The sequence below is a fragment of the Rhinolophus sinicus genome, chromosome 1 (genome assembly GCF_057876585.1).
Source record: "Rhinolophus sinicus isolate RSI-liver-muscle chromosome 1, RSI-T2T, whole genome shotgun sequence".
NCBI classification, from domain to species: Eukaryota; Metazoa; Chordata; class Mammalia; order Chiroptera; family Rhinolophidae; genus Rhinolophus; species Rhinolophus sinicus.
The window spans coordinates 90,757,933-90,862,136 of NC_142501.1; the positions used below are offsets into that span (position 1 = coordinate 90,757,933).

General features: G+C 37.4%; 1 protein-coding gene and 2 pseudogenes across 1 annotated transcript; 2 read left to right on the forward strand and 1 right to left on the reverse strand.

Moving 5' to 3' along the window:
• Nucleotides 1-29,454: 29,454 nt before the first annotated feature.
• On the reverse strand, nucleotides 29,455-101,542 carry KDM5A (lysine demethylase 5A). The gene is made up of 28 exons (XM_019711317.3): nucleotides 100,924-101,542; nucleotides 98,335-98,412; nucleotides 96,245-96,367; nucleotides 86,821-86,991; nucleotides 84,743-84,877; nucleotides 79,691-79,796; nucleotides 78,324-78,415; nucleotides 77,570-77,728; nucleotides 76,318-76,437; nucleotides 75,508-75,666; nucleotides 69,316-69,497; nucleotides 68,014-68,176; nucleotides 66,330-66,449; nucleotides 63,372-63,566; nucleotides 62,375-62,556; nucleotides 61,892-62,016; nucleotides 61,251-61,401; nucleotides 59,824-59,938; nucleotides 57,681-58,036; nucleotides 53,619-53,757; nucleotides 50,697-50,876; nucleotides 49,683-49,844; nucleotides 47,672-48,223; nucleotides 47,157-47,300; nucleotides 42,088-42,247; nucleotides 39,036-39,256; nucleotides 36,400-36,810; nucleotides 29,455-29,720 (listed from the first exon to the last, which is right to left on the reverse strand). Exons 1-28 carry the CDS (start codon nucleotides 101,086-101,088, stop codon nucleotides 29,514-29,516), a joined length of 5,073 nt encoding a protein of 1,690 aa, XP_019566876.1. The 5' UTR covers nucleotides 101,089-101,542; the 3' UTR covers nucleotides 29,455-29,513.
• LOC109434414 (leucine zipper transcription factor-like protein 1) lies at nucleotides 40,305-41,504 on the forward strand (annotated as a pseudogene).
• Nucleotides 92,779-93,323, forward strand: LOC109434415 (large ribosomal subunit protein uL24 pseudogene; annotated as a pseudogene).
• Nucleotides 101,543-104,204: the final 2,662 nt, after the last annotated feature.

Below are 104,204 nucleotides of genomic sequence, written 5' to 3' on the forward strand. Positions count from 1 at the left end.
GATAATTTATTAACCTCAAGGCGTGTTCTCATATCTTTGTCCTGGAGTGAAGGAGACATTCCAGAACCTGGAGTTTCAGGATATGGCTGCCTTTTGTTTATTCCACCAGGGACCTCCCTGTTTACCTAACAGCATGCTAACTAACCTGTCTCAAAAACATTGCAAAAATTCATCGAATTGTGTGTCAAAATCGTCAGCTGACTGAGAAGCATAGCAGACCAAGTAAATATCAATAGAGAAAAGTTAGGAAAATCTTAACTGAAAATCTTGGCATGACAAAGGTATGTGCAAAAATGGTCCCGAAGGAGCTCCCTAATGACCAAAAGCAAAGGACAGTAGAAGTTTGCCAAGACCTTTTGGAGAGGAAGACAACGTATTAGGCCATTTTATCACTGGTGATGAAACATAGGTGTACCAATATGACCCTGAAACAAAGCATCAAAATGCACAATGGAAGTCAGCCAATTCTCCATGACCAAAAAATTCCATCAGTTCAAATCAAGAGTCAAAATGATGTTGCGTACCTTTTTTTATATCAGAGAGATTATTCATTATGAATTTGCACCAACTGGACAGTTAGCCAAGTTTACTATTTGGAAGTGCTGAAAAGGCTGCATGAAAAAGTTATATGAAAACAACCTAAACTTTTCACCAACAATTCATGGCTCTTGCATCACGACAATGCACCAGCTCACATGGCACTCTTTGTGAGAGAGTTTTTAGCCAGTAAACAAATAACTGTATTGGAACACCCTCCCTACTCACCTGATCTGACCCCCAATGACTTCTTTCTTTACCCAAACATAAAGGAAATATTGAAAAGAAGACATTTTGATGACATTCAGGACACCAAGGGTAATATGACGACAGCTCTGATAGCCATTCCAGAAAAAGAGTTCCAAAATTGCTTTGAAGGGTGGACTAGGCACTGGAATTAGTGCATAGCTTCCCAAGGGGAGGACTTCGAAGGTGACCATAGTGATATTCAGCAATGAGGTGTGTAGCACTTTTTCTAGGATGAGTTTGCAAACTTAATTGTCAGACCTCGTATTATATTAGTTTCAAGTATATATCATAGTTATTCAACAGCACTCACCTAGCACTATACAGAGTTATTATCACATTATTTATTATATTGCCTATAGATGTAAAAGAGGCCACAGGTTAAACCTGACAAGCTCAGGAGACTGAAAATAACCACATAGGATGGTGTGAATATAAAAATTCCTAACTAAGATGGGCCATGGAGGGAAGTCACATCTTTAGCCTGTAACTTCCTTGACAAAGGTCAATCTCTACCTTAAGTGAGCCTGTCTACTGTCTTTTTGCATCTAGGGTAACATGTCCTTGGAATGTCAGTAGTCCCTTCCCTCTTCCCCCACCAGAGCAGGAAACTATAGAATCCCTCATTATTATTTTTGTCCTGATTACAATCCCTATGTGCTATAAAAAGTAAACTGCTAACTATCCTGCATCCACCTATGTAAAATAAGTACCTGTCTCTCCATTTTACTTTTATCCAATTCCAGAGATTTCCCTGCTTTGCTTTCTCCCACCTCCTTAATCTATCTACCAACAATGGATTTCATGTAACCCTCCGCCTTTGATTTACATATGAAATAAACTGCAAACTGACATTTTGCAGAGCATTTTCTCAATCCATTGAGATTTTGCTTCCGGGCAATTCAGTTTGCCTCAAATAAACTCTTATCAGCTTTCTCTTAGGCTGGATGTCTTTTTGTCAACATTCCTATGCTAAAGAAGTGATCACCATGATAAGTCCAGCAACCATCTGACACTGTATCATGCTATCACAATATTATAGCTCTTTCCCCCCTTTTTAAATTTTTCAATTAGAGTTGACATTAAATATTATTTTGTATTAATTTCAGGTGTACAGCATAGTGGTTAGACATTTATATAATTTACATAGTGATCACCCTGACTAGAACCCATAACTATGTATATAGTAACTATACATAGTTATTACCATATTATTGATTATATTTCTTATGCTGTAACTTACATCCTCGTGACTATTTTGTAACTACCAATTTGTACTTCTTAATCTGTTCCCCTTTTTACCCACCCTCCCACCTGGCAACCATCAAAATGTTCTCTGTTTCTATGAGTTTGTTTCTGTTTCATTTGTTTATTTTGTTCTTTAGATTCCACTTATAAGTGAAATCATACGACATTTGTCTTTCACTGTCTGACTTATAACACTCAGCACAGTACCCTTTAGGTTCATCCATGTTGTCGTGGGTGGCAAGATTTCCTTCTTTTTTTACAGTTGAGTAATAATCCACTGTATATATGTACCACCTCTTCTTTAACCATTCATCCATTCAGGGACACCCACGTTGCTCTTGGCTTATGTAAGAAATGCTGCAATGATCATATGGATGAGCATGTCCTCTCGAAGTAGCATTTTGGGTTTGTTCAGATAAATACCCAGAAGTGGGATTACTAGGTCCTTCTTTGTCTCTTGTTACAGTCTTTGTTTAAAGTCTGTTTTGTCTAATATAAATATTACTACTCCAGCTTTTTGTTTGTTTCTTTGTTTGTTTCCATTTTCATGCAATATCTTTTTCCATCCCTTTACTTTCAGTCTGTGTGTGTCTTTTGATCTGAAGTGCATCTGTTGTAGGCAGCATATGTAAGGGTCTTGTTTTCTTATCCATTCAGCTCCCCTATATTTTAATTGGAGCATTAACCCATTTCTATTGAAAGTAATTGTTGATAGGTATGTATTTATTGTCAATCTATTATTCATATTTTTTACTTTTTTTTTTTCATCTTAAAGAAATCCCTCTAAAATTCCTGCTAATACTGGTTTGGTGGTGATGAACACCTTTAGCTTTTTCTTATCTGGGAAGCTCTTTATCTGTCCTTTGATTCTAAATGATAGCTTTGCTGGATGGAGTAATCTTAGTTGTAGGTCCCTGCTTTTCATCACTTTGAGTATTTCCTGACAATCCCTTCTGACCTGCAAAGTTTCTGTTGAGAAATCAGCTGACAGTCTTATGGGGACTACCTTGTAGGTAAGTAACTGTTTTTCTCTTATTGCCTTTAAGATTCTCTCTTTGTCTTTAAACTCAGCTGTTTTAATTATGATGTGTCTTGCTATGGGCCTCTTTGGGTTCATCTTGTTTGGGATTCTCTGCACTTCCTGGGCTTGTATATCTATTAACATTGCCAGGTTAGGGAAGTTCTCTGTCATTATTTCTTCAAATAGGTTTCCAGTTCATTGCGCTCTCTCTTCTCCTTCTGTACTCCTATAATGTGAATATTGGTATGCTTGGTGTTGTCCCAGAGGCCCCTTAAATGCTCCTCAATTTTTTGGATTCTTTTTTCTTTTTGCTATTCTGATTGGGTGTTTTCTGCTACCTTATCTTCTACATCACTGGTTTGATCTTCTGCTTCATCTAGTCTGTTGATTCCCTGTAATATAGTCTTCATTTCCATTATTGTATTCTTTATTTCTGACTGGTTCTTTTTTGTGTTTTGTCCATTTTTGTTTTCTATCTCTTTGTTGAAATTCTCCCTGAGATCATTGAGCATCCTTATAACCAGTGTTTGGAACTCTGCATCTGGTAGGCTGCTTATCTCCGTTTTATTTAATTCTTTTTCTGGAGTTTTGTTCTGTTCTTTTATTTGGGAAATGTTTGTCTCCCCATTTTGCTGCCTCTCTGGTTTGTTTTTATGTATTACTTAAGGCTGCTATGTCTTCTGGTCTTAGTAGAGTGGCCTTATGTAGTAGGTGTGCTGTGGGGTTCAGTGGCTCAGTCTTCCTGGTCATCTGAGCCACGCACTCCAGATGTGTCCTTTGTGTGGGTTGTGTGTGCCCTCCTCTTGTAGATGAGCCTTGGTTGATAATTGCACATCAATGGGAGGGAATGACCCTCAGTCTCATTGGTTGTGAGGACTGGCCTTGACTACAGTGGAAGGGTTGCTGTGCAGGGGCTGATGCTACAGAGCAGGATCTGCCTCAGCAGCACTCTGGTGCCTGCCCAATCCGTCCCTTGGGTGTGTTGTACTTGGAGACCGCTAGGTGATGCTCCAGCTCATTTTGAAGCTGGCCACTGGGAGCACCAGCCCCAGGATGCCCCACCCAGCGCTACCCAGTAGGAGCCACAAAGAAATGTGCAGATGGCTGCTGCCTGAGCCGAGCTTCGTAGTGCCTTAAGAGGCCAAGCTATGAGCCAAGGTTGGCTGCCACTAGTGCTGAGCTTAGGGCTGCTCAGCAAGAGGTACAGGACATGCTTAAGTCAGATGCTGCTTTTCTAGGTTCCACGAACCTTTGAGAGACCAGAGGAAAATATACAGCAAACAGGTGGTTTGCACGAAAAAGCTACTGAAAGCACACCCAACTTTTGGGTGTGCCCTAAAGTTGGACGGGGCCAGGTCTCAAATCACCAGGGTGTGGCAAATGAAAGACAGAGACTCAGATAGGGCAGCTGCCTGTGTCCTGTGTCCACACACTGGGAGGCGGGAGGGCTCAATAAAAAACAATGGCCTCTGCCAGTTCCTCTGTCCAGGAGAAAGCTGCCCTTCCAGCCCCCATCTCAAGCAAGACGACTCAGTTGTCCCTGCCAACTTTCCAGCTTCTGCCCCAGCACTGGAGCTCAGAGTAAGTCCTTGCAGGGTCCCTTTAAGAGAAGTGGCTGGGACTACAAGCACCCTCCATCTCACTCAGTCACAATCTCCACTGGTTTTCATAACCAGAAATTATGGGAACTTCTTTCCTCCACACTGGGCTAGGGTGGGGCTGGGACCTCTTGCTCCTCTAGGGCATGGGGGGACCTCCACAGCTGAGATATTCCTCCCAATTTGTAATGATTTCACACAGGTGTGGGACGAGCCTCTAGTGGGAAATTTTCTCCCTGATATAAAAAAAACAAATTCAAAATGTAGCATGGTTGGCTGGTCAGGCAAACTGCTAAGTCTGACAATGGAGGATGCCATGCAATTCTTTGAGAATAGTTTATAGGAAAGCAGAATAAAAACAGAATTAGGGTCAGCCCGGTGGCTCAGGTGGTTGGAGCTCTGTGCTCCTAACTCTGAAGGCTGCCAGTTCGATTCCCACATGGGCCAGTGGGCTCTCAACCACAAGGTTGCCAGTTCGATTCCTCAAGTCCCGCAAGGGATGATGGGCAGTGCCCCCTGCAACTAGCAACGGCAACGGCAACTGGACCTGAAGGTGAGCTGCGCCCTCCACAAGTAAGACTGAAAGGACAACTTGAAGCTGAACAGCACCCTCCACAACTAAGATTGAAAGGACAACAACTTGACTTGGAAAAAAATCCTGGATGTACACAATAAAGTCCTGTTTCCCTTCCCCAATAAAATCTTTAAAAAAAAAAAAAGGGGGGGGGGTGAGTTTAAAAAAAAAAGGAATTAAAGGCAACAATTCTTGCTCTGCAACTTGAATCTTTAGAGAAGCAAAATTATGACTGAGAATAAATCAAGGCCCACTCAGCTCTTGCTATTTGTCTTGAGACAATTGCAGATATTGCAAGAAACCAGGACATTGGAAGAGAAATTGTCCTGAATTTAAGAAGGAAAGTTTGAAAAGCAACTCCCCTATGTCCCAGCACCCTCAGAAGTTTCATTGCTCTCCTTCTGAGAGGCAATTTCCCCCCAAATGAGGTGGTCAGCCAATCCTCAGTCATACCCCAGAGCCTACCATGAAGCTTAAAGTAGAGGATGGAGAACTGAATGTCTTAATTGACACTGGTGCTGTCGCGGGAGGCTCATGGTGAAGTCCAAGACGACACAACCCAGAGCTGCAGTGACAGGGTTCTTGTCTCTGGCAAGAGTGAGACAGATGCAGGAATGTGAAAGTGATTTATTGAAAATGAAAGTACGTACATGCTTGAGAGGAAAGTGCAGGCAAACTCAGAGAAGAATCTCTCCAGGAAGTCCTGACCATGGGTATTTATACCTCCGGGAGGCAGGTTTTGGTAGCACCCCATTGTAGTAATCACAATGCAAATGAGATTACAATTAGCTAATGGTCAGGTTCAAGTATAGGGACCACCCTAGCTGGAAGAAACTGGTTCTTGTTTTTCTTCAGCAGCATCAGGTACTGGGTACAGTCACTTGTTGCTTGTGTAACCAGTGAGGCACCTCCCGTACCCAGGAGGGTGTTGTCAATTTCCTAGGCTACATGTCCTGCCTCAGTGAGGCTTTCTCTACTAGTCTTACTTGTCACCTCTGATTCTATTGAAGCTGTTGGAATCTCTGGACAACCTATTTCATTGCCTATATCTCAGCCCACCCGAATATCCTTAGGCCCTCTTAACACCCATTGTGCCTTTCTAGTTTCAAACTGCTCACCAGAAAATCTTCTTAGCAGAGATTTGTTATATAAATTTAATACCACTACAAAATGTAATGAAAAGGGCATTTTTATTTCCTTGCCCTAAAATTAGCCTTGTCCACACCCTGGACTCTTGGCTTACCTAATTTTGACAAACCCTTTCATTTATACTGCCAAGAAAATAATGGGATTGCTGCAGGCATTCTAGGACAATCTTTTGCCTCTCTGCTCCCTCCTATAGCATATTTCTCATGCCAATTAGGCCCTGTGGCATCAGGCATGCCCCCATGCTTACAGGCAGTGGCTACAGCTGCCACCTTGATTGACAAAGCCAATACTCTAATGTTAGGCTCCCCCATTCACCTTTATGTTCCCCATGCTATGTCTGCTATTTTACAAGTTCATAGGGCACAGCACCTCTCCACACAGCAGCAGACCACCTATGAACAGGCTCTTATAACTAATCTTTCCATCACCTTACATCGTTGTAACACTTTGAATCCCGTTACTTTACCTCCCCTTCCCAGTGATGGAGAGCCCCACTCTACCCCACCTGTTTGCCTCACAGCTATAGATAGAAATGGTCTCAAAGCCACAAGAGGATCTCTCAGACATCCCTTTAGACAACCCAGGCTTACTTTTATTTTGTGATGGCTCCTGTAAACAAAATCTCCGGGGAAACACAGTAACTGGCTATGCCGTAGTTTCCCCACAGGAAACACCTGAGGCATATTCTTTGCCCATTGTAAAATCAGCCCAAGCCGCTGAACTCACAGCTCTTATGAGAGCTTGCACATTGGCTGAAGGAAAAGACATGCCTTTGGAGTCTGTCACACTGTTGGCACAATTTGGAAATCCCGTGGATTCTTAACTTCTGCGGGTACTCCTATGGTAATGGGCATATAATTGCTACTTCCTGTAGCTCCTTTTCTTTTAACTTTTTGGCTTGCTTGTACTTATGTCCCATCAAGTGGGATAATTAAAGACAGTTGCTTTTGTTCTGGCATGCACAACATTTGTGACCAAATTATTTCCTGGTGCACTACTTGTAAATCCCACCGAATTCCTGGGAGAAATCAATGTACCCAAGGAAGTCCTCCGAGACCTACACTGCCCCTTTGTGGCGCTCCAAATGGATGTTACAGACTTTAGGCTATTCTCACTGTTTGTTGATTGTCTGCATGTAACGGGTAGACCTAATGCTATCCAACTAGACGTGCTGATGTCTACACTACAGTGGTAAAGAAATTAATAACTGAGTTTATTCCTCAGTTTGGTATTCCTTTATGATTTGAATCAGACCAAGGAATTCATTTTACAGCAGAGGTAAACCACTTGTGTGCAAAAATCTCTGGGGTACTCATTAAAATTTCATATCCCATACCATCCTCAAACAGCAGGGCAAGTGGAACGTATAAATCTAGATATAACAAGGACTTTAGGAAAAATCGATCAAGAAACTGGGCCTAAATGGCTGGAAGCTTTGTCCTTGGCCCTTATAAAGATTCGAGTACTCCAAATAAGAGACATGGATTATCCCCTTTTGAAATAGTCTTTGGACACCCGGTACCTACTGGCATCTCTAAACCTCCCACTTGTGGATTAAGTGGACATATGGGACCTTAAGTGAACAGTTTGGTACTATGACTAGCTATACACGTGAACTAACTAGTATACTTGAAGTGTATCATCAACAGGTAAAAGAGGCATGGTCCCCACCAACTGACAAGCCTTGCTATCCCTTTCGACCAGGAGACCGGGTGTACATCAAGGTCTTCAAAAGAAAATAAGCACTGTCACCTCAGTGGGAAGGCCCTGATGAAATACTGCTGATCACATACACTGCCACCAAAATAAAAGTCCTCCTGGATCTGTTCAAGCCACGCTGTCACTCTCAACTGGGAGGCAGTCCCAACAGGTGACATTAAACAGGATTTCCAGGGCAAGGATTCGCAGGCCCCAGAAGCCGATGGCACCACAAAGCAGACAGCTTTTGCCAAGATCTCAAATTAAGAAACTGCTTCCACTTATCTTCAATCCCTATTGACACCCCCCCTTATGTATACGCACTAAAAAACCCAAACACCTTTTATTAATAATTTTCTATATTTATTAATCAGAAAGCTGACTGCAGAGTACCTGTCTCTATCAACTCTATTTCCTCACTCTCTAAAACTTCCACTATGGGCTCCTTTGTCCATAGAATTGTGCCATACAAACATGCCAATCAAGAAGTTGTAGAAAATCTGCTTGTGTATCATAACTCTTAAGTTCTTTTCAGCATCAAGCACCTTATTCCCAAGCTTTGGAGAATATGCATTGGAAAAGGAAATCATAAACATTTCCGTGATCATGGACCAAGAGTTTAATACCACCATGCAAACTTTCAAAATATTCCAGTTAGAAGTTGACAGCTTAGCCTCTGTGGTTCTCCAAAATAGATGCACTTTGGACACACTGACAGCTCAACAAGAAGGAGCTTGTGTGATCACTGGTGAAAATGCTGCTTCTATGTAAACCAGACAGGACAAGTAGTATCTAACTAAAATTTGTTAAGAGCCAGGATTAATATCTTCCATCAGATAAATGAAGCAAAGACATTTTACTGGACTGACATATTGCCAAGCTTGGGGAACTGGTTTGATGGGGTGTGCAGAAGCATGCTTTGCTTTGTTCTTTTCTGTTTAGTCATTCTCATTCTAACCTATGTTCTTTCCTCCCTTTGCGGGTCCCTTACCACTCACTTACTAACACATTCTCTCTCTCTCTACAGCAACCAGCTCAGCTTTTTTTTTTTTTTTTACTTTAACTTTATTTAATTTTATTTATTTATTTTTTATTTTATTAGTTTCAGGTGCACAAGACAAAGCAAAACTTAGACGTTTATCATTTATATCCCTCACACTGTGTGAATCCCCCTCCACCTATCCACTATCCCTCTGACCTCGCACAGAGCCAATACATTTCCACTGTCTCTATTCCTAATGCTGTACTCCGCTTCCTGTAACAATATACATACAAATATATAAATATACATACATATATATTTATATAAAATTATAGTTGTCATTCAGTATTGTTCAGCTTCAGGTGTACTGTGCAGAGATCAGGCATCTACATCATCCCTGAGGTGGTCTCCCAAATGGGACACATGTCCATCGGATACCCTACAACATCTTTACATTATTGATTACATTCCCCAAATTAATTTTCAAAACCCCGTGGTCATCTTGTGGTTACCGACTATTTTCTAAATCTCACCTTCCCCTTATCCCCACCCCCCCGCCCCTCTAGCAACCCTCAGTTTTTCCTCTGTGTCTCCAAAACTGCTTCTGATTAGTTCATTCACTTATTCTTTTCTTTAGATTCCGCATATAAGTGAGATCATATGGTATTTGTCTTTCTCTGTCTGACTTATTTCACTTAACATAATGTTCTCTAGGTCCATCCATGTTGTTGCAAATGGTAAGATTTCTTTCTTCTTTATGGCTGTGTAATACTCCATTGTATAAATGTACCACAGTTTCTTAATCCAGTCATCTACCGATGGGCATTTCGGTTGTTTCCATGTCTTGGCTATTGCGTATAGTGCTGCAATAAACATAGGAGTGCATAAAGATTTTTGAATTGGAGTTTTGGATTTCTCCGGATAGATACCTAGGAGTGGGATTGCTGGATCATATGGTAGTTCCATTTTCAGATTTTTGAGATACCTTCATACTGTTTTCCATAGTGGCTGCACCAATCTGCATTCCCACCAACAGTGCACAAGCGTTCCCTTTTCTCCACATCCGTGCCAGCACTTGTTGTTTGTTGATTTATTGATGATAGCCATCTTGATTGGGGTGAGGTGGTATCTCATTGTGGTTTTTATTTGCATTTCTCTGATGGTTAGTGAGGTTGAGCATTTCTTCATATGTCTGTTTGCCATCTGTATGTCCTTTTTAGAAAAATGTCTCTTCATGTCCTCTGCCCATTTTTTAATTGGGTTGTTTGTTTTTTCGGAGTTGAGTGAGTTTTTTATAAATTTGTGATATTAACCCCTTATCAGATATATCATTGGCAAATATCTTTTCCCATTCAGTAGGATCCCTTTTTGTTTTATTGATGATTTCCTTTGCTGTGAAAAAGCTTTTTAGTTTGATGTAATCCCACATGTTTATTTTTTCTCTTACTTCCCTGGTGCGAGGGGATATATCAGTAAAAATCTTACTCCGGGTAATGTCTGTGAAGTTTCTTCCTATATTATCTTCTAGGAATTTTATAGTTTCAGATCTTACATTTAAGTCTTTAAGCCATTTTGAATTTATTTTTGTATGTGGTGTAAGGAGGTGATCCAGCTTCATCTTTTTGCATGTGTCTGTCCAGGTTTCCCAGCACCATTTATTGAATAGACTGTCTTTACCCCACCGTACATTCTTGCTTCCATTGTCATAGATTAAATGGCCATATAGGCATGGATTTATTTCTGGACTCTCTATTCTGTTCCATTGATCTATGGATCTGTTTTTATGCCAGTACCATGCTGCTTTGATTACTGTAGACTTGTAGTATAATTTGATGTCAGGTATTGTTATACCTCCCACTTTGTTCTTATTTCTCAAGATTGCTGAGGCTATCCAGGGTCTTTTATGGTCCCATATAAATTTTAGGATTATATGTTCTATTTCTGTGAAAAATGTTGTTGGTAGTTTGATAGGAATTGCGTTGAATATGTATATTGCCTTAGGCAGTATGGACATTTTAACTATATTAATTCTTCCTATCCATGAACATGGTATGTGTTTCCATCTATTTATATCTTCTTTCATTTCTTTCTTTGGCGTCTTATAATTTTCTGAGTACAGATCTTTTACTTCTTTGGTTAAATTTATTCCCAGGTATTTTATAGTCTTTATAGCAATTGTAAATGGGATTGCTTTTTTAATTTCTCCTTCTGATATTTTATCATTGGTATATACAAATACAACTGATTTCTGAATATTAATTTTGTATCCTGCTACTTTACTAAATTCATCTATCAGCTCTAATAGTTTCTTGGTGGAGTCTTTAGGGTTCTCTAAATATAGTATCATATCATCTGCATATAATGACAGTTTTACTTCCTCCTTACCGATTTGGATGCCTTTTATTTCTTTTTCTTGTCTGATTGCTGTGGCTAGAACTTCCAGCACTATGTTGAATAGAAGTGGAGAAAGTGGGCAACCTTGCCTTGTTCCTGATCTTAAGGGGAATGGTTTTAACTTTTCCCCATTGAGTATGATGTTAGCTGTGGGTTTATCATATATGGCCTTTATTATGTCGAGATATGATCCCTCTACTCCCACTTTCTTAAGGGTTTTTATCATGAATGTCTGCTGGATTTTATCAAATGCTTTTTCGGCGTCTATTGATATGATCATGTGATTTTTATTTTTCATTTTGTTCATGTGTATCACATTAATTGATTTGTGGATGTTGAACCACCCTTGCATACCAGGGATGAATCCCACTTGATCATGGTGTATGATCTTTTTAATGTATTGTTGAATTCTGTTCGCTAATATTTTGTTGAGGATTTTTGCATCTATGTTCATTAGCGATATCGGCCTGTAGTTTTCTTTTTTTGTGGTGTCTTTGTCTGATTTTGGGATCAGGGTGATAGTGGCTTCATAAAAAGTGTTTGGGAGTCGTCCCTTCCTCTGGATTTTTTGGAAGAGTTTGAGGAGAATAGGTGATAATTCTTTTTTGAACATTTTGTAAAATTCACGTGTAAAGCCATCTAGTCCAGGGCTTTTGTTTTTTGGGAGATTGTTGATTACTGATTCAATTTCCTTGGTGGTAATCAGTCTATTCAGGTTTTCAGTTTCTTCTTGAGTTAGCCTTGGAAGGTTGTACGCCTCTAGAAAATTGTCCATTTCTTCCAGGTTGTCAAATTTGTTGGCATAGAGTTGTTCATAGTAATTTCTTAAAATTTTTTGTATTTCTGCGGTGTCTGTTGTCACTTCTCTTTCATTACTGATTTTATTAATTTGGGTCCTCTCTCTCTTTTTTTTAATGAGTCTGGCTAAAGGTTTGTCAATTTTGTTTATCTTCTCTAAGAACCAACTCTTGGATTCATTGATCTTTTGTATTGTTTTTCTGGTTTCTATTTCATTTATTTCCGCTCTGATCTTTATTATCTCCTTCCTTGTACTCCCTTTGGGCTTATTTTGTTGTTCTTTTTCCAGATCCCTTAAGTGTGAAGATAAACTGTTGATTAGTGATGTTTCTTGTTTCTTTAGGTAGGCCCAGCTCAGCTTTTAATATGTGAAACTTCCAGAGAAATTTCAGAGGAGGGAACTGTGGGGGTTCAGAATGAACCACCCCAAGATGTGCCTCAGTGGTATGCAGATTACTTTGAGTTAAAGTCAATTTTAGCTTCAGGCTCCAGAGAAATTTCTGTGCTCTCCCCCAAATACCTAGAAGAATTTGAATTAAAGGTCTTGCCCATAAGAGATAATTTCTTTGACTACCGAGTTTTCCTGAAAATAAGACCTAGCTGGACAATCAGCTCTAATGCATCTTTTGGAGCAAACATTAATAAAAGACCCGGTCTTATATTATATTACATTATATAAGACCCAGTCTTATATAGTAAAATATATAGTAAAATAAGACCGGGTCTTATATTAATGTTTGGTCCAATCAGCTCTAATGCATCTTTTGGAGCAAACATTAATAAAAGACCCGGTCTTATATTATATTACATTATATAAGACCCAGTCTTATATAGTAAAATATATAGTAAAATAAGACCGGGTCTTATATTAATGTTTGGTCCAAAAGATTCATTAGAGCTGAGTGTCCAGCTAGGTCTTATTTTGGGGGAAACATGATACCTATAGGGCAGGGCAAACTTCCATTTACTAAACATCCGCTCTTCTTATCATCATGCAATGACCTTTGAAGCCCCCAAGGTGCATTACCTCATCCTAGCTCACAATTTCTTATCTATCTCAACCCCCCTTTTTACCTCTGATCCTCTCATATATGTGGGATTTGTGTGTGCACAATATTAAATTTGATTTTCTCTTGTCAGTCTGCCTCCTGTTGATTTGATTATCCATCCATGCAAAAAGAACCAGAGGAGAGAAAGGGGACTTCCCACTTCTCCACAGTGACCTAAAAAGAGTGCTTATTGATCACTTGGAAAAGAATGGCTTGAAAAAGAGACTCCGAGTGTCTTATCCCTCAATTTCTGGTAGGTATCAGTAGTCCCTCATAACAGAATTTTTCATATTTCATTCCAGCTTCTAGAACAAACATTTGTTCTAGAACAATTTCTGTTCTTTAGATTAAAACAAAATTTCTCTCTTTCCTCCCTTCTCTGCCAACCAGAGAGGGTGCAGATAAAACTTGGGAAAACCACAGCTTAGCTGAGAAATACCTTGGGAACTGGGAATTTCATGTGAACTCAACACAACACCTCTTTCTCACTCTGCCTGTCCACTCATCTCCCATAGACTCAATACCTCCCCACAACTGCAGCCATCTCAAAAACAGAAAAATCGTTTCTTGGTAAACAAATATTTATCGTGCAATAGTAGCTTAATTAGTAATATTTGAAAAAACAAGATGGAACTAGGCTATTTATACATAATATTTCCCAGACATATTTTTCAGGCAAGCATTAGCCATCTTATAGGAATAGTTTAGGTACTACTCTACTGGCAGCAGAAGCATGGAAAAGTTTACATTAGGGTGCCTGGAAATCTTAGGGCTATGTAATTCTAAGACATGATTTAGGATGGAAATTATAGATATACATACAGACATAGATATAGGTATAAATATATATCCAAAAAATGTATACACATTTTTTAAAAACTTTTACCTATTTTAAGTGTGTTTTTCCAGGACCCACCAGCTCCAAGTCAAGTAACTGTTTCAATCTAGTTGTGGATGGCACAGCTCACGGTGGCCCATGTGAAGATCAAATTGGCAACCTTGTTAAGAGCACCACGCTCTAACCAACTGAGCCAACCAGCCACGCCCATATACACATTTTAAGAAAGGAAAAAACTGTACTAAAATTGTAATACTCAATATATACTGATAACAAAAGATGACTACAAGTCATGTATATACATTGCTTTGGCACCTCCGGTATATATATCTCCACAGAACCTAGAGAAATAGAATAATAAGACTACCAAGAAAAGAACTGCAAGGGTGTCCAGATGGCTCAGTTGGTTAGAGCATGAGTACTGAACAACAGGGTTGCTGGTTTGATTCCCACATGGGCTAGGGAGCTGCGCCCTTCACAACTAGATTGAAGACAACAGATGCCGCTGAGCTGCTGGCGGGGTGGCCGGATGGCTCAGTTGGTTAGAGTGCGAGCTCTTAACAGCAAGGTTGCTGGTTCGATTCCTGCATGGGATGGTGGGCTGTATCTCCTGCTACTAAAGATTGAAAACAGCAACTGGACTTGGAGCTGAGCTGCGCCTTCCACAACTAGACTGAAGGACAACTACTTGGAGTTGATGGGTCCTAGAGAAATACACTGTCCCCTAAATATCCGCCCCCTCCAAAAAAAGAACTGCAAATAAACAAAGCCACCACTGACTCATGCCCTTGCTGAGTTGCAAACAAATTAAGTGCATATATAGGAATTGCCTATCAGTAGCAGAGATGACAATCTTATTACCTTAGAAAGGAATTATTAGTAGTTTACAAACTTGGGATGAGATTCTTTAAAACTCTGAATTCTGCTTCTGGTTTCTTCTCTTGCCTCCTATCCTTTCTTACGACATATAAAGAAATCAATTTACTAAACTCCCAACTTACATTCCTAGAAACAAAACAGAAACTTTAAGGATGCATGGGAAAGATGTGAGTAATTTCAAAGATGAAAGAATCCTCACATTTCCCTATCTGTGAATGGAAAATACAGCAATTTTTGCTGACAGCCTTTAAAAGCATGAGGCCACAGAAGGAAAAATATATACATGAAGAGGAAATAAATTTGCCAAGACTCTTAACTATGCATACTGTGAAACTTAAGAATTAAAAAATTCAAGATCTGATTCCTTCATCCAGATTGTAGTTTAAAGATTAAAAGAATGCTTTGCATAGACATTAAAAAGGATATGAACAATTTGGAGTGTGTTTGGAAGACTACCAGTAGAGTCCAGGAACTCAGAACACATAGAAATAGACTTGATGAGATTTGGAGGTCTCTATTTCTTTAAGAAGCAGAATATTTGTTCCATTGAACATAGAAAGGGATTGGCCAAAGGGCAGTTATAATTACCCCAAATTGCTGCAGTCTGATGGAAGTTTAGCCCAAGTGAAGAAAGTTACTGCTTTTCTTCTCATGAACATTAGGAAAACAAAGCCATTACACTTTTGTTTTTCAAACTAACTTGAATAGGAAAGTATGGATAGAGTGAATGCTGTTAAACCTAAGGAATTAGTTTCTTTCTCAAGGATTAGCTAAGGATTAGCTTCTTTCTCAAGCACTTTAGTTTGAATCTGATACAGCGTATTACACTGACTGAGGGTAGAAGACAGACTCTAAGGTAGCCCCCTATGACCCCTGCCTATTTGTAGTCACATCCTCTGTGACCTCCTCCTTTTGAGTGTGATCAGGACTTGTGATTTACTTCCCACCAATAGAATATGGCAAAGGTGAAGGATGTATTCAATTATACACATATGTATGTAATTACGACATATAAGATTGTGACATCTGTCTCTCCATTGCTGACTTTGAGGAAACAAGTGGCCATGTTGGGAAATTGCATGAAGCAAGGGACTGAGGATGGCCTCCGGCTGGCAGGCAACAAAAAATAGAGGTCCTCAGTATGATGACCCACATGGAACTAAATGCTACAACAAACACGTGAGCTTGAAAGGCAAGTTTCAAATGAAATAGAAACCTCAAACATCACCTTGATTACAGCCTTGTGAGAGACCCTGAAGCAGAGGACCCAGCAAAGTTATGCCCTGATTCTTGACCCGCAGAAATTGTGAGGTAATAAATGTGTGTTGTTTTAAGCTGCTAAATTTTTGGTATTGTTGTTATACAGCAAAAGATAACTAACGCAGTGAGTATACTGGATGTATATACATATGTAAAGTTGTGTTTGCATATTAAAGGTTTTGGAATGACTATATTTATACATGTATAGAAATGCAAGGCAGATGCTCAAATACTTAGAAGAGTGAAAGAGTATGCTGTAAAAAATTTAGGAAATGTAGTCAAGAGAGGAATCATCTAAAGAAACTTGGCATTCCCAAACCAATCAATTCAAGATGGAAAACAGAATTAGTATCAATAAAACTATAAAAATATTAAGCAAAATCATGGAGCTATTTTTATTATCTTGTAGAGGAGAAGGTCCTTCCAAGCATGTCAGGAAAACTAGGAATTATAAATTAAAGAGGTTAAGCTTATAGCATAATATTTAATAACCTCTATAAAGAAAAAAATATAAATAAAGGTAAAAGACTAACAAAGTGGTCCAAAATTTACAACACAAGACAAAGAAACAATGTCCTCAATATACATAGCTCTTAAATATCATTAAAATTCCATTTAATGCAAAAGTAGATAGCCACTAAAAAATAAAACAAATCTATATCTATTGTCTTACACAAAATGTTCTCATTATTAAGTAAAAGAAGCAAGATAGAAAGCAGTACATAGTGTGACTTCATTTATATAAAGGTATATATATTTGTATATATGCATACATAAATATATAGATAGCTGTCTGAAAGTAAATTTGGTTAAATCTTAACAGTGGTCATATTTTGTAGAGGATGATTTTTCATTTATTTCTTTTTAGTATTTTTTAAAACAAATGTGCATGTACTATGTTCTTAAAAAACAAGAAATATTTTCCCAAAAGGTTTGGGAAATATTAGTGTATTTATAAAGCAAAATCTACATTTGGCAGAGAAGTTAATCAGACAGCAAAACATCTAGTGAAGAAACCAACAATGTGAAAGACTTTAAAAAATGACTTTACAGATGCGGTCAACAACAATATGTTGCAATCATTTCTGGAGACTACATTATCTCAGGAAGATAACTTCCATTGCTGATAATTTACGAGCCAAACTAGAGAAGTAAACTAGAGAAGAAAAAGCAAACTAGAGAAGTTTTACAATACCTTGGGGACAGAAATAAATACTAAAAGGTATAAAGGGAAAATAATAGAATGGTCTATTAAATTCCATTATCAAATTAATAATCTTGTCATATTAGTGATGGTGGCACATGGTGGCATAGACGAGAGGCACAAATTTTGAAAATATGTGAAATACCCTTATTATACACAATGCTTAAAAATAATTAAGATTCCTTATAATGCATTTAGAACTGTGGTTCTCAAACCTGGCTCTTGATTATAATCACCTGGAAACTATTTTAAAAATCCTAATACTTGGGAGTTCCTTGGGTCAAGATGCTAAATGCTGTGCTCTCCTCCCCCCATGACCACACCCATAGTACAATTAACTTATAGAACAATCAGCCAGGAGAACCATCTGAAGACTACCTGGACAGAAGTCCTATAACTAAGGATATACAGAAGAAGCCACATTGAGACTGGTAGGAGGGGTGAAGACAAAAAAAAATGGGCTGGTCCCATACACCTATGTGGTGATTGAGAATTGGGACGGCTATCTGAGCTGCAGAGGTCCCCTCAGAGGAGGGGTCCCAGCCCCACACTGGGCTCCCCCGTCTGGAACACCAGTGCCAGGAAGAGGAGCTCCCACAACATCTGGCTGTGAAAATCAGCAGGGATTCCATCCCTCTGTGTCAGAAGGAAGACTGCTAGAAACCCAGGTATCCTCTTAAAGGGCCTGCACACAAACTCACTCACAGGGCTTCTCCCCCATGGGGTGCAGCCTAGGGATAGTGGCTCAGAGGGCGCCAGAGACATACAGGGAAAAACTAAGTGGTGTGGCTTCAGAGAGAGGGCAGGAGGGAAAAACGCCATTGTCCCTGTGTTGAACCCTGCTCCCACACACCCTGCAAGTGAGCATGAAATCTGAATCTGCATTAACCTGCTAACTACTACTCTTACCACCCTGATGACTCTCTGAGACTCAACCCCACCCACCTCACACACCACCAGAAGCTCACTCAGCAGCAGGCAGCTGGCCTCAGCCAGTGAACTGCCAGAGGCTCTTTCAGAAGTGTCCACTTTGGCCCATGCTACAGTCTTTCTTTAAAATTCTCAAAGATTCTCAGGCCCCAGGCAAGCATCAGCTTGCCTTGGTATGCCCGGTGCCTCTGTTGAGTGGCCCCAGGTTCAGCACTGGCACCAAATCTGAATCTGCATAAACCTGGTGAACACCATTTGTCCCACCCTGGTGACTCCCTAAGAACCTGCCTCATGCTACTCGTGTACTGCTAAAGGCTCTTTTAGCAGCTGTGCCTTATGGTCACCCAGAGGGCAGTGGCTGGCCTTGGTGTGCCCTGTGCCTTTTGCTGAACTGCCCAAGATTGGTATTGGTGGCAGCTGGCCTTGGTTCACAGAGTGGCCTCTCCCATGTACCTCTAGGTCCAGCACATACAGCTACCAGCTGTGGATTGCTCTGTAGCTCCTACTAGGCCAGGAGACCAACACAGGTAGCAGCTGACTTTATCTTGTACTGGAGCCCATCCTATGAGGCCCTAGAACAAACACACCTGGTGGTCAGCTTCAGACCACAACAGAGTACCACCTGATTAGTTCCACAGGGGGCACACCCAAAGGGTGGTCTTGGTAGGCACAATAGCCCCACTGGGGTGAATTGCACTCTGTGGGGGGCAGCTGCTGCACAACAGAATGTATGCAGTGGTCGTAGCCAATCTTCACAGCCAGTCAGTCTGAGGGTCAACCCCATGCACTGATGTGCCAACAGCAATCAAGTCTCAACTACAACAGAAAAGCACACACAACCCACATAAGGGACACTCCTGGATCACTAGTGCAGGTGATTAGGGAGACTGCAGCACTGGGCCTCACAGGGCATCTACTGTGTTTCCTTGAAAACAAGACCTAGCTAGACAATCAGCTCTAATGCATCTTTTGGAGCAAAAATTGATATAAGACTCCATCTTATTTTACTATAAGACTGGGTACAATATAATATAATAACGGGTCTTATATTAATTTTTGCTCCAAAAGACGCAGGCAGAGCTGATTGTCCGGCTAGGTCTTATTTTCAGGGAAACACACTACTACATAAGGCCAACCTGCCAAGAATGGGAAATGTAGCAGATCTACCCAATACATAGAAACAAACACTACGAAAGAGCCAAAATGAGAAACAAAGAAACATGTCCCAAATGAAATAACAGGAGAAAACTCCAGAAAAAATAACTAAATGAAATGGAGGCAAGCAATCTACTAGATACAGAGTTCTAAATATTGGTTATAAGGATGCTCAATTAACTTAGGGGAAGAATAGAACTCAGTGAAAACTTCAATAAAGAAATGTAGTAAGTGTAAAAAAGGACACAGAAATCATAAAAAAGAATCAGTCAGAAAAAAAGAATACAAAAACTGAAATGAAGAATACACTACAAGGAATCAACAGCATATCAGATAAAGCAAAGGATCAAATCAGTGATTTGGAAGACAAAATAGCAGAAAACACCCAACTGGCAAACAAAAAGAAAATTTTTTTAAAAAATGAGGACAGTTTAAGAGACCTCTGGGACAACATCAAACATAACAACATTCACATCATAGGGGTACCAGAAGGAGAGGAGAGGAAGCAAGGGATTGAGAACCTATTTGAAGAAATAATGAGTAAAAACTTCCCTAACCCGGTGAAGGAAATAGACATATAAGCCCAGAATGTACAGAGTCCCAAACAAGATGAGCCCAAACAGGCCTACACCAAGACACATCATAATTAAAACACCAAAGGTTAAAGACAGAGAGAATCTTAAAAGCAGCAAGAGAAAGGCAGTTAGTTACCTACAAGAGAGCTCCCATAAGACTGTCAGTTGATTTCTCAACAGAAACTTTGCAGGCCAGAAGGGATTGGCAAGAAATATTTAAATTGATGAAAAGTGAGGACCTATAACCAACACTACCTTACCCAGCAAGGCTGTCATTTAAAATTGAAGGACATAAAGAGCTTCCCAGACAAGAATAAGGTAAAGGAGTTCATCACCACCAAACCAATATTATAAGAAATGTTAAAGGGACTTCTTTAGGAAGGGGGAAAGAACCCATAAAAATGAATAATAAAATGGCAATAACTATGTACCTACCAATAATCACTTTAAATGTACATGGATAAAATGCTTCAATCAAAAGACACAGGGAAGCTCTCCCAGCATACACACCCAGGGGCAGATTCCATGGGAAAATGTAATGAACAGATTGGCTCTTTAGATGGTTCATTCTGATAGTAATTTAGAAGAAAACCAAAAATGGGCCAGACTAAAGACTAGTACAGAAACCCAGGTAAAATATGAGGACTTAAACTAATACATCACAATGGGAACAAAGGAGATGGAGATAAAAGAGAGATGAAGCTAAAAGATTTTTGTGACCATCTAATAAAGGGGAAGTGAGCAATCAGAAAGTATATAGGATAGTTCACAGAATTTTGGCTTGGGCAACTAGCTATTCTTTTGAATAGGGAATGAAGACAGAGAAACTAGTTTGGGGTGGGAAGGAGGTACATGTGGTCTTTCACACAATGAGTTTGGAGGGATTGAAACAAATACAAGTGGAAATGTTTATCAGACAGCTGATTAAAGAGCAAAGAAAGAAAGCATGGGCAGGTGACATTGATTTCGGAAATGCCTGAAAAGTGGCAACTGGAAGTGGACTAGGGCATCCAAGGAGAATATAAAGGAGCCTCTAATGGCATCATTGTAAGGGGGTAAACAGAAAAGGAGACTGACTGAAGAGCAGCTAGAGAAAGTTAAAATTATTAAAAAGTAGTGGCCAAGAAGCCAATGGAGAAGTTTTTAAAAGGGAGAAGACAGTAGTGTCAAATGCTGAAGAGAGGCCAAGTAAGAACTGAAGTGCTCCCTGGAGTTAGCAGTATGTGGTTAAATTTCAGTAAGAGGAATTTCAGTGGAGTGTTGAGGGTAGAATCAAAATTACAATTATTGAGGAGTGATTTGAGAGAGAACAAATCGGGCTTGGCTACCAAGGAAATTAGAAAAAGATCAGCAGAGGGAACACAGGTTGAAGGGAGAATATTAGTACAGGAGACTCTAGAATGTTTATATGCTAAATGAGGAAGTGAGGAGACATTGAAGGTAAAGGAGAGGGGCTGACTGATGGAACAAAGTCTCTAAGGAGTTGGGATGGAATTCATTGACTTGTTTGTCCCTTCATAGTGTTGGCCAGAGGACAGACACCTCTTCTGAGATGAGATGCTGATGGTATAGGTGACAAGGAAAGCTTGGAGCTTTTCTGTCAGCTTCAGTTTCTCTGTTAGGATGGTAGGCCTCTGCTGAGGGAAGAGGTAGTAGGATGGGGATTTGACAAGAGATGAAAGTCTGAAACAGCCTTATGAATGGAAGAAGTTATTGGACCACTGGGGCTGCTAAACTGCTTTGACAGCCTAACATGAGTCAATTTGTTGTGCTACCAATCAATGGTGTGAACTCAGTAGTATTCAGCAGCCCATGAGAACAAAGGCAGGTAGCGATAATGATCCACGGACAGCTTCTGCAGGGCCAGAGTGAAGGGGAAACAGGTCACAAGTGGGTAATAGGCCATGAAATCTATGCCAAATGGAAGAGGGAATGAAGCCAGAGGGAAGAAAAAAGTGATTAAGGAACTCGGGGTTTCCTGGGGTCAGAGTAAATACAGTGAAGAGATCAAAGGACAACACATTAAAAACCAGAGCAGTATGAATAGGATCTTAGAATTTTAACATTTCAGAAAAAAGTTTTGACAGAGTCCAAAGTATGGCCTTGGAACTGGTTTGCTGACTGGTGTGAAAATGATTGTTGAAGGTGGAGGTTCAGAAACTATAAGGTCACCCATGATCAATGATATGGCCCAGAATGCTAGAAGGCCTGGGGTACAGGTGCCCAAGAACCACCAAAGGCCTCAATGAATAGAAGAGTAACCAGAGGTGACAATGATGAGGATAGATGGTACAGTTGAATAGCACAGGCCTCAAAAGTATGGCAATGGGGCGGCTGGTTTGCTCAGTGGTTAGAGCACAGTGCTCATAACACCAAGGTTGCCAGTTCGAGTCCCACATGGGCCAGTGAGCTGCGCCCTCCACTAGATTGAAAAATGACGTGACTTTGAGCTGAGCTGCGCCTCCCACAGCTAGATTGAAAACAACTTGACATAGAGCTTGTGTGTCCTGGAAAAACAGTTTCCCAATGTCCCCCAATTTAAAAAAAATCATTAAAAAAAAAAAAGTATGGCAATGGATCAGGAATATAGGGGTAACAAGCCCCTATAACCCACCCGTTCATTTTGTAATAGTGAGAAAATGGGCACCCTCCACTTGAAATAATCCTAAATGTGGCTGAGAGCCAGATTCCAGTTAATGAAAAAGCAGGGATGTTTATTTATTAAGAAAATAGGGATGTGAGGGCCTTTATAATGCAAAGTGGCAGGAAGGGAAGGGCAGCAGTGGGACCGTGAATTGAGGATAGCAGGTAACAGTATTGGAATATGAGGAAAGAGGACTGATGATTGGACAGGTTTCTATTTTAGATAGGCTTCTATTTTAGATGGCAGCAATGAATTACAGGGATAAGAAGCAAAGTGAATTAAACCATCCTCAATGTTCCAACTAGAACTCTGGAGTGATGTTTCTATGACAAAATAAACAAGCACTGGGCATTGCCCATGACTAGATGTGTTTGAATTATTGTTCTGGTTCCAAAAGGAGTGTTAGTGGTAATCTGTTTGGGGTCTTAATGAAGCTTAGCCCAATAGGATGACAGGGTTACAGGACGCTGATGGCAGGACTAAAGCTATCACTTGTCCAGGTGGCCCAATAGTTTCAGCAGTGCAGTCTCATAAGGAGAGGGAAGGGGCCTGGGCTTGGAGAAAGAAAAAGCTTACAAAGGCCAGGTCAGTTCGGGAGGAGGGAGGGGCACAGTGAGGTCTGTCAAAATGTGCCTGATACTCTCACCTTACCTCCGGACTTTGGCACTAAGAGAATGGCAAGATGCGGGTCTTGGGGCATACGAAGTACATTCAAGGCCATGATGAACTGCAAACTTCAGGCCCAAGTGAAGGTAGGGCTGTGGGTAAGCTCTAATATGGATGTTAATGACCAATACTTAAATTTTCTAAAAACAGACTATATATTCAATATAGGCTGTATGTTCCCTCCTCAGGAGTACTGAATAGATTTTTCCATCATTAAATAGAGGATTTGAAATACATATCCAAAATCTCTCCATATCTTACTTTTAAATTCTGTACAAGTTTTAGTAAGAAACATCCTTAAAAATCATGTTTTACCCTCTGTGTAATTTATATCTTTGTATCCATATGAATTAACCCATAGATAGGGAACTGAGACTCAAAAAAAGATAAGTAGCTAACACAAGATCATACTTACAACTAAAACCCAGACTTGATTCCTAAATCCGGTGTTCTTTACCTTTTGTAATCGTACAGTCCTCATCTGGGCTTTTGAAGTTTTGGGTTTTTTTACATTACAGAATATTCTCACTTCATCCCTATGTCCCTGGCAACTCACCAGGATTCCTTAATACAAGCTGCACCAGCCAGAACCACCAAGCTGTTCTTAAAGCTTCTTGTGGTGCCTTTTTCTCCATTGCCAAGATATATAACCTAGCACCAAAGACAAGGTTAGAGAAAATCCTTGCCTAGTCATTTCATGGAACTTTACTATATAAAAATATTGAATTCTAAAATCAGTTTATTCCATATATTAACTATTCTTTGTAATTTTCTCTAAATGTATCACGTGACTTCCCAATTAATGGTAGGCTTTCCATGAAGAGATTCTGGATCTTCAATTTTTTATCAACTTCAGTGCCGAGGTCCCAAGAAATACTTGATCTAAACTGGGAAGATCCCACACAAATTTTAAAAAGAACGTATCACCTTATGAAGTTTCAGTTGTCTTTGTTGGCAAGAAAATTCCTTTCCAAATTTGAGAACCAGATTTTTCCACCTTCCCACCAGTTCTCCTCCCCAACACTTCATGTTGGAGGCAAGCAAACCTTAACATTTTCAGCAATGGCTGCATGGCCTTGTAACCTTGGCAATGAGAAAAAAGTGCTACTTCGCTGAAGTTAAGTTGCAGTTTGAACTAGTTTTAAGCATTAAGCCAAAGGAAAGTACAGTTGACCCTTGAACGTAGGGGTTAGGGGCACCAACCTCCCGCAGTTGAAAAATCCACATACATCTTTTGGTGTCCCCCCCAAACGTAACTATTAATAGCCTATTGCTGACTGGAAGCCTTACTGATAACATATATAGTTGATTAACACATTATGTATGTTACATGTATTTTATACTGTATTCTTACAATAAAGCTAGAGATGTTAAGAAAATTTATGGAAAATACATTTACAGTACTTACTGAAAAAAATGTGTGTAAGTGGACCCAGGCCGTTCAAACCCGTGTTGTTCAAGAGTCAACTGTATTTCTTCATGTTCCTATTACTGGTTGGCTGCAAAGAAATAAATTGCTCAAGAATCAAAGGTGGGGAAATGTCTGTGGGTCATCACTAGATTCTTGCTTAGAGGTGAAATGTTCAGAAATCACTTCTTCGACCGACTTCACTTTCTGAAAACACTATTTCCAGCAATGTCTTAGGCTAATCACAGTACTGATCAAATCATTTGAGACCAGTTCTTTACTTTATAGACAGCAAATGAAATACCGTGTTTCCCTGAAAATAAGACCTAACCAGAAAATAAGCCCCAGCATAATTTTTCAGGATGGCATTCCCTGAACATAAACCCTAATGCATCTTTTGGAGCAAACATAAGACCCAGCCTTATTTTCAGGAAAACACGGTACTAGAAACTGCTTTAGCACAGGTCAAAAGTGGCTCTCATATAATCGCTACTTTTTCTCAGGATCATTAGTATTCATCATCAAAATTTATCTTTACTTGGTTACCATTTAGAGTTGCCACCAATGTAAATGACGAAGGAGGGGGTAACCTGAGCACACACACAAATGTTTTTTATTTTTAGATGTAATGCAAATAACCATATCTAATATTCTTTCAGAAAACAAAGAAAATTGCAAAACATGCTCAAAAAACAAGAAATCAGGTTATACTTTTCATAAGGCACCACCAAAAAACCCTGGTAAATTAGAATCCATATTATATTTAAGTGTCTCACTGACAAATAAATATGTAAGGGAATAATCAATAGAGGGTCTTGAGGTTTACAAGACATTCCTGTTTAGACATCTTGGAATATTTCAAAAGAAACAGGCAGAATACATCTTTAAAAACTCATCTTAACCTTTCCAGTCCGTACACATCATTTGTTGCATAGTGGTGACTAGATATGATCCAAGGCGAAGAAGGCTGCAATTCCAAAGTATATTGACATCTATTCTTTCCTTCTTATGCTATCCGAAGAAATAATGATATGCTTCAATTCAAAGAAAGGGTAGGGGGGACACTAAATCAATTGCCTGCTTTTAAAAATTTATACTTAAGGACCTACTGCAAAGGCAACTTTCTACATACCTGTTCATATATAAATTTTTATTGAACCTGGTTATATGTAGGGCTTTGATAGCCTAATTTTTCCACAATTTACAATGTTCAAATTCCACTTCAAATTGTCACTTTCTTTAAAAGGTGGATAATCCCACTTTAAAAGAAGGTCTTGAATTTCTCCTTTTATCTTAAGTTCTGGCTGATGTTCACACAAATTACTATAGAATTAAAATACTGACAAGCAGTGAGTTTGTTTTATCTGTGCTGAATCACACCCAGAATCTAAAAATTAAGAAAAACAAGTAATTTCTTGGACATTTGCTAAAGGGAAAACAAAAAACAAACCAGAGAACAGATGTGAAGCACAGGCAATACTGTTCTAATCTTACAAGTCTGTTAGCCTTTGCTAGGGTTTTGATTATTAAAGTACATGGTATGCAATCACAGATTTAATGTTTGCCTTTTCAATTATTCAAAGTATGATATACAGTAATTTATAATTTTACTGAGACACAAATTTGAATCAGTAGTGCAAAGCTGGTTTGTAGCAAGCTGAGTATCTACATCTCAACACAACTGTTGCAGTAATTATCAGAAAGGGAAATAAACACCTGTGAGAGGAAACTAGTCCCTCCCCCAACAAGAAAGCTACGAACTACCAATGCTTTAGTTGTATTTGTAAACTTGGGTCTGCATAGTTCCAATGACCTACACTTTGAAACTACCAAAGACCTACCATTTTTAAGTTGTAAACAGTAATTTCCTCTAACTGAAACCAATGTTTTATATTCGAGTATCAGCATTCTTTAAATAGATGAATCTCAGTTCAATTCCAAAATTGTAGATTTGTACACATTAATTTTTCTTCTCTCTCTCTCTCTCTTAAACTAATTTCTCTCACCTGTTCTTCTCGACCTTGGTCTAAATCTATGGTCAAGAGTCATACCAAATCCTCTTAAGACTTTTAAATAAATACAGAAAATCCAACATTATCAATTAAATGATATATATGTTTCAAAATGTCAGAAGAAAAACAGGAAGCTATTATTCATGGTTGGAAACTGCCCTGCCTTTTTCTCTCAGGTCTCTCTAGAAGGCAAATACCTTATTAAGAACATAAAGTATTCCCTAAACAGCCACCTATATTCATCTACCATACTCCAGGAAGCAAAGCACCTTAGCCAGCTTTCTCAGCTTCCTCATGCCCCTCCACTGATGATGGAGTAGTTAATGGGTGACTAGGAAGGAAAAATAGAATTTTTTTATGTATTCCACACAGCCATCACTTAAAACTGCGTTCAATTTTTAACCCACAAGTATTGGAAGATTTTTACAAAGACCAAAAGGCAAAAAATATTGTGCTTTCTTCTATAACATCAACCAAATGAAATTCTTAACTAAGTAATATCTTTATATAGCTTGGCAAAATGGAAACTTATGAAATTGGTTATCTTGCAATATCCACTGAAATCTTAAATCCCACACACTTGACATGAGAGTCTCAAGACACCTGCAGAGCAATGCTTGTGAACCTCTTAACAGGTCAAAACACTCAAAATGTTATACACGATTAAGGAAAGAGTGGCTAAAAAAATAGGTTGTATGAACGACAGCGAAAGCATTTACACAACTGGACTTTATAGAAGAGCTTTTTTTCTTTTCAGTAAGATGCCTTTTGAGTTAAATCTCGTACCCACTGAAACTGTAACTGGACAGTACATTTCACTTCTAGTTACTAGAAGACATTTCTTTAAAACAAATTGGGGCAAAATGGGAAGGGGAGACAATAAGCTATTCTTTAGGCCCACCACGCTTGCCCCCCTTTTAAAAGTAAAACTGATGAATTTAAGTCAAACCACAGATTTTTAAACCAAATTAAAGGGACACAGGATAGTGAAGACAAAACACTAGTTTTAGCTTGTTTGGTTTTTTTTCTTAAAAAAAAAATTTTAGTCCCCTTCTCACCCTTCTAATAAGAGTTTCCACACAGGTTACCTAACACCTTAGCAAGAACAGATAACACAACAGGAGGGAGGAAACACAGCACCATAGTTTCAAACATTCACATTCACATACAAACACAAAATAAAATAGCTGTCACAGATATAGTAAGACCAAGTTTCCCAAGAGAGAGGGACAAGTCCCAACACACAAAGGAAATATAATTATTTATTTGAACAAAAACAATATGGAAGATCTGGTCAGGCTAGGATGGAGAAGGAAGTGCTAACTCCTTGTACTACAAGGAAGGAATGGGATTTCTTTATTGAAAAGCAAACAAAGAGTAAGCAAGCCCCCAAATGGATTTTTGATACTGAAACTCTGTCATATGCTGCTGGTAACAGTAAATATATATATTTATATATTGATATATGTATATTAAAAAAGGAAAAATAATCTATTTATAGAATAGTCAGTAGTCAGAGACATTTAGAAAAAAGTAAAAACAAGTCCTTTTTTTTTAAAAAAAATGGATTTACTAAAACAACTTCATCACCCCAAGGTCCTCCAGCCCGACATCCTCTGATGAAGCCATGGTGTTACTCAGCAGCATCTGCTGTGGCCACAATCAGGAATGAATCGCCTGGTGGGCACAGTAGACATGGCGTCAGGGCTGCAAGGCAAAAGCTGTTATGTGCTGGTCTTGCTCACGGCCATGCCTGAAGCCTGGTGGTATCTGGTATTGGGGAATGCAAGGCTCCCCAAAAAGCATGCATCACTGTGGCTCAGTAAAACATTGGCTTGTCTTCTTCTTTTCTGCCGAAGCCTGGATCCGTGTACCTGCTCTTCTCTAAAATGTAGACCCAAGACAGCAAGACTTCTCTAAGCCAAAAAGGGCTCCTTGCCTAGAAATAATACAAGCTCCTCTTCCCAGAATCCAATCTGGTCAGATTTCTGAACTAGATGCCATCCTCCTCCTTAGGAAGATATGGTGACCTGCCTCTCATTTGGGGTTTTCTTCTTGGTACAAACAAGCACAAGTAGCTGAGATATACGGACTGTGCTACAATCTCAAGACATCTAACAGGAGTTAACTTCAGCCCTGTTCCTCTCCTAGTTGTATCTGCAGGGCATTAAATGCCAGGTAACAGTGGGAAAAACGTGGAACTCTGACTCCTCTGCAACTATCCTAACTAAGGAGATACAATAACCAGCACCACCAGATGCTGCTACCCCAGGCTGTAAACCTCTAACTGCTAGCAACTGGCCCTAAGCCACACCCCACACGCCCTGCGGCACACCAATGGATTTAATGCCAGCCGGCCACCCTGGAGCTCAATCAAATGTCTGGCCTTAATTTAACAAACCATACTCAGAGGAGACACGAACTGAAATACTGGCTGCTGTACCAAAGAAGACACCCTCTGCACAGATGTGCTGATACAGAACGTAGATCACACAATCCATGCAGAGGAAGTCAGCTAAGAAGACTTGCTCTGAAGGCCATTCGTCTTTGGAAGCAACACTGTGAGTGGATCTAAACCACCTGACTTGATGCCTAAGGTCTCTCAATGTGGTCCATTTTCCCCATGTCCCAAACTAACCCAGCATTTGCTAACTGGTTTCCTTAAGGTCCTCCATTGGTAGTTTGTAGCTCATTATGAAGGAGGGAGCTGGTGCTTGACCTGGGCTATCTGGCCCCTGCTTCTTTGCACAGTTTATACAGATGTAATCTTCATTTTCCGCCATTTCTGGAGATACACCCACACAGACTTGATGAAACCACTCATCACAGCCACCATCACATTGTACCCAGTCTACCTGCAGAAGACAAGATTGGGAAATGGTTAAATTACATAATCACTGAGCCTAAAATAAAAGCAAACCAAAAAGCTTTCTTGGCTTAAATGATAGCAAATAATCAGGATGTCCAGAGATAGACAATGACTTCTTATGGGGTTCTTTTTTAAAGAAAGAAGCTAGGAAGTGAATACCCCAAAAGTGTATTTTTACCAGAATGTGTCCACTAAATGAGGCCTCGTAGGTACTGCATTACCTCATAATACCTGGGGCTCCTTGTGAGGCAGAAACATGTTTGAGAAAAACTTGACAAAAAAGGAACTTCTAATAGAGCAGCCAAGTAGTTTTAGCTAATATTAACAATTTCTAGGCTCTAAGACAATGCAATTATCAATCAAGAAAGGCAGAGTACAACAATGTGAAGGCAATCCTGTGTATTAGCTTTATTTCAAAGAGATAAGCCAAAGTACTAAGAGCATTAAATACCTTTTTAGAAAAGCAGTCACATAGGCCACTTTTAAAACTACTATTTTTTATTCTTCTCTTCTTCCGTTACAAATACAACTCCCTATAAAAAGTTAGCAAATATCAGAGGTCAAATCTTACAAATTAACCAATTAAAACAGTCAAAAGACACAGGTCAATAGATCACTCTGGGGTTTAAAATTAAAGTGTGGATAACTGATAGGTCAGTGGCAGATGCCAGGTGAACTTTGACCCCTCAGAGAATACTATGATTACAGGAGGCTAGAAAGGGACTGTCATCTGATGACTTTAAGCCTTGGGCCTAGAATTAAAAATAAGGTAATTTCTGGCTTGTATATTTGGAAGGTGACTGTGGTAGTTTTTAAAGCTGATGTCATGGCAGATGAGAACCTTTAAAATTAAAAGAGCTACTCTTCTCTCCCCAGTACAAAAGCTGATCATTTCACTGGCAATGTAGGAAGCCGCTTAAAACAATGAGCATTGCCAGATATCAAAGTAAGCAGTATGAAGGGATCAAGTAAGTACCCCAGCACAGCTTATGAAAAAAAAAACAGAGGAAGGAGGTTTTAGCTAGGTAAATGAGTTCAGGGAAAATGAGTTTTCAAAATTAGTTTCCATGTACTATAAAAACTTGTCAAAACTATGACAGTCATGTTAGTAGTTTTAGGGTTATTATAAAGGGTGGGAGAAATCATTTGTCAAAATAAGCTTTCTGCTTTTACTGTTCCTATTCTCGAGTTCTACAGTTTAAGAAACTATATTGTGTAGTATAAAGATGATTGAATTCAGTCAGAAGTTCTGAGTTCCAATGTGTATAATTTATGGCAAGTCATTTAATCTCATTAAGGCTCAATTTCCTTATCTGTAAAGTGGCGATAACATCTTGTTGACAGAATTATTTAGGAGACCAAATGAAATAACGTACGGCAAAACACCTAGTTACTGCCTGGGATAGTGGAGGCACTTTTTAATATCAGTTTCCGGGCTCTACTCATTATCCTACTTTACACAAAACATTTTACACCTTGAAATAACTGCTGAAAGTGTAGCTGAAACCCATCCCAAACCTACAGATTCAGAATATCTTGGGGGTACAAACCAGAAGCCTACATTTTTACAGCCCCCATGTAATTCTTATATATTCTAAATTATTTTAATAATTTCTTATACATTGTAAATTTGATCATCACTGACACTGTGATATTGCTCTCTGTAAATTCAGCGCAACGTAATTCTTTCTTAAAACACAATGGTTTTTTTCTGTAATTGTGTAAATGTTTAGCTTCTGAAATCTGTAGTAAAGAAAATAACTGATCAAAATGGATAGAAAAGGGAGATGACTTCTGTGCAACAAAATAAAGGTACTGCAAGCAGGTAAAGATTTACAGTGCTAATCTGACAACAGGTAAACTCAGGATAAGTGTTTTGGCTATTTGGAGCCAGTGAAGGGAACTGGAAAGATAAACTGTTTCTTTGGGCCACCCAGATTTGAGATACTATCCTGTTTGTGATGCCACCCCTGAATGAAGATAACTCTACTCCTACCTCCAATCCTCTTAATCCAGTCCAGTCCCCAGTCTTGATAATCCATAGAGTAAGAAAGTTACTAATTTACCAGTATCTTCTGCCAAGAAAAGTGGTCTCATGTCTTTTAAAACCTAATTCTGCACTATACTCACTGACTCCGTTTCTAAAAACTAAATCTATCACTCTCAAATAAGGAAGACAACATTTTCCCTTTTTTGATTTTGGCTAGAGGTCCATTCCTAGGCCTAGTTCTCCCACAATTCCAAAAAGCATATAACTTCTTGAGATATTCACTGGTACACAGATTCTCTCCCAGGCTATAGGTTAGATAACAATTTACGCTGATAATCTAGCAGGGATAAAACAGTCCTTTTCTTACTGATATCTTTTTATCATGTTCATCTACTAACAGTCAAATTCCAGTTGTTTGAAAAGATCCACAGGATCACAGAGCAAACTAAAGTTTGAAATATCAACTGAATCCACAGAAAATTTTGACACACAGGCAACAGACTGTAGTAGTCCAAAAATTCAAGGACACAGAATTTGGCTAACTGCATATTAAGTTCTAATAATAATTTCCCCTTTCACTATTTCTGGGAGATGTACTTATCAAATCACAAAAATAATTATTTAAAAACTTTATAGGTATGAGCTGTTCAAATATCAACTGATTAGAGATTTAACATTATAGTACAAATAGGTTACTGGGCTTGGATTTGAATGTTTAAAAGAGAAATATAGTAAACAGAGGAAATCATGTAAGTTTGACATTTCAGGTTTTACTGTATGGTTTCAAAATTTCACTTAAGAAAAATATTTGGCATATTTTGTTCATTCCTTAGAGCATATTATTGCACTATGAAAAAAGAAAGCCTGGTGATTTATTGATATTCTTAGCTTAGTTACCCAATTGAGCTTTCGTTATTTTGCCATTCAATCTTTTTTGTACCAAGGTTCCTTGCAAAAGTCAGGTTTGAAAAATTAAAACAATCTGCTTAATGAAATACAACATAACGTATGTTCAGAATCCTTGTATTTCTTGGTGATCTCAGCATTAGGTAACTAACCTCCCAGTCTGCCCAAGACTAATGGGCAAAAAGCTTTTAAAATCAGAGTGACTAACAAATAGTAAACGGGAGAAATACAAGTTTATCAACTTAATCTCTCTTTATTTACCATGTCAAACTTCTTATGGAAGTAGTAAGGGGTAAGGGAAAGGCCCACAGGAAGAGGATATAAAAGGTAAAGGGAAAAAAGTCTATTTTAATAAATAAGATGATTAAATGTTTATTCTAATAAACAAAAACAAGTTACTTAAATACTAGCTTGAAAGAACATGTGCCTTCGCCACCCCCAGGGCTCCTCTTCAGCCTCTCCCAGTCCACAGTGAAAAACTGGGGCGGGTTGGAGGAACAACTGTTCATACTAGCGTCCTTTTCACCCACCCCTAGGGATCCCCCCCACGCCTCCCACCTTTGATTAGAATATGTACTGTGAAGAGTGGGAGTGGGCGAGGGGGCTTAGCCAGTGCTAACCCTGACTTCCAGCACGGCCCTAGCCCTCCACTCTGAGCTGGAAGGGGTCTGTCTCTGCCAAGGGGAGAGGATTAGCAGCACCCCCAACACCCTCCCCCTGACCAGACCAGCTACAGGAGTGGGGCAGAGCTGGGAAGATCCACCCCAACCTGTGCCTGGCCTACCCAGGGGGACCCCAACATCCCAGCCACCCCCATCATGGTGCTACAGGCCCTGCCCTGAGGCCCACACACCCCTCCCCAGGAAGCCCTATATCAATAAAGTTCTGTCTCATGTAGAAAAAAAAATACGCTTCTTCAAGTTAACTTGTTTTACTCTTAGTACCTGTAAGACTGAATGAAAGGGGCAGAGTTTAGACAGAAAAAGATTCTGAACCTTAAAACTAATTTTTTAAAAATAATTTTTCATTATTATTTTAAAAATTAATTTCACCTTGGAGTTAATCTGACAATGATGCGGAGAGATATTTTTAAAAAACCTTTTACATTATTCTGATATATTTTTCTTTTGTCTTTCTAAGACATCTTGAAATTAAGGCTAGGTAACATTTATCTAGCCTTATTAATCTAGGTAACATTTAATCCTTCAAAGTTTTCTCAATCTGCATTTTGGGGAAAAAGTTAATAGTAATTATTGGTTAGAAAAATGGAAAATGTCCATTTACCTAAATATGAACTAACCCTAGAAATTATTTTATTTTTTTGCTGTGTATTTTAAAGAACACAGACTTCCCTAAAAATTATTCTTTTCTTGTCATCATTATGTTCGAAAGATGTGTGCCATGCATTAATTTGGTTTTCTTAGAGAAACACTGTACTTCAAATTGAGAAAGTTGTAAAATTCTCTACAAAGTTTTTAAAGAAGTACACCTAGATCGAATATATGGTGATGGAAGGAGAACTGACTCTGGGTGATGAACACACAATGGGATTTATAGATGACGTAATACAGAATTGTACACCTGAAATCTATGTAATTTTACTAACAATTGTCACCCCAATAAATTTAATAAAATAAAATTTAAAAAAAAAAAGAAGTACACCTTTTATGTAGTAAAACTGGTGTCAGGAACACTCAAGAGAACGACAAAAATTGTAAAACAGTAGTGATGAACAAAATGCTTAAAATCTAAAATAATTTGTTTAAAATTAAACACATTATAGAAATACAACATTTACTAATGGCAGGTTAAAGCATACACTGCTAACCTTTATGTGTGTCTTAACAGTTTAAAATAGATATTTTTTCTGAATATTCAGTTAAATGTCCTTTTGCTCCATTAAAATGAGATAACTTTCTAGAGTTTCAAAAAAAAATCTATAATGTTAGGAGCAAATATCAGAGCTCATTTAAAAATAATGATCACATCTTAGCATTTACATTGCATTTTCGGTTAACAAGTGCTTTCATGTAGATTATTTCACTCATTCGCATAACCCCAAGAGTAAGCAAGGCATGGGTTAATTTAACAACTTTACAGCAGATGAGAAAAAAACTCCCTGTAGTGTTTATATACTACCTGAAGATAATAATAGGGATAATAGATGAACTAAGCTATATTTAAAATTCTGAGCAGAGAGGGAAGAGATTAAGTGAAAAGGAGAAAAAACAGAAAGTAAAAGGCTCATGATGGTTATAAACACTCTAAGAAAGATAATAATAAAGCTTGAAAAAGATACGTATTTTGCTGACAGTACTGAAACTACCATAAAATTAATTAAAGGAGAACGAAAAGAGAGAAGGTGTTGCTAACACTTTGGTACCCAAAAAGAAACAGTTAACCTTTCATCATTTCAAGTTTAAAATAAAAGATAAAAATAGTACACACATATATAATGTATCTACCAAAATGTTTTAATGTTTATAATATGTAAAAATGCTTACGAAATTGATAAAGATACAAAATAGACAGTATGACATGATATAAAATAAACTTATAGAAACTATATAGAAAAAGGATTGGAAGGAGACACAAAAATATTTGTAGTTAGTGTAAGGTCAGACTATGGAATATATATTTTGCTACATATTTATTTTCCAAAAATGAGTGGAAAATCTTTAATATGTATATGGAAAATGTCATGAAGCTTTGGAATGTGTTTTTTACTTCCATCTCAGTTACTGGTAGGGTGCGGAATTAATGGAGAGAACCTGTTCTGCGAGCCAGGTAACCAAGCTTCTACTTTTGGTTTTGCCACTAATTAGCTCTGTGACTTTGGTCATATCATTTATCTTCACAGAGTCCTGGTTTCATTGTTTGTAAAATGAAGAGCCCTGGACAATGGGACCTTTTCAAGCTCTAACAAGTGTTTGACTGAGGAGGGAAGTGAGGGAATAATAATGCAGTTATATTTATTTTGTTCATATGTTCAAATTGAAGAGCTATTAAAACTCTAAATATCAAGTGGTATAATAAGCATAATAACATTAAAACTATGAATTTACAAGTAATCTTGATGGGAACTATAATAGATGCCTCCAGTCATGTAATGAACTGGGATTTTTCATCAAGGCCATCCATCTTTCTCAGAACGTTTATGTTACCTAAAGAACGGCCATTACACATAATAACAATACTTAAAATTTAGGGCTAGAAAATTTAAAGTAACACCTTGTTTATTATTTTTTATAAGGGCATCTGAAAAAATCATATTCCACTTAGGAGAGTGCAGAGGACTGAGTGTGGATAAGACACAGACCGAAAGGGAAGATTTAACCCCTTAGTTTTAGGTTGTTAGACCAAATCTTAATGCTATTTGCCAGAGGTCTTAGAATACTGGCGCAGGATTTTTTCAGGCCACTGTGGCTAACTGACAAGGTACTTAGTTCCCCAAGTCACCCTACAAGGAAGGCACAAGACCATTTTGAAACTTGTTATGCCAACTGGTTATGAAATGCATTGCTGCCCCCCCGTTACCACAGCTTCTCTCTGCTCTTGTCTCATTATGTTCACTAAGTATGTGATTTTTTAAAAACAATATTTCTTCTACTAAGCAGCCTCATAATTCAAAACAGTTTATAGAAACTGTAGAAAACATACTATGTTGGAACCCCAAACCCTGGCATCAAAAACAGACTATCATTTATCAAACATCTCCACAAGCTGCCTCTTGCCGGCTCACATTTGACTGTACCTAGTGATAACTCACCTTGTCTTTGCAGGGCCGTTGGCAGTTCTGTGCTGCACACACAGCATTCTCATCATCAGATTCCTCTGCTCCTGACCAGTCATACTTGGAGGGGATGTCCAGCACTTTTTTCTCTCTCTTCTTCTCAGTATCCTCTTTGACAAGTTCAACTCTGGCTGCAGCAGCCTTTTCCTTCTTTTTCTTTCTCTCTTCTTCTTTTGCTAGTTTCTTGGCCAGTTTGTTCAGCTCCTTTGATTTTTCCACACCTAATTTTAATTTCTTCTTTTTAGGTTTATCCATTTTCTTTAACTCCTTGGACTTCTGTTTTCCTTCTCCAAAAAGCTGTTCTACTTTTTCTAGCTTCCGTTTCCGTTTCTTCTCTGAAGAATCCTTGCCTTTTATTTTTAATGGTTTCTCTTCCATGCTATCATCCTTTAAAAATACAGAATTAGAAACAATTTTAAAGCAACACATTTAAAAAGTTTTATTCTCTTACACGAGGTATCTTGAATAGTCAAATACATAGACACAGAGTATAACAGAGGTTAGTGGGGACTGCAGAGAGGAGGAAATGGGATTTATTGTTCAATGGGTACAGAGTTTCTATTTGGGATGTTTAAAAACCTGTGGAAATAGACAGTGGTAATCATTGCATAACATTGTGAATGTAATTAACACAAGTGAACTAAAAGGGTTAAAATGGTAAATTTTGTGTTGTGTACCCTATATCACAATAAATATTCTAAAGATATTTAAAAGACATTTTAAGAAGGCAAATATAATATTCGATGAAGATAACTCAACAGTAGATCATAAGGGCAAGCCCTAAATAAAATGTCTCACTTATTTTTAGCTTGCTAGAGGCAAAAGGGGGCAAAAAAAGTTCACTGTTAGCATATATTAATAGTCTGTAGTACCTCTGTTTAATAGAGATGGAAATGTACACAGAAAGCTAAATGTACTAAATGTATGCTAAATTATGTAATAATTTTTTTGGTCTTCATCTACCACTACTAAAGTATTTTATTAACTCAGTAAATTCTTGGAGGTTAAGAAATTATTTAAGGGGGCGGCCGGTCAGCTCAGTTGGTTAGAGCACAAGGTTGCCAGTTCGATCCCCACATGGGCCACTGTGAGCTGTGCCCTCGACAACTAGATTGAAACAACTACTTGACCTGGAGCTGACGGGTCCTGGAAAAACACACTTAAATAAATTTAAAAAGTTAAAAAAAAAAATGTTGTCAGATGCAATTTGCTAATATCTTAAAAAAGAAAATTAAAAAAAAATGTTATTTAAAATGTTACCAAAACATGTAAGATGGTATCCATGACCTCATTATAGAGGGATGTAGTGACTTTGACAAGGGCTAGAAAATTGTTGATGCAACAAAGCAAAAAAATTTATTATTTTTATTTTCAACTTTCTAATATTATTGCTATTATGTGCCAATGTAATAAACATTAAAAATTTTAATAGTTAAAGTATGTCTGGTAACAGAAACAAGTGGGAGGCAGAAAAAAGAAATACCGAAAAACATAAGCTTGATAATTACTTAGAAAACAACACTTGAGAATTCATTTTTCCACAGGTTTGCGACGGGAAAATCTTTGACAGGAACCTAAGAATCTGCAGAATCCAAAAAAACACTGCCTTATAGATGTCTATCACATCTTGAACAAGATATTTAACTTCTCAATACTTTGTGTTTCCTTATATGTAAAATAAAGAGGATCAGATGAGATAATGAATGTGAAAAAATGCTCTGCCGAAAGGAAAACTCGATTTATTTTAGGCTACCTTCAATCTGACTTCCAAATCAAAAGCCATATGCTAAGTATACCTATACCGTGTTTCCCCGAAAATAAGACCTAGCCGGCCAATCAGCTCAAATGCGTCTTTTGGAGCAAACTGTTTGCTCCAAAAGACGCATTTGAGCTGATTGGCCGGCTAGGTCTTATTTTTGGGGAAAAATAGTATCAAATGATGGTGAACATTTTATCATTCCATTACATGGAAACAAGTAAAGAATAATGAAATGAATAATGGGGAATTAAATTCCAGAGTTGATTAGAATCCAGGTCTTTTTGTTTTTACTAGATGAGTGACCTTAGGCAAGTTTCCACTTCTCTGTTCTTTAATTTCTTCATATGCAGAAGGGCTAAATGCTTGCCTTGTCTATCCTTTCTGTTCTCCTCTTCAGGACTATAGTGGAGATCAAATGAGATAATGGATATAAAAACACTGTATAAATTATAAACTGTTATGCAAGTGTAATATACGTATGTGGACTCTACCTCTCCACTTCTATTTAACTATTTCCTTGGCAAGCTTCCTTTTTTGACCACTGTATTGTCTCTTGCCTAACGTTTGGGCCTTTCAATAGAGAGAGGTGTTCTAAACAACTGGTTTAGAACAACCAGTGGTTTTCAGTACTCCCCTTTCTTTTTAACAGAAATGACCTCCCGCCCCCAACCCCAATTAAATACCACACGAAAGACAAAGTAGAACTACTTTGACTTAATGGGAAGGAAAGTAGGATAGCCAGAATACTACCCATTCAGCCATCCCCCTTTGCCAGCATTTGTGGTACCTCCAAGGAACTTGGGCATTCTAAACAGTTTTACAACCACTGTTTAAGCGCGCTTTAAATCTGTACCTCCATGATATGCAGAAATCTGTCTTCAGAGGGTGGGTGTGTGGCCTGCAAAATCCGCCATATGTGTTGAGTCTCATCCAGAGATACTTCTAGGAGATCTCCAACCATCATAAGTTCTTCCAGCTGGGCTTTAGCCCCAGGTGACAACTCCAACACGGGAGGTTCCAAACTTCGGGGCACCAAAGGGCTCTTCCGAGGTTGTTTCCTCGGGGTGCTAGAACCTTTCAAAACAAAACAAACACAAAAAATGAAAACTGTGGGGGGAAAAATGCAATGTTTTCAAAGAAAAAATTTAGGGGAATGGTTCCTTCTCCCCCAATACTTACTCAGATGTATCTGGATTCATTGCATCAGTATGAAAGTGAAAATGAAATTAGAAACAAAGACAGAACAGAAAGATCTAGAATTCTAATGCCCACTCTAAAAAATTGGTTTAGAGTAAAAAAACTGGTTTCTTATTGATCCTTGATCCTTTATACTGTGACGGAAGGGGAATAAGAAACAATTTCTTAACCCATGCTCTCTCTCTCCTTTTTAGAGGATGTCAAAAGGTTAAGCATATAGCTACCCTAGATAAATAAACGGTTTTTTCCCTAATAAACAGACAATTGTTTTGAACAAGGCGGGTTTGAACTGCACAGGTCCATTTATACGTGGATTTAAAAAAAAACACAACGCATTTAAATGGACCAACACAGTTATCCACGTATAAGTGGAAGTGGACCTGTGCAGTTCAAACCCACCTTGCTCAAGGGTCAACTGTATTTTTAATCCAAAATTGGGAATCTGTGTATGCAGAGCCAATTTACGTTATATAGGAATCAACTGTGGTGACCCGGTTCCCCTAAGCCCCTCGTTCTTCGATGGTTAATTGTAATATGCTGTCCCATAAAATTCTAAATTTTACTGTGAAGAGATAAACACCCACCATTTTTCAGAGGTGTCACCTAAAACTGTGACTTAGTTTCACTGGGGGGAAAAAAAGTGAACACAACACAGAAATTATCTATCAAGGAAAGGAAGAACTTTCTAACAATTAAAGCTTTCCAAAATCAGAATGAATATTCTTAGAAAGCAGCAAGTTCCTCAACAACTGGTAATGAACAGATAGAGGCTAAATGACTACTACTCGGGATTTTATACAAGTGAGAGATGAGCCCAACCTCTCTCCTCATCCTCTGTGGTCCAACCACCCTCTGTGATTGCAGATTCAGCGAGGCTTCGCCTGGCCGCTCCTGCTCCTTGAGGCTGTGACTCCCACCCGCTGCAATGGCAGAGTTGGGCCTAAATGAGCACCATCAAAAGGAAGTTATTAATTTTATACATTTCGCTCATTCAAAAAGAGGCCTGAAACTCAAAACCGTGTATTCCTGCTTCCAAGACCTCAAGGAGAGCAGGCTGGTGGAGGAGACTTTCACTAGATACAATCCCCAAATTCCTGAGCAGTTTACAGGCTCCACAGTGCGGTGGAGTCTGAGCTCATCAGCACGGCCTATTCCCAAGGTGCTACTTCTGCACAGCTTTTCTCACAAGCTGAGAAGTGGTATCTCAAGCCACAGATACCTCTGCACTTGAAAACAGAATTATTAGAACAAGTTGCAGAATTTACATCTTCAAATAAAAAGCCCATCATAGACATCATAAAGCTGAAAAACAAGGACATTTTAAGACTTTAAGAAGGAGAAACTGAAGTCAAGCCTGAAAACCACTGAAATACAGGCTACAAATGCACTGGATGAGGAGTCAAAATGAGAAAGAGCACTGCAAGATTTACATCTTGATCAAGGAAATCAAAAGGATTTTTTGCCACTTTCAAGAGTGAGTTTCAACGGCTTGAACCGGAGTTGGGGGGAAGAGGCAAAAGAAAGAGGGGGAAATATATTCAAAATAAATAAATAAATAAAAGGTATTTTTTTTTAAAGTGAGTTTCAGAAGACACTTAATGACAAGACAGAAAAAAACCGGAAGTCCCTGGAGGAGAGTTTAGCGACAACGAAGCACGACCTACTCAGGGCTCAGGAGCAGCTGAGCATGGCTGAAAAGGAATTAGATAAGAAATTCCAAGAAAAAACAGCTTAACAAAATATGAAAGAGATTTATTATTATTGTTATTATTATTGGGGAATATTGGGGAACAGTGTGTTTTTCCAGGATGTCGAATCGTTTTGTTTTGTTTTCCAATCTAGTTGTGGGAGGCACCAAGGTTCAAGTCCCACATGGGCCAGTGAGCTGCGCCCCCCATCACAACTAGATTGAGAACGACGACGAAAGACATTTTTACCAAGAAAATGACCAAATCAAAGACCTGAGGAAAAGACTGGCAAAATACAAACCGAAAGATTAAAAACCAAAGAAGATTTAATCCGGAAGCTGCCACAGAATGAAAGTACAAGCTGTTCCTCACGCCAGGCGTATATTTGGAAGCAGCTTGTTATATTCCCTCTTTAATTTTATAATATTTAGACAGGGCTTCTAATATTTAGAACTAGAGTTCCTATTTTCAGCTGCCTAACTGAGGAGGGAGAAATCCTACTGGTTCTGATCAGTCACCCCAAACCCCTCTGCTGAGTGCTCCGGAGTCTCAGTTCAGGTGCACTGAGAATTCTTTATAGTAAAGAAGAGATTTTTAGAGTGGGAAGAAGAGGCTTATCTTTTTGTAGTAATATAAAGAGTACACCTTTCTAATAAATGTTAAAGCTAGCAATATCTATACTTATGCATTTCCCAGGGTAAACATATAGTTATTAAAGATAGTTATAAATAAACCTTATTTTATAAAATGAAAACAAAAAAAGAGATGAGACTAGATGGCCTCTAAAGTTCTCCTAATTAAGATTCAATAATTTCATGTAAGTTTTCAGGTTATCACCTAATGACAGAAAATACAAATAGCGACTAGCTTTTCCTAACCAAAATTGCATTTTCAGGTTCTAGCAGCATTTCATGGCAAACATTTGTATTTAAGAGAGATTAATAGTCTTGGTTAACCACAACGTTTTTTTTCTCATTGGTTTCAGCCTTATCTTCTCCACTCTGTTTTAAAGGGTAATACCTTGAGAACAAGTCTTAGAAGCAGAAGAATAAGCATGTTCTGCACAGAATGAAGGCGCTGTCCACATGTGTGTGACCACCTCCTCAGACTTAATGGGAATTTCTTCATCACAAAAAAGATTGGGTTCCAGACTACTGGAGGACTTCACACTAGCTGTGTCCTGAAGAAGAAACAAAGAGGGGTATCCAGAATTAGAACCACTTATCCTATGACAAGGATTTAAATACAAATACAGGCTTTCAGGTTAAAACTTCTAATATTACACTGAAAAATATGACTTTAAAAATTAAAGTCATGTTAATATTAAATAAGACAGAAAATGTCCAGTAGGGAAAAGAATAGTAATGACCAGTTTCATGCCAAAAGGGAAAAAGCTCAAAAATAATCCACAGAGATAATACAGCTACAAAATTACTATTAAGTAATTTGCCTTCTATAGTCTACAACTCATAGAAACTCCTATACCCACAATTTAAGAACTCTGACCCTTTGAAAAAAATAAAATGGACTTAGGAGGAAAAGATAGGTTTAGATGTAATATCTTAAGGACACAAATCATTTAATCCTCTCTAAAGGTTTTCAAACCTGGAAACTTACCAATTGCTCTTACTTAAGACAGTAAAGAGCCTGACTGACCATATTCAAATTATACAATTCTGACAGCTCTGATTAGGTCTCCGATGATTCTCTGCTGTGTTAGCCTCCATAAACTCACGTCAGAGCTTTAATGATCAGAGTGCAATTAGAAAGACAGAAATCACATGTATTTCAACAAGGAATATGTAAAAAAAATAAACTGGTTAAATGTATATTAAAGGCTTGAAAAGGCAAAAGAAAAACACTGAGGTAAGACCAAGATAATTATAAGAAAAGAGTTGTCATCCCAAGGGCTTGAGGTAACAAAGGGAAGTGGGGTTATTTGAACCTAAAAACTCAGAGGAGGAGCACTGGAGAGTTGGGATCCAGATCTGTGAGGAGGAAGCACGGCCAGGTAGTTCTGCTGTCTCTAATGGAACATGATGTGGTTGGTTTGGGGCTGGCGGATGTGTGTGGAAAAGGCAACAACTAGAAATTGGAAACAGTTGCCACTGCCAGGATTAAAAAAACACCAAAAAAACATGCAGTTCAGATGATGGCAGGAATGGAGAATAAAATGGGAAAGATCAAGTCCCTTCTCACTATTCAGACCGTTAATTTTCTCTAATGTTCTCGATTGGCAGAAGGGAGGCAGCAGGCAAAGGACAAATGTGTAGAGGTTGGCACAGCACAGCCTGTGGATCAAACCCAGCTGGCAGCCTGTTTTTTGTATGGAATGTGAGTTAAGAATAATTTTTACGCTTTTAAAGAACTGTTAAAGAAAAAATATGCGAGAGACCTTAAAATATTTACTATACATTATTACATAGACTATTATATATTAACATACATTATTATGTAGGTAGTAACATAATAATGTATATTAATATATATTATTTTACAGAAAAAGTTTACCAACCCTGGAGTAGAGTCCCAGTACCAGCAACACAAAGCAGATTATAAAAGAATGGGTTAGAAGAGAGAAAACAGGTTAATGACTACATAATACCTGATTTTGTAGGATGTGTAAAAGGACTATCCTTATCATGAGACTACCCTTAATTAAACAGGATATTTAAAGGGTTTTATAAGAAGATTCTGGAAGACAACGCCTCTGACTGAAAATTTAGGAATAGCAGTTCAAAAGTCTTCTTCCCTAGTCAAAATTTAAGTCCTAAAAAGCACCAGATGGGAGTACTGTAGTACTACTGTACCTTCCTATTTTAGTTCCCAGATGCTTCTTCTTAGTGACTGGAACTGTCTTTTATGACCTTGACTCTACTCACTTCATTGTAATTCATACAGGGAACTTTCTGTTAAGCTTTCAAAATGGAAAGGACAGTGATGAGAAAATAATGATGTAAAGTAATGACAGGTAAAAAGAAATTTTAAAAAAGATTACTTCCCCAAGGTGAAGCATGAAATGTGAAGAGGTAAGTTAAAGATGCATTGTTAGCCCTAGATCAACCACTGAAAAAAATAAGAGGTATAATAAAAAGCCAACAAAAAAATTAAATGGAACATTTTTTAGAATTTCAATTAACCCAAAAAAAGGGAGGAAAAGAGAAACAGAGAAACAAAAAACCAAAGAACTTAATGAAAAATAAATAGCAAGATGGTCGACTTAAAACCAGCCATGTCAACAATTACATTAAATGTAAATGGACTAAATACCCCGTTAAAAAGATAGAGATTGTAGTATTAAAAAAAAACAAGACTCGAACTATTTTATACATACATATGCAGAATACAGACAATAAAGGACCCTACTAATATGTGCTGTCTATAAGAAACACACTTTAAATATACAGACACAGATAGGTTAGAAGTAAAAGACAGATAAACAGGAAGCTTAAACAAATCACTTTCCCAAGGCGGAAAATTACAGCTCAGGCCCACTTGAACTGTAATTTTGCAAATATGCAAGAATGGTAGAATAGCCTCTCAGGGAGAAATGTGTTTTATATATACCGTGTTTCCCCCCAAAATAAGACCTAGATGGACAATCAGCTCTACTGCATCTTTTGGAGCAAAAATTAATATACAATTAATTTATATAAATTAATTATATAACTATATATAATTATAAAATTTATATAAGACCTGGTCTTATTTTACTATAAGACCAGGTCTTATTTAATTTTTGCTCCAAAAGATGCATGAGAGCTGATTGGCTAGGTCTTATTTTCGGGGAAACATGGTGGATCCGTCACTCCATCTTACCTGGTATTAGGTCAGACTAAAGTCTAAAACAAAATCTACTCTATTTCCACTAAAGATCAAGTCATGCAAGTATTAACAAGGGTGGAGAAGAAAAAAAACATAAATGAATTTAAGTGCTTAACTTGCCTTTCTCTAAAATAAGCAATTACTGAAATACAAAAGAAAAAAAACTTCCTGTGAGATTATAGCTACTCCTTTCTGACGGGTAATTATGCATATATAAGCATTTGCAAAGTATAAACAAACTATAATACACAGGAACAGTTTCAGTAAGTCAACAATATGCCTTAAAAGAAAATAATATGAATATTTGAAAGGTTATCCCAGACACAATCACAAAAGATCTGTGACAGACTGCTCCATTAATAAATATTTTCCTAAGTAATGATTTTCTCAAATTGCTGCTCAGAGTATTTTAGAGGTGATCAAAGGATATTACATGCACAATGAAGTAACCAAACAATGCAAAGCACAAACCATCTGTTTAAAACATTTAAATGGTACGATTACTAAGATCAAATGACTGATTTTATTTTTCTGCATAATTACCTACTCTTCTTCCTAAACCAGTAAGAGGCTCTTCCTCAAGCAAAGATATTCAATTAAAACTATTTTAAGGATGAACTTATGGTTGCAATCAGGGGAACACCATACAAAGGGAAAAATCACCAAGCCAACCGCAAATAAATTAGCAAATAAAAATTTCATTACAATCAGTGCTTACTCTGTGGGAAAATACTCAGGAGTATAATTTTTTTAATGCAAAGATACCTACATCAAAGTTAACTTTTACTTTGAATTACCATAAGTCTTGTCACCATTCTTACTCTTCTAAGCTGTGAAATAATACACTGTTAACACTATAAAATCCATAATTTTATTCTTCTACTCTGCCAATGCCCCCTACCAAATAAGAGACTGAAGGCTGAGACTTTCATACAAATTTTATGAAAAAAGACTACTCCATCCATCATATAAACCAGATCAAACCAGTTTTGATCCCTAGCCCTGAAATCATGTACTACTTGTGATGTTTTGTTTTCATAGGTTACCAATTTGCTTCCAAGCAAAGTCCATAATGTTCAGCAATTCTAGAGTAGTGGTTGATTATTAATGTGGTAGAAAGATAACCCAGATTACTGGAGGCCTCTAAGCTATGGCAAACAGGCAATTCTAGTGTCAGCTAACTAACTTATATGAGGCATGGGCTGCACTCCCTTTTTACTGTTCCTGGTCATCCTATACAACTTTATAACCAAAGATGGTCATTAACTTCAGAGTAACAAGGTGCTTAGAGCCTTATTTAAACAGGGTAATTCAAGTTTCAACTTTTCTCAAGTCTTTACTTCATGTAACTAAAAATTTCCTCATTAAAACATCCCCTAGATCCACTTTTATCACGAGAAAAATATTTTCCAGCAGATAATTTACAAGCATCTATGATGGATGGTTTTAATTCTGTATCCTGGGAGTTTTAATGCTGATGGTATGAGCTTACTGACCTAATCTGCATGCTGAAAAGACAGAGAAAAGATAGTTAAGAGATACGGAAAAGACTGCACTCTAGTTTTTCCATATGTTAAGAGTGCAAACACCCTGGATACAGGCATAGATTCTAAACAAATCAATCAATAGTCATATTACTTGGTTAAAAACAAAGACTTCAGCCTGACATGAAATAACAAAAGGCCAATAAAATCCAACATAAAACAAACTTACAAAACTTTCTCTTCACCACCAGTGTGCGGTCATTATCAAAATAATACTGAGGGCAAATAATATATTCTAAATGCAACTGTAGCTGCGAATTCAAACTGCAGGCCCAAGTATGACCCATCTCTGAATATGACACTCTTTCTATCACCATCCAGATGAGAGACCAGAGTAAAGGACTCAAAGCATAGCCAGAATGGGATTCTTAAAATACAACTATACAGACGTTAACAACCCAAAGAAAAAAATACTGAAATCAGCCATGAAAGCTTTCAGTAGCTTAAATGCATAATTTTGCTAATCCCTCTAACGATAGGGAGTTACAAGGTGAGGAAAATAAATAGATTTAGAAAATTCTATCCTTTAAAAACAATTATTGTTTCATCAATATAGGAGTACATTTTTTGGAGCTTTGAAAAACGCTATCACCATAAACTCAAGATAAGTAGATGACTAACTTTCTCTTCCACTCTCAGGCCTCAAACATGAGTGTTCAGTAACTTTTCAACAAACTCAGAGGTAAGGTATGTACCCACACAACCTGACCATGTAATTACCTTCATGTCGTACCCATATGTCTCCCGAATGTCTTCATCGGAATCTGTTTCTTCATCATCATAATCCACTGTTTGTCGAGGGGAAGAAGATACACTGCTCACCACCCGGTTAAAAGCAGACTGCTGGAAACTAGGTAAATGTCCCTAAACAACAAACAATTTCAAAATGAACAGAGACATACTAAATAAACATGAGTAATATGTGATTACGACCACCAAAATGTAATGAACTTGCAAAGCGGTTAACACAGTTCACCAGTTAGTACAGGTCAAATTATTTGATTGTGATGCCAAGATCAACCTGAATGATATTTCCAGGTTGTATTTCACTAAAATGGCCAAGGTATGAATCCAAAGAAAACCCTATGGGGATACGAAGAAAGAAGATACTGTGGATAATATAGTTGCTGGCAACTTACTGTTGTTCTCCAAATCAACTGGTAACATAGGTTTGATTTACTATTTATATATTATTATCCCATGTAATAGAAATAGAAAGAAAATCCTAAACTTGCCTGTAAGTCTGGATTGGCAGCTGCTTTTTGGAGTTCTGCACTGATGATCTTTTCAGTTTTTTCTCGAGCTGCCTGCTCCACCATACGCTGGCTCAACACAGACAGCTTGGCCAGGGCAGAGGACAGTTCATCGGTGGCCAGGGCCTGCCGTGCTCTATCTTGCCAACTCATAGCACGTTCTGTTAAACACTGCAGGGCCTCTCCTTCAGGCAACCGTACAGGCAACTTCTGAAGGGATACCAGAAGTGACAGAATAGTCTCTAGCCTTGGCCTTCGAGACCGCATACAAAGAGGGCAAAGGAATTTTACTTCTTTAGCCTGCCAGCTAGACCCTTTTTTCTGGGAATTTGATTTAGGCAGGGGAACACAGCTGTTATGGAACCAGTCTTTGCAGAGCTCACATTGTAGCATAAACCCACTGGCTGTCTTGCGGCAAACACAAAATTTTACTTCTTCTATGCGGTCCACCATTGTCATCTTGGCTAGATTGGCTGCTCTGAGGGAATGCATGGCTTCAATCTCTTTTTGCTCCCGTTCTTTGAAAACTGCCACCTGTACACAACAAACATTTAATTGAAAGGAGTCACTGCAAAATACTCCAAAAATACCAAATCCCCAAGGCTGAGGAATCATCTCCAAGTTGTGGCCTCATGGTGACAAAGTGTTGTCCTTTAAAAAATAATCAGATGTCAATCACTTCCTAAATTTGGGGCAGCCTGACAGTTTCCATGCAAACATTCCTCATCTGTGAAATGGGCGAGGTGCTACCATATTTGACAACTGACATCAGCAGAATACTTTCAATTCTTTTGTAGGGTACAGTATGCCTTGAAGTCAAACAACCTAGGTATGAAGCCTGGCTCTTGTGCTTATAGACTGTTGATCTGGGGCACAAGTTTTCTGAGAAATGAGGATAACACCAACCTCACTTTGTTGTTTAAGCATTAAATAAAATAACACATCAAAATGCCTAACTTGGTGCACTCAATAAATACTAGTTCTTCATTCCCTTGTAATTCATTCCTTGGGGGCAAGTTCTATACAAATCAATTTTCAGTTCTTTTTAGAAGGCTTCTCCAACTTGCATAGAAGTAGAATAACCAATCATAACAAGATTTTGTGTAACTCATTTCAACAAATAAAAGCAAAGAAAATTTAATTATCTTGTAAACTCTCATAGCTTTGAAACAATTTTGAAATAATTTCCCATCCTACTTGTCTGGCAAGACTGGCCTGTTTAGGCAGGCTCTCTAATAAGCAATCATTTCCACGGGCTTCTAAACAGGATCATCTGTAGGCAGAAACAGCCATGTAGAGTTACATAAGGTATGCAATTCCCTACTATTACATATTGCCCAAACTCATTTTTATTTTCTCTCTATTCCTCAGGCTCTTAGGAATCCTAACATATTTCTTCTACTCTCCAAAACAAACCCGTAATTCTAATAATTAGCTACAAATATTTTATTGAGCACTCATCCTACTGTTGAATGCTAAGAGAAAGGAGACATTTTAAACAGTAGCTGGTTATCAGTAAGCTGATAACAATTCCTTTGAAAAGCACAACAGTATTAAGCGTCACGAAATGTTATAATTCTAACCCAGTAATCCCATTCCTAAGAGTCAAGTATAGCGAAATCATTTGACAAAAGGAAAAGGGTATACAAAGAAGTTCACTTCTTTGACAGCCATAATAGCAAACACTTAGTAACAAACAAATGTTCAGTATCAGAAAGTGTTCAGCAAATTATAGACAATCTGATAGAATATTAGACAACTATTAAAAACAACAGAGATATGGAATAGACAATTTTAAGGGGAGAGCAGAATAAACTTTTTATATACTGATTATAAATATTTAAAAACATGTGAAATATATATAAACGTAGGCCAAAGACAAAGTATAGAAAAATAAAAACAGTTAAGAACATAAAAACAGTGAATCTGCTAATATCTTCACAGAATTTTGTATTCGCCATGCAAACGCAAGATGCATTACGTAATTTCTTACCACCATGGCTGTATCTCTGGTTTCCTCCAATCCTTCCTCTAGGTCACTCAGAGGCTCAAGGTCCAGATCCTTTTCTTTTTCTTTTTCTATTAATTCTTTTACTTTTTTTCTTCTGTTTTTACCACTTCCATATATACCAATGTCAGTACGGGGACTTAGCACCTACAAAAATAAAATCAAATAATGAGCTCTGGTTTTAAAACAATTTTAAAACTGCAAATAATAGAAGGAACCATTAATCGACCACCCACCCAGTCCTAGGCACTTTCGTAAGGACTTTTTACACATGATCTAACTCAATCTTCACAAACACCCTTGGAAGTAGGTAGTATTATCTGTCTTTTACAAACAAGTGAAACTGAGGCTCAGAAAGGAAACAACTTACCCAAAGACAGGGTTAGTCCTTAGGGAGGCCATCCTTAAACATGAAATCATCTTATTCCAGAGCCTATGCTCTTAAGTTCTACCGTGTTTCTCCGAAAATAAGACCTAGCCGGACCATCAGCTCTAATGTGTCTTTTGGAGAAAAATTAATATAAGACCCGGTCTTATTTTAATATAATATAAGACCGGGTCTTTATAATAGAAATACAATATAATTAATACACTATAATATAATAGCAGGTCTTATATTAATTTTTGCTCCAAAAGACGCATTAGAGCTGATGGTTCAGCTAGGTCTTATTTTCGGAGAAATGGTATGTTTAAATGCTCATGATGAACAGGATAATGAGTATTTAAATGTGTGCTTCTGAGAAATAAGATCTCTCAGTGACAGAGTCCATTAACAACAGAGATAAGATCCAGGCTGATTGCTTTTTCTGGACACAGCACAAGATGAACTGGAAATAAGTCTGCCTAAAGCTCCAATTTTGGGTCAACATTTGATACTACCTAACAGGAATCACTTGTATAACCATGACCAGATAAAGTGAAAACAAACCCCATCAATAACATTGCTACCTTCTGATGAGGGTATTGAAGAAAGTATATATAAAGTAAACTGTTCTCTACCTGTAACAATGTATGGCTAGAATTCTTCTTAAGAAAGGTCCGCCCAGTTCGTTCTCTCCATGCCCGAGCTGCTGCTACCTGGGATTCTACTTGGGGCAATGCATCAAGACGCACAGGGATAGGGCGCCCTTTGGCAGATAAGCTCTCCAGTTGCTCCAAGTAAGCATAGTTGCTGCCACTCTGAAAAACAAAAGTACATTTTCACACGATTTGCATTCTCTTATGCAATCTGGCAATATGTTGTCAGAAGACCTCACAAAGAGTTCAGACTGTTTTTAATCAAACATTATTAATTAAATCTAATTGTATCTCTTCAATTAATAGAGCTATCAATGTCCTTTTTATTAATAAAAAGTCTGTGTAAATGCAATATATAATGTATTATAGAATTGTACACTTGAAACTTGTTATTAATCAATGTCACCCCAATAAATTTAATCTTAAAAATTGTTTTTGTAAATTCACGTTGGCAAAGATTTTAATTTTATTAATCAATGAGGGGACCAGTAAGATGTAAAAACTAATTCAAAACACAATCTAAAGAATAGACATAACATATTTCCTCAAAAATAAGACCTAGCTATCAGCACTAATGCATCTTTTGGAACAAAAATTAATGTAAGACCCTGTCTTATATTATATATATCATATCATATCATACCTGGTTTTATGTTATAGTAGGTAAGACCAGGTCTTATATAAGACTGGGCATAATATAATTTTATAGTAAAATAAGACCAGGTCTTATGTTAATTTTTGCTCCAAAAGATGCATTAGAGCTGATGGTCAGGCTAGGTCTTATTTTCGGGGAAACACGGTAGATATGTAATTAGGAATGAGGAGAGGAATTTGCTAATAGATGGAAACAGATGCTTAATGTCATACAGGACAATGCAATTATCTTTTCTACAGTGTGGAATCAATTGTTCCATATCCAAAGACAAACTTAATTGCCTTTCTACAGACATAATTCATTTGTATTACTATCATTTTTTAATAACTGACAGTTGTAAAATAGCTTCGTCAAAGAAAATCTAAGGCATACACTCCTAGAATCAGATAATTGTGGAGTGTCCACTAGACCACATCCAGTATTCCACTGAAAGGACATCTCTTTGCCCATTTCAAAGTCTTTCACAATTTTTCCAACAACTACAATGCAGTACTTTAGTTCTAATAACCATGTTATACAAACACAGATGAGAATAGGTGTTTTCCCTCTAAGTCACAATGTTCCAGTATTTCCATCTAAGGAAGTCATTGTTTTTAGAACTTAACATACTGCTTTAAATTTACTAAATAACTGAATCATTTCAGGTGAGAGGGTTAACATGTAATCCATTCCAGGGTCTTGGCAAGAACACCTGAAGTGGGTTGGCAACCTGCAGACAATAATTCAGAGCGGTATCTTAGATTGGATGAATCCCCTAGCAGACAAAACATGTAAGTATTCCTCTAAGAAACTGTATATATTCCCATTACATTCAGTGTTACTCAGAGGCTATGAAGGAAAGGCATAGTATTATGTGCTAAATATTGACATTCTATTAAAAGGTTATTTCCCATGTATTAACTGACTTATCTACCTACAAATTCATTTTAAGTTATACTGAAACATGTGGAAAAATACATAGGCAAGAAACTTTTTAAAAGAGTGTAGTATGTAAGAAGGTTTTAGCCCTAATGTATTATAATGGTATATTTAAATCACCATAGTACTAGAATTAAGAACAGACAGCTAACTGAAAGAAAACAGAAAACTCAGATTCAGACAGGGTCAAGAAAAACCACATTGATTAGTACTCCCTTCTTGTGCCCAACTATAACCATTTAACTACAGAATATCTTGTGATGTTCTAAGCCTAGACAAAGTCTGCTCCCAAGCTATCCTAAAGAGTTCACCTGTGAACAGAAGCTGTCCACTTACTTAAGAGTCTACAAATCAATCGTCCTACTGAAAAGAAGGGTTTGGTGGACAAAAAGTCCTTCAAAATCACAGAGGAAACACATGACAGCTACTTATATTTGCTGACTTAGTCCTTCAGTCATAAATAAACAGCTAGCTAAGGATTATCAGACATTTTGAGGACAACCAACTGCCTGAAATAGGTCAAAGATGAAACAAACAGAGGAGCTGTCCTGATGAAAACAGAAATAATTTTTAAAAATAGCAAGAAAGAGTTGCAGCTAAGCAGGTCCCAGGAAAAGTCAATTGAAGAGAAAGTAAAAAAAAAGTCATTAGTACTTGACACCTAGAATATGTTCTTTGCTGGTGCAGCAGTTCAGTAGAAGAGAGCTGGTTTCCTTTTTCTGAGTATAGTTCTATAATAAAGAGCACTTATATACTGAGTACTGTAAATGCTGCTTAATGGTTTTTATAATTCAGAAGAAACATTATGTATTCAAGCATACTTTCATCTCTGTCTAGCACTTATTTCATTCTGTTTTGAATTACAAATATACATGTCTCTCCAACGAGAGAATATGCTATTCTGAGAGCCCGAGTCCTATCTTTACACCCTTGCCTTACATTTCTGCTCCCAAACAACTAGAATAGTACCATGAATATTTGGTATTCAGTACATGTTAATTTCATTTGCTTTTTCTGCCTCTTATTTAAAAAGTAATTTGTGCATATGGCAAAAGATTCAAAGAATACAGCAAGGTATAAACTCCCTACTGCTCAGAGTTAAATAAATAGCTAATTCCATCACCTTTTACAGCAGGGAGTCCAGAGAAACAAGTAATGCTTAAATAGCTAGTACGTATTTTGAATTATAAAGTCAGATGGAAGAACAAGTGAATTTTAAGTAGTACAATTATTTTATCATGGTTATTCTATTCTAAAAAATTAAAGGCTTAAAGGATTCATCTGTGAAACAGCATTATCTAAGTGGTAGGATAATTCTAAAGGCTCCTTACCTGAATAGCTTCCACTTTAGCTGTCCATTCTCGAGCCTTTTGTAAGGCTTCTTTCAGGGACAACACATTGGGTAGAAAGGCTGGAATGTTCTTAGCTTCATTCACGATGCTTTCTAAACTAGCCACGCTGTGCCGTGGTCTAAAAAATACAAAAACCGGGCCGATGCATGACAAAAAGTCAAACTGCTACTAACATTTACATAACATTTTAGAATGTTTCGAGAACTTTCATATACATGATTTCATTTAATTCTTACCACAATCCTATATGGAAGGCAAAGTAACTACCGTGTTTCCCCGAAAATAAGACCTGGCCGGACAAACAGCTCCAATGAGTCTTTTGGAACAAAAATTAATGTTAAGACCCGGTCTTATATTATACTATTACTATATTATATTATGTTACATTATACCTGGTATATTATATCATACCATATCATATCATATATCATATTACATCATACCTGATCTTATACTAAAACAAGGCTGGGTCTTATATTAATTTTTGCTCCAAAAGATGCATTAAAGCTGATTGTCCAGCTAGGTCTTATTTTCGGGGAAACACGGTATTATCTTTATTTCCATTTTACATATAACTTTAAGATGATAAATCATTTTCCCCAAAGTCATTTAATGTAGTAAATGGCACAGCTAAAACACAGATGTCTTAGATCCCATGCTCTTCACTATACTAAATTTCCTCTACTTTAGTTCTCCACAATACCTAAAATTGTCAGATATACATTAGATAGCAATGTAGAAAGCAATAGTCTAGAAATTCATTAATGTTGACTATGTATATTTAATTCAACTATATTCATTAACACCTAGTTACACAAATATGAATAAAATACAGATCTTTATCCTCAACTAATCAGAGTACAAGATAAGAACAGTACTGGGCACTAAGAACAATTACCATAGGCTCACTACTATTAAAGGTAGTGATTAATTCTGCCTAGGAGGATAAAGAAAGGCTTTGAGCTAGGCCATTAAGAAACGTGATTTTGTCAAGTGAAAGGTTAATGGGAAAAAAAAATACAGGAATATAATAAACAAAGACAAAGAGAAACGTGAGTTGGTACTAGTTGAAAATGAGGAATCGGTGTGAATATCCAAGGGGAGGGAAGGAGTAAAGAGTAAGAGCAAGAAGTAGGGGGATTTGGGAGGAAAGAAAGATGCAAACTGATTAAGAGGTCTTGTCTTGAGAGCCATGAATTTCACTATGTAAGCAATGGGAAGTTACTGAGGATAAGAAAAGTTTTGTAATCATCCATGAAATCCTACTACGTGCCAAGCACTGTGCTAGGTCCTAGAGATTATTAATGCACACAACTGACAGTCCTTGCCTCATGAAACTTTTTAATCTCGTGGAGGAAGGGATTATTAATAAGGAGTTATGATGCACTGTAAGTGCAATGATGGAGGAAAGTAAAGATACTGTCAGGATATATACTAGGAGGGCCTGACTGACTTAGCAGGTGAAGGAAGGATTCCCAGAAGTGATCTCTAAGCTTTCTTATTCTTTTTGAATCGGAATCAGTCAGGAAAGCTGGGGCCAGGGGGAGGGAAGGGTGATAGAGGTGCACCACAGGAGATGAGCACAGAGAAGACCGTTCATAGAAGGGCAAAAGGTACAAAGACAAGAAAGAACATGGCACATTTGAGGAACTGATGTGTGTGTGTGGCGGTGGGGAGTCACTATGTTTGGAACATAGAATGCAAGAGGAAGAATGGCAAGGGATGAGGCTAGCTATTTTAAGCAGGGGGCTAGATTACAGCTCGGCTTATAAATCAGCTTAAGGAATTTGAACTTTATCCCAAGGGGAATGGGAAACAATGAAGGACTTTAAGGAAGAGAGGCAGATAGTCACACCTGTATTTTAGGAAAATACTAGTTGCATTGTGAACAGATTAGAGAGGGGTGAGATCACAGATCTCACCCTGTTGCTATAACCCAGACCAGCTACGATAGCAGCCCAGAGAAAAAGAAAGTGAGAAACATCGAGGAAACAGAATCAGCATGAGTTGGTAGTTAACTAAGTTTGAGGGTAAGGAAATGGAAGGCAGGGGTCACAGTTAATTTCCAAAGTACTGGCTTGTTCAAATGAGTGAAAGATGGTACACTTCAAAGAAAAAAGGAACAAAGGAAGAGATTATGGGAAGGAGTTAATTTTGGATACAGGAATTTGAGGTACTGATGGGATATCTAATGGAATTATCTAAAAGGCAGATGGTATCTATAAAAAAAAATCTATGCTATAGATGAGAATTTGGAGTTAATCAGTGTAAAGATGGTAAATGGAGACAAGAATTCAGATGAAATTTCCAGGGAGATGTACAAAACGAGCAAAGAAGCGGTCTAGGCCAGAATCTTGAGGAAAGCCATTATTTAAGAGTCAGAGAGAGAAGGTCAAATGCAAAGAGGAGGATATCAAGAAAAGAATGGTCAGCAGTTAACCAACACTAAGAAATGAAGAATATTAAGGATGTGTTTCAGAAAGGTAATTTTGACAGAAAAGGGGAAGATTCTATTTCCCACTATTCCCACTGATGCCATCACCCTCTACTTCTTTACCAATTTTATTTTTTTCATGACACTAAATATTTGAAATTTATTCATTCCTTCACTTATGCAACTATCTCTCCCCACCAGAATGTTGACGCTAATATTTTAAAGCTGGGACCCTGTGTGTCTTTCCCCCTACTGCCTGCAAAGCACTTAGAATTAATGCCTGGCATGTAGTAGGTACTCTGTAAATACTCACTGAATTGTGATGGTCAAGGGGAAAGATGAGTACTCTAATTAGGTCAGTGACAATGGAATTGAAGAAGATACATATTAAAGACATTTGGGAGGCAAAATCACCCAAAACTGGTGACTAATTAAATGTAGGAAAACGGAAAAGAGTTTTCAAATACTACCAAAAAAGTTTCATTCAGACTATGATCAGTTGCATCAGATATACAAATAATATTTGGAATGCAAATCATGTTTTGCACTCCAAAGTTATTTAGTTTTTCCCATTTAATATGCTCCTACCTCCTGGAATTAACTGTCATGAATCTGAAGACACAGAGTAATTTGAACGTTTTGGATAAGAAGCTATGAATAAATATAGTATGTATTCTCCATAGCATCTGGAGAGCAAAATACGGAGTATTTTCTTGGCTGAGAAGAACTATGCTGATTAAATAATCAAATAGTTTTTTCCCCCCTACCAAATTCATTCAAAATAAGTTAAGTACATAGAGACTCTGGAATAAAATGGAAAGGCTTTAAATTTGAGCTGTGTTATTTAATAACTATGTGAGCTCTCTATGAATCCGTTTCCTCATCCTCACAATAGAAATTATATAAATTCTAACCTTAGCCGCTGAAAAGAACATTAGTCAAATTAGTTGATAGATATACAGTCAAATATGATGAATGCTTTACTTACAACTCAGAAATCCAATGGGGTACCAATGCTAATTCAACTGCTTAACATTCTCATGTCTGATGCTTGCCTCTCATTACTTTCCTGCATAAATCCTCCACTCCAGTAAAACCCATTTAACTTGTCACATGAATAGACCCTAGGTATTCCTTAAACTTAGCTTATGACATTTCCCTTCCCTGCCCCCCCACTTCAATCCTATTCCTTCTTCAAGGATCTATCTAAGTTCTTACTTTTCTCTCAAGATTATCTTCTGATCACCCAAGCTAACAATTATCTCTCCTCTTCTGAATTCCTACAGCATTTTTCTGTACCTCTCAGTTAATAACACAGTGTAATGAGCTTTATATTTCTTAGCTCCTAGCAATAATATCAGTAATGGAAGGCTCTAAACAAAATACCACCTGATATCACTTAAAGTACCTAACAAAGTACTCTGCATATAGTATGCACATAAAATTTGAAACTGTCTACATGCAGACTCATTTGATAACTTACTGATTGTTCAGGGAAGGCACAAAACATTTAAATAAATACTTAATGAAACAGACACTTCTATTCCTCCTCCCGTCCTACTCTCTTAGTTATTAAAGAGGCAACAGTCACCAACATATGTGTTCACCTTGCCTGTAGGCAGACCTTAGCCTTTTCCTCCCATCGCTCAGAGACTGTAAGGAGCTCCTGTAGTTCAGCCATGGCCTTCTCCACAGCATGGTGGGGTGCCAACCCCACCCCAGAGTCTATCAACTTCTTCATGACATCCAAAGTGACTTGCTGTGGATCTGACAGAGTCAGTCTCACTTCATCCAACCATCGAGCCTGTTGTAGCTCTTGCTTTAGTCGGGCTAATTCAGGTAACTCCACATAGAGACTAGAGCCCATGTCTATTAACAGCTGGAGTTTGGAAGAATCTGGGGTTTCATCCATCATGGCCTCTTGCGCACGTTCGTGAAACTCTTCCACATCATCAAGCAGATTCTGAAAAGATCAGAAAAATAAAAATAAAAAGTAAATTTAAAAGACACAGAACGAGTATGTAATAGACATATTTGATAGGCAACAGAATAGACACAGTTTTGACAGAACTATCAAATTCTAGACCATCTAATAATCTCACCACCATAGTACCAAATAGATACGATAGTGAAGGGCATAAATATGCTTCTCTGTAATGACTTACACACTCCTACTTTTAAAACATGATTAAAAAATATTTAATGACTACTGACTTACATGTAGGCAGGCACTGTTCTAGGGACACAGTATCAAACAAAACATAGAAAGTCCTTGTCTTCAAGGAACATACATTTCAATGTAAGTGGCCACTGAATACATGAATAAAACGTTAGTTTAAGTGCTATGAAAATGAAATAGGGCAACACACTAGAGAATGACTGGAAGGGGGCACATATTACTTTGCAAATGGAAGACAGATGAACCAAAACAAAAATGAGAAGGTAGAGGTGGAAACCTTATGAAACGCTGCGTAAAGAGCAATTCAGACAGGACAAATAAAAACTGCAAAAGCTTTTAAATAGAAATGAGCTTGGTGTCTTGCTCCAAAGTGAATGATGGGAGAGCAAGTGGACAAGGGACTGTAGATTCTAAGTTTGGATTTCATTCTAATGGCTTTGGGGAACCAATGGAGGATTTTTAACCATGGGGAAGTGATATGATTTGATTTATATTTCACACGATCACTCTGGGTACTAAATGAAAATAAACTGTCATGGACAAGAGCAGAAGGGAGACCAGTTAAGAGGCTGCAGTTTAGAACATGGTTTAAGCAATGGAGCTGACAACAAATGATATACTTTAGGATACATTTTAGAGATAATAGCAGCACTTGTTTATAGACATTGGGTGTAGGGTATAAGGGAAATAAAGGAATCAAGGATTTTGATTCATTAAAAGGCTTTTAAGATGCCTTAGTCTGCCGAAGAGAAATGTATACGACTAGATGTCCAAGTCTTGGAAAAGAAAAAAGGCAGTTAGAGCTGGAGATCTGGGACTCAACAGGATATAGGTAATACTTAATGTGACTCGACAAATATCAGGACCAAGAGTAAAAAAGGGGGTGAGACTCCAGCCAAGGAGAAAACAATCATCAAAGAAGAGTATAGAGAAGGAATTGTGTAAGAAAACCAGAGTGTGGTGTCACAGATGTTTAGAGGAGAAAAATCTCTCAGGAAGGAAAGTATGGTCAACTATCAAAATGCTCTTATGACACAGAATAAGACAAAAACAAAAATTGATAACCTTGATAAAAACCATTTTAGATAACCTACCCACCACCAAATCACAAAAACACAACACAAACTATCAAAAGATTACTAACTATGCAGATTACTATATTTGACATATACTTTTGGGATTTTACATATTCATTAAACCATTAGGGCCCTGGTAATTTCAGAGCTCTGCCTTTTTAAAAGCTCATTAAATAAAAACTCACTGATACATTCAGATTCTTTTAACCAATTTCGTGTGTTTCAGTTAAACCTAAGTTAAATGGGGTTTCTGACTTAAAATTAATACAGAAAACTCTAAGCTAGTCTTAATTCCAGAATACTAAAGGAGGAATTACAGGCTAAGAATGAAATCAAGAAATTCTTACCACCTACTAAAAAAATCTTAAGTAGCAGCACTTAAGTGAGAAAAGAAACAAACAGAACAAAACTAGTCTAAATGCTCTATTCTGTTTGCCTAAAACCGTAGCCCATACTACAAAGGATATAACCCAAGAAAAGAATGTAATACTCCACCTTTACTTGTCGAGCTTGGCTGATGACACAAGGAAGACTAAAAAGTTGTTGGACAAAAGCCTTCAATTCTTCCACTGTCAGTTTGGTCCGAGTCCTCCCACTATCTGGGCTCTGCCTGATGTAAAATAATATGACATAAGTAAGAAAAATTCACGATCCTTCTGATATTAAAGGGGCTTCTAAGAATACTAGTATTTAAAGGATTCCCCTTGCAATGGTGATCACTTCTAAATTTGGTTTTTAGCTCTTTAGTTAATGATTAAAGATTCATCTCTCCAAGTTATAGTTCTTCCTAGCTAACAAGTATTAAATATTTCAAATATTCAATAAATTCCTCACAGTAAAGTATTATGTTCATTGATAAAACAGAATCCTCTATTTCAAGAAGCTTAAAATGAGGAACAAGGCACTTAACCTGGCTTAGGAGACAATAAATCCTCTGTGAAACTGATTCAAAATTTTGTTTGTATGTGCATTTACCTAAAAAAGGGTTCCTAAGCTTTCACCAGATTTCTAAGGGGATCAGTGACCCAATGACTGGTCAATGTCTCTAAGGAAAGATTTGCTGATCAATGTCTCTAAGGAAAGTTTTCAGATGAAATGTTAGATAAAAAATGCACAAAGTAATTTAAAACCTAATGTGAATTGCTATAGAAAAAGCCATTCAGATACAAGGAATGGAATGAATATGAAACAATACCACAGAAAATGTAACACATATGAATTACATTAAATCAAGGATGCATTCTTCTATACTCCTTAGTAACAGCTTCCTCTACATCCATGAAGATTATTACTCTTTGCTACAACCTACCCTCAGCCTGTAACATTGTAAATTTATTCAAATATTTATTGCACACCTACTATGTGCCAGGCATTGTACTAAGAACAAAAAATATAGTAATGAAAAAAAAGGATAAAAATTCACGACATTCTAGTCTACCAAACATTCTAGTGGGGCTGGGCAAGAAAGGAGGAGACAGACAATAAATAAGTGAATTAGTGTATCAGAAAGTGACAGGGCTAGGAGAAAAACAAAGCAGAAAAGAAGAATAAGAAGGTGGCAATTTTATAAAGGGTTGTCAGAGAAGGCTTCTAGAAGAATGTGAAATCTGAAAAAAGACTCAAAAGAAGCAAGGGAACAAGCCACCTGGATCTCAGGGGAAGATAAGTACACACAGAGCGAAGAGCAAGTGTGAGGGCCCGAACCAGGAATGCTGGTGCGCATGAACGCTATGGGGAAGAGGACTGCAGAGTTGGGCAAGAAAGCAGCGGCGCAGGATACATGAGGTCATTACCGGAGGAGGGACGGACATGGCCACAAGAGGTCAAAGATAATGCAGGACCTCACCGGCCAGTTAAAATTTTGGCTTTTACTGTGAAAAAAGCAGGAAACCATTGAAGAATTAAACTCTTCTTAGTCTTACCTGTGTTTCTGCTTTTTGCTCAGAAGCAGCTGAGCCACAGAAGCACAGGTCTCAGCTTCTTTTACAGCATCCCTGAGTTTTCTGAAGAGATCATTTTCTGGGTACTTCCTATCCTCAGCATCTTCCAGCATTACTCGTAATTCAATCAAATCTGTAAAAATAAATAAAAAGCCACATACTATGACCACAGATACAAAAAGTCGTTTAAAAACCTTCACCAACCTCTCTCAAGGGAGTCATCAACCTATTAGCAAAAACACACTGCAGCTGTGAAAAATCTCACCAATGCAATAAAAGCTTATGACCAGGTGCTTATTCCTCATCCTTATAGACAATGTCTCTCAGGTAAGGCAATTTCTCTATCTCAGTAAGTCTTTAATGTTAGTCCACTGATAACAATGGCTCCCCAAAATATGCATCTACTGCAAATTAGTTATCTGTCCTATTTTATACATATCAATTTTTTCACTTAAAAAAAGATTCTCAAATAAAAAATTAGGACTATAATCAACTAATCCACTAGTCTCAAATCTCATATGAAGCCTAGGATTTTTGCTTAATGGAGCAACACACATAAAACAAGGCCTCTTTCAAAGTGAAAACAATTTCCAGTGTATACAAACTAAAGGAGGAGACTTAACCTTTCTTGTGGTTGAAGTTGGCAGATAATGCTTCTGTAACATGACTGACCCACGTGTCATAGGACTGTGCCCTGACTTTCACACCATATAGCAGAGAAGGGAGGTCCTCTAATGGGTAGCGATATCTAAAAACAAAAAAACAAACAAAAAACATGGAAATAAAAACTTCAAAAACTGACAACTTGAAAGTCAATTAAATTTAAGTATAATCAGCTTAAGGAGAGTACAACAGCCCGAAGAATGGGATCCTGTACAAATGAAGAGAAAATCAACAAAGCCAGAGTTCCACCACAGGGGCAGACAAGGACATGTGAAAACAACTGATAAAGAACTGATTTTTGCTGCCAAGTTGAGAGCCAAATTTAAAGGAGTGGTGGGCGAGCAGGGAGGCACCAGCCCAGACACAGAGGACTTACAGAGAGCAGCATCAATACTGGGCTTTAAAAGAAGGTAATGCAAGTTACACGAGAAACTTCTGGATACCTAAGACATTTCTTCTGCATGGGGCAGGAGCACAGATCAGCCGGATGGTAGAGACACACAAGGCGCTCAGGATTACAGGAGCAAGTGAGAGCAGAGAGAAAACATGTGGTTCTGCATGCTGAACACTGTCGCTCATCATCAGGGACAAGTTCAAACACTTCTTCTTCTGACATCAGGACACCCTGAAATACAATTTATGTCATTAGATCAAGTCTTTCTAGTCTTTCAAGCAGCAATTAACTTATTATGTATTTTTTCCTACAGGTAAATCTCTGAGTTAAGATATAAACATGGGAGGTACAATGGCACATCATCAAAATACTTTCTAAAAATAATCATTACTAATATTTTTTAAGTGGGAAAGACTAAAACTTGGTGTCTAAGAATGCACATCTGACTGATAAAACTTTTAAAAATGCAAGGAAGTTATTACAAAGGTCAAAATAGCCAGGGATGGTTGGTCAGATGGCTCAGTCAGTTAAAGCACAAGCTCTTAACAAGAGGGCTGCCGGTTCGATTCCCACATGGGCCAGTGAGCTGTGCCCTCCACAACTAGATAGAAGACAATGAGCTGCTGCTGAGCTTCCAGATGGTGGCCGGATGGCTCAGTTGGTTAGAGCACGAGCTCAATTCCCTCTTGGAATTGTGGGCTGCGCCCCCTGCAACTAAGATTGAAAACGGCAACTGGACTTGGAGCTGAGCTGCATCCACCACAACTAGATTGAAGGACAATGACTTGGAGTTGATGGGCCCTGGAGAAACACACTGTTCCCCAATATTCCCCAATGAAAAATTAAAAAAAGAAAAGTTTAAAAAAATACTTTTTCAACTTGAAACCAAAACAGCAAGTCTAAAAATATGAAACCTTTTCCAAACTACTGATTTTTGCATTCAACTTCTAAAGGGATCAAAGATGAAAATGAATTCTTCTATATGTTTAATTTTTTCACATTCCATAAGCAATATCAAATACAGGAAATGTGCTCAGCAAACTCACCATTTGTACAACAGACTCCCTTAATCGTGTCTCTTCTTCAGTCATGAGAGTCAATTCTTTGCACACCATGGCGGCCAGCCCTACATCTAAGCATTCTGGATCTGCTGCCATTTTGAAAATGAGTTCCTCGTGTGAAAAGACACAATGGCGCCTTAGTCGTCGGTAATGATTGACACACTGTCGTCCAATTGGCAACTGAAACAAGACAAGAGTCTCGAATTAAATTACTTGCTTATAGCATATTCCAAAACAGAACCTATATTTACCCGCCAGATCCTCTCCTTTATTATAAAGAAGACAGAATAACAAATGCCATTTGAATATAAAGGGCAAGTGTAAATATTAAACCTTTATGGCCCAGCAGGAATTTCAAAGGACTTCCTACAGAAAATTCCCTTAATTTTTAGATGCTAAGCTTCAGGCATAAACTGCTGACTTTGTACTCATTATCTACATCAAGAAGTACAAGTTCCTTGATATACATAAATGAGGTAGCAAACTCTTTTAGACCAGTCTAACATAAGGCTACCCTTATAAGAAAAAGAAACAAAAAGTCAGGCTAAAAAGGGGTCGGTGGACATATTCAGCATTGACATTTCCACATATGTTATTAGAAGTAAAAAAGAAAGAACGAAGGAAAGGAGGGAAGAAGGGAGAGATGGGGGAGTACTACTTAAGCAATTCACACTGACTTAATTTTTTTATAAGGACCAAAGCAAAAGATGATTTAGATTTTTGCATTTAGGAATTCTTTTAAAAACAACCTGACTTGGGGGTGGCCGGTTAGCTCAGTTGGTTAAGAGCGTGGTGCTGGTAGCACCAAGGTTGCCGGTTCGATCCCCACACGGGCCACTGTGAGCTGCACCCTCCTGAAAAAAACAAAAAACCTGTCTGGCCTACAAAAAATACAAATTCAGAGTAAATCTTGAGATTATATACTTGCTTTTCCCGAAGTGAAATAAGTCACTAAATGATCACTTTTCATAAATCAACAGATACATTCCATGAGCTAAATATTGAAAATTTCTTTAACTACCAAGTTTTACACCAAATGAAAATACTAGCTGTACTATACACACTCTGTCTCTGTCTCTGTCTCTGTCTCTCTCTCTCTCCTTCTTTCCTACACTCTAGTTGAAAAATTTATGTGGCTAAAAAGAGTTTTTGTCTTTGAAAACTGTATGTACAATAGAAAAAATAAGAAAATGGACCGTTAAGAACCTTCCAGAATTCACCTCCATTTTCAGAAAGGAATAACAGGAATCACAGTTCAAGAGTATGAAACTATCTCTGAATAAACCTGTATTTCCATACTCTTCCAAAGAAAAAAGTATTACCCAAGAAAATATATATATAACTTATGATAAGAAAATATTTGTCCATTAATGATATACAACTTTTTTTCTTGATTTTTACATATTTACTCTTCAAACATTTCTCATATGGTCTTAATACATTTCTCATAAGAGAAAATAAAGCTGTGAGATGTACAGTTCTCAATTATTACAATATGAGAGAAGCCACACAAAACAGAGCTGATTATCCATTGTGACTTATAAAAATTAGTATTATCATTTTATTCCAGATATAAGGCTGATGTAACTTTTCATTTATAACATATTCTTCTTGTAAAGAGTATCCAGGTCTTTCACGTATATCATTTCACTTGTTCAAGGTTATTAAGTGAATCTTAGCATCTTTACATACCAGGTAAAAAATTTAGGCCCAAATTTAAAAAGCTGCCCAGGGATGTATAATGCCAGGTGGGTACTAGATTTTACCAGGGGGATCATTGCATAAATTATATAAATGTCTAACCACTATGCTGTACACCTGAAACTAATATAAAATAATACAGAATGTCAACTATAATTGAAAAAGAGAAGTGAAAAAATAAAAGCTGCCCAAGACCAAACATCAATAGTAGTGAACACATTAAAGGGAGAAGCCATCTCTAACTCATTTCTGAATCTCCATTTCCCACCCTACACCTTGCCAAAGAGCAAGTAATCAAAAACACTTAACAAATGTTAGCTGAATTTTTAAAAATAGAGTGTAAGGCCGGCAAAATCCTAAGTTTGATCTTGCTCTTGCTGCTTCCTAAGCTTAAGAAAGAAGTTTAAAATTACTACATCAAATAAGATTGTTCATTATATCATTTCATTCATTAGCCAAGGAAACAAAAATGGTGAATCATGAAATTTAATTAAGGTACCCACAGAAAACATAAGATCCAGTAGTACTAATGAATATCCCCCCAAATGTTGAGAGGTGGCAAAAAGTATCACTAAAAGAAAGTTAAAGGCAAAGAGTGTATTATAAATTTGCAGTCTTGTCCCAACCAATATGACATAATTATAACTAATTATTTTTTGATAACTACCTCATACAAAAGCAAAATAGTAATCAATGGCATCATTTACACAGAAGTAGAGCCCACAGATATCTAAATACTACAGTTACTCTTTAGAATAGATTTTTAAAGAGGGAATATAGAAAACATAAAACGGCAGGAAGAATAAAATCACCTATTTGTCCATCAGAAGGAAATAATAAAGATAGTATTTTAAAATAAAAGTCACAGAGCTAGATATTTGAAAATACAGTAGAATTAATTCTTGAAAACATCTGGGTATCTTTACAAAATCCAAAAGTGTTCAGAGAAAGGAAGGACCTTAGAGGAACCATATTCTCTGAGAAAAGATTCAGAAAATATCAAATGGCCATTTAATATTCAAACAGAATGGGGAAAATAATGAGTGAATAAGAAGAACTACAAAATCTTCCAAATAAAAACTGTAATGGGAACTCTAGCTGAACTTTCTAAATTACCACAGCCACTCCAGTCTCTACTGAAATATTCATGAACCCAACCTCCCCAACTAAGGAAATGGCAACTAAGGTGCATTTGTCAGGGATGTTAGTAGACGTACAACAGTTACTTGCTATAGAACAGACCCAGTCAGCAGTACAGAAGTTCACCGCTTCAGCGAAGTTGTAGCCCTGATTAAATCCAGAATGATAGGCACGAGGAAACGTCACAACAAACTCGCCAGCACACTGATTGGTCCTGTACACCTAAATGCAAATTGAGAACAGTGATACAAAAAAAAACAAAATAAAAACAACAAAAAAAAGGGAGACAGATTTTATCAGTCAGTTTCAGAAGTATTTTCTAAACTTGAAAACAATAAAGCATTAATCTACACACATCAGATGATGATGATAAAGTTTTAAGCAGCAGCCAGAATTCCACCTTCTTAAAATGGTCACTGATAACAAGGTATAATAATTCATGACAGGGGCCGGCCCAGTGGCTCAGGCGGTTAGAGCTCCGTGCTCCTAACTCTGAAGGCTGCCGGTTCGATTCCCACATGGGCCAGTGGACTCTCAAACACAAGGTTGCCAGTTCAATTCCTCGAGTCCCGCAAGGGATGGTGGGCTCTGCCCCCTGCAACTAAGATTGAACACGGCACCTTGAGCTGAGCTGCCTCCCGGATGGCTCAGTTGTTGGTTGGAGCCTGTCCTCTCAACCACAAGGTTGCCGGTTTGACTCCCGCAAGGGATGGTGGGCTGTGCCCCCTGCAACTAGCAACGGCAACTGGACCTGGAGCTGAGCTGCGCCCTCCACAACTAAGACTGAAAGAACAACAACTTGAAGCTGAACAGAACCCTCCACAACTAAGATTGAAAGGACAACAATTTGACCATTGTTCCCCAATAAAGTCCTGTTCCCCTTCCCCAATAAAATCTTTAAAAAAAAAAAAATAATAATAATTCATGACAAGAATTAGCCACCAAAAGAAATTCTCAAAGAGAAAACATTACTCCCACTGAGCTACCAGTTTCCTAACTTGATAAAATTTTTATAATTAAGAAATTTTTATTTCTTGTATCATTGTGTTGTAAACAGAGGTAAAGGATGGAACTTGCCACTCTTAATTTTTTTGGAAACTAAGTAATTGATGAGTTCATATGTAATATGGAGAGATCCCAAATATCAGTCTTCCTGAATCTCACTTTGTTTTATGATAATACTAAGTGTGTTTGGAAAGTCCCAGATTCTAGTATAAACTCACTCCTTAAAGACAAAGTAGCACTACTACTAATGTACTATCTCATTAAGGTTACAATAAATATCTAACTATATGTAACAAACTTATTAAATTTATACTTTATCAGGTGTTAGTAGCTTAAATTTAATCATTTCCAAAACTAAGGGGAAAAGTAGAAAAGGTATTCATGTTTACTTCATCATCTCGTATGAAAAAAAAGTTGTGAAATCTTTAAATGATCTCCAAAAGGATAAAGTATTAGTTATTAAAACTACCACTTAATATGCTTAAACTTTGATTAAATAGGGATAATAAAGAATTAAGATTTTTGTAAAAACCAGGATATAATTGTTTACTGAAAACAGAAGGCTATTTTAATAGCTATATATAAAGTGTGATTCATATTTTAAAGTACCCCTTTCATTCAAATAAATGTTGTTCCCTTCAGAATATAAATCTAATTTAGCTAGAAGGTGATATGGTCTTTTACATCCAGTTACAAAACAAAGCATATGTTGTGATTCTATCTAATCAAAAGCTAAAATAACTTTGAATTGAAAATACTGCAGGGAGACACAAAGACTCACAGGCACACCATGGTCCATTAGCACATTGGGGTTCATGATGGTGACTAACTGATGTAGAAGATCCGGCTGGGATTCAAATAATTCAGGGGCCAGCTCCCTCATCACCTCCTCCAGTTGCTCCGCAGCATGAGATGGCACACCATACCATGTCTTTGGCTCGCCCCTAGCAAAAGAAATCACTGTTTAGCTAGGTAGAGCATGGTGCCAATGAGGCCAGAGTCTGATTCAAATCCACTAAATTAAAATTAACTTTGTCTTGTTCCATGGCCACAGATTACATGCCCTGAAGCCTTGCAACCATCTGTGCTATTGTTCATAATAGGAGGTAAGAGTGTATGGATAGACAGATACATACTTATCACTGCTATTAGAAAAGTAATTCTAAACACATGAACTCTTTAAGGTGAGTCAGTAAACACTATCTTCACACAGGAAAGATACTATATGAAAAGTACACACTGTTCCAAAGGATACTGACATACTTCCTCGATTCATAGGTCCATTGTATATTCTAATTACCTCCACAATGATCAAAGTAAAAGTCAATGTTCTCTAGAATACCTTTATATAACTTCACTGAGTTCAATTTTACTATGCCAGGAAATAAGCCTAGGCTAGAAATTGTTGAAACCCAACTGAGTAAATTTTTAATTTTACTTAATTTTAACTAATTGAAATAGCCACATGTGGTTAGCGGCTATCATATTACACAGCCCAGCACTAAAGCAGAGAAAGAAAATCACTCGAGTTTTCCACTGTGATCTGAGTATTATTTTCCTGTGTTATCTGAGTATTATTTTCCAAATGGAGAGAAAAAGTATCATTTAGTTAAGATAATAATCTGGACAAGGAACTGGGTAAGTAAATAAAAGCTGTAAGATACAAAAAGTCAACAAAAGAATTTAATGAATACACATGTAACTTAAGCATTTTTAGGGAAAATGTTATTAAAAGGAAAAAATCATTTGAATATTTCTAATTCTAAAGATTTCGTTAGATCTTCAGTATATAAACTTTTAACATCCTACTTTGCATATCAAAAGATATACCAAAGTAATTTTCATGTATACCAAACAGGTATCATTTGGTCTATACTTCTAGGCTCTGGGCATGCACATACTTTAAAAGGGAAGGTGCGTGAGATGTATCCTTAGACCACTTAGACTTCTTTCTTCAATATATTGTCCTACTTTTGGGTACGAAATACGTTGAAATTCAGCTCTCCATAATATATCACCTAATATTACTACATCTTTAAAAAGGTTACTAAGTATGTATGCTGTTAACAAAGACTGTACTTACCAGTGCAAGTAATTGATGGAGTAACTCCAGTGATCTTCAATGTGCCAGCAAAAAGATGAGAAACACATTCCCACATAGAGCCATGGCACTTTCATACCAGAGATGTCTACATTGATATGTGCAAGAACAGACTGCTCTAGAACAGGCATGTTATTCAAGTTCCAACCAGAAAGCGCATATTCCTGTAAAGAAAACGTAAATGAGGTATCAGAAATGACAAGTGCTTAATAGAAATCTCAAGGGAGTCTTCAAAAAAAAAAAAAGTAAAACTTTCATATTTACAATCTAATCCAGAGAGTTTGCACTCCCTGCTCTTGAATACATTTAACATATACCTAAATATTGAATCCTATCTGCTGTCTAGGTGTTATTTATAATAGATTTCCCTTTACTTCAGATACCTCGTTTACGCTGAAGCATATAACCAAGGCTTTTTATTACTCATCCTAGCTTATCAATAGTGATTCATTTTAATAGATCACTATTATGTTTCTACTTGATCCCCAGTAGCATAACTTCCCAAGATGTCTATCACTGTATTTTCAGAACGGCGTCAGATACTGAGGACCTAATGAGATACATTATCCTGAATTTGTGGCAACACTGAAGACAGATAATACTGCAAGTCCCCACCACCACCACCTACTACCAGCTCATCTAGAAATATTAAATTGTAACAATAACAAAAACATTTGTTTCATAGGTGAATTCAAAAGAGAAAAGAATTCCCAGTTTCCAGAAACAAAGAAAGGGAGTACAGCCAGAAAAAAGGAAAGCAGTTGTCTGTTTTCATAGAGGTTTCTAACTGAATATAATAAACACCTGTCACTGAGTTTCAAACACCCACTCCTAAAGCCATATGAGGTAGAGACTCAAAGTTCTTATCATCCTTGTGGAGGACAGTTCTCAAAGCAGGGTCGGGGAAGCCCAAGACTATTTAAGAGGATCTGCAAAGTCCAACTATTTTATAATAATTCTGAGATGTTATTTGCCTTTTTCACTACCATTCTTGCAGGAATGTAGTGTGAGCTTTCCACAAGATATGTGATATCGCAATGACTGAATGTAGAAACAACCAGCAGAATCCAACTGGCTCCCATTAGAAGGTTCATAACTGTTGAACCTGGATGCCAAGTACTGAGGGAGGGAGGGAAATAAACTATTATGTTTACTTTTATACATTTGTGACTTTCTATAATACAGAGTTTGAAAATAAAACCCTCAACGTAAGAGGTTAAACATCCAGTGACAAAGCTGAAGAGACTGAATCTGTAACTAGACAAACAGGAACTATAGAAGTGTAATTATCAGAGGAGGAGAACTGACTGGGTAGTGAACACACAATGTGATATATAGATGATGTATTACAGAATTGTACACCTGAAACCTATGTAACTTTACCGATAATTGTCACCCCAATAAACTTTAAAAAAAAAAAAAAAAGGAAAAAAAATGAGTATCAGAGGATAAAGCCCAACATAGGTTTAACTAGGAATTCCAATAAAAAATAATAAGAGATATGATTCTTACCCTCAAAGGGCATTAAAAAAAAAAAGGCTTTCAAAGAATACTACTCAATACATTTTTTAGCTGGTTGGTCAGCTGGCTGGCTGATAAAAATAATCAATCTAGTTAGAGATAGGGCTACATAGAAAAAGTTTCAGGATAAGGCACTATACATTAAATTCCAATTACAGACAAAAGAGTAAATTATATAGTTCTTCAAAGGACAACAAAATAGTAATCATTGTGGGTTTGCATTGTTAAGAAAAGTTCATGGAAAAGGAAGAACATGAGTAGAGCTTGAAAGGATAGACAAAATTTGAAGGTAAATGACAAAGAGACAGAATATACTCGTCTAGCTGGTGAAGGGGCAGACTGGACTAGTCATACTCAGTAATACAGGAAATAAGGCTAGAAAAAAAGATTGTATCTTTAATCTTAAGTTTCAAACTTAGAAGCTTGAATTTAATCTTATATTCAAAAGGAAAACAAATATATCTTAAATATTTTTAAACTTTGATTATAGAAAATTTCAACAAGAGTAGACAGAATTAGATAATAAATTCCCAAAGACTCACCAATCTTAAAACTTTAAATGAAATATGTAAGAAAGACTGCAGAGAGAAGCAATAAGCAGAAAACAGTTAATATAGCAGGCCTACGACGCCTATCCTTCAAAAGGTCTGCTTAAAGTTTGGCCCTTGGGTGGCATTAGAACTTGCATGGTAAACAGTGCCCTACAATGATAGAGTGGGTCACAGTGCCCAGACTATACAATGTGGCTTATGCACACTTCTTTCTCTCTGGGAGTATAGAATTTTGCTGTATGTTGGGCAAAGGATGCCTATGTCGCCATCCCCCAGTAAAAACCTTTAGCACAGAGTCTCTAATGAGCTTCCCTGGTAGGTAGGCAACCTTCACCTGTCATTAATTTGATACTGAAGTAATGAAGTGCATCCTGTGTGACTCTACTGGGAGAGGACTCCTGGAAGCTTATACCTGGTTTTCTCTGGGCTTTGATCGTGCATTTTGCCATTTGCTGATTTTGCTTTGTACCCTTTCATTGTAATAAATCACAGCCATGAGTCCTCCTAGAAAATCCCTGAACCTGGAGATGGTCTTGGGGATCCCCATCACAAGTGGTCATTATGTAAGAAAGACCACGGCAATCATCCCGACAGAGGACCAAGACAAAGATGGTAGTAGTGGGAATGGAAAGAGGCCAGTCCTATAGAAAATAATGAAGAATGAATTAACAGGATTCAATGATTTAATATGGAATGAGGAAAAGAAGAAAAAATGTTTCCAAGGAAGGTTTCAAGTTCCATGCTATCTTTATTCCTCAGAAGCCCTGTTTGTCAAGCACATTGTATTCATAAGACAAATGTATTAACTTCGAAAGTACTTTTCCACTGAATTATGATACCAGAGAACTGTGCTATCAGATACCAAAAGACTAACTCATACAGAAGGTTTAACACAAATGTACAACTCCCGGTGAAAAACTAGTAGTTATCTATCATTCTAACAGAGTAACTTTCAGAGGAGAGTATCAAACTGACATAAAATGTAAGTATAAAAAGTCTGAAGGTTTTACACATATTTTCTAATTAATCCTTACAATCTTTTTGTGCTAAATGTGTTCTCTCATTCCATTTTACAACATAAAAACAGAATTCTGAGTTAAACATTATTATTTTGAAAATAAAGAGTAAATCCATGACCCAGTCTAGGAAAAAAAGGCTGTATCACCTATCTCTTCATACTATGTGTGGTGTCTTTCAAGCCTAGCATTTCTCCACATTCTTACATGAAGGTGAATGGTGCAAAAGCAGAAATAGATAAAATGAATGTTCATACAAAATTTAAATATGAAGGATTCATATTTATATTATTAATATTAGTTACCTAGGGTTGACAATGTTTAAAAATTCTGTAACCTTCTAAGATTACAAGATGAAATTCTATTCAAGAACAACTTAAACATTCAAAACAGCAAATAATTCAGAAAAAGCTATAAAGTGAAGTCTCTTCCCAGTAATTAGATAACTGCCTACCATTTGCCAATGAAAGGGTACAAAGAACCCCAGACTGATGCCATTCTTCATACTTTACACAATCCAGGTTTAATTTAGTCATATTGAACAAATACTCGTATACGTCCCAACACTGAACTCCTCCTATAGAAACCATCCATGTATAATCTATGTTCTCCACCCATTGTGATCATTTCTCACTCCCTTAGTAAAATCCAGTGTCTATTCTCAAATCAGTATTATGTTTCCCCGAAAAGAAGACCTAAACAGAAAATAAGCCCTAGCATGATTTTTCAGGATGACATCCCCTGACCATAAGCCCTAATGTGTCTTTTGGAGCAAAAATTAATATAAGACCCAGCCTTATTTTCGGGGAAACATGGTATTATCCTAATCTGATTATCCTAACCTGTGTTTTACCATCAAAGGAGGAAAAAAAATCAGTAAGGCTAAAATAAGAAGCCAAAAGACACAACATTCGATCAGAAAAAAAAAAAAAAAAACCCGAAAACTTCATTCAGCACATACCAAGTACTCAGATATTTCTGAATGGATGGCTAGCATAACAAAAAAATGAGATGGTACTATGAATAAACTGGGTAGGTAACGCTATAAGGAATTAGAATGGACTGGACAGGCCATGAAGGGACTCCAAAAATAAAAAAGGTAAGCCAGGTACAGAACCATGAAAGTAATACTCCCAGTTCTGTTTAAAAAGGAATATGTAACTCTGTATGCATGATATATAACTACTGTATAGATACATTGTATCTGTAAGGACACACTAGAAGATAAAATAGGGTTTTCCTCTATCAGCTTATAAATCTGGGTAGGAGGGAGACCTTTTATCGGAAAGGACTTCCAGAAATGATAATGTGAAGAGGTTGGGAAATTCCCCTTCAGAGAAAACAAGGACAAATCTGGACAAGATTATGAAAATAGGACCAGCCCAGGGGCTCAGGTGGTTGGAGCGCCGTGCTCCTAATGCCGAGGTCGCCGGTTCGATTCCGACATGGGCCAGTGAGCTGCGCCCTCTACAGCTAAGATTGTGAACAATAGCTCTCCCTCGAGCTGGGCTGCCGTGAGCAGCCGGAGGTTGGCGTGGGCTGCTGTGAGCTGCCAGGAGCAGCCAGCGGCCAAGGTGAGTGGCCAGCAGCCAGCATGAGCGGGCGGCAGCTGGTGAGAGCTGCCATGAGCGGCTGACCAATGACTGGCGACAGACTGCCTCAGCCGGGGGTGGGGAGTGCAAGGCTTATAATACCACCAGCATGGGCCAGGGCGCTGTGTCCTACACAACTAGACTGAGAAACAACGACTTGAACCGGAGTGGGGGTTGGGGGGAGGTGGAAGAGGGGGCAAAAAAAAGATTATGAGAACAACCATTTCAAGGCACTAGAAATTAATCAAAGGCAAAAACCAAACTGAGAAGCCATTTACTCTTGAAAAACTGAAAGAAGGCTAAATAAAGATATTCCCAGATAAGCAGCAAAGACTGAAAGAATTCATGGCTAGCAGACCTGCACTACAAATAGGAGCAGTCCCAGGCTGAAAGAAAATTACCCCACATGGTAACTTTGATCCACAAGAATGAATGAAGAGCACCAGAAATGGTAAATATTTGAATAATTATGTAAAAAAGTGTATTTCTTCTCTTCTCAATTAAAAAAATAAGGTGGTTTAAAGCAATAATTACATTGCTCTGTCATGTTTATATACTATGTAGACACAATGCACAAGATAGAGGAAGAAATGAAGAGAGACGGTTTCGAAGTTGCTGCATTTGATAAGTTAAAGATGTACACTGTCAATAAAGCTGTTTAAAAAAAAGATGCATAATTCTCAGAACCGCTAAATAACTCAAAAATATATAGACAAAAAAAAAACCCCACAGGAATTAAAATAGTATTATGAAAAATGTCTGCTTAACATCAAAAGACCATAATGGAGAAACAGGAACAAAAGACATGAGACATAAGAAAACAGTAAAAGAACGGAAAAATATTTACCATGGAAATGGTAACCTTAAAAGAGCTGGAGTGGCTATACTTTTAATTGTAATCCTTCTGCTATGTCACTATGTAACTTTTTTTAAAACTATGTATAAGTCTTTTAATAGGAAATAAAACTTTTAATCACTGCCAATTATAGGGGGACAGAAAAAGTGACAAGGACTAAAGTAAAAAGAACTGAATGATCATCTTAATTCAGCTTTCGACATAGAGAGGTCATCTCCTATGTGATGGGACTTCATTATATGTTCCAGTTTGAACATGTATTTGAAAACCTACCTGCTCAGATGCTGAAGGAATCTAAATTGTGGACTTAGCAATGAAATGTAATTTTTTTTTTTTAATCTTAAATCACCTTGTAGATTTTCAAAGAGAAACAGCTAAGCAGATTTTTTTTTTTTAAATGGGGTTAGTTTTAAACTAATTAAATTGGTTTTAAAATGCAAAATTAAATAATTTTTAAAGTTGCTTTGAATTTATTGTTTTTAAAACTGAAGATTATTTATAACGTCCAAATCCTACATATTTAATATTTTAAATGAACACGGTCCCTCATGTTTAGAGAAATGTGATTTTCAACCATGCAAAGATTAAATCAGCTTGGGGGATAAGCAGAAGTTTAGATACTATTATCTGCTCTGCACCTCTTCTTCTGGAAGCATCTTTCTCCGACCATCCTTTACAGGAAATCCACTTCCAAAGTCTTTTGAGGAAATATCAGCTCCATATTCTACAATAACATCTTCTTCAATGCTGCTCACCAGCCGCCAGAATTCCTTCTCTACTAGTTCTGTGGGAACCATCTACACAAGGAAAACAAAGATTATATGTTACTAACTCACTATAACCATAACGCACTGTAACATAATATGCAGGTTAAGTAAACACAAACCCTTGATAAAACATAAAACCTTCTCCTGTCTGAGAGTCCTAGCTTTTTCCACTGAGGATGGGGAAAAGCTAAAGACAACTCATGTTCAGAAAAACATAATGAACTTGAATTGCCTTTTTCTGCAAGCTGTTTACTAAGACAGATAAAGATGACCTAGGCCATCAAGGAAAAAAGGGAAACAAATTTTAATAGCTTTTGCAAATTTTTTTGCTAGAAATTTTAAAAAGTCCAAGATCCCTTAAGAAAAGAAGCAAACTTCGTATTATAAATAACTGAACAAAAGCAGCAACTACCACATACTTCATGCTTTTCTGTAAAAGATAACTCAGAGGACTAATAAACAATTCAAAGATCAAAGTAGATTTCTCAACAGGAGAGTGGATACTGCCACATAAGTGTGTGAAAGAAACAGAAACAGATTCCAGGCCCCTAGGCTTCAGAATTGGTGGTCTATCATCTTTTTCATGTGGTCCCTGTTTTCTACAAAATAACGTAAGTAAAAAGCAAACCAAAAGTTTTAGACTCCCTACCTCCCAAAACTGACCTAAAGACAGATACTCACATGGACTGGCATATTGAAATAATCAGACTTAAAATTATCTGCCATTTCTCCAAAACTCTGAAGTGTATATTCTCGTACAGCTTGTTCAAATCCAAAGGCTTCTCGAGGCTTATTACATTCCTGGAAAGAAAAACATCTAAGATTAACTCACTGAAACTGACCTGAACCAAGTATAATAAGACTTTCAGGTACTATCTTCTCTGACCATTTCCCTAGGTGAAGCTAATCCAATCAACCACAGACAGCAAAACAAGTACTAATTACTTGCAATATGGAATCAGGAAATAAAGTTCTAGAACCTTAACTGCATTTTTCAATTTTCCTGTAGGAAGGTGGTAATAAGACACCTTTAAACTTTTGAATTGGCATTATGCTCTGGCACCTAGAGGACGACTCACTTGGAATCAAGCCCAGGGATGCCTATCACTCACAGAACACCAGTAGATCTAGCTATGCAGAACATATTAATAAATGTTCATGAAGGAAGGAAGGTAATTCATAAGTGTGTATACAGTGGATTGCTAGGATATCTAGCTAGAAGAATGTTTTCTCTTCTTTTCACACTCAATCATCATGACCAATATCTTAACACAAATACTCGCATAGAACTGCTTCTGAATCACCCAACTTTGAGAATAAGTAATAATTCAAAGGCCATAAAAGATCTCTGAATACATCTATATACGCTTTCTACATACAGCTTCTATATACAGCCAACTCCTTCCCCTCCTGTCCCGTTTTGTTAAAATAAGTAAACAGCCTAGGCATTTATTTCATGACAATGACATTATAATCTTTCAATAAAAATAATTTTTACGATCAAATAAAAATTTAAACAAGCTGATAGACACCATCATTTCATCTGGTAGCAAGAAAATAATGCACAATTCCTAAGTTTTAGAGTTTCATGTGTGACTTTTTTTTTAATTAAAAAAAAAAAAAACCAGAAATACCCTACAGCCTTTCTTCATTTGTATTGTTTTCCAGGAATAGGAACATTCTGAACAAAAGTTTCATTCATCTGCGGCAATAAACAGATCTGTCAAACCATAGTCAGAAAAAGAAACTTTGAAAGGCAAGGTGCCACAAAACCGTTTTTACAGTTCCATTCAGTATCGCTGTTTAAAAATCCTGGAGATTTTAAACACTGAGAAACAAAGAGAGAGTGGAAGCAGCTTTGGGGAATGTGTTTACTCTATGTGTGTATGCATGTGTTATTGTTCTTAGTTTATAAAGAATCCGTAAATTGTACCTCAGCAACACACTTAGGACACCTCCAGTCTCCTTTGGGCACATCAGGTAGTGGGGGAATTAAACAAAATGTATGATAGCTGTCATCGCATCCATCACACAAAAGCAATTTATCTTCATTATTTCCCCGACCACAAAACATACAAACATAGAGATCAACCTGTTAAAAAACAAAGTGAAAGTGTATTTTCTGTAATAAGTAATATTAAATTTTTACCAGGAACTCAACTGAAACAAAATAACGTACACTAAAAAATAAACATAACTTAAATCCTGAATCCTTTTTTAAATAATTGTATTCAAACAGCTTTCATAGAACTTCCTGAATTTCCTCAGAGCTTCTAATAGGCATGTTAATCAAGTTATTAGAATAAAGAAAGCCTACAAATCTAGGGTACTTGAAAGTCAATTTACAGAGCTAAAATATACCATGTCATCCTTCCTAAATACAAATACTCTTTGGTAGAGAATGAATACTGAGCACTGTCTATAATACAGCTCAGGGATTTACAGATTCATATTTATTCTCTCACTTAGTTACTCACAAGGTCTATAACTTAGGGGAACAGCCTACGTATACGGGACAAAGCAAGGTTAACGTTACATAAACCAAAGTTGCAACTTTGGAGTCACCATCAAGTCTTCTAATCAAATGAATTAAGTAAACGGCATACCAAGATACTAGAGCAAGATAAAAAGTGCAAAACTAAATAAAAATAAATCCTTTCCCTCCTGACACATCTCAGAACACTTACAAAGTTAACAGAGAGAGTTCCTTTCCGTTGTCTCATTTGCATGTTAAATGCGTCTGACCTGTTGGTAACTTTTCGTCTTCGGGAGACCTCATCTTAAAATAAAAATAGTTATATAATAATAGTAAAAACTAATGTTGAGAACTTACTCTGGACCAGACACTATTTAAAATTGTTTAAATTGTTAAAATCTCACAACACTATGTGGCAGATACACTATTATCCCCCATTGAAGATAAAGAATCGGAAGTACAGAGAAGTTAGATACTTGCTCAAAAATCACACAGCCAGTCAGTGGCAGATTTGGGATTCTATTCAGGCAATAAAGCTCCAGAGAGCTTAACTATTAATTCTATACTGACTGTATGTAGTACTTATCAGGGACTAATTTGAGACTAGTTTTCAGATCACTGCTAGCCAATACAATAATTACAAGAATGGAAAAGATAATGAAAGTGCTTAATTCTTAAAAGGGTAATAATAAACATTATAATGTATTTTGTAAGTCCTATCACATTTTGAGAATGATAGAACAATATTATATGACCCTCACGAGTTCAGTCCACAATCCGAATTATGATTTAATTACTGAGATCATAAAATGTATAGTTAATATGACTTGTGCTTATAACATTTCATTAAATTCTTATACAGTAAAAACATATCCAACACAATCTTTGTTGATTGAACTGAGTTTTAAAACTGACACGTATACAGACAGAAAAGTAGACCTTAATCTTTCATCAGAATTTTACTCAGAATTTCAAACACATTAAATTGAGAATAGGAGGCTTTCCTCAGTTTATTTAAATGAAGTGATATATTAAGGTAATTTATAGAAAATATAAAAATTAGAATTTTTTTTAAATTAAAGTTTATTGGGGCGACAATTGTTACTAAAGTTACATGGATTTCAGGTGTACAATTCTATATTACATTATCTATATCTCACATTATAATTAGAATTTAAGTCATAAGCACTCTCCACTATCTTTTGATACTAAAAGTCAGAGAATCCTCTATTTCTCTTTGAATTTAAAAGCTTTAGATCACCAGGTGAGAACCATTAATTTCACCATTCTCTCATAAACTAGCCTTTAAAAACTATAATAAATTCCTGTGCCACATATTAGACACGCAGGAGGAAAATTTCTCTTCCAAAATGTTACAATAATTCAACATAATATGGCTCCTCGCACCTTAAATTTAAGATTCTGCCATAAAAAAGGCAATCTGTCTAGGAACTATGTCGCAAGTTTACAATTCTTAAGAAAAGCCCAAAGCAGACTGCAATTCAAAGATTATTTGAATCATGCCATAACCATACTGTTGTACCTTATTTCTTTTCATGACCAAATAACAGATTTTACCTTCTTTATCTTTTGCTCCCATTGCCAGGCCCACGACCTTAGGCCCAGCCCCAAAAATACGAAGTTTCTTCAATTCTGTGTTTCTATTTACTTCTCCAGATTCTGACTAAAAAATAAAACTCACATTAGTCTAATTATTCTGATTCATTCACACATTTCTTACCAAAGTTTCAAGATCCTCTTCAAATGAAGAAAAAAATTATTTGATTTCCTCTAATTCCACTGGCTGCCTGATTACAACAGTTGAATACGTGTCATCAAAGCACTATGCAACAGCCAGATCCCGTCCCACGAAAGAAAATCTATCTTTCATAAAAGCACAGTTGTCCATTAGGTTCTGTGCAGACAGACGCTACTGGTAATAACTGGTAATAACGCAATAGAAATCTCTAATTCTAACTTGCTAATAGACACTAACTGTGATTAGAGGGCAATATGCCCACCCCAAGAGATAAATATGATTTTCCTAAGCCAATTATGACAATACCATTTCTCTCTGTTGGTGATGACGTAGCTACGGGGGTGGGGGGAAGAGAATGTTATCCTAGTCTAGCCAATGAGAAGGGAGACCTACTGGAAGCCTCTGGGAAAGATTTTCATCTTCTAATAAAAGAGAAAGCTTCTCAAAGAGTAAGCCCTTTTGCCCCAACTTCCTTCCAAACTGGTAGGAGGGCCTCAGCTTGGTGAAAGCATAGTGCCAGACTCTGCAGCAGCTACACTGCAATTAGGAGCTGTATCATCCACACACTGAAGAAAACAAGGCAGAGGCCCTTGACGACAATGCGCAGCAGCTATATCAATCCTAGAACTACCTGTATCTCCAAAAATCTTATGTGAGAACTGTGTTATTAATGTTTAAGCTGTCACTTGGTATTCTAGTACTTTAAGCTGTCACTTGGTATTCTAGTACTGGCATCCTGCCAGACACCACTGTTACATCTTGAATTTAGATGAACCCTAATTTCTCTGACTGTAGACTAATAATCAAAGTTTATTTAAAATATATCCTTAGTCAGTAAGAATAAAAATAAACCAGGACAAAACTGACTACTTTACTAGTCTATGGCTATATAACAGCTGACGTATGCGGACTAGAATAAAAAGTCATAAGGATCAAACTGACCAAAATGGCATTTCAAAATTCTTTAGTAAATTGATTTGGCTATACTTATCAACCTCTACAAATAGTCCATTGATAAACACAACGCTACACACTCTTTACCACTACTAAAGCAAAGTACGTAATAATAAAAACTAGCATTGAGTATATAACATGTGCTATGTCAAAGGATTTTAATCAATCCTTACAATCTTTTCAGACAAACAATAAAGTTCCAAAAAAGTAGAAATATTAATAATAAAATAACAGTATCTGATCTTATTGGAATAAAACTAGAAATAACAAAATAAAAATCAAAAGGCCCTTCCACCTGGAATTTTTAAACTTACTATTTAAAATGATAATAAGGAGGCTGGTTCGCTCAGTGGTTAGAGCAGTGTTCATAACACCAAGGTCACCACTGGTTCGATTCCCACATGGGCCAGTGGGAAACAACAGCTTGACCTTGGAGCTGAGCCGCTGGTGGGCAGCTGGTTGGCTCAGTGGTTAGAGCACAGTGCTCATAACACCAAGGTCACCGGTTCAAGTCCCACATGGGCCAGTGAGCTGCATCCTCCACAACTAGTCTGAAAACAACAACTTGATTTGGAGCTGAGCTGCGCCCCCCACAACTAGATTGAAAAACAACGACTTGACATCCTGGGAAAACACAATGTTCCCCAATATTCCCCAATTAAAAAAAAAAATGTTTAAAATTATGATAATAAAAAGACTATATATCAGAATGTCTGGAACTAAAGCAGTGATCACAGGAAATTTTATAGTCTTAAATATATCAATCAAAACAAAAGAATAGAAATAAATGAAGTTCCCAACTCAAAATGCTAGGAAAAGAACTGTAACATAAACCAAAAGAACTCTGTGAGGCTGGATTAGAACTGGAATTATCAGGATGAACTGAAAATATTAAGTCACAATAATTTTAAAATTGATTTTCCCAGCCCTGACACTAAAAGGGCCTATGAACAATGGAATCCCAGGAGGAACAAGTACACCTCATGCTCAGATCTTGGTTTCTAAATACCACTTCACAGTAAAACGAACCAGGATTCTTTGGATAAATGACTGATTCCAGGTCTAAGGCAGGATAAAAAGACAATGAACCTTTTTTGTTTTCAAAAACTGATGGAGAAAAGTCAAAAGAACATCAAGAATCAGGCTGAAGGGCTCATATTAGCCAAATTTGGAACAATTTGATTATCAAAAAGGAATAAATTATGTATTAAGAAAAAGATCTACCAGAAACTAATAAAATAAATAAACAAGCCCATAATCTTAAACAATGATACTAAAAAGCAGGGAGGTCAGACATGGTTCCACAGGTATATACATTCATCATAATGTACACTTAAGATATATAGTTTACTGTATAAAAAATACAGCTCAAAAAAAAAAAAGTATGGGTTGCTCTTTAAAGAAAAAGGCTAACTAATAAAGGCAGAAGGAATGACACAAGTAGAAAACCACCCAGTTTGCAATCACCAACATAACTAATTCAGGCAAGGATCATCAATGAATCTTAAAACCACTGGATAAAACTGGAAAAGAGGTTATTCCCACTGTCTCACGTTTACTCTGATTACTTCTATTACAAAGAGAATACATACTTTATAATGGAGAAAGCTTAAACTTAGTATCATCAATAATGGGACATATTGGCATTATGGACTCATCCTAATGTATAAATGTGCTAAGGATTTGTTAATTCTTCATATAGACAAACTCTGATCCCAGCTTTCAAGGAACTCACTCTAGTGAGGTCACGGATGAAAACACAGTATGGTAAGCGATGTGATAAGAGACAATAAGAAAGAGGAGTAGGATAACTTTCATAACTTGTTTCTTGTTTGAGACTATTGGATGGTTGTGCCTGTCACTGTCACCAGGCTAGAAAATATTAAAGGAAAAACAGACTGAGAAAAGGTGATTAATGTTTGGTTTGAGACATTCTGAATTTGGCATACCTGAGCTGTGGCCCCCAAGGAGTACACGTGCATGTACACACACACCCTCACCCTTGTGAACAGAAAAGCACGTCAAGGCACATTTAGGAGGCCTCAGTGTATAGGCAGTAACTGAAATCACAGGGTAGGTAAGATTGCTAGGGAGAGTAAAGACAGGAAAGGACTGAAACTACCACATGAAGAACAGAGAGGAGAACAAAGATGACTGAGGAGTGGTCAGAGTGAAGAGGAAAACCAACAGTGTCACAGAAGCCAAAAAAAAAAAATCAAGTTAATCAAATTTCAAGGAGAGAAATAAGCCACCATATTAAATGTATACATGACCAGCGAAGAAGTAGGATAAGAAATGAAAAGAGGTTCTCAACATCCCACAATTACTAACTCAGTGGTAACTTGTACAGTGCAGTTTCAATGAACTTTTTAGAGTCAGATTCCAGAGTATAAAAACTAAATAGATTCTGAGAAAACAGACAATATAGACTATTTTTTAAAAAAACTTGTCCATGAAAAGAGGCAAGGAGTAGCGCACTATTCATAGAGAAGGCTTTTAAGATGATAGAGACTTGAACACATTTACATGGGAGGAGGGGAGATTTAGCAGACAGAGGAGGTAGAAGAGACAGATTTTATAACTGATATAGTGAAATCACTAAAGAAGCCAGAAAGGATGGAAGCAGATTATCTTTGGAGAGAAAGGTACACTTTGTCCACAGAGACTGGAAGAGATGAAAAAATAATTGAGAAGGAACATCAAAAGGGATTTCATTGCAAGCTGGCAATTGATTAGACAAGCCCACCCAGGGCAACTCTTCAGGTTGAGTTATCATGTCAGAGACTAGTCTTCAAGAGTTTCACGTCTTGAAATAGATTATCACTATGTACCCAAAGATGATCAGAACTTCTGAGATCAATCACAGTAATAAAAATCACTTAATGACTAAACCAGAGCTTACCAATTTATAGTGGGGCTATCACTTTCCAATGAATTTCCATTAAATTCACATTCCCCATCCAAGACACCTACCTTTCTGCTATCAAAATACCTAAGAAGCTAAATTATTAATCAGGAGATTATTTAATAAGCATAAACTCAGAAAAGGAAAGGAGACATGGCATGAAAGAGAGATATCCCCTGAGCTCTAGAAAAGCAGGATAAAGTATCACTAGCCACCTCTCCAGTGACAGGACTCCTTACCACCCCATATACAATGTCTCTTGTAGTAGACAATCTCCCTTCTCTATTCCCACTTTCAATGTACACCATTTCCATTCTTTTAACACACTGTTTTTTTAGACACGTTAAAGTCAATGACTGGAATCCAGTTAAGTTGCTATTTTGGTCCACTCATATGTTTAATTTGAATGGACCACATCTCAGCGTTGTAAGGGCACCTCACTGTCCCAGTCGACAGATTGACCTTTACCAAAAACCTTAAAAAATACAAATTTGAGGACCACAAAGAAATGGGAATGGGGTGGGAGGGGCAGACAAAAAGAAATACGGGCACTTTTCTTCTGATGCATTCATTAGGCTTTGAAATCATTTTAGGTTATAAGAACACTATATAAGTAGAAGTTACATTGGAATGATCCAGATACTAAGAAACTTATTCTCCAGTTTTTAAAAGAATGACAAGTATAAAACCACTTTCCTAGTCCTCTCACTTCTGCTAACCATGAAAATAAAATGTATTAGAATTCATTTGTGCACGTTTGTGAAATTGGCCCTACAGTATCCAGTCACCCTCTGATTTGTCATCCCTGACAAGAACTGTTCAAAACTAACAATAAGCTTTTTAAATAAAATCAGACTGAATTTTATAATTTCTTCTGTTAATCTCAAAAGTAAATGAAAAATAGGTCTCTTCAAGTTTCAAAAAACAAAAGTATGTAAATGATCTCACATAACCAAATTCTGCAGTCAAAGCCCTGAAAACTCCTGTTAAAATAGCCCACAGAAATTGATACCTGAGACTTGACCCGTCTTGTTCTCTTTGGCAGAATGTTCATTCTTGTGCCCGGCTCTGGGGAAGTTTGGACATCAGTGCCAAGAACCTCAGGCTCCATTTTTTCCTTAAGCTCTAAATTAGGCATTTGTACACCCTAAAGAATCAAAGCACAGAAAGAGACCAGATTCACTGATAAGAGATCAGGTTTGAGACTCGGGGGGAAAAATAATAAATTTCCAATAAATCACTAATACTACATGAAACCAGATGACAATTCTCCCACCAAATTGAGCTATAGATTCAAGACAATCCCTATCAAAATTCTAGCAGGCTTTTGTAGAAACTGAGAAGCTGATCCTAAAATTTAAGTGGAAATGCAAATTGTTTAGAAATTATGAGAAAAGAAGAACAAAGCTGGAGGACTTATACTACTGGATATCAAAACTTACTATAAAGCTATAGTACCTCAAGACAGCATAGTACTGGTGTTAGGATAAATATATAGAACAAAGGACAGAACAGAGACAAGAAATAAACCTACATATTTAAAGTCAACTGATTTTCAACAAAGGTACCAAAGTAAATCGACGGGAAAGGGGTAGTCTTTTAAACAAATGGTGTTGGTACAACTGGATAGTCATACACCCTTCCCCCAAAATAAAACTTACATACCTTGACCTCATACTATACAGGAAAAAAAAAACCCTCAAAATGGATCAAAGACCTAAACATAAAAGCTAAAACTATACAACTTCTGGATGAAAAGAAAGAAGAAAATTTTTGTGGTCTTGGGTTAGGAAAAGATTTCTTAGCTATGACACCAGAAACGATCCATAAATGGGGAGGGAAAAAAAATCAATAAATTACTCTTCAAATAGGTACCATTATAAAAAGGAAAAGGTAAATCACAGACTAGGTAGGAGAAAATATTTGTAAAATCATTTTCTGATAAAGAAGTTGTATCTAGAATATATAGTGAACTCTTAGAACAAGTATGAGAACAACCTATTTAAAAAAAAAAAGATTGGAACAGACGCTTCATAAAGGAAAATATACAAATGGCTAATATGCACATGAAAAGATGCACAACACCATTAGTCATTAGGAAAATGAAAACTAAAACCACAATGAGATACCACTACACACCCACTAGAATGACTAAAAGCAAAATAACTGACAATACCAAGTGCTGGCAAAGACGTGGAGAAACTGGAAGCCTCTACATTACTGGTGGGAATGTAAAATGGTTCAGCCACTTTGGAAAACAGTTTGGCAGTTTCTTAAAAAGTTAAACATAAACTTACCATATAACCCAGCAATTCCACTCCTAGGTATCTACCCAAGAGAAATGAAAACATATGTCCACACAAAGACTTATACATGAATATTCACAGCATTATTCATAACAGCCATAAACTGGAAACATTCCAACTGTCCATCAACTGGTAAATGGATAAACACATGTGTTCTATCCATACAATGGAATATATTCAGCCATTAAAAGGAACAAAGTACTAATACATACTAAACCATGGATGAGCCTTAAAAACATTAGGCTAAGTGAAAAAAGCGAGATATAAAATCACATTGTATGATTCCATCTATGAAATTTCTAGAAAAGATAAAACTATAGAGTCAGAAAGTAGATCAGGAGTTGTCTAGGTCTGGAGGTAGGAGCAGGAACCAACTACAAAGGAACACAAAGAACTTCTGGGGCTGATGGAAGTGTTCTAAAACTAGAGTGTGGTGTATAATTTATTAAAGCTTACCTACAATGGGTGAATTCTACACTAAATTATACCTCAATAAAGCTGTTTAAAAAAATAAATGAAACCAAGAGGAGGAATTTTTCAAAAAGCTTAAACAAAAGGACTTATTTAAATAAATAAGAAAACATTCCCATTATCCTTTATCTTGTAAACCACCAAAAATAGCTGGTTTTAAACTACACCTTGCTCCCCCAAATTCTGGTACTGGGAGAAATCTTTTTTAACTTGCTATGCATAGTCAACTACTAACTTATTATGGTGAAAACAGTCCAAAGTTTACATTTGGCTCACTGGAATTACCCACTCCTAAAAAAATGATGCCTCTCACCATAAGGCTGACACCAGATTGGAAAAGCTCATATGGGTAGAGAATTCTTTCATAGTGTGACTTCAGAAGAGACCCAGTTCCTTTTCCTGGCAGATATCCCAAGCGGCTACCCACTTTAGACCATTTCTTCTCTTTGGTGACCATTTCAAAACCTCCTTTGCTGGCAACAACCTGAAAAGAAAGTAAAAATTATTTAGGGAAAGAAGGTAGATACATCTTGCTTGCTAAATATAAAAATTATTCTAGGCCCAGATTTCATATTTCCTTTCAACAAATATCTGACAAAACGGAAACCTGCCAACATTTTAAAATATGGAATGAGACGGCGATTTTTGGAAATTTTAAACTATCATTTGTTATTGTGCCTATCTTAAACGAACCAGGCATTTAAAAACATTTAATGAAACATTTACACTTTGTACATTATACACCTTGAGAAAACTAAACATATATCTGTACCCCATATCCTCAAAGAACTCAAAATACAAAATAGGAATATAGACCAAAAATAGATATGAGAATAAATGTAAGTTATATAGTACAAAAGAAACATGATCCTGAAATTAGAAAATGTACCAAATAACTTATAAAATTTAACAAAAATATCAACCAAACAATGGATTCAGAGGGTATTTTAAAAGAGAGGCTATAATTTTTCAAAAGAAGAAAAGTTTTGCATGAAAGATTATAAAGGAGTGATGCGAAAAGATCAGATTACAGCAGATTTACTGGAATGTAGCATAGAATGTATTAAGGTAGTAAGTGACGAGATAAATTGGCCAATTTAACTGAATGCTCACATCAAATCTGGCACTGTACAGAATGTATATGTATCAAGGCTCCCTATCTTCCAGAAGCTGATATTGACATCTCTCACACGCTAAAATATAGGCAGTTTTCAGTTTCACTGACAACAGAATACAGAGGACTGTGACATAGTTATTTGAACTCAAAATAATTATCCTCTTTGAATATAATTACCGTATTTTACTACACAAAAGAGAAACATTAAACAAAGAATTGCCACGTGATCCAGCAATTTCACTTCTAGATATATCCCCAAAAGAACTGAAAGCTGAGATTCAGATAGCTACTCGCACACCCATGTCCACAGCAGCATAATTCACAACAGCCAAAAGGTGGAAACAACCCAAATGTCCATCAAGAAATAATGAATAAAATGTGGTATACACACACAATGGAATATTATTCAGACCTAAAAAGGAATAAAATTATGATACATGTGACAACATGGATTAATCCAGAAAACATTATGCTAAGTGAAATAAATCAACCACCAAAGGATGAATGTTGTGTAATTCCACCTACATGACATACCTAGAATAAGCAAATTCATAGAGAAAGTAGAACAGAGGTTTTACCATGGGCTACAGGGAGGGGGGAAGTTCTGGAAATGGATAGTAGTGATGGTTGTACAACATTTTGAATATACTCAATGCCATGAAATTGTACACTTAAAAATGGTGAAGTTTATGTTATGTATATTTTACCATAATTTTTCTAAAAAGGTTAAGCGTATGTACTCTGGAGCCAGACTACCAGAGCTCAAATTCCAGCTCTGCTAATTAATAGTTGTATGATCTTGAGTTATGTAATTTGCATCTCTGATTCCTATTATTTAAAAAAGTAGTAACAGCAGTAACTGCACCTCATTATGAAGCTACTGTGAAGACAAATGAAATAAATAAAACATGAAAAGAACCAGGACACAGTAAGTGCTACTTCAATGTTAGCTATAGTATAAATGTTTATGTGTATGGGCCAATGTGTGTGTGTGTGTGAGGTGGTGCACATGCTATAAATAAGTGAAGAGAAATGTCACCAACTCTTGTGCTCTAGGATGCTACTACAAAGATGAACCTATAGTCAAAGCAAGACTTTCCACTAGTGAAATAGCTGAAAACTTGATAGAAACACATAAATTCACATGCATAAGAGTTGAACACATCTCTAATTCTTTAGCTTCTCTTATCATACCTCAGAGAAGCTCCTCTGTTAAGAGCTAACAGGAGAAAAGAAAAACATTCATTATTCAAACTTTGTAGTGTAGAAGACAGAATGATGGGGGGTTAGATAAAAGGCTGTATGGAAGCAAATGGATGAATGAGTATGCCTTTCTTTCACATCTTTCCAGTGCTTCTATACTGTCAACTACTATTCTAAGTGCTTGAGATTTATCTGTGAATAAAACAAAGATTTTTGCCCTCTTGGAGCTTAAATTCTAGTGGGAGAAAAGAGGAAATTAAACATAATATATAAATTTTGAAGTGATAAATCCTGTGGAAGAAATGTTTTAAAACAGTTAAAAGGCCTCAAGAGTAGAAGAATGAGGGTAAATTGAAGTTTTAAACAGTCACAAAAAGCCTCATTACAAAGGTGACATTTGAGCAAATATGTGAAGGAAGTAAAGTAGTTCCCCAAGCAGGGAATAGCCAGAGCAAGAGCCCTAAGTTAAGAAGCATGCCTAGAGTGTTTGAGGAACAGTAAGAAAGCCAATGTGGCTGACAAGTGGGGAGGAGTAGTAAAGAAGTCAGAGAGGAAACAGAAGTCCTCTCAGTAATGTTTATTATCCACTGCAATTACCACCATTACGTAATAATCTGCTTTGTAGTCAAAGCACTTCAAGCTAAATTTCCATTAGTACTGATATATCTGCATGGGTGCAGCCATGCTTTCTTACCCAGTTCTGATCACTGGCACAACAGCTGGGAGAATGACAGCCAGCATAGTGAGGTATGGCCAAGGAATACGACAAAGCTATCTCACACAAAAAATCAAAGCATGACTTTGGCTTCATAAGCACAATACCCTAACAATCTAACCAAGCCTAATACTATAAAAACACAAAACTTTACACTTGTGTTTCTCCAGCTGACAGATTCAAGAATTACATACATAATTTCAAACTATAAACCATTTATTCCAAGCATTTGCCATGCAATGTATCACAGCATTCTCACTAGAAATATATCACTTAAGAACCATGCCCTATAAAGATACATGACATGTGCTTGAAGACAATAAAGAGAAGCCTTCAGTCAAAACTGACCAAAGAGTAATGTCGATCAAGGCCAAAATTTCCGTCCAATAACAAACTAAGTCTGGCTAGTAACAGATAATTTTAACAGACATAAAGTACTAGCAGTATTATACTTAAAAGCTCCCTCTTAAAACTCCACTAACAAGACAGAAAAGGAACACAAAGGCATACTCCCAAGAGGGAAAACAGACCAAGAGAAAGCAGGTGTATGAGTGAAAAACCTAGCAGGCAAAAAACAAACAAAATACAAAAAAACCAAGCACCTGCAATAGAAGAAAGCCAAGGAGAAGCTTTTGCAACATAGAACCTGAATAAACTTAAGAAATGGAAGCAGGAGTACCTGTAAAATTAGGGATGGCGATGAACAGAGAACAGGATTGGCTGAAAACCTGTACAAAAGCAATTAGACCACCACCAGTCAGCACAGCCAGGCAACTCTCCTTCTCTAACCCCAGCAGCAGAAGACTGGAGATTTATTCTCAGGAGAGTCTGAAAAGAGACTCTACCTTAAGAAATAGGTAAGTAAACTATCGGATCAGTCTCATAGTCTAATCAGCCTAATAGTCTAACATCCAACTAATAAGAGTTCAAAGAGAGGAAAAAGTGGAAGAAATTGTCAAAGCACACAAGAAGAGTTACAAGAACTTAGACATGAGTTCAGGTTAGAGATTATCAAGTGTAATAAAAATATTAAATAAAAATAAACACGTACCAATGCATAGCACTGTGAAATCTCAAACCACTGGTAATAAAGATTAGATCTTAACATCTTCAAGAATAAGAAAGTCACATACAAAGGAATAATAAATAATATAGCATCATTCTTTTCAACAGCAACACTGTAAGCCAGAAGATTATGGAGTAAAGCAGTCAAAATACTGAAGTAAAATGATTCACAATTTAGTCTTCTAACCCCCACCAAACTACTAATAAAGCTTTAGAACATTTTTAGACAAACAAAAAATTTACATCTCCTTTACCTTCTTGCTCATGAAACTAGTAGAAGAAATGTTTCACCAAAATAGGAGTAAACAAAGTACAGGTAACCCCCGTATAACATGGCATATCTATGACACGGTTTAGCTCTAACACGGTTTGAGAATTGAGGGAAACCCTTGTATAACACGCATCCTAGAACACGGTTTCACTCTAACACGGTTTGAGAATTGAGGGAAACCCTTGCACAACACGGCATCCTAGAATACGGTTTCACTCTAACATGGTTTGAGAATTAGAGAAATCCCTGAACAACACGGAGCATAATAAGGGCTTTTAAGAGCAAAAGATATCTCATTTGAAATTTTTCATTTGAGTGTGCATGTCATATAAGATTTGACTGCAGAATTTAAAATCCATTTTGTTCGTGGAGTATTAACTTCTGAGGATGAAGATATCTTGTCAAAAAGAAAATGCCCTCGGTTAATGGTGCTTAGCAGTGATGACGAAGAAACTATTATTTAATACATATTAATATGTTATACTTTTGGTGAAAACTGCTTTAATAAAGATATTTGTCTAATTATAAAAATGTAATAGTATGCTTTTTTAATTTTTGGAACCTAACCCTAGCCCCCTTTTTTGTACTAGCTCTTTGTTTCGTGTAACACAGATTCGCATAACATGTCATTTTTTAGGAACCTAACAACCATGTTATGTGGGGGTTACTGTAATAGGAAGACTTGAAACAAGGAGAGGTAAAAGGAACTCCCAGAATGATAATATTGAAAGGAAGTTCCAGGCTGACAGCTGACCTTGAAAAACAACCAGCCTGGGCTGGAACAAGAAAGAAAACTCCAGAGGAATGGCTCCAAGAAAATGAAACTGATAGACTATCTGATGGGTAAAAGCATACTGAGAAAGTTATACTTCTGCTGGAAAATCAGAAAATACATTTTTCAAAGTTACAAAGAAAACATACAAAATGAAAAAAGGGAAGGGGATTTATTAACTCCAAGGAAAATAAAAACTGGTATAAGGAAACAATCAGCACACTACAAGGCTCGAGTACAAACAGAATTTTTAATTAATAAAAATTGATCGAATCACTAGAAAGGAGTACGGGACCTGAAATATGTGAGGATTTAGATTTCTTACACTCATCCCCCATTTCCAACAGTAGAAAATCAGTATATAATATTTAAAACTGAAAAATGAATAGCATAATAAATATATTATTAGGAAATACGAAGATCAACATCAGAAATAACTAAAAGAAGTGAAACTGATTAGTTCTAAGGAGTAGAAATGGGAATAGAGAGGTGGAGAAGGAAGAATGCTGTTTTTTTTTTAAATATATTACTTTGGGCCGGCCCAGTGGCTCAGGTAGTTGGAGCACTATGCTCCTAATGCTGAGGTCACCGGTTTGATTCCCACATGGACCAGTGAGCTGCACCCTCTACAGCTAAGATTGTGAACAACAGCTCTCCCAGGAGCAGGGCTGCCGTGGGCAGCCGGAGGTTGGCATGAGCTGCTGAGTGCTTCCGCGGGCCCGCAGCCAGTGTGAGTGGCCAGCAACCACCATGAGCGGCCGGTGGCCAGCAGCCAGTGTGAGCTGCCATGGGCTACCATGTGCTGCGATGAGCGGCTGGTGGCCAGCGTGAGCTGCTGTGAGCTGCTGACCGGTGACCGACTGCCTCAGCCAGGGGGATCGCAAGCCTCATAATACCAGCATGGGCCAGGGAGCTGTGTCCTACACAACTAGACTGAGAAACAAAGGCTTGACCGGGGTGGGGGGGAGGCGGAAGAAGGGGGGAAGGGAAAACCTGGTCTTACAATAAAAAAATATATAATAATAATTTTAAAGGCCTAGAATGAATGTTCCTTGCTGCACTGATTATAAACCAGTAATTGTTAATGTAAAACTCCATTAAATTATACCTGCCAAGTAATACTTTTATCAAAAATAAGGGAGACTCTTCCCTTTTGCGGCCATCGCTGAAGCGCCAGCGGCCAAAATGAAGTTCAACCCCTTTGTGACTTCTGACCGGAGCAAGAACCGTAAAAGACATTTCAATGCACCTTCCCACATTCACAGGAAGATTATGTCTTCTCTTTCCAAAGAGCTGAGACAGAAGTACAATGTTCGATCCATGCCCATCCGAAAGGATGATGAAGTTCAGGTTGTCCGAGGACACTACAAAGGGCAGCAAATTGGCAAAGTAGTCCAGGTTTACAGGAAGAAATATGTCATCTACATTGAACGAGTGCAGCGGGAGAAGGCAAATGGCACGACAGTTCATGTGGGCATTCACCCCAGCAAGGTGGTTATCACTAGACTAAAGCTGGACAAAGACCGCAAAAAGATCCTTGAACGGAAATCCAAATCTCGCCAAGTAGGAAAGGAAAAGGGCAAATATAAGGAAGAAACAATTGAGAAAATGCAGGAATAAAGTAATCTTATATACAGCTTTCATTAAAAACTGTTAAAATGAAAAAAAAAAAAGGGAGAAAGACAAAGCGATTTAATCAAAATAAGAAACCATCACAATAACAATTTAATGACTCAGAAGACTGAAAATTTGCTTCCCATTAAAAAGCAGTTGAATCGAAGTATTTCAAAATCATGTCTAGTGGTGGACAGGTGTCTCAGTTGGTTAGAGCGCGAGCTCTCGGCAACGGGGCTGCCGGTTCGATTCCCACATGGGCCAGTGAGCTGAGCCCTCCGCAACTAGAATGAAGTCAATGAGCTGCCGCTCAGCTTCCGGGCGGCCAGACGGCTCAGTTGGTTGGAGCGCGGGCTCTCAACCATAAGGTTGCCGGTTCAACTCCCTCGAGGGATGATGGGCTGTGCCCCCTGCAAATAACAATAGCAACTGGACCTGGAGCTGAGCTGCGCCCTCCACAACTAAGATTGAAAGGACAACAACTTGACTTGGAAAAGTCCTGGAAGTACACACTGTTCCCCAATAAAGTCCTGTTCCCCTTCCCCAATGATAAAAAAATCTTTAAAAAAAAAAAAAATCATGTCTATAATAACACACTCAAAAGTTGCTCATCAGGGGCCGGCCCGGTGGTTCAGGCGGTTAGAGCTCCATGCTCCTAAATCCGAAGGCTGCTGGTTCGATTCCCACATGGGCCAGTGGGCTCTCAACCACAAGGTTGCCAGTTCAATTCCTCGAGTCCCGCAAGGGATGGTGGGCTCCGCCCCCTGCAACTAAAATTGAACACAGCACCTTGATCTGAGCTGCCTCCCAGATGGCTCAGTTGGTTGGAGTGCGTCCTCTCAACCACAAGGTTGCCAATTTGATTTCTCGACTCCCACAAGGGATGGTGGGCTGTGCTCCCTGCAACTAGCAACGGCAACTGGACGTGGAGCTGAGCTGCGCCCTCCACAACTAAGACTGAAAGAACAACAACTTGAAGCTGAACGGCACCCTCCACAACTAAAATTGAAAGGACAACAACTTGACTTGGAGAAAAGTCCTGGGAAGTACACACTGTTCCCAATAAAGTCCTGTTCCCCTTCCCCAATAAAATCTTAAAAAAAAAAAAAAAAAAAAGAAAGTTGCTCATCAGCTGTCAGCCAAAAAAAATTTTTAAAGGCATACCTAATAAACTAAAAATATCAGAACTTTGAATATTTTCTGCAGTTTTCAGCCTGAGCCTCTTGCTAAAAAGCAAAATGGCATGCTGATGAAATAGTCACCCAATGATAGAGGTCAGAACAGTGGTTACTTCTGAGGAGAAGTACTGGGAGGGAGATAATGTTCTAGAGTGCTGTAAATGTTCTATTATATATCTTGATCTGGGTAGTGGTTCCACAAGTGTACACCTATATAAAGATTTATCCAACTGTACATCGAGAGACAGCAATCTCACTGTGACATTTCGGGAACAAAAGATTATGAAATATAAACAAAATTACTACAAGTTAAAATTTGTCTGCCTTTTATCTTTAAATCTTCAGTTTTATAAGCATTCTCAAAGGTTAGGGGAAAGAACTGTCCGTGGGGACTTAAAGGTAAGACTACAATAAGCCTCAGGACAATCAAACTTAACCTTTAATCAATATATTTGCAATACATTTTCTAAGTACTTGAACAAGATATTAGTATTTTCCCTTTGCACAAAAAGGAATTGGATTTTTCAAGACAGCGTTAAACAGTCCAGATGACAAATGTTACATAGAATTGTGAACAAGGTATTCATATTAGGTTACTTCTAAAGCCCCTTTCTAATTTTGAAATCCTATAACTCTGTAAAACCAACAATGCAACCTAATTTACCATCAGAGTAAACCTAATGTTTATCTTTTAATTGTCAAAAAAGAGAATTCTTAAAACAAATTTTTTACCCTAATGGTTCACTACAAGATACAAACCCACCCTTCAAATCCACTGTAATTTGCCCTTTGGTATCATAAGATTTTCATACAACTGAAGTAGAAAATTCTTAGCACAGTGCTTAATTACTGACATCATTCCCGAACTGATAAAACAAACCTAGAACTGTATTTTAGTATAAGATTACATTTCCCAGAATTATTAGTATGAAAAATTTTTTTTAGAGAATTCTGACCTGATGTTAATTTTAAAACGTATTATAAAAAGTAATTTTAATTATCGCTTTTTTCCATGAAAGTAAAACCTTCCAAAATTAACTGCAATTTAAATGAGAATAAAAGTTTATTTCAAAATAGTATATCAATCATAGGATATGCAAGGCCACAGAAAAAAGTGGTTTTGCAGAATTCCTCAGATAATCAAGCTGTCTTCACTCACAAGTTACAACAGTCGTAGATTTTTACTACTGTATAACAAAATATGTCTTCAAAGTATTTAATAAACGAATAAACCCTGGTGCAGGTCAGTTAGTTTTTTTTTTATTTTTTCATAATATAATGTTATAAAGTTAACCTAAATTTAAGCAAAAAGGTGAAGTCTAAACACTTCACCTTTAATTTTTTGAGCTATTGTTCATTCTACTGGATAATGCTGACCTCAGTTATCCATTAACGCTATTACAGGTATTAATGCAACTGATATGAAAACCACATGTAAGAATCTGTTTAATATACCAAATTTACAATTAATAAATCGGAAAAAAGATAACAAGTTCAACATAAGACATTATACACTCAACACAAAATACTGGTAGGTTTGTGTCATTTTTTTTGCATTATTGTGTCTCACAAAGCCTACTAATCTGAGTGAATCATTAAATATTAATATCATAATAAATTATAAAGTAGTTTATTTGACAAATAACTTTTAGATCTCTCACTTCCATTTAGTCACGCTTGCATTTCATTATTAAACAAATCCTACACAGGAAGTGATGTTTTCCATCTAGTTTATTTGAAACTCCTAACTTTATAAAGTCACTAATCTCTGCTCCAATTTCTAAACCAAGTAAAAGCCTCACCTTGCTCAAAGCATACAGATCCAGGATTTTTCTCTCCACCACAGGGATCTTCAAAGTAGATCCTTGAAGTTCCCAAAATTTTGCTAGTTGATCTAAGAAGTCCAGTCTCACTCTGGTCATTGCCTAAGATTAAAATACAGAAATTAGAAATATGTTACAGTTGAGGGCCGGCCCGGTGGCTCAGGCGGTTAGAGCTCCGTGCTCCTAACTCCGAAGGCTGCCGGTTCGATTCCCACATGGGCCAGTGGGCTCTCAACCACAAGGTTGCCAGTTCAATTCCTTGAGTCCCGCAAGGGATGGTGGGCTCTGCCCCCTGCAACTAAGATTGAACACGGCACCTTGAGCTGAGCTGCCTCCCGGATGGCTCAGTTGGTTGGAGCGCGGGCTCTCAACCACAAGGTTGCCAGTTCAATTCCTCGGTGGGCAGCGCCCCCTGCAACTAAAATTGAACACGGCACCTTGAGCTGAGCTGCCGCTGAGCTCCCGGATGGCTCAGTTGGTTGGAGCCTGTCCTCTCAACCACATGGTTGCCGGTTCGACTCCCGCAAGGGATGGTGGGCTGTGCCCCCTGCAACTAGCAACGGCAACTGGACCTGGAGCTGAGCTGCGCCCTCCACAACTAAGACTGAAAGAACAACAACTTGAAGCTGAACAGAACCCCCCACAACTAAGATTGAAAGGACAACAATTTGACCATTGTTCCCCAATAAAGTCCTGTTAAAAAAAAAAAAAAAAAAAAAAAAAAAAGTTAAAAAGAAATATGTTACAGTTGAAAATAAATGTGTTTTATTTAATAAAGATATTCATTTCTCTAAAAAAATTCACTTTACATTATTACTTAGTCCAACCTTGTAAAGCAAGCTAATAATAAAGCAAAATATTTCTAATAAACTTTATTCATTAAAGTAAAAACAGTTACTCTAAAATATGTGAACAGTTCTCCTATTACCAATCAAAGCAATTTTTGGAAGTTTGCTTAACTTTAAGCTAATTAGAAAATTTAGCAAATCGGATTATTTTATTTCTAAGCATTTTGAATCTGCCATTTCATCTGCAGATAATATACATACTTAAGATACACTAACTCTCTACCTCATTGATATTAAGATCCTTTGTGAAGTATCTAATTACAAGAGACTTAAGGAAATAAAATATGTATTAAAATCTCAGGAAATGTTTTAGGAGCATGAAGAGAAAAACAAAAGAAACCTCAGCATGACATATTAAGCCTTAGCTAAAATTTCTCTTTTGTACTCTGAAACAGTGTTTAACCACACTGAGGAATCTTCTGAAAATCTGGCATAGGGGGCTGGGTATAAAAGGTGCAAGGATTAAGAAATACAAATTGGTAATTACAAAGTAGTCATAGGGATGTAAAGTACAGCATAAGGAATATAGTCAATAATATTGTAATAATTATGTATGGTGCCAGGTTGGTTCCAGACTTATCAGGGGGATCACTTTGTCAGTTATATAAATGTCTGACCACTATGCTGTACTTCTGAAACTAACATAAAATACTGAATATCAATTGTAATTGACAATTAAAAAAAGGTATTTCAGATAAGTGGAATCATTGAAAAATAAACACAAAATCTGACAGACAAGAAAAACAATGCTTTAGAGAGATTAGTAATAGTCAAAGTCAGATCTTAATCAGATTAACAGTTCTGGAAAAGTTCTTTTAAAGCTCCCCCAAAAAAAAACCTCTGAAAACTAAGTGTTTTTTTAATATTTATAGAATTTTAAAAACCATTTTCCAAAGACCACAGGAGGCAGGATCTTCCAACATTAACAAAATATTTTAGAATAATAAACACTGAAGAAAGTACAACTTAAGAATTCCAGATCTTTGACACTAACTAAGCTATGAAAAATAAGGCTTGAGATAGTCTCCCATAATCCCAGTTAAGTGGAAAAACTATAACAGCCACCTGAAACAATTTTTTTAATCAGAAATTTCCTTCCATTCAATCCCAATTAACTCACATGAATTCTGAGCCCTCGTGCATGAGTTTCTCAAAGTTCTCTACCTGGAGCCCTGACATAAAGATTGAAGCAGGAGGCAGAAGTGGTGATGTAACACTCACCTCAAGTTCATTCAGGCGCTGGACTCTGGGAGTGAATCGAAAGCTTTTTACTTCACATGCAAATGGAGGTTGCCAATCCTAAATAGAAAGATTGTTAAGCATATTGGTATACAAGCAAGGAATGCATTATTCCTTCTTTTAATTTAAGGGGTGAGTTGTCAGAAATCATGATGATAACAACAATGTATAAGTCTTCCTTATTGTAGAGACAGAAAGAGTAATATTTTTAGTATCTCCAATTACGTATCTCTAACATTCTTAGTATTAAAATTATTTTATCTATAAATCGTCAAATCTCACCAGTCCCATTATTTACAGCCTACAATTACATCCCCAGTTACTCAAGTGGTATGCAGTGAGCATATGTATCTCAATAGTGTCCAGTAAACATTCAAGTTTACAAATTAAAAAGGAAAACAGAATTTGAAAGAAACAAAAAAGGATACAATTAAAGATTAAAAAGTAGTATTTTAATGTGCTTATATAATTGGGTAATGTTTCTTTCATTCGTGTGTAATGTGACACAGCACTTTACAGTCTACGTTATATAAATGTTTTGTTCAAACCCCAGCTTCTGGGCACCCAAGTATTAAAAAAATAAATAAAAATAAGCAAACCCACTAGAACAAGGACAATTTCCAGATTGGGGACGTGGTATAACTGAAATGAGATAGCATATTTCAAGTAGGGTTCTAGAGAACATAGCTTGATTTGGCCTAAATAATAAATATGTTTAAAAATCTGGGTACTACAAAAATTTATCTTACCTTGGAAACTAAAGAAATCCACAAATACTGAAATGAAATTAATTGAAATTTTCAATAACGTGACTATATATAAAGTCTGTCAACCTTCTTTTAAGTAGTAAAAAAAGTATATTGTTTGGGGTTTTTGTCTTTAACCAAAAGGGACCTTGAACAGAGTTTCCAATTCATGAAGACAACAGAGTAGATGAAAATATGGGTTAGGAAACACTGCAGTGCTTAAGTTTTTTGTCAATATTAGGTAATTTTGATAGAAAAAGAGTTAAGTGAAGCTTTTGGAGGATGGCAATGCAAATATCATCACTCATCATAGCAATTATCTGTTAATGCTTTGCTTCTAAATAACAGTCTATAATCTTAATCAAATTCATTTATTATAATGGGAGTGGCATGTCTGGGTTTTAGAAGCAAACAGATTGAGCTGGGTACAAAATCTACTTTGCCACATGCCCCAAATCATACATTTCATAACTTATCCAGACCTGCATCATCTATAAATTGAGACTTTATTTACCTACTAGGGCTTCAAAGAACATTAAATGAAGTAAGTGCTAAATTAGTTTCTCCCTCCTCCCACCCATCTAAACTTTTTATTTACTGTGGTGCACACCACTATAGTAGTCTGGTTAGAGCAGCTGTTTTTTAAAATGCAACATGGGTAACGGTACTTAATATTTTATTTTTATTACTAGTAGACAAAACATAAAGCAAGGCATCCCTTTAAAAAGCACTAAGGCACAAACTTGAATATGCATTAAGAATCATCTGCAAGCTTCCCAGCTCCTGAGTGAATGGATTAACTTATGGTCACCTCTTCTCTGCTTTGGTTTGTTTGGAATCTAAATAAAACGACTTTACGACGGGAAAAAAAATCACGTGCGAATGCTTGCGAGCAAAGCAGATTCTAGACCTTCCACATTCAGAAACGATTATAATTCCAGTCTGGGAACCGAGCCTAGCAATCTGCAGGTGCACCAGGGACATCATTTGGAAAGCGCTGGTCTAATGGGTCAAGAAATCCTTTGACCTTGACCAAATCACTCCACCTCTTGAGGCACTATTTCCCCCAAACAAGGAGTAGTATCTGCTTTCCTTACCTTAAAGACTGAGAATAATTAACCTATAGGCAAACCCAGGTATTTGCAATAATTGCGATTCGTAAATCTTTGACCCATGGATCCCTTTATCAAAATATTTCAACGTTTTCTTCCACATGCATCACTGACAAATTCTTCCTAAACCTCTACACTTTCAAAATTAAATGCTGTCCCTTCTCTTTCACGGGGGAATACTTTTTCATTGCGGCAGTAATCAGTCTGGGGTTCTTGTTTGGTGATACCATCCTAGGGGACAACTAGAGCTCAAATTACCGTCTAAGAAATCTTAGCCCTGAGATGAGGCCTGCAAATATTTAGTAAATTAAGCGTTCATAGGGCTGGGATAAATAGCCGACGGAGGGCAGTTTTTACTATCGTACCGTAACAAGGACTGAACATGAGTGTAGGACGTGTCATGCCATAATTCTTCAAACACCTTAACCGCCAACGAAAGGCCTAAAGCCTTGTCATCCTTGCCCACAATCCAAAGAAGAAAAGTATCAGTTCCCGAGTTCTAGGCGGAAAGGCCCCAGGGACACCACTCTCGCGTTCAGACAAGCCTATATCAAAAGAAACCAAGGCAAAAATATCCAGAAACTTGGCTTCTAGTTGTTGAGAAAAATGAAGGACAGCAAATATGAAAGGGCAGAAGGAGCGGAAGAGTACAGCTAAACCAAGTGTATCGACTCCCCCACTCTCTCTTCTCCCCGCTCCTCAGAGGCCGGTACCTTGGGCGGTCGGATTTTGCAGATGCCGGTTTTCTCTGCCAGAGGCCGGATGCGGCCGATAAAGCTGAGCGGGTCTGTGAACTCCTCCCAGCTGGGCTCAAAGACTGGGCACTCCGGGGGTGGCACGAACTCCGCCGCGTAGCCCCCCGTCCCCACGCCCGCCATGGCAATACCCAGGGGGCCCCAGTGGGGAAAACAGGTGGAGAAAGGCTGGCTGAAGCCCACCAAATCCGTTCACGTCCCCTGACAGGGGCCGAAGCTCATCTTCTCGGACAAGAACTGCTCAACACAGGAACCCCAGAATCGCTTCCTCCTCTCGTTTGTTATTGTTTCCTTCGGGGCTTTTCCTCACGGGGCCAGGACTTTCCGGAAGTTAACGTACTGTAAAATCCCTCCGCCACCCCAAGAAACAGAATCCCTCCGCGGCAACGCGACGCCTCGTGAACCACCGTCCTTCTCCCTCCCTTCCCCCGCAGCCCAGCGTTGTTCCTTGTCTCCTTGTCCGTGAAAGTTCCGCGCTGTCCGACCAGTGCAAGCCGCACACCTTGAAGGTCCCGCGAGCTCGCCTGAGACGAGAAGCCCTCGGAAGGAGTCAGCACGCGCTCTTCCGGCGCGGAGGAATGTGTAATGGCCCGTAGGGCAGAGGTTCTGCTTCCGGTGAGGTGGGTCGGGTTCCCCTTTGTGTATAAATGGACGGAAAAATAAACCCAGGTTAACCCTACTTTACTGCTAATGCTTCGTGGCTTGATTTAACCTACTTGTCTGACATTTTCCAAGTAACTAACCTTTTCAGTTTTCTCTCTTTTTTTTCTTTTTTTTTTTTTTTTTTTAAGTCTTCTGACTGTTAGTGTCTCTTGACCACTTTATGTCTCCATGACAACAAGTTCGGGTGGAACCCATGCCCCAAATCCTGCGGGCCGGCAGAATTACGTTTTGCCCGCATAGGACCAGCGGCTCTTGACCTTGCTTTTCCAACAGTTGCCAACCCCCAAGTCATCGCAACAGCAATCACTTTCCTGTAGCACCACATACTCAGTAATCCTTTCTCAATTTGGTGTAAAAGTTATCGCAACTGTTCTGACCTTGCCTGTCAAAAATCTCTGTGCCTGTGTCCATCACCACTTCCTCCAAATCGTGGCGAATAACGCAGAAAGGACTAAAGAAATCGTGAGAGTGTAGTTCCTGGTATTTGTTGAAAAGACTTACTTCCCTGGGCTCGTTCTCATACTCCCTGTGCTCTCAGCTACCCCCAGGACCTAAATTGCCAACTATGGCTGATGACTCTCAAATCTCTATTTCCATCCTAGGCTTCTCTCCTAAATTGTAAGGCAGTACATGTAGCTACCTACTAGACAACTCCAGTTGGTAAACTTAAAGTACCATGAACTCACAGTTAATCCCCCACTGTTTTTTCGGTGTTTCCAGTTTCCATGACTTCATCCATCTACTCAGTTGCCGGAGCCAAAAATCTAAAATAATCCTTAACTTCTGCTCGGTTAATACCCCTGTACAATTGTGTTTCAAGACTGGAGATTCTAAAAGTCTTAAATCCACCCACGTCTCTCCATCTTTATCACTGTCCTAATTGAAATTCTTTCTCATCTGAACTATGTTAACAGCTCCGTTCTTGCCCCTGTCAAATCTCCCTGCATTCAGTTGTCAGATTGCTTTGTCTAAAATCTGTAATTCATCTTGTCATTTTTCATTGCTAAACTCAACACCTCCAAACGAATTATTATTTGCTGTCCTACTCCCAACCTTCATCTCATACACTTCTCCACACGCTACACAGAAATTTTTGTAGTGGTTTTAATGCACCATACTTTCACCTCTGAGCCTTTATAAATAATATTTCCTCTGTTGGAACATATTTGTACTCCTGACCCCACCCCACAGTTTCCCATATCCCCTTTCTGACTAAATTTCTACTCCTCCTCCATTATCAACTTAAAGACCACTTCCTCTGGAAAGCCATTCGTAATACTCTAAATTTGTTTAGTCAGCAGGAGCCTGTACTTTCTTTTCAAACTTTTTGAAATTGCTTGTTTAATTGCCTTTCTTCCACAGACTGTAAGCTATACGAAGTCAGGGGAAGTGTCTGTCTTACTGACTTTTTAACCCCAGCTCCTAGAATAGTGCTCGGTATTTAGAATGTGTGCAATAAATATCTGTTGAACGAATGAATAGATCCACCCAATAAATTTACCTTGTGTTTCATTGCCTCATCCTACATTTGCATACTATAAATTTTATTTGAGACTCTACTAGGATATGATATATATAGTATCCCTCCATTTGATTATAGCACCCACAAAAGTTAATGCCCAGTTGCTCATATCCACCAATCTAAACCCCATACACAAACACTTTGAGGGGATAGTTCTGTTTGTTAGCCTTTGTTGTGTAACAAACCATCTCAAAACTTCGTGGATGAAAATGAAAACTTTATTATTACAATTCTATGGGCTGGCAATCCGGTGATCTCATGGTTTCACCTGGGATCATTCATGCTGTTACAGTCATCTGACAGCTTGACTGCAATTGGAGGATCCAAGATGACCTCACTCACATGTCTGGCATGTTGGCTGGGAAGGCTCAGTTCACATGACTTCTCATCCTTGGTAAGGTAGACAGGGCTTTTTCATAGCATGTCATCTTAACATTCCAAGAGTATGACAGTGGATGCCTAGGCCTAAAGTCTAGACTCCAAAATATATAAGGTCACTTCTATCACATTCTGTTGATCAAAGCAAGTCATACGGCGAGCCCTGATTCAAGAGGGTAGTAAAATTATTTCCATTTCTTGACAGGAAGAGCAACAACATAACATTGCAAAGAGATGTAGAGAAAGAAAGGTGTGATTCATTACATACAATTATAATGATACACAGCAAAATCGAAGATTTTTTACTACTTAAATCTGGACACCATATTATTCACACACAAAAGGAGAAATAATGAAATTCTAAGTAAAACAAATAATATTGAAATAATTAATTTCATGAAATACTGAATTAAAATATAATGGTTTTGCTTTATTATTAGAGCAGCAAGGCCCTGATAGACCCTCAGTATAAGCACAAACTTGTGAAAGGTTTGATCCCGTTTATTTCCTGTTATTCTTTCAAGTAATACTTTATACCTATTATTTTAAACTATTTCCCTGGTAGAGTATAAAATCATAGAGTAAGATTCTCAGTCATTTTTATTTGCTTTGATACTCCTGAGATATCTGTAGCAGTCTCTCCTGCTAACCGTGAGTCTATAAGAGAAGGGCCGTA

Excerpts from the sequence above, each read along its gene's own strand:
- KDM5A (XM_019711317.3), bottom strand. The coding sequence starts at position 101,088 with ATGGCGGGCGTGGGGACGGGGGGCTACGCGGCGGAGTTCGTGCCACCC. Across the intron at positions 84,878-86,820 it reads AATCTGGTGTCAGCCTTATG|GGTGTACAAATGCCTAATTT; the intron begins GTGAGAGGCATC and ends TTGATTCTTTAG. Across the intron at positions 29,721-36,399 it reads AACGGCCCTGCAAAGACAAG|GTAGACTGGGTACAATGTGA; the intron begins GTGAGTTATCAC and ends TGTCTTCTGCAG.